The 118,316-nt window shown below is 38.0% G+C and overlaps 3 protein-coding genes and 1 pseudogene across 9 annotated transcripts; all 4 read left to right on the forward strand.

Moving 5' to 3' along the window:
* Positions 1-20,985: 20,985 nt before the first annotated feature.
* LOC149848340 (uncharacterized) lies at positions 20,986-23,234 on the forward strand. The gene is made up of 3 exons (XM_090004065.1): positions 20,986-21,135; positions 21,326-21,512; positions 22,259-23,234. The coding sequence occupies exons 1-3, from the start codon at positions 20,986-20,988 to the stop codon at positions 22,717-22,719; spliced, it is 798 nt and encodes a 265-aa protein (XP_089860191.1). The 3' UTR covers positions 22,720-23,234.
* A 29,068-nt stretch (positions 23,235-52,302) lies between these two features.
* Positions 52,303-55,153, forward strand: LOC149848341 (putative pectinesterase/pectinesterase inhibitor 51). Its single transcript, XM_090004078.1, has 2 exons — positions 52,303-53,296; positions 54,303-55,153. The coding sequence occupies exons 1-2, from the start codon at positions 52,303-52,305 to the stop codon at positions 54,983-54,985; spliced, it is 1,677 nt and encodes a 558-aa protein (XP_089860204.1). The 3' UTR covers positions 54,986-55,153.
* Positions 55,154-63,421: 8,268 nt separating this feature from the next.
* On the forward strand, positions 63,422-68,867 carry LOC149848342 (putative pectinesterase/pectinesterase inhibitor 51 pseudogene; annotated as a pseudogene). The gene is made up of 2 exons (XR_016431478.1): positions 63,422-64,358; positions 68,057-68,867. The product of XR_016431478.1 is annotated as a putative pectinesterase/pectinesterase inhibitor 51 pseudogene (transcript).
* Positions 68,868-74,112: 5,245 nt separating this feature from the next.
* LOC149848343 (zinc finger CCCH domain-containing protein 55-like) lies at positions 74,113-111,728 on the forward strand. 6 transcript variants are annotated; one of them, XM_089991610.1, is made up of 5 exons: positions 74,113-74,381; positions 97,443-97,642; positions 108,340-108,727; positions 108,922-111,058; positions 111,435-111,728. In XM_089991610.1, the coding sequence occupies exons 2-5, from the start codon at positions 97,579-97,581 to the stop codon at positions 111,462-111,464; spliced, it is 2,619 nt and encodes an 872-aa protein (XP_089847736.1). In that variant the 5' UTR covers positions 74,113-74,381; positions 97,443-97,578; the 3' UTR covers positions 111,465-111,728. The 6 variants fall into 6 exon arrangements, with proteins under 6 accessions (XP_089847736.1, XP_089847883.1, XP_089847960.1 ...); XM_089991757.1 differs by having other exon boundaries at positions 97,469-97,642; XM_089991834.1 differs by having other exon boundaries at positions 97,475-97,642.
* Positions 111,729-118,316: the final 6,588 nt, after the last annotated feature.

The raw sequence follows: 118,316 nt of genomic DNA on the forward strand, positions 1-118,316 counted from the left end.
TAGCAACAGAATTTTTTTGTCGCTAATCCGTCGCTAATTAGCGACGGATTAGCGACAGAAAAATTCCCTCGCTAATTCCATCGCTACTTTTTTATTTAAACCGTCCCACCTAAGGCACGAAATTTTCCCTCTCTCTCCCGTTTAAAATTTAAACTGATGTGAGATTTAAACCGTTCCCAAACGAGCGTTCTTGTGAACAATTTCCCTGCCTCCGTCCTGATCTTCCTCTTCGGCCCCATCAGAGCCCAGGTGTCGAGGAGGTCAAACGACCACTGGCAATTCCGCAAGAGGAAGCTATCGATGTTCAATTTGATCCAGTTCTTCTGATCGTAGATCATCTCGTTCCACCCGTGCATCACCGAATTGGAGTCCTTGTAGCGATCCCAGGGGAGCTCGAAGACCATGTCAGTAAACATGGTGTCGTTGTCCATCCACCAGAGGAATTCGACCTCCAGGTGCGAGAGGAGGAGCTTCCGAATCAGCAGGAGCTTCACCCAGAAGCCGACCATCTCGGCGTCGAGGAGGGCCATGTTGTAGAAGATCTTGATGTCGTGGAGGCGACAATAATCGATTTTGTTCTTGATTGATTTCAAAAGGTAAAGGTCGCCCATCGGGTTTTCGCATGCCTTCGGCGACGAGCCGGTGACGAAGAGGACCAGAGGCTTGGCGGGGGAGATGAAATTGGGGAAATGTGGGTGGCGGGCGATCCATTTCGACCTCTACAAGTCCCAATCAGAGAACTTGGGGCCGAGGGAGTACGACTTGCTGAGATCCAGCGGTGGGTCGTCTTCCTCCTCCGTCGTCGTTGACGAATCGGTCCAAGTCCGGCCTAATACTACCGGAATACCGCCCGGCAGGGAGCAAATTTTTTTTTTTTTTTTTTTTAAATTTAGCGATGGATTAGAGACAGATATTATCTGTCGCTAATTTAAAATAGTAAAGGACTCATGACGGATATTATCCATCGCTATTTTAAAATAGTGACAGACTCGCGACGGATCATTTTCGTCGCTAATCCATCGCAAATTAGCGACGAAAGTAGCGACGGATAAGTTTTGTCGCAACTTAGCGACGAAAAATTTGCAATAAAAGCTATCATTCGCTAAACTATTTAGCGACGGATTTAGGTCGTCGCTAATCCATAAGTTTCTTGTAGTGTCTCTTCTCTTCCCCCTCCTCGTTCCTATCCATTTTTCTCTTATTTTCTCTCCCATTTTCGTCTTGCTTCTAACCTTTTCTTGACACTGATTCTTCTTACCTCCTCTCGACGGAGGCACGTGCAACTCAAAGGTAAGACCACGTTCGTCTTCTCAACCCCTCCATCAGAAACGATCGTGAGGTATGTTTCTTCTCCCCCGTCTCTCCGTAGTTTTGTAGTTACATAAGTTTTATTTCCTTCATAGAATACATACATCATATCAGTATATATAGTTTAGTTTATTCATTGCATATAGTTTAGTTGAGTTTTATTTTTATCATCTAAAAATATAAAAAAATGGCTTAATTTAGTTTAGTCAATTTTCTTGATTTTTGTGTAGAATAATATTATTTTATTCAAATCGGTAGATATAGCATAGAGTATTTCTGATATTTTAGTGATTTTTAATTCAGTTCATATTAGATTTAGGTTAAGTTAGTTCAAATCATATTCTTGTGATTTTGGTATTTTTTCTTTTTATTATTAATAAATTTTTGTCATTAGCTGGCTAGATTTCTATAATCATTTTAAGTCTTTTTAATTTCCAGTTGCTAGATCTTATTATTCCCTGATTATTTTTTGTTTTCGATTAGTTTGTTCTTAATTAAATCTTGTCCTTTGTGCTATTTCATCATATTAGTTAACATTTTAATTAGTTTTCTTCTTAAATTTGGTAGATTAATTGCTTAGATTTTTAATTAGCTGAAAAGATTAGAATTAAAGTTTTATTTTTTTTCTTTATTAGTTAGAATTCAATTAATTTTAATTCTAGAACTTTGATTTTAATTTTTAGTTTAGAAAAATATGGTTATTCATTTGATTATCATTTTTCTTAATTAGAAATAAATTTAGCTGATTTTTATTCTTTCTCAATTATCATATTTTTTTAGTATATTGTAGAATATTTTGTTAATCACATTTTGTTGTAGCTCAGAGTAGTTCTTAATTCATTTAGTTAGTTTAGATCACATTCAATTCATGTTATTTACTTTAGAGTTAATTTTTTATTTATTTGTCATGCATATTTAGTTAAATGAATAGATAGCCGATTTTGCTTTTATTACATCTGTAACGCCCCGGATTTCCAAAACAAAGCTAAGTTAAAATTTTCATGAATTTCTTTTTTTTTTTCTTTGCAGCGGAATTTAGAAAAGCTTTTAGCAGCGGAATCAGACGATAATGAGTCGTCAGTTTTAGAAAACTCCGAGCACGTTGCAGGTATGTGGCCAAGCAACTCATTGACCATCAAAGTGTTCCATTTTATCGAAAGCCACATGTTTATTACAACACTACTGCTTAGAAAAGCAGTGTAGGTTCAATAAAAAGGAAACAGTACAACTCTGTCTAGAGAAACCCTGGAACTCGATGCTGCCTTGCTCCGCATATCGCCACGCAGGTTCAACACCTGAAATCCCCATTAAACGGGGTCAGAACCACTGATGGTCTGGTAAGTAGGCAAACACCTATCTATTCAACTCAAGTAAATGCATAGACCACTCAGGGTCGCAGTTCGTAATACGACGCTCAAGCCTCCATGACTTAGCATATATCGCAAAAGCCTCATCAGGGCTATGAGTTGAACATCCACGCAAGTCTTCATGACTTCGCATAAGCCTCTTCAGAGCTGTGAGTTAGAATAACCGCTTAAGTCTCTACGACTTAGCCTTGACTTCCTCAGAGTCACGAATGGATGTCTAGCTCAAGCCTTTATGCTTGGCACATCCGTATCCTACGAATCTAAGGACAGCTCTCCGAGCTTCACTTAGTCGTACGGATATCAATGGGGTTCTTTCCCAATCGGTTCAGTAGTATACCGACCATGACACCTTCACAAAGGTTATGCAGGACTGACTCAACAACGTCATCCACTCATACATTCAAAGTAGCGTTGTACCTAAGCTAATGCTTTGTTTCGATAATTGCACCTCCCTCTGGGCTTAGGGGACTCATATCTGGGCGACAACGCGATGATCTTGGGGTTGATTATTCTATGTATTTTAGATACCCCAGAGGCCTGTTGACCCCATCCCCCTAGTAAGACGGTACAGCATACCGGAAGAGATCCTTACTAGGTATCCAAATGCATTCTGCTACTTCTGTAGTTGGGTTCAATCCTTAGATATTTAAGGATAACCACGACCTCCATACCTCTGAGTGACGAAGGCTATCAATGAACTCTATCAGGTTCGGGTGAAATATATGTCACTCAAGGCTGCGCCATCACCGTCTTCCTCGGTGAGAAATTCTGAAAGGGGCCTGCCGGTCTTACAATTACTTGACGAACATTGCATATGCCTATAGGGCAGCCTTTGAGAAGTATGTACCCGACCCCAATCAACCACACGGTTTTCACCGTGGAACAAAGGTTTTATTCATATGCATGCTTAACTCTGCTCTCGGCACTTCGGCCTTGACGAACACTTCACCTCTTTCGGTGGAAACAACACACTCCGGCTCAGTGGCCCTTACGAGTCTGGTTGTCTGATAATTCTTAATGAACATGCACATGACTCGATCTCTACGGATTGGCTACTCGGCGTATTTTTACGCAACGATCTCAGGACCTCGTCAAGGTGCTACCACTACTTTGGCGCAACGGCTCTTATAAGTATGGTGCCCTTGCAGGTGCCAAGGAGACGAGTCATTCTGACATCGTTCCAATAAAAGACATCATTGTGCCACTTAACTGGTTCTGGCAGCTCTTCTGCCAACCATTCTGTCAACACCTTCTCTGCTCTACCGGCAGTGGTGCGACGAACCTTTCTACATCGTAGAAGGCGTTCCATAACTGGGTAGCACTTCTGCTACGTTCTTTCTAAGCCATTCTTAGCTCCTTCAGGAATTTCAGCAGCACTTCCTCTCTTTAACGGAGAAAGCGTGTGTTTTCTTTTATCCATTTCAGCGGCATCTCCCCTCTTTGGTGGGAAATCGCTACGCTTAACTCGGGAAATAGATGCGCACCGTTGTGCGTACTTTGCATCCATCAAGGTTGCAGGAACCTTGGGCCATAGCCAGGCCATACGTAATTGATTTAGTCTTTACGTAAAGAGCATTTTGCCAAAAGGCGAAGCCTTTCCAATAGGGGCTTCATTCGTCAAGCAGAATCTTGTACGAGGAGCGGTAAGGGAATCGCATGGGCGATTTTGGAGTTGATCTCCATTTGAACGCTCACTTACGCGCCATATATGTAATATAAGCAGAAGCATGTGCTTTATACAGCGGCGGCGTAAAGGAAATGCATATACTATTGTTCAGGGTGTGTAACTGAACGAAATATTCTACATATATAACAAAATAGGAGCCTTGGCATCGTTCGACGCGACGGCGTAAGTAAATACATTGCAGAAAGCAGAAGCCTTGGCATCGTTCGACGCGACGGCGTAAGTAAATGCATAATCGGAAGTGCTTTAATCGGAAGTACAGAAAGCAGGGAGCCTTGGCATCATACGACGCGACGGCAAAGGTAAATTACATAGCCTGTGCGATATAAGACGCGTCGGCAGAATCAGCAGATATACACCTAGATCTGTATCCAACGATAGTTACGAGGCGAGCGAGTGAACACCGAAGTGTCCTAGAGGGCTCAACCAAGAACTAGGGTGAGATACTATTTTGAAGAACGCATATACTGCGTATTCGAACATATATATCCGACGATAGTTACGAGGCGATCGCGTGAACACCGAAGCGTCCTAGAGGGCTCAACCAAGAACTAAAGCAAGATACTACTTCAGAAAGTATATGCTATATACAAACAATCAAATACTTAAGAGAGATGGTTTAATGAAGCAAACTTACTTCAAATCGTGGAAGAAACGACTCCGGGTTGCTTCTTTGGCTTCGAGCCTTCCTTCGAGAGGTCAGACTAAGTCAGATGAAGCTGACTTAGTTGAGAAAGAGGTAGAGTAGGTCAAGCTACTCAACCTAAGTGGTTTGAACCAAACTGGGTTCGGTCCAAGTCAACTGAGTTCAGCAGGTTTGAACTCAACCCAAGTAGGCTAAGTCTCGGTGCAGAAATCCAAACCAAAAGTTGGACTAAAAAGGACTTTGACTTTGACTTCCAACCCAACTAGGTTCAAGTCAAGTCAACTGGGTTTGAGCTAGGTCAGGTGGGTTCAGACCTAGGTCAGGTGCGTTAGGACCAGGTCAGGCAGGCTCAGACCAGGTCAGGTGGGCTAGGCTAGGTAGGGGAGGTTTGGAAAAGGAGTAGAGAGAGAGGGATAGACGGTTTTTCAAAGGAGGGGGGCTCCTCTATTTATAGATTCTGAAACTTGAGCCCCAAGTTTCAGAATTTCCATTTTAGTCCATAGCTTTTTCAGAAATTCTCTTTGATCTTATCCATCTGACTGTTTGATCTTATCCATCTGAGATATTTCCATGAGATATTTTCGTGGGTCCCACCGGATATTTTCTGAAGAATATTTCTGTGGGTCCCACCAACATTTTCGTGGGTCCCACAAAAAAGTTGAGTTTTCGGTATTTTTTTTCGAAAAATTCTGAGTAGGCCATTATCTTCGTATTGATGCAACTAAGAAAGTTGGCTCGCAGGAATCTCTTGATTTCGATCAGGGAGGAAGTTATGACCTCCAGAGCGTTTGAGCATATATTCGTGAAGATACGAATATCCTAAGTATATCTGGGTCGCAGGAATCAGTTCGATTCGCTTTACGGTAAAAAACACTATTTTTCACTGGAAAAATGCCTCAGGAATTTATTCAGAGTTATCTGAAAAATTGTGGGTCTTACAACATCATTTGATTATTGAATAGCTTAGGTTAATTTTTATTTTCCACTTTTAATGATTAATTCTGAAAATCCGTACAACATATACTTCTAGTTAGATTCATTTAGTTGTATTAGTTTTTGTCTTTTAGTTAATTTGTTATTTGTTTGTTACATTAGTTAGTCTCTTTATTGTTAGCTTAGTTAGTTTGTTTGTTATTTTGTCTTTTAGTGTTTTAGTTTATTACATGTTAGTTCATAGTTGTTACATGTAGTCAGTTTGTTATAGGTAGTCAGATTCTTATTTTTGTGATTTTTTATTAAACTAACATTAAATTTTTGTCTAGTTCTTCGTTATTTTGTTTTTTTTTTATACGTGCAGTGAGCTTTCAAACGAGCCTCTGAAGAGCCCTCTGAGGTTCCCAAAAGGCCCTTCGAGCCCCTCAGAAGGCCCCTTAATGTAACCTTTATCACCTAAGGGAAGAGTACAAAAGCTTAAAGATCACATAATAATAACACTGAGGTTCACAAAGGAAAGCAGTAGCAAATCAAGGGACTACAAACTCAAGCACTAAAGACCTTGTTTCTCTTTTCTTTTAGGTTAAGTTTATTTATTTCATTCATTTAAGTTTGTAAAATGTTTGTAACTAATTATTATTTGTTTAAGCCCTCCGCAGAGGGCCGTACACTCACTTGAGTAGTTAATTAATTATTTTTATTTCCAAGGCAATAAAGAGTAGATTTTTGCAGAATACAAAGTTTTCTCCCGTTCCATGAGTTCGACGCGGACTCCACCTTAGTGTGAGCCCATTTTTATTATTTGGTGTCTAACTTTTATAAAATTATTTTTATCAAAAATATCTTTTAAAAATCTATTTCATAAAACTTACACCATCTACCAAGAAAATTATAATCATTCGACTTTCATACTGGCTGAAGATAGTGCTATCATCTTTATTTCTATTGTTAAATCAATTATCGCCATTTACTTCTTGGACCCTAGGTAGTTGCTCCAGATTCAACAATAAACATACATCCTCTTATGGATAATGATTAATTGAAATTGAAATTTCAGTTTTCATCATTGTGTCTATCATCCACAATGGGTTTTTTTTATACTCGAGTTCATTTCAAGTTTTTCAAGACTTGATATGTAGCATCTTAATGCTTTAGTGATGGGTTTTCAACTTATTGGCTCACCTTATACAATAAGTTATTTTTGCTCATAAGTATGCAAGGGTTTAATCCTCACAACCAATATCATTCATAGCATACATGTAATAACCAATAATATCATATGAGATATGCTTTTTTCAGTGTTAATTGTTAGTTTAACACTAGAGTAAAACAAAGTTACAAAATGATTTCAATCATAATGATTTTTATCTTCTCAATGCAATGAGATTCTGTAAATGCATGGCCACACTCATATATAAATAATTTAATACTAGGTAAAATATTAATTAAGCACATTTCTTTCAAGAAATAAAAATATTTAGTATTAGTTATGTATTTTACACTATTGATCATGATTAACATGGCATTCATAAACAAAAGATTATAACATCATTATGCTTCTACTTGAAATATATTTTCTTTGATGAAATAATGTCACAATCGTACATAATTGCAACAAGGTTGGAGAAAAAATAATATTTTCTCAAATTTGTCTCATTGTATTAAGACTTTACAAAACGTATCTTCTCTTAAGATTTTAATTTAAATCTTAAGTCAACTCTTTCAATTTTTATAAAACTTTGAGAATAACTTTGAAAATTTTGCCAAAGTCATAAAATCCTCACCAAGTCAAACATTCTTTCAAAACCTCGCTCATAAAAGAAACCAACATAAATTTTCATCACTATGTAAGAATAGTTGATTTCTAAGTAGATTATTTTTCTTCAAAGTTAAACTTTATTGATTTCACAACTTGCTAATTCATTACTACTATGATAGGATTCTCCTTTTACTAAAAAGATGCAACTTGATAAATTTCAAAAATTCATGGTTACCTCTGTGAGTTTTTGCATTTTCAGAATACTATTACATTATGAAATATTTTTTTCGAATAAATTTTGATTACACTTAATAAAAAATAAATTATAATCTTAATAAATTATTTTAACAATATATTTCAACTTTAATTAGGCTCTAATAATTAGATAATCATTATTTGGTCTAAAACAAAATTTGACCAAATAGCTACGAATTTATCCATTATAGGGTGTCTCATCTTATGCATTTCATGAATGAAATTTTAACTTGAATCATATCTCAATTTATTCTATAATCAAGATAAAATGCTGAGAAGTCACATTTGCTAATAATCTAAAAAAACTCATGCCTTCAAAATTATCATATTATATTAGCAATGTCAAAAAATCAAAATATATTTCCAAATACCATTAGATTTTTTAGATAGATCCAAATTGATTAAACATTACTAAGTAAATACTTGCCTTAAAACACAAAGTTCTTCAATGATATAAAACTGTCAGATTAAAAAATATATATATAATTAATGAACAAGCTAACAAATTGTGTCTCAATGGTTAGATGATGCACATCTTAGAGAGTGACACATAACTTGGAGGTGAAACTAAGTTCAACACTTCCCTTTTACCATAATTTGACTTCAAGATAGTCTGTTATATAGACTACTTGGCTACCCCCACAATTTCGTATGTTTTACACATACTTAACTGAATAATTGATCCAATATATATGTATCACCCTTTATCTGAACTATTCAAATAAAATGGGCTTACTCTAATGAGGTGACCCGGTTTGTCAAACAATAAATTTATATTTTCTTTTTATAAACATTTACTTATTATTTATAAACATTTACTTTTTATAAACATTTTATTATTTATCTAAATAAAATGGGCCAGACTCATGAAAGCTTGGTAGGTATAATGATTTTATACAATAGAACATGACTAATATCAGTATTTATCATGCTTCAAAATATTGGATTACATTCAATTGAATTAACCATAAATTTGTATAAGTGGGGTATCATTTCTATTTTGAATAAGATGTATGTACATCATATCTTTGTTTTAACAATTATCTACTTATGGGTACTTATAGAATGAAATCATGGAAACAACTGAGACCATTAAGGGATTTATTATTCTATGTAAATTGGTAACCCGAACACTACAAGAAAAATGCTAATTAGCGACGGAAATTTGCGATGGATTTTTTTCGTCGCAAATTTGCGACGGATCAGCGAGCGAAAACTATTTGTCGCTAACATTTGAAATATTTGTAAAATTAGCGACGAAAATATTTCCATCGCTAATTAGCGATAGATTAGCGACAAAAATTTTTCATCGCCAAAACACTACAAAAAAATGTTAATTAGCAACGGAATTAGCGAGGGAATTTTTCTGTCCCTAATCTGTCACTAATTAACGATGAATTAGGGACCGAAAATTCTCTCGCTAATTTTCAATTTAAACTGTCCCGCCTGAGGCGCGAAAAATTTTTCCTCCCCCCGCCCCCCAAAATTTTTTCTTTCTCTGTTTTTCGCTCTCCCTGTTCGATTTAAACCATCCCCACCTTCCTCTAACGATGCACTGCGACCTCTCGCACCACGGAGGTCGACCTTCTCAGACACCTCTCGCACCACGCGCAACCTCTGCAGCCGCTCTGCAGCGATCCCTCCATCCTCGTCTCATCGTCCAGCCCGACGGCACCTCCATCCTCCATTCTCAGGCACCTCTCGGTGGAGACTGTTTGGGCACCAACGACACCTCCATCCTCTGTGTCGTCGTCCAGCCTGACTCCTCCTGCAAGTTCTCCTCCGTCAACTTTGGCTACGCCGCCTGCCTTGACCGCTCTTCCCGGTGGTGCCCCTCGGCAGTCTCCACCGCCCGTCCCGCGTCTCCCTCGTCGGATCATGTCTCAACTACGACCCCTTCTCCCGCCGTGACTGGCTCGCTGCGGAAGAGCGTCTCGATGCTGGAATGCGTCGGTTCTGTGCAAAAACAATTGCTCCCTGCCGGAGAACGCGGCGACAGCGAGCAATTTTTTTTAATTTTTTTTTTAAATTTAACGATGGATTAGCGACGGATATTATCCATCGCTAATTTAAAATAGGGAAGGACTCGTGATGGATCATATCCATCTCTAATATGTCGCAAATTAGCAACGGAATTAGCGGCGGATAAGTTTTGGCACTACTTAGCGTCGAAAAGTTATCTGTCGCTAATCCGACGCTAATCCGTCGCTAAACAGTTTAGCGACGGATTTAGGTCGTCGCTAATCCACAGGTTTCTTGTAGTGGAATGACTAGCTGAGTCTGATCCAAAGGGAACGGTTTAGAGACTAAGAAAGAATTTTTCAAAGGTAGGAATAAACAGAGGATGCATCCTAACTTCTATAGAAGATGTGTGATCTACCACCTAGTATAATAATTGGTAGCCTTGTCCCCTAACTCCAATGATCGAGGACAATAAGTCATTGTCACTTGAAGAGCATGGTTGTTAACATGCCCATCAAAATTTGTACCTTCTATCATCTCTCTTGATAGAACTCAAGGATGAATGGGTGTGACAAGTCGTATATTATCAAACAACATATTCACCATGCTCTGGTCTTTTAAACCGAATTAAGCATCTTGTCTGTGAAGGCGATTCAAGTATTTGTATTTGATTTTCCAATAATACTGTGTTGCACAAATGGGTTTGTCATAAACTTCAATTCATTCAAAGGCATATGTGTATGTCTTGCATATCTGATAGTACCACTGCAATGAGAATAAATCGGATTTTTTAGAGAGAAGACCAATCAGAAGACATGAAAATTCATAATTTCCCAAACCTCAGGTCGGGGGCATATTTGGGTCCTTCTCGGATGCAAAATAGAAGGACTTGACATAAGTATGATCGAAGTCTCTCATTTGTTGGTTCAAAGAGAAGACTCAGTTATGAATATATGAATCATGACAGTCTCATCCTTTTAAAGTTTGAATCGGGTATGAACAATGTTTCGAAGAACACTCTAACATTTGGAGGATGTCCAATCCATACAAACGTAGAATCTTTGATGCATGAGATCACTGGACCCTTAATTTATTTGCGGGATAGGCAATGCATGTGGACACCGAATATCGTGCACATGTGGACGTAAAATACTTGGTTTTATTTTACGAAATGTCGGAGGCATGTGAACTAAAAATCTCACATGTGAGCCTTTTGAAATTGAACTAAAGTTGAAGTGCACAAAACTACAAATTTTAAATAAATGCTTGCATAATTTAAAGTAAGCGTGAGTACACAAAACTATGCACTCTAAATAAATCATGCATAATTTAAATACGACACGTGTATCGCAGAACTACATACTTTAAGTAAATCATACTTATATATGTATATATACATACACATATAACAAAGTAGCATACGTCAATAGGTCATCGTAAATAAAGCAGAAGTATGCAAAACTGCGTACTTAAAATAAATGCATGCATAATTTAAATTTTTAAATAAAGTAGGAGTACACAAAACTGCATACTCTAAATAATTATATATGTATAACAAAACATTGTATGCCAAAAGGCATCATAAATAAAATACAAGTATACAAAATTGCGTACATGAAATAAATGTATAATTTAGGTAAAGCCAAAGTACACAAAACTGCGTACTTAAAGTAAATGCATACATATAATAATAGTATATATATATTTGATATAAATATAAATACACATATTAGAAGTGTTCAACCACCATCGTCACATGTAATTTTCTTACGTTGGAGATAGTCTGAATGTTTGGCGATTCAGAGCATAGGTGCCAGTTGGATCATGCCTTGGTATTCATGTTGGGTATACCAAGTCTCGTACGTTGCATCGATTTGAAGTGCTCAAAAAGTTTTTATCGAACTGAGCAGCGGACTGCGGTAGAGGAGGCACAGGGCTGCTCTGACAGTGGCTCACCAAGGAGGTTGAAGCAGAAGTAAAAGGGATAGAGAGAGAACAGTGAAGGAGAGAAAAGAAAAAGAGAGTCGGTGAGTGAGAGCGTAAAAGAGGGGGATGGGGTTAAATACGGAAAATTGAGAGATAGGGGCAGTGGGTGTTTGGATCAGTTTATGAGGTTGGGTTGGGTCCATTTGGACCCAACTTAATATATATATATATATATATATATATATATATATATATATATATATATATATATATATATATATATATATATATATATATATATATATATATATATATATATATATATATATATATATAAGGTGTATGTGGTTTAGATTTGGATTCTTAAGATCCAAATACATTTCAAAACCTTATTTCTAGGTTTTATGGATGGGATTGAGATTTGATTGAATCCAATTTAGATCCAATCTCAATTCAATGCAATAATGTTGTATTTTGGATTTGGTTGGGTCCGCTTGGACCCGATCCTCAAAGTTATGCTATGTGAGACCTTTTTTGGGTCTCATTTGGATCTTGGATCCAACAAGACTATATATATACTATAAACGATTATGTTTTTGCCATTTTTTGAGAATTGATCCATAATTCTGGATCAAATTCTAGACTCATAATGTTTATCAATATAGATCTCAATTGGATCCATCTTGTTTTGAGATTGGATCTATCTAACGGATCAAACCTTTAAGTGATCTGGATCTCTTTAAAGATCCAACTCTGACTTATTCTGAACTCGAACTAGATCCACTAAATGGATCTGAGTCCTTGTTATCAAGCTCTACAAGTTTGGATTCATACTGGATCCAAACATATTTAATCAAGAGATTCAGTGAATCCCACCCACGTATGTTAAATGCACGGTTGGGTCAGGGTTTCATGAGGGGTCGATCCATATGGATTCTCTATCAAAATTCAGATCCATAAGGTATTGCATAAGCTAAATCGCCTTTAAAACATTCAAAAGTTCATCGATTACCCACGGTCGATGGATTTCTCTTAAAAATGCCGAGAATAATCTCTTATCATTTTCAAAAATTTTAAAAAAATCATGAACTTTACAAAGTCATAAAAATATCTCAATCTAATTGAGATCTAAAAATCCTAGGATCGGCAAAAAGATAGAAATGTGGTCCTTGCCTTGCCACCACATCGCGTCATCGTACCATCGTTCATTCATCACTTGTATCCTCATAAAATAGGGTCAGACTCTTTCGAGCAGGTAAGTTTATACGAATAGCAAGAATATTTCACATGCTAGAACATTCATCACAGTCATGATATCACAATTCAACAATTCAACATCTCATGATATATCTAAAATAAAGAGTAAACATGTATCTCAGGATCCACATAAGCACATCAAGTTGCAAATTTACTATCTGGATCCACATGAGTACATCATGTCGTGATTCAAGCTCCACATGAGTACATCATATCACAAATTATACTTAGTAGTTGTGCCCTTTTTTAGGCATATTATTAGCTTTGCTACCTTGGTGCGGGAGAGGTTACCACCTTGCTCTATCTGGGTCATCACCCAATTTGCCTATCCTGGCAAGAGCATCATACCACTCATTTGGCGATTTCACAGTTCGTCAAACATTCATGTGGTTAGCCTATTAGACAGTATGTCTATGGTTTTTTCTAACAAAAAAATCAATCATGAACACACAATATTTTTCATGACTTTGTGCATCATTGTATCACATGACATACTTTCATTGCCAACATTGCACATCAATTTGATACAAGTATAATCATCAAAATCAAATTTGTGTGAATGTCAAATCCATCACACACTTGTTCATACATACATTAGACTCATATTGTTTGAAAATGAATGGGTTGCACAATAGTCAAACAAAACAAGAGCAATTTCATCAGTGACCAACACAATGCCTTGTACAAATTTGCCTCTATCAAGACTATTCACTATTGTTGCAGTTGTTGCTGCTGGGGCTGGACTCCTCGGGTTGTCCGCTGCTTGTCATCGACTTGCTTCTTGGGACACTCGGATATAATGGCCCATTTTTTTGCAGTAGATACAGACACCCGTGTCACGAGGGCACATATGTCCACTATGGAAATAATGGCACTTTCAACACCTTTGATTCATCCCTGAGTACTATTTGGTTTTTTTGTGTTGCTACTGCTTTTTTAGCAGGTAGTATGAACCTCTCTTCACCAAGATTCTTCCTATTAGCATTTTTTGGTTACCAGTTCGATGCACGAATCAATTATGTTGGGCCTTCTGACCCTTTGCTTAGTCATCGTCAATCAAAGTGGCCACCTCAATGGTCTCATCAACCGCCTTTGATCCACGAGTGTAGACCTTAGTTCAGAATGCTGGTTTCAATCCTCATGCAAATTTCATTACATGTTCTTTCTCAATAATATAGACATTGAGGCAATAATGCTCTAAGCCTCAAAATTTCATGTTATAATTGGCCAAAGTTGTTCTGCCTTGTTATATGTTAAGAAACTCATGCATCTTTCGACTTCTCTCAGGCTTGAGAAAGTAGGCAACATAGAAGGCTTCCACGCACTGCTCCCATTCTACTAGTCTACACATAAACTTGACCTCAAAGGTCGTAGCCCACCATCACTTGGTATTCTCCTTCAGTCGGTACGTACCAAAGTCAACTTTGCAATCCTTAGAGACTTGCAACACTCAAAAGATTCTTTCAATCTCCTATACCAAGTTCTCTGTTGCCTCGAGGTCTGACTTTCCAGTAAATAAAGGAGTGTTCATATCTATGGACCTCTTATAAGAGATTTTGCCATGTACTGGTGCTCGATCGTGGACAACCAGCTAAAGGTTGATGCTCATCATCCTCATGGTTTCATCCCGCTGCCCTACAACCACTACAAGGTTGTTAAGGGTATCCATAATGGTGTTGTACTACCCTTTCCAAGCTATCCATACAATCATAGAAGAATCTATATAAGGGTTATGAAACTCAGTTCTTGAAGTACCCCAAGCATTTCATTGCATCTATGTTCCCACGACATCTATTCTTAAGCAATTTTTTTAAGTTCAAGATTTGCATACTATCATATAACACATGATATTAAGTAAGAGACTTTAAAATTAGTAATACTTACAATGTGATATAGATGTTGGATGATCCATGAACTATTTTCTAACAATGCTTTGATACCAAAGTTGTAACGCCCCTAGAATTTTCAATTTGAAACAAGTAAAAATTTACAACCATTTTTTTTTAAAATATAATCTAACTCAAATGAGAGGAACGATATACAACGAAAATAGTTTTTGGTTTTCAAATCAGACAACCCTAGGCGGGTTACAGAAATCAATAACTCTGATTGGACTGGATCCAACTCAAATTTGGACTTGAATCCAAATCCGCACATTAAGAGATTTTATCAGAAATCTGATACCACAAGAATGAAAATAAAATGCAATAACTTTCCAATATTGATTAAAATGTATAAAAAATCATTGGACCATGTCCATACATATGAGTCACAAAAATATCTTAATTTAATTCAGATCCAAAAATCCTAGGTTCAGCAAAAAGAAGAAATATGGTCTCTGACCTCGCCACCACATCACGTCATCATACCATCGTTCATTCATCACATGTATCTCCATGAAACGGGGTTAGACTCTTTCGAGCAAGTAAGTTTAGGCATAACATTGCACATGCTAGAACATTCATCACAATCATGATATCACAATTCAATAATTTAATATATTATGATATATCCAAAATAAAGAGTAAACATGTATCTTAGCATTAACGTAAATAGCAATATGTATCGCAACATCAATGCAAATAACAAATATATATCTCAATACTAAAGCATAAATAAAAATTTCTGAGTAATACATTTTATGTTTCTCTTAATTAACATCTTCGAAACTTGGGTATAATCATCGTATCTGATGAGGTCATGATGGGTGTTTATTATGCTACATGAATTCTTTTTTCTGAAGTGTCTAACAGACCAGATATTCAAAGCGAGCAACCTGTGGTTGAGAGACTTTACGCAAAGGCTAGACGTTCAATAAGGATTGCAATCTAGGACTATCTGCAGTAGTAGGGGCATACTACTTAGGACACATAGACAACTATGGCCTCCCTAACTTCGAGTGACTGAAGAACAAAGATATGCCATTACTTTTATAAATATTCAGTAAGATATATAAGTGAATCTACATGTACTAATGTCACTCGAGGTTGTAGCATCTACCTTCTCCAACGTAGACCATCAGTGTGAATGAGTTACATGGTTTTTCTTAATTATTGTATTTAACAATTTCATGTACCTCGATTCATGAGGTAAACATGGCTTAGTAACTCAGATACCCTTTAGGGTAATGCTAAAACAAGATATTGTTTTGTACCCAACTCCTTCATGTTGCTCTGACGCCTTTAGCCCATATGAGCAATTCGCCGATGAAAGCGAGTGCAACAAGTCAAAGTGTGGATATATGCATGTTGTATAGTACACCCTTACATGTCTCGTGAGTTCTTAACAGACTCAAGCTCATACACAAGCTATCAAATAAATGACTTGGCTCACATGTATAATAGTGTTTAATGCAATAATATAAGAATCTACACAAATGTGTCCATTAACCCTGTGAAGGTTCTTTGAACTATGCACTCAATATAGTCAACAACAGTGTAAGCATAGATTAAACATACATAAAACCTCATACATATCATGCTTCACATGTATCATTTCATTCCCCAATTAATTTATGCACATTGCATACTTAGTCATATATTTACATCATTTAACATTTCATTGCATACTTAGTTATGCATTTATCACATACATCATTGCATTGCATACTTAGTTATGCATTTACATCATACATCATTTTTTTGCATACTTAATCATGCGGAATCATTAACATCTTAATAAAATAGAATGACTATAGTTTTAGAATTATTAACAACTTAATAAAACAAAATGACTATAATTTAAAAAAAATTAATAACTTAATAAAATAAAATGATTATACTTTCAAAATCATTAATAACTTAATAAAATAGAATGACTATAGTTTTAGAATCATTAACAACTTAATAAAACAGAATGACTATAGTTTTAGAATTATTAACAGTTTAGTAAAATAAAATGATTATAGTTTTATAATCATTAACAGTTTAATAAAACAGAATGTTTATAGTTTCAGAATCATTAATAGTTTAATAAAACAAAATGACTATAGTTTTAGAATCATTAACAGTTTAATAAAACATAATGGTTGTAGTTTTAAAATCATTAACAATTTAATAAATAGAATGACTATAGTTTTAGAATCATTATCAATTTAATAAAATATAATGACTATAGTGTTAGAATCATTAATGACTTAATAAAATAAAATATCTATAGTTTCAAAATCATTAATGGTTTAATAAAACATAATGTATATAGTTTAAGAATTATTAATAGTTTAATAAAACATAATGACTGGAGCTTCAAAATTATTAACATTTTAATAAAACAGAATGACTACTTTTATAATCATTAACATCCTAATAAAATAGAATGACTATAGTTTCAAAATCATTAACAATTTTATAAAACAGAATGTCTATAGTTTCAAAATCATTATCAATTTAATAAAACATAATGACTATAATTTAAAATCATTAATAGTTTAATAAAATAGAATGACTATTGTTTCAAAATCATTAATAACTTAATAAAACATAATGACTATAGTTTAAAAATTATTAAAATAAAATAGTGACTAATTATAACATGTCCTTATAAGAAAAATTAACCCTAGATCATGCTTAAAAAATAAAAAACTACCATTAAAAATTTCATCTACATGAATCTTAACTCAAACACGTATTAAAAATGAAGCTTAACCATTTAATTATATATGTTTAAACTAACCATAAGACTTACATTAAAAATAAGACCATCAATTAAAAATGCATATACATGTAAACTAACCGTGAGACTTGCATTAAAAATAAAAATCATCTATTAAAAATGCATCTATATGTAAACTAACCATGAGACTTGCATAAAAAATGAAGGTCATCAATTAAAAATGCATCTACACGTAAATTAACCATCAGATATGTATTAAAAATGAAGATCATCCATTAAAAATGCATTTACATGTAAACTAACCATGAGACTTGCATTAAAAATGAAGATCCTATTAAAAATGCATGTACATGTAAACTAACCATAGACTTACATTAAAAATGAAGATCAACTATTAAAAATGTATCTAGTTTACAAAAAGACTAATGAAAGCGTTTAGAAATGAATACATGAATCTTTTTTTTACATATCCATACTCATACTGACATATATTACCAAATAAATACATGTATGGTGGATGAAAGCAATAACATCTACAACAAAATGGTTATGAATTTACTTACTTTTTGGAGATCCAACACTATGAAAACACAAGAACAAATGAGAAACCTTTTTTTCAAAATCATGTAGTCTGTTTCAATGGGTACCTCATACTACACACTAGAGGTAAAAGATGGACAACCCAATCAAGCTTCAACAAATCTCCAAAATAAAAATCATTAAAGGGGAGAGAGAGATTGGATTTAAAAAATGAGGGAGATTATGAACCCTATTCACATTTTTGAGGATTATTTATAGAACAAACTAGGGTTAGAGTGAGATGAGTGATTGAGGGAGATAGAGGGTTGAGATGAGGTCAAACCCTCCTCTCAAAAATTATTTTTTACAAAGATGCCTTCCTTTCTTCAAAACCAAAAATCACCATTTTCAAATTTCATCAAAATAAAAACATTGCAAAAAGTCTTAGAAATAGTTTTCATTTTGTGTTTAACCTTAGGAAAGGAGAGAGATCCTTCTAGAATCACCTTGGGATTCTAATGAAAGAAGGACCCTTGGGAGCTAATATGAGACCTCAAGTGAGTACACCACTTTTAAAAATAGCTCTTATGGCATAACAAATTAACTCCAATTTATAGAAGATCATTTATAGGTATGGATCTAGATCTTAAGTAAGATCCAAACAATAAAATTTGGATCCAAGAACACATATTTAGTTGTTTTCTACCTTTTAAATATAATAAACACTAAGTTTTTTTTATATATATTATAGTGATTTCAAAATATTAACACAATTTTGATGATTCTAATAATTAGTAGACTAGGCATACAGTCACCCAAAACACTAAGGCATATGTTTAAGCATATATTTAAACAAATTGACTCCCTCACAATATTCGCTTTTACCCAGTGATACAGTCGCCATGTTGCAAATATATCACTTTAAAATTATTGAGAAATTAACTCAGTGAATATGACAACTGAGCTTGAACCATTTATGCTCGAAGGCACGCATTGGACGTGCATCCCCACTTTGTTTTTTTGAATGAGATGTGCATCCTCACTTAGGACCACTCCATTGTTGCAATGGGTATTCATGCAATCTTGCTCTCAGGATACAATTGAGCTTTCTCCTACTCGCGAAGGTCGGTTCATGAGCTACATTGGGTGAGACCGCGCAACTCAACATGAATCATCTTGAATAGCCTCTTGACCAAGTTAGGTAGACTCTAGGCTCAACATAGGCTTCGACTCTAGGCTAAGCTTCGACAAAGCCTTAACCAAGTCAATGTTTGAACTCATTAGGAAAAGGGATAGAAAAAACATTATATATATATAGGCCCAGCCCCAACTGCTAGCTATTGACCAATAAGTAGAAATCAATGCTCCTAGGTGGCCAGAATGGCTAGGAGGGGCCATGCGTGAATTGGGGGAAAAAGATTGGTCAATGAGTCTAAAAAGTCTCTATCGAGGTTAAAAACATTCAAAATATGACAATCATTAAGATCAACCCAACCCAACCCAAATCGAGTCAGGCCGAATTGAACCAAAATTTCAATCAAAGTCCAAGTCCAAAGGCAAAACCAAATCCAAATCCAAAATCTAACCATGACCATGTCTAAGACCTACCCAACCCAAACTTTGTCGGTCTGAACTAAACCAAAATCTAAATCCAAGTCTAAATTCAAATCTAAGATCCAACCATGACTTTGACTAATACCAACCCAACCCAACTATTGAAAGTCAAGTGAAGTTGTCAGTGTGGGACTAAACTTTTGACATAACCACACAAACTTAAGTAAACGTAGGAAAAGAATAGGCAAAACTATTGTTTACCCAATAATTTTGAGACAAAACCCCGACAGCCTAAACATAAACTTAACATGATGGGACAATCCTAAGCTCCAAGAACACAACCCCAATCTCTTACGTTAACATATTAGAATAGGGGCATACCACCAAAAACTTTTTGCACTTCGAACTTCTTCAATAGTCTTTCAAGAGGGTACATTTCGCTAAGCAGTTAGAATACAACAAAATTTGTTTACAGGAATTCAAATGTGAAGGTGGTAATAAGCAGAAACTAGCATATTCTCAGGAATATTCGAATATGACAGACTTTTATTTTCCTGCTCTAAACTTGTTGTAAGAATAGGATAAAGAAGAATGCAAAAGATATGAAGTGGGCAAATCCTCAACGCGCTTGATGTGAAGTGAAGGGGTGCACAGTCACAGTCATGATAGAAAAGAATGGATGGTGCGTGTGGCTTTTCTTAGGCAACAAACCGAAACCTAATATTTTCTCCTCATGCACTTATTTGTGTTTTTTTAAGTAAGCTGGGGTTAGGCGACCCTTATCAGAACAACAGTCGGCTCAGAGGGATTCGATCTGGGCCTTGAGCTTGACACAGGACCCCGCTTATCGCATGGCACTTTCCTGAGTAGCGTCTAGCCATCTCTTTCTCTCTGATATATATATATATATATATGCCACCCATGACGTACGTGTGAAACGATAAACATGCAAAGCAGTCAATTGAGAGAGAGAGAGTAACCACATAGGCGAAGACACGCCACCGTAAAGATACACCTGTTTGTTAGTTATGTGGGCGTGTGGGCGTGTGGGCGTGAGGCCGTCTGGGGCTTGTGTGTGTGAACAAGCAAGCGAGGGAGTGAGGGACCCGTGTCTATGGACCATGAACCCACCAGTATGAAAGGATAAAAACCCATCAACGTGTTATTTGCAAATAATCAACAGAGAGAGAGAGAGAGAATGGTGATGAGAGGAGTGGAAGAGGAAGAAGAAGAGGAAGAAGAAGAGAGGCTTTCTCGGATGGTTCATGACTTCCTTGAATCGGAAACAATACACGCCTCCTCCCCAACTTTACAAGCTCACCACCTACAGGATGATGAGTATCTCACCTCAGAGGTCTATATCTTCATCAGCTCTTGTTCACTCCTTCCTTCTTGTGGCCAACACTTCTGTTTTTTTTTTCTTACTGTTTTGCCTCTTTTTGGTTTTACTGGGCATATTTCTGCAAAGGACTATCTTTTTTTCTTTAGATGAAATTTGTCTTCTATACCTTGTCTTTGCTGATTTGCCTCGACTTGGGTTGCAGAGGATCATTGGTTCTAACACAGAGGCAGAGAGGGAGGCCTATGAGAGTGTGATGAGGTATTTGAGGCAGAGTGGCAATCAAGGATGGTATAGTTTGAAGAAAGGATTAATGCTAAGGATGAGGATGGAGGGATATGATGCTTCTCTCTGCAGATCATCTTGGGTTTCTTCTATAGATTGTCCAGGAGGTGATACTCTTACTGCTTACCATTTTGCCGTTTCTTCTTTTTTGAGATTTTGTTGGAGGTGAATAAACAGAGTTAGTGAACCCCACTAGTTTTATTTATCATTAAAGCTCCAACTTTTTGGTCTTCTTGATCTTCTTCATCAAGAACTTATGTTGCTCTGCTCTTAGTTTTTCTTTTAACTTTTTTTTGTTATGTTTTTTATTAGTGAGAAGGTTGTAGAAAGTTGGTCATTTCGTTTTCTTTCCTACCATGAATTCACCAATGTTCTTGTCCTCCCTCATTTTTTTTTTGTTAAGGAAGAGCTCTGCTCATGACTACCGGATGTTTGGTAGCAGTTGCTAGTTTCATCCTTGTTCTGCTAGTAGTTTCACTTGTTGAGTTTATACTAAAAAGAATGATCATATACTTCCATCATTATTTTTGAAAGAGTGATGAAGTTGGTAATCTTCTAATGTCAATGTAGAATCCGAGCTTCAGTACTCTGTTACAGTAATAATGTCCTCCCATCACATCCTTTATCTTTTTTGTAGAAATATACCTTTGATACCTTTTCCTGCGCAAAACGACAGTTTACCTTTTTCCTTTTTCTTTTCTCTTAAATAGATCCTGCAACTAAGATTTTCATTTATGAATCAATATTAAATACTAATGCATAATCTCGGTTGCAGGATCTCTGATATAACACTCTCTCGCGCGCGCGCGCTCGCTCGCTCTCTAAAATCATGTGATTCTGTTTTGTTCTGCAGGTGTTTATGAATACATCGACATCATGGTAGTGGATGAAGAGCAGCGCTCAGAGAGGTGGATAGTTGACATAGATTTTAGATCCCAATTTGAAATTGCGAGGCCCACTGCGGCCTACGCCCGATTAACTAACACTCTCCCTTCAGTCTTTGTTGGTGGTGAGAAAAAGCTGAACAAGGTCATTTCTCTAACCTGCTCTGCTGCAAAGAAGTCGTTAACAGAGAGTGGTCTCCACATACCCCCATGGAGGAAGGCCAGTTACATGCAGTCCAAGTGGTTGTCTCCTTGTCAGAGAGTCACCACAATATCCTTCCCTGTCTTCTGCAGAGATGTTGAGAAGCCTGCAGCTAAAATCAACAACTGTGCACCTCCAAAGTTGGTGCCTAAAAGAAGGCAGTTGGGTTTCCAAGAGGCTGGTTTCTCCAAGCAATTTTCTAGTTTGAGATGCCCACCGGTTGCTTGATTTATTATAGATGGGGAGCTTCTATTTTTGCTTGACTTAGAAGGCTAAAACTCTAGCTAAAGAGGCTTTCAGCACAAGTTTTGCCTACACTTCATGACTACTGGTTTCTTGGTCTTTTGTATTAATCATGTTATCATTGTATACTTTTGTTTTTGGAGGGTTATGTGGAAAGTTTTGTAAATAATAACAACTTGGTTTTTCAGTTTTTTTTTAATAGTAATGAAACATTATTTGAGCCACCACTATTTTTCTGAATTATTATATTGGCCTTAAGATTACACTTTCCTTGATTTGACATGATATCTTTACGATAATCATGTTAATCTTATCTGTGTACTGATCACAGTCTCTCATCAATCTTACGAATCATCATTGTTAGTATTTAAAATTGTGAAGGCCCTAGTTACTGCTGACGTCTAAATTTTCCAGTGAGCCAAGTTTGTTGACATGGGGTGTGTATATTGATGGTCCATTTCCAGAGATCATGCCTGTTAAAGATGGGATCTCTTTTTTTGTTTTTTTAAATCAATTGTGATAATTTTTTTTTATTTGTCAACAACAAATTTCCCTGACTCAAGTTTGTTATGTGGTTTTAGTAGTTCCCTCTTTGAAAAGGAGCAGAAAAAAAAAATGGGGAAAGAGATAAAGGGCGAAAACGGTTCCTTTTGAAGAGTAGGGAAAAGGCCAAAACCAGGTAGGTACAAGGAAAACTTGTGGCTTAAAACTAGGGGCAGAAAACAGGAACAAATCTGCAATATGGGTAGAGCAAGGCTGATATCAGACCTCATATTCTTATTGGTAGATAGTTAAATTTCCAAGTATTGTAACATGAAAAAGCTTGGGGATAAGAAACATTTGTTAATGGAGGGGTTGCATCCAACAGTAGAGTGTTTCTACAAGAGAGGCTGAGAAAGAAAATGCTATTATTTGATGGAGACTTTCTATAATTGAATTACATATTTGTAAAGACTGACATGTGCAGTTCAAACTTCAAATCAATGTTAATCAAAATCGGCCTGAATCGAATCTAATAGTTTTGAATTAGTTTATTTCAAATTTTTTATTTAAAAAAAAACAAAACCATTTCAGAGAAAACTGTATATAAAAAGGAAAATATAGAAATAAAGTAAATGCTAACTTGGATCAATCAAATTCTAAAATATGCATTAGTGCTTCAAAAGTATTCTGATAAACAAATAATTATCACAAAAGATTAAAAAAGATAAAGAAACCAGATTGAGGCTGATTTTCAATAAATCAGTAAGACACTAATTCAATCGAATCGGCTGATTGAAGCTGTTTTTTTTTTTTTGCAATAACCAGAAAAATAAAAAAAATTAATTCGACCTCAAAGATTTACCAAACAATATGACCATCCATCTCCTTCTCTAGCGCACCAAGTCATTGTAACAAATATCGCCAATATTTTGAAAATATCATGATTTTAAGGCAATATTTTAATCTCAAAAATAGTGCTTTAAAAATAGGTTATCATATTAATGCTGATATTTTCTCAAAATAATCTGATTATTGGAAATATCACTAAACTTTCCCTCGTCAAGATCATTCGAAGAACCAGATTTGTAGCTATGCGACTAGTTTTTTTGTTTTTCATTTTTTGAGGGAGACACCTAGTTAAATTTGAAATATTATTACTTAAGTCATTCTACCAATCAAATAATATTCACAAGCCTTAGTCCGTTCCCAATTGGGAAGGCACTAAAACTATTGTACGAAGGCATCATGATTGTCGGTTGCACAGACTTGGCTGATCCGCCAATTGATGGTGGTGGCCCATATCTTGTCACCAATCACCATCAGGTGATGTGCACCACAGCCACGGCGAGGCCCCCACTTCCTTATCTATTCCATCCTCGTCATTATCATGATTAAATCTTTTCTCCAAAATTAGGTAGGGTTGTAGGGTACGCTTTGCCTACACACAAAAGAAAATCATTTTTAGCAGAATGATTTGCAAACATGGGCACATGGTTTCCTTTGTACGTTTGAAAGCAAGAAAATAGTAAGAAAAGTAAAAGTAGGAAAAAAGAAATTTTATAACTTTTTCATCCAGCCCAAACGTGAGAAACATTTGGGAAGAAAGTTTTTTTAAAAAACTTATTTTCATAAGAAAAATTCCTCTACCTAAGTGAGTTCTGTCTGTGGTCCTTGATGAGTTTTTCTGTTCTGTGTTTGGCTGTTGTGTCTGTGCTTGTGGGACTCTAAGCTTTATTGAGTTTCACTTTTAAGTAACGTTGATCGCTTTTCGTCTCTCTCTCTCTCTCCAGGGGTTCTCATCAACTCCCTCCACTCTTATCTTCCTCCGAGAAGGAGCTTCTAACATGTTCAGCGAGTGGCTTCTCACATTTTTCTAACTTGTTTTCAGCATGCCACATAAACAACCAAAACTTTTTTTATGTAAACCCAAACTTATTTATGTGGAGATCTACCACTAAAATCAATCAAACTACTTGTAATAAAAGGAATCCAAACTTGCACAACTAAAGAAAATATCAAAGAAATAAACATGAGGGAAAAGTTCATAATAGGTTCCAATGAAAAACTACCTCTCCCTCTCTCTAATTTCACTTATTTATAGATGAAACCTTAATCCTAACCAATCTGAATATGGCATGCATCTCCATGCAAATCTGCTGCTTCAATGCTATTGGATTGTAGTCTTAAACCCCAAGAAATGTAGGCTAGGTCGATGGGCTGTTGGTGCCCCTCCATCATCCTCTCGTACTTTGCACAGACCTTCGAAGAATGCTCTCATCTCGGTAAGATCCTGGATCTACAACTTGCTTCACTTGAAAATTGGATCCACCTTCCTCCAACAAATTCAAATCAAGCATACCTAGATCGGGATTCTGAACCCGCCCTATCCCTGCATCATTCTCTCCTGGTTGGAGAGAATTCAGCTCCCATGAATTTGGTTGTTTATAAATCAGCAACATTGAATGTTGATAAAATTAGCCAATCTTCTCGTAGCTGATGTGTGTCACATTCACGTCTTTAGAGCAAACCATTCAGAATGCATTGGATCATGAAACAAAGTTCAAACAAGAAGAAAAGAAACCCCTACATGTCCCGAAACTACCCAGACACAAACTAGGAGAGACTCATGTAAAGCCCTATTCAACGGAGCCTATTCTAAAACCTGATTCAATTAAAATCAGTCTTCTACCCAAAACCGATTAGTGGATCCAAATCCAACTTATTGAATCTACCCAAACCCACCTTAAAATCTATTAATGAATCCGCAAATAAACCTAATTCATGCCTAAACCCAAGTCAATCATATCCAAACCAAAATAAAACTTCCCATGTCTTACCCATTACCAACAGCCAATTAGATACACCCTCTAATAAATCCTCTCAAACCAAACATTGTGTTCCGATCCAAAAGCCTCTCATACCTATTTTTCCCAACCTAAACCTGGTCCAAGCGGTGAATTTGATTAGGGACCTTAAACAACATGTTGAGCAATGTGAGATGGATATTTCAAAGCAACACATCAAATCCATATCCATGACAACTTTAGATTGGAGGTAGTATATCTGTTCGACCCACTTAATCCAAATCTACATAGGGGTCTAATAGAAAATTATGGATGTTTAACATGACCGCTTCTTTTTCTAAAGCAACATAGCTGGTCCCATGTTGTGGGCCCATAACCCACTGGGTAGAATAAAATTGAAAAAAGTGCAAGCTAGATCCATACTTGAGGGCGAATCTTCTCTAACCTCGGGATATCAATGTAAGCGCGGATCACAAACCGAGTCATTGAATTATTTTAGATTCACATATTTTATTTTGATTTTTTTTTTCTAGATTATTTGTGACAGTGCTCTTGGGAGTACCTACTCCCACATACTAGAAATTATGGTTGTATGTTGTATCTTCTCAATTAAACCTTAAGGATGTACTCAACTAGTTTATTTGATAGTTTTTTGGACATAAAAATATGACTTTTTAAGTCATAAAAATTTGATACATTGTGAACCATTGATTTTTAAAGGTGAACATACTTGCATACTATAATCACATGATCTAAAACTTGTTTTCTACCAAAGAATGCTTACAGATCATATCTATAGGGACTGATCAACAAAAAAAAATTTACAATTTTTAAAAACTAAAGCTTCTATAAGGTGGGAGTAGGGACTCCTGGAGCACCTTATGATTGGTAGTTTAATTAGATTAAGATGTTTCTTAGTTTATCTTTATCAAAATAAGAAACTCAATCTTATAAGATTGCAATCTCTTCATCTATAAATAGATGAGAGATCCCTAGAGACTAGAGTTAGACAGTTCATGGAGATATTGAAATTATTTATTTTTTATTTTTCAGTTTATTTCAATTTTCTTTCTACTTTCCTGCATTTTCCTTCAATTTTCATGCTTTCCTAGATAATCTTGTAGTCGGGTAAATTTTCTTGTAAGTCAGTCAACTGATTTACATCAGTTCACATTTTCATTTGAAAAAGCTTTCATATCAAAACTTCTCATAGTCAATTTTGTAATTATGAAATTTTTTCTTGCTTTCAAACTTGCCCAAGGAAATGCATCAAAAATGAAAATGATTTTCCATTCCGGAGAAAAAAAGGAGTCAGGGAGTGGAAGAAGTGATTCCAGATAGAGATTCAAAAGTTGGTTTCTAAGTCCTATGAGGGTTTTGGCAAAGTGAATATGTGTGTGTGTGGGGGGGGGGGGAATAATTTGGATGGCCTTTTCAGCAAAGGCTTTTGTTAGACCCTAGAGAGAGAAGCCAGCAATGTGATTAATATGGAAACCTAGATGAGAGGCTACAATGGCTGTTTCCTTGAGAGAGGACAGTTAGTGAACTTAATTTGAGACCACATTAATATGCAATGTGATTTATTTTTTAACACCAAAGTATAAGCTATTTTCTCCATAAAGAAAAAGTAATTTTTACAGTCATGCAGATATTTGACATTCATTTGGAAAAAAGAGGCAGCTAAAGTAGATGGCTATAGAGTTAGCCTGCTTTTCAAAGAAATACTTAAAGAAACATAGCTGCATGTGTTCTATGATTAATCTAAGGCTACACTCAAGAGTATGGTAGACGTGAGCTTTACTTGATCCATTTATTAGAAAATGCACTTTAGATAGCATAATTTTGATGTAAAAATATGATATACTTAATAGTGAAATTTTGACGCATTATTGACCGTTGAATTTTGTAGCCTTTAGAAAATCAGCTTATACAACACTCAGGCGATCTAAAACAAATTTTTGGCTAAACAAACTTTCATAGGACTTGATCCACAAAAAAATCAAGAAAATGTGAAGGAATGGGTGGTTTCTACTAGGTGTGGCAAACTCAAGGCCAGCCAATGTTTTCCCTAAAACTAACCGTACAGATGTGTTTAACATGATTTATTTAGTATAAAAGAACGTTTTTATCATGTCTAATACATCATAAGGTTCCATTTTTTGGGACAGTGAAAATAAACGGCATAATCTATCACATGTGAGTTAACTTTAACATATGGAAATATTAAATACAATATGCTAAACATGATCCAAAGGTTTTGCTTTTGAAGCTTAGATCCATGTAAACCAAGTGTTATCACCTAAGCTATGGTGGTACAGTACCACCATAGACGTGTCACACACACACATATATATATATATATATATATATATATATATATATATATATATATATATATATATATATATATATATATATATTGTCATACACCAAAAAATCCAATGCTAAATTGGATTGTTTTGCACTGCAGATCACGTGTGCGATCAATGTCGCAAAAAAATTGCGCAAAACACTACTTTTAGCAGCGGTCTTGACCACCGCTAAAGGCCTGTTAGGTTCAAAACCGCCTTTAAAAGTCTGAAAAATGAAAAAAGGATGTGCGACATTGCACCACAGGTTCGACTTCCATCCGATGATAACCTCTCTCTCTCTCTCTCTCTCTCTATATATATATATATATATATATATATATATATATATATATATATATATATATATATATATATATATATATATTTGGTGCTGTTGAAGGCATGGCACTGTTGACTATGAATAACCTTCTTTTCATATTTTTATTTTTTTTTATAGATCAAACCTTATGGATGCAATCTATAAGCTTTGTTAGTGGAAAATCAGTTTTGAATCATCTGAATGTTACATGTGAACAGGTTCTTTAAGGGCTTCAAAAATCAATGGCCACCATGCATTAAATTTCATGACTCAAAAAATTATATTTTTAGATCAAAATAATTACAGTCCAAGGTTTGATCCTTAGCAATTGTTACAAGTAAGCTCAGCAGAAGAAGAAAACTTTTGCGAGGTCATTTAGAATGTCCATCAGAAACTCGTAAGCATTGCCTTAAGATTGTAATATTGTTCCTTGATTAGATGTAGGGGTGGCAAAATCTGACACGACCTGCCAACCCACTTCTTAGCCGGGTTCAGGTTTGGCTTAAACGGGTTTGTGTCGTAAACAGGTCGACCCGCCTAACCCGTTTATTAAACGGGTCGGGTTCGTGTTAGGGGTATGCCAACCCGGCTGGCCCGTTTAATAAACGGGTTAGGCGGACGGGTCAACCTGTTTACCCAAAGCCGACCCGCCAACCCGCCCTTCAACTCGTTTAGCCGATCCCGACCCGCCCGCCAACCCGTGTACCCATTTACTCAAACCCGACCCGCCAACCCGTTTACTCGAACCTGACCTGCCAACCCGCCCGCTAACCCGCCAACTTGTTTACCCGACCCGACCTGTTTATTAAACGGGTTAACCGTGTCATGTCGGGTTATCCGTTTAATAAATGGGTCGGGTTCGTGTTTGCCACAGCCGACCCATTTAATAAACGGGTCGGGTTCGTGTTGAGGTATGCTGACCCGCCAACCCGACCCCATTGCCACCCTTAATTAGATGTATTTTAAAACCAGTCTTAACCTTTATGTTTTGTTCTTTAGGTATATGATACAATGAGTTCAGATGGTAATAAGAGGATTCTCAATGCATCTGGAAGATCGACGAGACAACCCCGACATTTTTCTTTGTTTTCCATTCTTACTTTTGTCTAGCGAATTCAGTGTATGCAGTTTGCTGCATTTTTTTGCTCTGTAAACTTTTATCTAGTACCTTTTATTTTTTTTCGTTTTCCATTCTTACTTTTGTCTAGCGAATTCAGTGTATGCAGTTTGCTGCATTTTTAAACTTTTATCTAGTACCTTTTACACCAAGAAAAAAAATCATGACACAAAATGAATAATCGCTGTGAAATACTTAGATTGATTGATTGATTGTGCACGTTTCCACATCGATGGTGCTGTTCTTTGGTTTTAGCTGTGAAATACAATATCTTTCTTTCATCATTAACACATTAATAGTTACAGAAAATAACAAGGTCATGAGGACTTGCTATCGTTAAGGCTATGTTTTGATTCGATCCTTCTGATTTTAGCCAAGCTTAATTCCAACTTTAAGTGCATGTACTTGTAATATGCTGAAGGCAACATGGAGTTCAAATTGATTTTAGCCAAGCTTGTAAGCATCATCTAGTTTTCTTTCCATTCGATTGGGGTCCTCTGATCTGCATCAGGCAGACATTTGCTATGATCGAAGCAAGGTTGGTTATTGCTAAGATTCTGCAACATTTCTCCTTCGATTCATGCTCCACACATATGTGTCACTGTGCATCCTCAATATGGAGTTCAAATAATCTTGAGACGCATCTGAGACTGCCATGGTTGACTCCCTCTGTTTTGCCAGGTTCTAGTGCCAGAACATGGCTGCCACACACGCCTACAAGAACTAGTCTGTTTGTGAGATTCCGGAAAGCAATATAGAGCTTCTTTTCTATGAATAGTATTGTGACAGTTGAATAAATAGAGGTGTTGTAAATTGGTGTTTGGTTATGGCTGACTATTGTAATAGTTTGTTTCATGAAGTTTAAACAAAAGTTTGTTGTTTGCTTACGGCTACCCAATAAATTTTGGGTGGTATCTCTTACTATTTTTATAGTTGGGAGGGGTGTTGGGTAATTTTAATCACAACCTCCCAACTTGTAAATAACAAGTATACATTGGGATTTCTACTTTCTGTTGGATCTATTTTCGGATCACACAGTTTCACAATCATAATCATGATACAAAACATGATATAAATCATAATATGCAGCAGAATACAAATCATGATTTTCAGCAAATCGAAACATAAACAAGGAGCAGGCATGTCGGGTTCCACCATATACCAAAATCCAGAAAGCAGCATATGAACAAGCAGACAAGGTTGTTAAATGCGATGAGGCGAAGCGAGGCGTTGAGCCTGTGCTTCGCTTCTGAGGCATACGCCTCAGGTACTAAGGCGTACGCCTCTCACAACATGAGATGATTTCAATATTTTTAATATATATTTATTTTTTACACTTCTTCATTTTTTTTTCCTCGTAGGGTATGGGCAGATAAAATATTGAAGCGCACGCCTACTTGATTTCAATATTTTTAATATATGTTTATTTTTTACACAGTACCTGATTTCAATATTTACCTTAGGCGCATCACTGCAACGCCTTGGTACCTTCAGCGTGCGCTTCGCCTCTGAAGCGTACGCTTCAGGTACTGACGCATACGCCTCTCACAACACTGCAAGCAGATGCACAGAACACAATAAACACAAGAAAAACATGTTAATACTGTGTAAAAGGCTAAGACGTACGAAAGTACTCCCCTTAGAGAAGATTCACCCCCACATACAGTGCAAAACAGGATCCGACGTCCTTCCCCAAGGATACAATAGCCTTGACGATCAGAACGGTGCACTTTGACGAATCGTCCTTCGAAAACAACCTCTACGAACCGATGTTGCAGACAAACCCCTTTCGGGATAACTCAAGAAAGAGAGAGAGAGCAATATGGACAGAGAAAACCGCAAAATCTTCTTCAGAAATTAAAGCGTCTCTGATCTATCGTAACCCCAGCCCTAACCACGCATTTATAACCCACAAAAGGTTACAAAGCGTGGAAGAAACCCGTTACGGAATCCGAGGAGACGTGACCCGTTAACGAAAATCGAAGAGTCGATATCCGTTAAAGGAATTCGAAGAGTCATAACGAGGAGTCGTGACTCGTTATCATTTCTCATAACAGAAACTTTGAGCAAAAAGATACTTTGGTCTTGATTGGATATGGCCCTAAAGAGCCAATTACCTGGCCCGAACTGGCGCGATGTGGCACAACGGGCACGCACGCATGTATGGTAGTCATCCTAACCTCTTGTTCTCAGGAACAAATATAAAAGTTTACATGTTGCTTATAAAGCTCACAACAAACTCAAACACAATCAATATGGGACTATTCCACGTCATCAAAACCACTTTTTCGAAAACAGCCCAGTTTCATATTTGAATTCTCTCTCCCCTCACTTCTTACACCTAACACTTTCTACTTTCACATTGCATCATTTATGACACAAAGATGAACCCCCACGCAGATTTATTTTCTTCACTCAAGCAAGAGGTTTCGTTTCCTTTCACTTGACCCATTTCAAAGGCCTTCAGATATGATTGAGCATGCTCCTCTGGGAGCTAATCTGAGACCCATTTTTTGGTTTCAGGTGGAAAGAAGATTGACATCAGAAAACACCAACAAAACCACCTCTGAATCCAAAATGCATCTCTTAGAATCTAAAAATGTCACCAACAAGACCATCCAAGAGAGCAAAACCCATCTCTCGGAGTCTATTGATGGCACCAACAAGACCATCAAAGAGAGCAAAACCCATCTCTTAGAATCTATTGATGTCACCAACAAGACCATCCAAGAAAGCAAAATCCATCATTCAGAATCCAATAACCAACAACCATTCTCTGCCTCTAGTTCACCCATCTACCTCTACAGTGAAAACCCCAAAGCTTCCTTCACTTCAAGTGATCCACCTGTGATGGAGGGAAGAGAAGGTTGGAGGGATGTATTGATTATTTTGCGAAGACCCATTGCAACACGACCAAGAGAAGAGAGCTGCTCAGGCTGGCCCATTTGCTGTTAGCAAAAGCTGATTCAGATGAGATTGGTGGTGGATGTTGCATTGAGTTTCCAGAAACAGTTGTAACATCCATCAAGCCACTACTGCAAAAGAAATATCTGGTCGAGAACATGTTTGTGCGTACTGCAAGCTGCCAACAACTGATGCTTATGGATAAACACTCATCTGTGCTTTGTCAACATTGTTTTGTGAACAATTCTTTAGGCACAACTTATCACCTTTTGATATTGGTGTAGAACTAGGAGAACAATTCTCCATCCCATATCGCTTTAATACATTTTCTATATAGGATCTCTGAGAGAGGCCTAAAAAACCTTTTGCTCTGTCTCGACGAATCTCAATGCCAAGAACATAAGCAGCCTCACTCATATCTTTCATATCAAAATGTGATGCAAGAAATTGTTTTGTCTCTGAAAGCAATTTTATATCGTTGGTTGCAAGTAAAATGTCATCCACATACAACATCAATATAATGAACTTACTCCCACTTTCCTTAAGGTATATACATTGATCAATAATGTTTTCTGTAAACTCGAAAGTCACAATGACTTGGGAAAATTTAATATACCACTGTCGGGAGGCCCGTTTAAGTCCATATATTGATTTGTTGAGCTTGTAAACCAGACGATCATTTTTAGAGAAACCAAAAGGTTGTTCCATATATACCTCTTCATTCAGATCCCTGTTGAGGAACGTTGTTTTCACATCCATCTTATGTAGATCTAAGTCATAATGAGCTACGAGGGCCAAAATTATCCTCATTGACTCTTTAGTTGAGACAGAAGAAAATGTCTCATTGTAGTCAATGCCCTCCATCTGGGTGAATCCTTTAGCAACCAATCTTGCTTTATGTTTCTCTATGTTACCTTTGGAGTCCTTATTGGTCTTAAAGACCCATTTACACCCTACGAGCTTTACTCATTTAGGTAACGTGATAAGATCCCACACTTGATTTTTAGCCATAGAGTCTAATTCTTCTTTCATGGCTTCTATCCAGTGCGAAGATTGTTTGCATTCAACAGCTTCCATAAAAGTCAACGGGTCATCATTCATATCTATGAAATCACTAGGCTCCTTAAGGTACACCATATAATCAGGATATATGGCAGATCTCCTAATCTTTGTGAATCTCCAAACAGGTCATTTTTTAGGCTCAGATTGAACCTGATCATCATGTTCGTGCTCTTCCACATTGTCCACAATAGGTTCACTTTGGATTTGTGCATTAACAATCGAATGATCAACCATACCATCATTAGAAATAACAATGTGGTATCTTTCGATGTTTTTCTTAACAGGTGACAAAACTGGATCTTGTACTTCCTCAAAACCAAAGCTTTGAAGTGCACTTAATCCTACTGAACCATCTTCTAGGAATCTTGCCTTATCCGTTTCAACAATTTGTGGTGAGTAAGATGGGCAATAAAACATGTACATTTTTTATCTTTCTGGATAACCAATGAAATATCCACTGATTGTTCTTGGATTAAAGGCTTTAATGTGGGGGTTATACAAATTAGACTCTGCAAGACATCCTCATATGTGCATATAAGACAGTGATGGTTTCCTACTTGTCCACAGCTTGTAAGGAGTTTTAGGTACAGATTTCGTAGGAACCTTATTCAAAATATGCACAATAGTTCTTAAGGCTTTACCCCACAACTTTATGGAAAGTGTTGAATAATTCAACATAGCTTTGACCATTTCCTTAAGCGTACAATTTCTCCTTTCAGCTACATCATTCTGATAGGCACTACCAGGCATGGTATATTGAGGCACAATGTCTTTCTCTTTGAGAAATCATGCTAATGGTCTTTCTCTTTGCCCCATCTCAGTAAATCTACCATAATATTCACCACCTCTATCAGACCTGACTATCTTAATAACCTTATCGGTTTGTTTCTCTACTTCTTTCTTAAATTTCTTAAACATATAAAAAACATCAGATTTTTCAAAGATCAAGTAGAGATATATATACCGAGAATAGTCATCAATAAATGTGACAAAATATTTTTTACCTGTATAACAAGGGGGAAATGGTCCACATATATCTGTATGAACTATCTCCAATATCTCACTGCTGCGTTTGACACCCTCTTTATATGTGTTTGTATGCTTAGCCTTTATGCAATCAACACATGGGTCATTGTCAGTAAAATCTAGAGATTTCAAGATCCCTTCATTTACAAGTCTCTTTATTCTTTTTTCAGAGATATGACACAACCTTTGATGTCAAAACATGTAAGATCTATCATTTATCAAGCTACGTTTATTTTCAACCAATGCGTATTTAGAAGTCAGAGACTCTTGAGTTTGGATCTTCACATTCAATCTTTATAAACTATCATAAACTGATGCATAACCAATTTCAATTGAATTTCTATAAATGAACAATTTGGAATTTTCAAACTTAAAACAATATTCAAATTTATCCAACTTCGAAATTGAAATTAAGTTTCTACTATATGATGGAATATAAAAGACATCATGAAGATCTAAAACTACGCTTGTATCCAGAGTAATCATGTAGGTTCCAACACTCTTCACATGTGAACACATTTTGTTTCCCGAATAGATGCTCTTCTCATGCATTGTTGGTTCCCTTCTGCTCAGGAACAACTGTAGACAGTTGAAAATATGAACAGTAGCACCAGAATCAATCCACCAGCTATTTTTAAAAATTTGTAATAAATTACATTCATGAGAAACAAATGACAAATTACCTATCTTTTTCAACTACTTCTTGTGTTTTATGTAATCTGCATTCCGATGTCCTTTCTTCTTGCAAAAGAAGCACCTTATGGGAGTAGAGTTAGATTGCTTGTCTTGGGATGACTTATTCTCAGTTGGCTTCTTCCTAGCATTTTTCTTAAATGCATTCTTCTTTGGTCCTACCTTGGATGTATGAGAAGCCATATATGCACTCTGCACCTTCTCCTTTTTCAACCTCTCTTCTACTTCAACACACTTGGACATAAGTTCATTGAACGTCCATTCAACATTATGTGTGTTGTTAGAGATTTTGAAAGGTTCATATTCCAAAGGTAAGGATGTTAGAACTAAATACACTATGAAAGAATCAGAGATTGTGAGCTTCATATCATTCAACAATATTTTTTAGTTTTTAGATCCAATCCGAGATCCATATTCATGACTAAAATCTATAATGTGTTTGTTAAAACACTCATGTGGTTGGACGAATCAAGTAGTAGATCTAAAATGAAGTTATCCGCCCCATTATTCGTGTGTGTTTATGTTGTCTGCACATAACCTACAAGGAGCACAACTTTTTATACAATTAAAACAAATATTAGCCTTATGTTCATTCTATCCATTCTTGGATGAGCCATCAAACAAGCCTTTGGAGAACAAAAGGAAAATGTTTTTTTTTGCACATTATATTTGGCCCTTGTTGGCCATCCGATTTCACTTAAAATGAGATGGCCAAACCTACCCGACTATATATATATATATATATATATATATATATATATATAGGGTGTATCATCAAACACTTAAAGTGTCTGACACATGCTCTGTGTGATCAGTGGTGTAAAAAAAAATTGTGCACCAAAAAGTTTTTAGTGGCAATTCAAAATCACGCTAAAGACCTAGGTGAAAAAATGAGTTTAAGCTGTGGTTTAAAACCGCCAATAAAACTCTCTTTTTTTTTTTGAAAAAAAGATGCACGATGCAAGGCCACACATCTAACTTGAGAAAAAGGGGGTTTGATGATACCCTTTTGATATATATGTGTGTAAATTTTATCGTGGTTTTGCACCATGATAGCATACAATGGTACACACTCTTAGAATCCGGGTCAAACCCAGAGGCTCTGATTAATATATGGGGCCAGGTATGGTTTGTGAAATTTCATACCAGACCTGGGCCTGACCCGAGTTCAGATTAAGATCCATAATTTTTAATGTAAAAATGATAAAAAAAAATATTTTACTAGGTATGGTCCGGGTCTTGTTCATGTAATCCTTGGATCCAGGTATGATTTCTCTTATGGTGGATTCAATTAGACCCGAGTTCGGACCAGGTACCATGATCTCAAATGAGGTTCGGGTCTGATACCACCTGGGTCCGAACCAAACCGGACGGGTTGACACCCCTAGTTTGTATGAATGTAGACATCAAACGGTAGATCTAACCACAGAGCCGTGTTTAACATAGTTTATTTATCAAGTTATAGGATTTTATCATGCCCAATACATTATAAGGTTCCAAGTTTTGATAGTAAAAAATCAACAGCTCACAATTTATAAAAAAAAAACTTGGTTTGGAAATTGTATAAATCAGCATATTTAAGTCAACTTCAACAGATGACAATAATAAATAGAAGTGCCAGTGTTACGCTAAGCTTGCTAAACAGGATTCAAAAGTTAGATTTTGCTGTTGGAGCTTAGATATATGTTAGTCAAGTATACCATATATATATATATATATATATATATATATATATATATAGAGAGAGAGAGAGAGAGAGAGAGAGAGAGAGAGAGAGAGAGAGAGACACACACACACAGACACACGAGTAATGCGTTCCTTAAGCTCCTTTTCGTTAGGTCTGGTTAGGCTCCTTCAAAAATCATAGTTTTAAGCATTTTTTCCTTACATCTAACACCATAGATGTGATTTATAAGTTTTGTTTAGTGGAAACCGACTTTTGAATCATCAAAATCTGACCTGTATAAAAGTTTTTGGGGGTGATCCAAAGTCAATGGCTCTGAAAGTGCCAGTTATTTTCAACTCAGAAAAACATATTTTTTTGTCGAAGAAACATGATCCAAGAGTCAATTCCCACTAAATCGAGTATGCTAAACACATCCAACTGTTCAGATCTATCATAAAACACTTAAACCCTACGAGACAGAACGAAAAATGGGGCTTAATATGTTGAGTTGCCTCTCTCTCTCTCTCTCTGTATATAATCCAAGTACTACACCTTGCAGTAGAAATCACTTATTCTTCTGCATGGTTTGCTTTAGTGGACAATGGGTTTTAGATCATACAGGGTGTCACCCCATAAAATTCAGACTAAGGTAACACATCTACATTTGAATTTGGACCTACTCCAATTGGAAACCAGACACGATTGCTTATGACACACATGTTTTGTCATTGTATGCTAATGCATTGGCATTCTTTATGCCAAAAAAGACAAGTCTATATGTCATGCCCATGTATGTGGTCTTCAATGTATTGGCACATGATGATTACGTACATGCTCGCTCAAATGAAACAAACCTAGGTTGGTATTACGCACAAAATGCTACATTAAAAACTCATGATGACATGTGCACGTCAGTGTTTTTTTACACCCAGAAGCAGCATCCAGGTGCAGAGACCTAGCCGTGCTGGCTCAGTCTGCCGTACTTACAGTCTCTATCTATGTTGGTGGAAAATTCCGAGGGCTCAAGCTAGCTTGATTTGGCTTACGCAGAGGAGGTGATGCTCATGAGATTTGAACCTAGACTGCCCTGCAAACCGTCTAGGCCTTATCCCACTACTTCAACCCGGGGGTTCTTGCATCATGTGCAAAGTGGTTTGTAACATTTTTGTATCGATGGTGCATGATGATGACGAGGGTGATTGTGGCATGTGCATGATGGTATATGATGATGGTCATGAAGATGGCTGCCGCACTTAATTAATGATAATAATAAGATGATTCTTTGTTTTTTGTTTTTTTCTTGGTAAGATTATCAAATAATGTGCACAAAAAATGTTTAGGCTGGTAGACTAAAGATTGCCGTTTTTTGATTTGTGGAATTGATCCAGAAATCGGAGCAACCCACAGCAAAAATATTTCCAAATCCAATTTACATTTTAGATTTTATTTGGACATTGCATCTAAATTTGATCCATAAAATTAGGGTTTAATTGGTTCTTTATTTTGCCTTCTTATTAATCTTATATTAGAATTACTGTAGATGATCAACTAGTTTTATGATTCCTCTTCGATTAGCATCGTGATTAATCCAAACTCAACCCTATGAGATGATGACTTTTACTACGAAACGGATACCAGCACGCACGTACCCATGCATGCATGTGGACACCCAATCCCATTAGTCTTGAGGCGGGTGTGTGTGTATGAAGGCTTTGCATAACTTTGATTAGTATATATGTTTCAAGTTAAGGGTTCTCACACAATCAAATTATTTTAAGAACAGGATCTGGCGGGCATCGATCTCACAAGTTAGGTAGCAGGTCATTTGATCTGGTTGGCATTGATCCCACAAGTTATGTATAGAGCAGATCATTAAAGCTGTATTCTGAAATTATTTCATTTTTAATTTTATATATTTGTTTAAACTTTAAGATGTTATATATGTGAATATTTTTTTTCGAAATTTACCCACAAACCAATTTTCAAATAATTTATCCTGAGAGTTTTCCTAAATGAGAATAATCTTGATGCTGACATTTGTGACATTGATCTCAATCCGCCAACCCTTGCGGGCCTATAGGATCTGAATAATAAATAAATGGACCTGGGTTTGGTTTGGAAGTTTGTAAACTAGATTCAACATTGAACCAAGATCCAAGACTTTAACATAATTATAAAGCGCTGCTTTTTCTTTTCTTGAAGGGGATTGAAAGCGCTAATTAATGTGAACAAGTTAATGAACTTCGACAATTCGATCTAGCATAAAGCCCCAAGGTCAAGTGGACATGAAACATTCATCATTATGATAAAACATATAAACTTCGACAATTCTTTAAATATGTTGACCAAGTTTATGAACTCTGACGTTCTTTAAAATGGTAGGTTCCAGCATCACAATGTGATTGGGTCTTGCATTTGACTAAGACTTTGATTATCACTAAGAGTAGTTGATAACTTGTTTTTTTTTTTAATAATTCAATGAAAAACTCCATCACCGATAGGGATGGCGGTGGACTCAGGCCGGGGCGTGGGACAAGGTTTTCACGTCCCTCGCCCAATCTCATAATCTTACCCTTCATCCTCGCCTCCATCTTTGCACGGGTTTTGCTTTTAACCTCCATCTTTGTTTCATGTCTTACTTCGTCTCCTGTTCAAACTGAAGGAGGCGAGGCATGACCCGTTTTTCTTCGGTCTACTGCTATCTTTAAAGAAGGATCGGGCCGGGATAGATTCAGGCAGCCCAAGGCGGAGCTCATTTTTCCTGGTTTTACTGCCGTCTTTAAAGAAGGATTGAAGATAGAACGTGGTGGCGCAAGACGAGAATTTAGGATGGGGGTGAGACGGAGAAAAGTGCAGGTTCATCCCCGCACGGGTTTTAATATTAACCTCTCCATCCCGTTTCATGTCTTTCACTCCCCGACCAAAAAGCCCGTTAATTTGCCTTCTCTCCACTGTCATCCCTAATCACCGACCGCACCGCTGGCCTCCGGTTGGTAAACCTCATTAAGATCCCTGCCCACCGGGGAGTAAACACCTAGCTTCGACCTTCTACCCATTTAATTTTCTTGAACTTGGACACCTTTCAATCAGACAGTATCTTCTTAAATTCCACAGACGAGTATAGCCTTCAGCCTCCGGCGTCGTTCTTTGCCGCCCTTCCCTCCCGGCAGCCAGACCCCTTTTTCGTTCCTCTACGCTATGCACCAGGCACCACCAACCTCACCTGTGTCGATCGGTCGGCCACCCGACTGTCAGACAATCGCCGGTCGACTGTCAGGCAGCTAACCACCGGCCGCGCGCCCATCGATGACAAGGGAATTGGGTGGGTGACCACCCTCAAACACACCAAAAAACAGAACACCAGCAGGCTACCACCGGCCAACCATCAGTAGTCGCTCGCTAGAAGTGGGAGCAACCGGAGTGTGGGAGAGGGGTGACCGGGTGGAGTGAGAATGAGAGAGTGTGGGGGAAGGAAGCAGATCAGGTCATGCTGAACATGAGCGTTTTTGCTCATGCTGACATCGTGGCCGTTTGTTTGCATTTTGGATGAATGCCACGTGGTTTTGTTGACTTTTGAGCTTTTTAAAATGCAAATCGGATGGCCACGATGTCAGCATGAGCAAAACCGCTCATGTTCAGCATGACCTGATCTGCTTCCGGTGGGGAAGGGGCGTTGCGGTGTGGAGAGAGAGAGAGAGGACCATCCCGCTAGAGACAGGGGACCCGTCCATCAACAGCGGGATGGACGGTCCAAATGCTGGATATTTTGAAACGTATAGGTGTCGCGGTGTGGAGAGAGAGACAGAGAGAGAGAGAGAGATTGTTAGTAATTTATAGTTTTATAGATATAACTTAGCAACAGCAACTAGGGTTGTCGATTGACAGGTCACACTTGCACCAGACTTCATGCATGGATCCGGTTCTGGATCCGATGATGACATGTCTAGGTCTGCATTTAACCAGACCTAGCATATATAGATAGAGCCAAACTTGGGTTTGGGACATGGATACATAAACCCCACCTAGTGATCGAAATAGCAATTTTTTAAAATTTATTTTATGTAAAAAATGTGTGGATCTTAATTGGAACTCATGTCAAACCCAGGTCTAGTATGAAATTTAGTAAACCATAACCAGGTCCATACAGTACTCAGACCCTGCACCAGAATAGCTAATCAGACATATTTCACTATGAGCGCAACTACATATGATTTGGGTTAGAATTGGGACATACCCAACCCATTGACAGACCTACCCATAGTTAGCAGAAGCGCCTCCCTTAAGAGGGGCAGTGTGTTTTCGAAGTGGGCAGTACCACTCTTCTCCATTTCGGAGGAAGCGTCTGGGAGACTCGCTTCTCTCTCACATTTTCTTTGTTTCTCACTCGTTTCTCCCCTGCTTCTCACTTAATTTACTGGGGTTCCCCTTTGTTTTTTGTGCTTTTCAAATTACTAATATTTTTTTTTCTTGCCCCTGGTTTTCCTTCATGTTTTCTTTCTTGCTTCTCACGTGCTTACACAATAGGTTCCAAAACGAATCATGCTTCACGCTTCATACTAGTTTTTAATGTTCGCTTCTTCGCTTCTACTTTCACTATAAGAAAAATGCTAATTAGCGATGAAAATTTACGATGGATTTTTTTCGTCGTAAATTTGTGATGGATTAGCGAGAGAACATTATATGTCGCTAACACCGAAATATTTGCAAAAATTAGCAACGGAATTATCTCTCTCGCTAAATCCGTCGCTAATTAGAGATGGATTAGCGAGAACATTTTTTCGTCATCAAAATCCTAAAAAAATGTTGATTAGCGAGAAATTTTTTCCGTCGCTAATTAGCGACGGATTAGCGATGAAAAATTTTCATCGCTAATTCTGACGCTAAATTTCGATTTAAATCGTCGTACCTGGGGCGCGAAACTTTCCCTCCCCACCGTTCGAAATTTAAATCGACTGAGATTTAAACCGTCCCACCTGGAGTCCGATAAGTGGTTTTTTTTTTCGAGCATGATTTTCCATTTTTGGCCTAACGATTTTGTGGGGGTTATGGTTTCAGGTCGACGGACAAGCATTGCGAGCGTCACAGAGGATGCGGAGGTGGGAGAGGTCGCCTAACTGGGAGGGAATGGGACCGGAGAGGCGGTTGGAGTTGAGGAGGAGGATCTGGAGGGAGGCCAAGCGGCCGAGTTGAGAAGGGATGGGGCCGAGGAGGGCGTTGGATCTGAGGTCGAGGAGGTGGAGGGAGGGGAGGTCACCGAGTTCGGGGGGGGGGGGGGGGGTTGGTGGCGGAGAGGTTGAGGAGCTGGAGGGAGGTGAGGGAGGAGAGCAGTGGGGGGAGGGTGGAGTTGAGGAAGGTGGAGGGGATGCTGAGGGAGGTGACGGGGCCGTCGGGGGAGCAGGTGACGCCCTGCTAGGAGCAAGGGGTTGGCTGGGAAGGGTTCCAGGAGGTGAGGATGGGGTTGGAGAGTTGGGCCGTTGGGAGGAGGGCGTGGTGGTCAGAAGAGAGGGAGGTGGTGGTGGTGGGCCGACAATTCTGTGCAAAAAAAATTGCTTTCCGTCGGAGAACGCGTCGACAGAGAGTAATTTTTTTTTTTAAATTTAGCGACGGATTAGCGACAGATAGTATCCATCGCTAATTTAAAATAGCGAAGGACTCACGACGGATAATGTCTGTCGCTAATCCATTGCAAATTAGCGACGAAAGTAACGACGAATAAGTTCTGTCACTAGTTAGCGTCGACAAATTCGCGATGAAAGCTATCCGTCGTTAATCCGACGTGAATCCATTGCTAAACTGTTTAGCGATGGATTAGCATCGGATTAGAGATGAATTTAATTAGGTCGTCGCTAATCCACAGGTTTCTTGTAGTGTTTATGCATTGCTTCTCGTATCCATTTTGCTTCCTGGTAACTATGGACCTACCTAATGACAATGTTGCATATGACCATGGTTAAGGGAGTTAAGCTATGCTTATAAGACAAGTTGAGAAGAAATCAGTTGATCAACCGTAAACAATTTCTCACCAAATTTGGAATAGAAGATTCATCATCCTCATCCACTCTTTTGGCTAGACAAGTAGCATAAGTTTGAACACATGATCCCTTGATAGCAATCCCAAAACTCCAACCTCCAACCATCATATTGGACCCCCAACATAGTGATCCAAAGTGTTTTTATGAGTTTAGTTTTCGCGAAAAGCACCGAAAAAATCGGAATCTTTGGTTACCGTTTTAAATGAAAATATTTCATCCCACCTAAAACCTTTTTTTTTTTAAAGGCAAGCTGGGGTTAAGCAGACCCCTACTAGTTATACAACTATACACCTTTGGGTTTTGAACCTGCAACGTCCCAACACAAGGTGACGTGCACTAGCTGTCCCTACCAGCATATGTAAATCCACCACAGATGCAGTAATTCCATACGCAAGCCATGTGTTGCAGGAACACCATTTTGGCTGAGTGTCCCTAGTTATATGAATAGGACCCGCTTTGACACACTGGCACAATTTGAATCTGCACATGTATGGTTATTGTATTTTTCATAAAATTTTCAATAAGTTTAATTACATTTCAATAAAAAAAATAATTTTTAATATTCAAATATTTAAAAATTGTTATGATTAAAATTTTAAAACCCATGTCCACGTGTCATATTTTTCAAAAAAAATTAGGAATTGGTCTCTCTAGACCCATGTTAGGATGTCATGCATCGGTTTGTTCGCCACCATTTTGGTGTCTATCTGCTCTGGTTTATTTGGTCAAAATGAACAGGTATAAGTTTTGCTTACATAGGCAATTCCACCAAGATCTCTTTGTTAGTTGGGAGAAGAATCAACATAAATTGGAATTTTTTGAAGAACGTATTGAGAGAGAATTTGATTTGGTTCGACATTATTATTTATGAACAAGGATTGGTTTTTAGCAAGGTCTACTATATATCATCAAATATTCAATATGATTCCACAAGGGTGCAAGTAACAAATTTTAACCAATTGAATGGATATTATAATCAATCTAGCTAGATATCATTTTGATTCCATCAATGATATAAGGTTATAAAGTATATATAACATATTATATAAATTAAGATTCAACAACTAAAAGAAAGAATGATTCTTTAGGATTTGTTTCTGTAAAAGCTCGATGATTGCAACACACATGAATATAAGTTCATAGTAAAACTTCTCTCTCTCTCTAGGCTTCACGCTTCTGAGAAGAGACTCCTGCCTTGTTTATATAAGTTTTTGAGAGTTATAATATGTAGAGAATTATCCCAATACAAGTAGTCTCATTTACATACAAAGCCCTTTTGATTACAAACAAGCTTAGATGTGAGAGTCTTCTTTGCATTTTTCTTGAAGTGAAGGAGTCCTTGTTTAAAACGGCTACCAAGGTAGGAGTTTTGAATGAACATTAATTTCATTGTGTGGACCTAGTTGAGAGGAATCCAATTCAACATTGCCTGGACCTAGACCCGAATCTTGATCTGTCTTCACACCTTCCTCTCCTCAAATGGAACAAATATAGAAAGAATCAAATTGATACCTAAAATGCACTCGTAGATCTTCCTCAGTGTCCCGACTATTTACAAAATATGAAGGCAGATGAACAATCTTTTTAAAACAAAAAAAAAAACATCTCAATTCCATCCTTCTCATTACATGTGGGATGTATTGAAGCTTGGCAATGACTTGTCTCCTTATTCTAGTAGAGTTTGAAGATGGTTCATAAGCCAAAAATAATGTCATCAATGAGCTTTGCGTAGATATGAACTCATAATTTGGATATATGTCTCTCTTAATTAGGCAAATGTAAGCCTTTATAATTAGTAGTAGGATTAGTACATATATCTTAATTAATGAAGAAAGTACAACCTAATGAAGAAACAAGGTATTCAATAGTATAAGTAGAAGTTCTATTATGTATTTGAGGAAGAGATTTCTTCTCTCCTAATCATAGTTCTTGTACACGCATGACTTATATATATCTAATCTTCATAAGCATTAACTAGCCTTTGAACCATGTTTAGCTAGCACGTTCTATTACTATTTTCACGAGCCAAAGTTGACTCCAAAGTGATATTTTGATGATTTTTAAGCCATTATCTTCATGAATTGTGAGCAGACAACTTTTCACTATGTCAAAATTCAAATATTTTCGCATTTTAGGCAAGATAAAACTCTTAATACACTAAACAAAGCATGTCTTATTTTTTGAGAATTTCGACTTCTAATTTCTCAGACAATACATTTATATTGTTATTCTATTTTTGTAAATGTTGGAATTATTTTTGTATTTATTTTTTATTTTTTATTTTTTATTTTTTATTTTTTATTTTTTATTTTTTATTTTTAGGTATCGGATTCTATGGATCCGAATAGTTATGGTATTCGTTAAGATTTTATTTTGAGCACTAGAGGGTGTATAAAGATATTTTGCTAGAATTTTATATTTTTTACAATTTTTATTTTTGGATCTAAAGTCACTTAATTTTTTAAGATTCAGTTTGCAAGTATTGGATCTTGCAAAAGATCCAATACCTCAAAGTTAAATCCATATTGACGTCCTTGGGGTTGGACCAATATGGACTCACTTTAAATCACCTTTGATCATGTAACGGCCCGACAGATTTCAACCAAAAAATAGCAAATTTTTCTTCCTAAAATATAATAATGCAAGGGTCTCCTCAACGGACTCGTTCCAACCATGGTTAGATTTAACATTTCGTGATTAGATCTGCGCAAATAAGAGTGTGTACCATTGTAAGGTATCATGGTTTAGGATCATCGTACATTCTCTCTCTCTAGGGAAATCTAGTAATGGGTAGCTCCTAAACAGTCTCATCTTCTAAACCATCTTAAACAGTTTTAAGGACAAAGTTTTGGTTGTTTTCTCAATCCAAACTCATAGACGTATTCTTTATAGCTTATTAGATTAGGTGGCTTTTGGTGTTTAAATGTGTATTTAGAGTGATAATAAATCCTTGGATCATATTGCATCAGAAACTTGATGAAATGGAAATCAAAGGTTTTCGATGGAATGGATTTTATCCAAATCATGGTTTAGTGAATAAGCAATAATAAATGCATTTCCAGGTTAGGATTAAGTGATAAACACACGCAACTATAAATAATAAAAAAAAGTGATAAACACAAGCAACTATAATTTTTTTTTTTTATAGTTGTCTAAATTTTCTGCTGCATGTTTAAATATAGGTGGGGATTGAGAGTCCTGAAATATTGAAGACACCAGATCAAACCCTGCTGGCGCACCCATGTGTTCATAACTTTTGGAGGTGGGTCACATAAGGCAGGGTGGTAAGGGGGACCCACCAGGGGTTTTCTTAGCTTGGGCGAGGGTTGCTCGTCATAAAAAATAGTTAGAAAAGTCATGTTCTTATTTATGGTGGAACCATTTTTTCAAAGTTGGCCTAGAAAATCATTAACGCCAAAAAAGTGGTGAAAATGAAATAGGCAGTTATCATCAAATGTAAACTCTTATGGGTGACAAATTTATTCCTTCAGAGTGATATGTGACAAAATCGTTTAAAACAGCAAATATCATCCACCAACTTCTCGTGATAAATTGAAATTTTTCATATTTCTCACATTTTGAATGACAAAATATCAGCATATATCTTACTTCAAAAGTAAAAAACTAAATTTTGCAAATGATTTTTTAAATTTAAAAAATAAATAAATTGAAATTCTCGTGATATTATCAATTTTCTACCTTTTTAGCATCTTTTTGTAAAAAAAGTAGGCCTATATTTGCCACAGAGGTATTATTTAGCCTGAGATCATTACTATGCTGGGCAAAGATTAGTGGATCCAGGTCTATTGATCAGGTCTAGCTAGTTCTAAGACTAAGCCAGTCAAATTCTGGTTCATAGGTAGAACCACCCAAATGAAGTAGGTCAGGAGGGCCCAGAAAACCAAAGCAATCCATGGCCACCAATTTTCAAAGATCCACACTAATTTGTGTTCCCACAAGTATGTGATTTCCAGGTCCATGCCATCATTTACTGCTGGATTGGATCCAAATCAATTAAGTAGGACCTACCCACCCCAAATCTCACAACTTTTTTCAGCCCATCATTGAGTGGAAGTCGTCTATGGGTTTTTTATAAATCCCACTATGCAAGATAATACAATAATAGACGTCTAAACTCTGGGTAGTTTAGGGTTCCCAGTACATTCTAGGGCACCTTTTTCTTAACTATAGGACAAAAGCTTTCCCTTCCACAGGCATTCTCTCACAACACCCATATATACTATACTTAAAAAAAAATAAACTATAAAAAAAAAAAGATCCCCTTTACAAATAGGGCAGCCAGCTTTTGTGACCCAGCACCAGCAAGGAAACTAATTTGCAATGTTAGGTAAGGACGCATGGGGGTTGTAGTGGAGAGGCCATTATAGAGAGAGCAGCCCACCAGCCATCCACTTCCCACATTCTCATTGTGGTGGACCACCAGTGTGTGCTGTGGTGGAAGAAGCATGGCCATGGGCTTGAGCCAACTTGCTTTGCTTAAAGAGAAAGCGAGCCGCAACCGAGCATGCCCGGCACGGCGCATGCTGTCAAACAAGCATGGTCCCATAGCGATCAGTTGGCAGCAAAGTTCTTTCCCCCGAAAGCGACTCTGTGTTGCCCATGGCAGTGGAATATCTCTTTGCCCATTCTTAATGCGCTTAGCTGCTAAGACTAGTCTTATTGGATTCAAAACAGGGCCTTGTGTGCTTACCAACCGCATGTGGACCAGTTAAACAATGGCCACATCCATTGAAGGTATGAGACTTTCGGAGTTCAATTTCATGTTGTACATAAAAGTTGTAATGCAAAATGCCAATTTGAGTTTCGTTATATATATATAGTTTTTTTCATATTTTTTATATTTTTAAAATGAAAGTATGAAACCATTGAGTAAAAAATATTTTCTTTTTATACTTTATTTATTTTTTTAATAAGACCTTCCGTGTGTGATTATTTTTAGTAAGATATGGGTTTTGAATCATGTGATTGTGACATGTAAGCAAGTCTTTTTAAAAGCTTCAATAGCCCGTAACCCATAATGCCCGAAAATCTCATTACTCAAAACATTTTATACTTACATGAAGAAAACAGGGCCTAATGTTCCATACGTAACAAACAAACAATGTTAAAACTATGTGTGGGCAGTCAACATGACTTGCAACATTATATATATATATATATATATATATATATATATATATATATATATATATATATAGAGTGTTGAACTGAAAATATGTTCGCGAGAGTGTGAACTAGATATTTTCTGATGCTCTAGGTTAGAGAAGTGGTTAGCAGCCACCACCTACTCTCTCTATCTATTTATATATATAGGAAAATGAAAACCTACAAAATAGGCATGATGAGAAATGAAAATTGGATTTCCATTTCTTTTTCAAAAAATCTGACCGTACGAATGTGATGTTTTTATATAGGAATCACTTTTTGGAGCATTTGATTCCGATGCATGAATAGGTTTTTATAAGGTTTTAAAATTCAATGGCCTATAATTTTCATAAAATTTTTAAGCTCCAAATACTATTTTTTCATCTAAAATGCATGATCCAAGTGTTGATTTGAAGTAAATCAATCATGAACACATCTATGGGGTCAGAATTTCAGAAAAAAAAAACATGGGAAAATCCATTAGCATAAGTCATTTAACACGGTGTCCATTTTGTAGGTTTTCATTTCCCTATATATATTCTCCTTTGGATGCCGTGTAGAGTGAGACTGCAATTTTTTCCAAGAAATCCCTTCAGTCTCTGCGTTCACATGTTTGGGTCATTTTCACAGTGGAAAATCCTGCCATTCTCCCAAGTTGAAAGTGGCCTTTCGGTACTTTGCACCAATCACGCGCACTGCTCCCCTGAGCCCACTGCTAAGAGAATGATGAGCTACTACTGGGGGTGTCAACGGATCGGGTTTGGTTCAGACCCAGGTAAAACCAGACTTGTTCCCGATTTTCAGGTATAGTATCGGGTCGGAACCCAAGTTTAATTGGACCTACTATAAAAGAAACTATACTTGACCCCGATAAGAACTACATGAACCAGACCCAGGCCATACCTGGTAAAATGATATTTTTTATCATTTTTACATTGAAAATTTATGGGTCTTAATCGGAACTCAGTTCGGGCTCGGGTCTAGTATAAAGTTTCACAAACTATACCCGGCTCCATGCATTTATCAGACCTTCGGGTCCGGATCCGAGTCTTAATTGGGTCTTCTTATTTATCACCATACCCAGACCTTATAACGTTTGGTACGGGTCAGGTCCAGGTAAACCTGACCTGTTGACACCCCCTATGAACAACAAAGGAAAGGCCAAATGAATTTGTCAAATTTCAACTTAAAGCAACAAACAGTCTCCCTGCCCCCTCGGTCTCAAAACTTGCTCGGTTGGTTCGACTTTGTTGAGTCCTTAGACATGACGAGTCCCCAGACTTATACATTGTCATGCGAATCCGTATCTATATTACTATGTGTTGGTGATATTGAATCTTGGCCGTTGATCAAAAACTATTGGAGCGGGACCCTAATACCTGCATTGAAGTGAAGATAAATAGGGATGTCAAAGGTTCGGACCTTATCCAGTGCCTGACAAAGTTCGGCTTCATTTAGTAAGACAAAACCATATCCGATTATAGTCTGAATGCAAACATGGTTTTGTTTTTTCACCATCAAATCCAACGGGCACCTAAATCAGGTTACATGTAAAAATCCAGATATTGTATGAACTTTTGGCCATCCCAATCTGAATTCGTTTAGCCAACATCCGATTAGTCGGATCTGGTTTTGGCCTCACATCCAACCCAAATCCAAACCATTTACTACCCTAGATCATCAATGAATGAGATTCAATATCATCGACCAGCAGTGCTATTGAATATGACTGGATCTCTTCATGAATCCAATGCAGTGTGGTCCAGATCTTGCTTGTTAATTCTTAGGTCACATCCGGCCAAGCCAATTCAATCAGTGCCCAATTTCAAGTCTAATCGTTGGCTGTGGATCGTGTGAATAAGGACCCCAGATGGGTCGGATATAGGTTGACACATGCTTCACCAGACATTGTATTAGACTTTTGAAGAGCAGGTTTGGTTTTGAATTTGAATCAGATCTAGATCTCATAGTAGAGTCCTAGATCCAGTTATTTTCAGAGTGTACAGTGTTGAGGTCACTGGAAATTGGGTGAAATCTGATTTTCTGGTAGAAAAAGGTAAAACGTGTAGTGGGCGCGATGAGCTTGAGCCAAGCCCCAGTGGCTGATTTGAATTATATATAAAGGTGCATCCTTTGCTGCTACTCCATAATATTTTGGATCCTTTTGTATTCATCAATCATTATAATGCAAAAGCAATATGCATTGCATTTGTTAACGTGAAATCTTTACACCATTCATTTCCTAGCAAATTAGTAACTCAGCAAATGCAAAAACATGGCAGATATCAGTACAGTCGTTCGATATATATATATATATATATATATATATATATATATATATATATATATATATATATATATATATATATAGAGAGAGAGAGAGAGAGAGAGAGAGAGAAGCAAAATGAGTTGAAATAGGTTTTTTGGCACTTCTTTAACAATTCTGATATGTTGGGCATAGTCGATTCGCTAAGAAAGATCCAGTTCGGGACTATAAAGGTGCAACCCAAAATCGGATCGACACCTGCACGCCACAGCTGATGCTAGGGATGGTAGTGGACCGGTGGAAAGCGGGGCCCGCCCCGTTTGGACCGGGGATGAAGGGTATGAAACGGGGATGGAGGCGGGGATGAAGGTTAAAATCCATTTCCGTTCGGGGATGGAGGCAGGGATGGATCGACACTTTCCCCCGCCCCGCCCCGCCCGTTAATGATATTATTAAAATACCCTAAATCAAAAAATAAAATTACAAAATACCCACCTTTATAAATACTCTTCTCTTACTAACCCTAACCCTATGTTTTATTCGTCAAAGTCGTCGTCGTCTAGAGGAGAGGGATATAAGGTAAATGGGTTTTTTTGCTCTGTTTGAATGAGAAAAATAGATTATAAGTTTATTCAGGTCAGTGATCCAGCTTGCAATGTTTATAAGGGTTATTCACTACAAAAGAAATCAGAGGACTTACTTTTTGCTCGTGGAATGAAAAATGCATTGTATTCAATCAGTTCAATGGATCTTATGGCGGAGTTTTTCGGTGCTCTTGCACCTTGTCGAGATCTGGTATGTTTCTGAACTTATTTCTATAGATGTGGAAATGCCTAATTTTTTGTGTGATCTAAATGTTATATTTTTGTAACCTATTATTTGCAAGTTTGCCTTATGTTCCATTATGTGATCTGTAAATAATTTTTCTTAGTAAAAATATCTTTGCTTATTTATTTATTGCATCATGGCTAGGTTGGTGTTGTGAGAGATTCCCATTACCATAAAGAGGTTTGTCTTTTCTCTTGTTGGTGTTACTGCACATATATTTCATAAAAGATACTCAAGCAGACAACCTGAGTTGACTTTGGTCTTGCTCAGGTATTATTTTGATTTATTTTATTTATTAGTGTGTCATAAGTCCTTTAGATGTTTTAGCGTATGATGAGTCCTTTAGATGTTCAATAAATTTAGCAGAGACAAGATTCAGGATGTCAATGAAAGACATCCATATTGGTGAAGGGAGAGCAAACTGAAGATGGGAGAAGAGGGCGGGGGCCGGGATATGGATTCATATTTTGAGACGGGGTGGGAGTGGAGGTCCAAAGTCTCCCCGGCCACGGGGATGAAGGTTATATTTTTGAGACGGGGCGGGGGTGGAGACCTTGTCCCCCGCCCCGCCCCGCCCCGCCCCGCCCCGGTCCACTGCCATCCCTAGTTGATGCCATGCACCATAACGAAGTCAAATGAAATTTTTACAAGGGCAAAAATAGACATTCTGTTATTATAACAAGGAAAACGCCAAACAAACACCCACGGGGTGCTCCCGCTCTGTCAGCATCCTCCGCCCGTGAGCCCCGCAAATCCACAAAATAACACCCACACAAACGCCCCTTAAAAAGCCTAATCTCACCCCTCCCTCCTCGCACCCTCCCTCTGCTTCTCTTCCCCCCCCCCCCACCATGGCTCCCTTCCCGCTCTTCCTCCTCCTCCTCACCTTCTCTTCCCTCTCCGCCTCCTCGTCACCTCACAACCACCGGACCGGCCATCACCGCCACCTCCCTACCCCCAGCGCCAGCCCCACCCCATCCCCGTCCTCCACCACCCCCGCCGATCCTTCCACCGCCGTCCGCCAGGCCTGCTCCGCCACTCGCTTCCCCGACGTCTGCTTACAAACCTTCTCGCAGTCCCCACCGGGCCCCAACCCCACCGCCACCGACCTCATCAAGTCCGCCATCGACGCCTCCGCCTCCAAGCTGGAAACCGCAAGGAAGATCGCCGATTCGATCCTCTCCTCCGCAGGCTCGAACCGGAACCGGACCAACGCCGCCCGCAACTGCATCGAGCTTCTCGGCTACTCCTCCTACCGTCTCGGCGCCTCCTCCGACCCCGAGACGATCCGATCGCGGGTCAAGGACTCCCGCGCCTGGCTCAGCGCGGGCCTGGCGTACCAGTACGACTGCTGGTCCTCCCTCAAGTACGTCAACACCACCAAGCAGGTCGACTCGGCCATGGCTTTCCTCGCCGATCTGATCACAGTGAGCAGCAACGCCCTCAGCATGGTCTTCGCCCTCGACCGGTTCGGCAACGACACCGGCTCGTGGCGGCCGCCGCAGACGGAGCGAGACGGCCTCAGCATCAGCGGGGGACCAGGCTCGTCCCTCCCGGCGAGGTTCGATCCCGGGTTCGAGCGGCTGGAGCCCGACGTGGTGGTCTGCAAGGACGGGTCCGAGCGGTGTCTCGGGTCGATACAGAAGGCAGTCGATTCGGCGCCAGATAACGGTTCGGGCTTGTTCGTCATTAAGATAAAGGAAGGGGTGTACGAGGAGATCGTGCGGGTTCCCTTCAGCAAGCGGAACGTGGTCTTTTTAGGAGATGGGATGGGTAAAACCGTAATTACCGGCTCGCTCAACGCCCAGATGGTCGGCGTGTCGACCTACAATACTGCGACAGTTGGTAAGGTTCTTCACTCCCTTGTTCGCTTCTTTGGGCCCATTTTTACCAAACTAATTAGTGCAACTAATTAGTGCAACTAATTAGGTAAATAATAAAAAATTAACAAGTTTTTATATACCCAAATAATTATCTTTCTAATTTTTTATAAAATTAATACAATTAATTAGGTAAATAATAATAGTTATCAAGTTAATTATTATGCAATTAATTAATTTTTATATTATAAAAAGTTAATAAATAGCTCAGGCCCGGCCCCTCTGGCGGTAGCCTATAGGCAGACCCGGCCCCGGCTCACGTATGTAACAGGCTGAGTTTCGGCCCGGTAGCTAAGGGGAGCCGGGCCTGAAACCTTGACCCAAACCTGAAACATGGCAGGCAGGGTCGGCTTGTCCCGGCCAGTTGCCCACCCCTAGTTCCATGGGCGAGAAAATCTTAATACAAGATTTATAAGAATGACGAAAATAACCTTTCCACTTTAAACAGTTCGGATTTGAGATGGCACTGGACCAAGGCTGGGCGGGGCACAAGGTGCCCTGTCTCAAAATTATGCCATCCATCCCGCACAAGTTTTGATTTTAACCTTCATCCCCGGTTCAAACTGGGCGAGGTGGGGGCAGGGCCCTAGGTCAATTGCCATCCCTAAGGAAAGATTGAGAATGGGGTGGGGTGGGGCAGGTTAGGAGAAAGCCTAAGTTGATAATGAACCATGTAGATATGAGGTCGGATTTGATCTGAGCAACTTTGCATTACTGAGATCCCAAAATGGGGTGTAAAGCCCACCTGGTAGGGGACTACTTGTAAATGTCACCAAGTTGACTGAATGTCACAGGTTCTAAACCTACATGTAGCATCCCTTGCCGCAAGGTTGAAGCTGGGTGTACTCCCCTCTGGGCGGGGGACACCTGACCTGAGGGATTAGAGCCAAAGATCCTCCGTTTCATAATCCTTGAATTTGAGAACTAACGCATTCAAAAGCAGCATAATTGAACTGCTGTTTGATTGGCAGGAGTGAATGGTGATGGCTTCATGGCTAGTGGAATTACATTCCAGAACACGGCAGGGCCAGATATGCACCAAGCCGTGGCCTTCCGGTCCGACAGCGACTTCTCTCTGATTGAGAATTGTGAATTTTTGGGTCACCAAGACACGTTGTACGCACACACGCTCCGCCAGCTCTACAGATCATGCCGGATTCAGGGCACAGTTGATTTCATCTTTGGAAATTCGGCCTCTGTCTTCCATGACTGCACCATCCTGGTCACTCCCCGGCAGGTCTCACCCGAGAAAGGCGCGACTAATACTGTCACTGCCCATGGCCGGATTGATCCAGCGCAAGCCACCGGGTTCGTATTCGATAATTGTGTGATCAATGGCACGGATGAGTACTTGGGCTACTACTATTCGAAGCCGGCAGCTCATCGGAATTACCTCGGCCGGCCGTGGAAGGAGTACTCGAGGACGGTGTTCCTGCATTCTTACTTAGATGTGATAATTACACCAGAAGGATGGGCTCCTTGGAATGGTGATTTTGCATTGAGTACACTGTACTATGGGGAGTTCGAAAATTATGGACCTGGAGCAAATATCTCTGGAAGGGTGCCATGGAGCAGCCAGATTTCTGCCCAAAATGTGTATATGTATTCTGTTGAGAGCTTCATACAAGGCAACGAGTGGACAGCAGCTCCTTAGCTCTAGCTCTTTGAGTGTATGTGGAGAGAGAGAGAGAGAGAGAGAGAGAGAGTACTCACACTGTAGTCTTGTGTGTGCAAGAATAGTTTAGAATTTTTGTTTTAGGCACACTATTCACTGTTACTGCTAAAGATTCAATAGCCAACTGGCGAATTTTTATCTGGAAAACACTCTTGCCTATGCTTCTAACTTTTGTTGTTTTTTTGGCTTTGGATGGAAGGAAATTCTTTCACACGTTTGTGACAGTTGAGCTTAGGGATGTCAACAGACTGGATTTTTTCTGACTGAATCCAGCTCCATTTTTAGTCGGATTTGGTAAGCCAAAACCATATCCAATTCTAATGGGATGCAAATATGGCTTTGATTTTTAACAAATATGGTGGATATCTAGATTTGACAGATATTCAAATCCAATTACAAGTAAAACATTGGATTTGGTATGAGCTTCACCATCTAAAACTGAATCCAAATTCATTTAACGACATCCAACCCAAATCCAAACTGTTTACATCTCGAGCTGAGCCAATCAACAATATTTATGTGTAGAACGGAAATTTCTTCATCATCCAGAATTATTTCTATCAATTACTGGTACAACAAAATGATAAAGGTGAAACTAAAAATTTAGAATTCCAATGCCTGGACTTGAATTTGGCTGTGAATATGAATGGTGCAAATAGACTAGATTTTGAAACTAGATCCAAATCTAATGTTGAATGTAGTTGGTTAGGTCCAACTGCTCTGAAACTAGATCCCAATCCTATGTTGATTATAGTTGGTGCATATCCAACTAAAATACTCCTCAAGCTGGTGCGTAAGGGCCCATTAACATCCAGCTTGCTAAGAAGAAAATGGAATCAGCAAATTGATATCTTATAGGGAGATGAGAGCGTGCAAGTAAATTTGGATTGAATCTTTTGTCAAATCAGGTGGTTGTCAATCTCTATCTGCTTCGTTAGTTCATGAAAAATAATATTAACAGCAACATGAAGAATGTCTTTATCACCGCAATAGAGCTTCATTGGTTGAGAACCAGGGATATCAAAATCCGACCCATCCAGATATAGCATAAATGGATTTGGATCTCCATTTTTTTTCTTTTCATTTTCAAGTAGATAGATCCCTATTTGAAAACCCCATCTTCTGAACCCGACCACTTATCTGTTTCAAAGTTGAGGATGCTAATGGTTCCAGGTTGAACATGGACGGAAAACCTGCACCATTAACATCTCCAGATTCTATAGTGAGACTTGTGATATAAATGGAATGAGTTTGGATAAGATATTTGCTGACCCAAATCCATAGTCGGTATTGGTAAAATTAATTTGAATCCGATTTTGGATGGTTTAATCAGATCCTGAACCCAATCTGGTTGGATTCTTGAAAATCTTCAAAGAGTATGCATTTAAAAAAAAAACATTTTTTAAGAAAATATCAATATATAAAAATATATAAGAAAGGTACAAGAATATCACAAAATATTGTAAATATAAACATCATGTCAAAGCTATGGGATAAAAACGTGATAGTTTCAAAATGGGCAATATTTGAAAATCTCTTTTTTTTTGTAATTGTATCTGTTTTTTGAAAATCTTGAGATAAAATCACAAGATTTTAGAAAGCGACTACCATTTCAACAAGGATGGAAACACATTACTACCAATTTAACATGGGTTATTATTATCCCAAGTTGAGTTCATAGAACAAATTATGTTATTGTTTACCCTCAAAACAAAATTTTCTTTTAAAAAAATAAAAACTTGCCTAAATTTTGGGCAATAATAAAATAACATACTTCAGTTTTGGCGGTTGCACTGTACATTTAGCTGCAACTTTGGTGGACTAAACCCCAGGGTTTCTAATTAACCATAATAAAAGTTTTAGGTCTGCCTTTAACAACATGGAAAACTTAGTTGTATTTTCTATTATCGCTCAAAGTGTAGGTCTAATTTTCAAAATTTCCTAAAAAAAGAAGCTTGAGATGTCGCATAAAGTGATGGAGGCTAAACAGAAAATTAAGGCTAGGCCAAAAATGCATTGAGGAGTATCTTGGTGAGAATGACAAGTTTGTTGTCATTGTTTTGAGATAATAGGCATGACAACGTAACAAAAGATATCATTGTGAGAGGATGTCAACTGTCAAACCCACCCACCAGTATATATTAGGGATGGCAGTGGATATGGGGACAATGGGGCCCCGCCTCGCCCCATTTGGATCGGGGATGAAGGGTATGAAACGGGGATGGAGGCAGGGATGAAGGTTAAAATCTATCCCCGTGCGAGGATGGACTTATGCTTTCCCTCGCCCCCGTCACATTCCCTGCCTTGCCCCATCCCGCCCCGTCTCCAATCCTTCAAGCGATGACTATAGACCGAGGGGAAACGGGGCCCCGCCCCGCCTCGCCCCCCATTTGGACCTGAAATGGAGGACTTGAAACGGGGATGGAGGTGGGGGTGGAGGTTAAAATCCATCCCCGTGCGGGGATGGAGGTTCGGATTTTGAGACGAGGTGGAGGTGGAGACCTTGTCCCCCGCCCCGGTCCACTGCCATCCCTAACCAGTGTCATACAAAACAAGATATATATAGAGAGAGAGAGTAATAAATAGGTGCAAAATGATACGTGCTAAATGAGTTTTTCAGGGTTTTTTTGTTTTATTTTCAAATTTTGACAGTACAAATGTGATCTATTTTCTTGATTTTATAGGGATCAGTTCTTGAAGTATTCAATTCCGACACACGGGTAGAATTTTATAAGGTTCAAAAAATCAACAGTCCAAAATCTTTGTAAAATTTTGAGGCTCAAGTATAAATTTTTTGCATAAAAAACACATGATACAGGTGTGAATTCCTCATGAATCAACCATGCCCAACACATTTATGAGGTCAGAACTGCGAAAAAAACATCAAAAGGGCAAAAAAACTCATTTTTAGCGCATATCAATTTTGCACATACCCATCTCTCTCTCTCTCTCTCTCTATATATATATATATATATATATATATATAGAGAGAGAGAGAGAGAGAGAGAGAGAGAGTAATAATCAGGTGTGCTCGGATTACCTACTACCACGTACTAGAAATCATGGTTGTAGGTAGTATTTTCTCAATTAAACCTTATGGATGTATTCAACATAGTTTATCTGATAGGAATTATGCTTTGAATCGTGTTTTTGGGGCATAAAAATAAGATTTTTTAAGTGATAACATTTTGATACATTGCGAGCTATCGATTTTTAAAGTTCTCAAAAAACATACATCAATGTTATAATCACATATTTCAAAACTTGTTTTCTACTAAAATAATGCTTATAGATCATATCAACAAAAAAAGTTTACATTTTTTGAAAATCTAAAGCTTCTATTTGGTGGGTGTAAGTACTCCAAAAGCATCGTATCATTACCAATATATATAGAGAAACTGAAATATGTTTGCCAACCAAATATAGTTGCTAGTATAAATTGAGATTTTCATAGGTTTTTTTGCAAATCTAACCCTGCAGATTTGGGCCTGATTCATTTGCTAGGAATCGAATGTTGAATCATCATAACTAGATGAAGAAATATGATTTTTTATGCTTAAATATTTAAGAAAATGATAAGCATTGATTTTCAACCCTTAAAAGATTATTCTTGTACATCGTAATTGGATGATCCAAGGGTCTGTTTTTGTAAAATCAAACATTTAGATCACATCCATACCATGAAATTTTCAAAAAAAAGTAAAACACCTAAAAAATCTTGGATCGTGCCAATAAACATAATAATATTTGGTTGGTAAACATATTTCAATTACCATATATATACATATATATATGTATATATTTGTTACTATCGAAGGTAAGGAACTAATGAGCTACAAATCATAGGTGTGAAATTGTATCTACCCAATCTAACCACATAAATGTGTTGAGCATGGTTTGTTTTCTAAGGATCATGTTTTATGTTTTTATGAGGTAAGAATGTGATCTTTTGAGTTATAAAAATTTGGGACATTGTGGGCCATTGATTTTTGGACCCCTTTAAAAACCTAATTACTTATCATAATCATGATTCAAAACAAGTTTTCTACTAACTACAAAAAAAATTAAAATCTTTTTATGAAAAAGTGATTTCTACTCATTAGTTTATTAGCTTGATTAGGAGTCAATATCTAACATTATATATATATATATATATATATATATATATATATATATATATATATATATATATAGAGAGAGAGAGAGAGAGAGAGAGAGAGAGCCGAAAGAATATCAACATTAATACTCATGAAGATCAACAAAATGTTGAACCCATGAACCAGACACAGAAGAAACAAAGCTAAAATATAGAAAAAACAAAGCTAAAGAAAAGAAACTACAGACAGCTAGCAACAAAACAACAAAGCCTACTCAACCAGGATCCGCAGGATTAGAAGAAACCACCGCTGAGTGAACGTCGTTCAGATGAGAGGAGAGGTCTCTAAGATGCATACGTAATATTGCATATACATCAACCAGGATTTTATGGACAAGATGATTAAAGATGACCGGAATTTGACGGAAAGTAGCATCATTGCGTGCCATCCAAACAAACCACCAAGTAGTAAGTAACCATGTCTTCCAGATCAGTCTCCACCGCTTGCATCGTCTAATTTCAATAGGGCCCAGGAGAAGATAAAGCGCAAAAGACTCTTCTTTGACAATTACGTTCGGAGATCTCCACGTCCTATTAAATAGGGCCACAAAGATTGGGCAGGACCAAAATAAATGAAAAGTAGTTTCTTCAGCAGCTTGACACAACACACACCAACTTGGAAACTGAAAGCCCAACTTCTTTAAATAACTGTGAGTCTGAACCCTATCATGCAAAATTAACCAAGCCAAGAACCGAGATCTTGGAGAAGGGCTCTTACCCCATAACGCACGCTCAGGGAACCAATCTGCCCCTTGGGGGAGCAACGATCTATACACTTTGTGGGTGTGGAACGCTCCATTTGTCGTAATCGCCCATTGCAACCACTGATCATAATTTCCAGCATCCCCAGTTTGATCTCTGAAGGACGATAAGGCTCTCAGCCACATGCTTCGCAAGTGCGAGATCGCCAGACCCCGGGTTTCATGGCGAAAAAGAGATAAATCAGGAGCACCATATTTAGCATGGAGCAGGCGAGCACATGGAGAGCCTGGTTGATGAGCCATCCAACATTGCTTGGCTACGAGAGCAATACTCCTCTGTCTTGGAGCAAAAACACCTAAGCCAGCCATACGCCTCGGTAACACCACCGTTCGCCAACCAACCAAATGGCGCTTACTCTTAAGGTGACACCCAGACCAAAGAAAATCCGACATTAAACGACAAATTTGCTTCTCCACGCCCACAGGCATCATGAAAATTGACATGAAGAATTCAGGGATAGAAGAAAGAACATGTCTGATTAAGGTCAGACGGCCAGCAATGGAGAGATAAGAAGCCTGCCACGAAAGAAGCTTGCTTTTCACTTTTTGAATAGTTGGAGCCCAAGCAGCGGAAGAGAGGCGTTTCACTTGTAACGGCAGACCCAAATATGTCATCGGCAACTCAGAGATTGCACAATTAAAAATCTGTTTACCCATTGCAAGCATAGGAGACTGAACATTGAACATAGTAAGAGAGCATTTGCTATCATTTAGGGAAAGCCTAGAAAGAGAAAGAAAGAACTGGAGAATAAGCTTGAATCTAAGCATCTGCTGCACGTTTGCTCGCCCAAAAATAAGCATATCATCAACATAAATAAGAATGTGGTCCGAAAAATCTGGAACATCTAGAGGATCTATCAAGCGTTTCTCCGCAGCACGCTTGAGCAACACCACGAGACCCTCAGCAATGGCATTGAACAACAAAGGCGATAGAGGGCAACCTTGCCTTAAACCACGCCCCAACTTGATCTGGCCACCTCTAGTGCCGTTAATCTTAATCATGGCATGAGCATTAGAGACCAATTCCCTCACCCATCCAGAAAAACGACGACCAATGCCAAAATTGGATAACATTTGAAATAAGAAGGGCCAATGCACAGAATCAAAGGCTTTATGAAAATCCAATTTAAGAGAAAAGTAGGGTTGTCCACTAAGATGTAATGAGTGAATGACTTCAGAGGCCAAGATGAATGAATGGTGAATCCTCTTATTGTGGATAAAGGCGAACTGAGAATTCGAAAAAATTTGGTGAGCCACGACCTTCAACCTATTAGCCAATACCTTAGCAATCATCCGATAAAGGGCACTCATAACAGAAATCGGGCGAAACCTAGAAATATCAGTGGCAGCATCCTCTTTCAGAATTAAAGAAATAATTGCCAAGTGGGTTTGAATAGGCAATCTGGAGTTGCGATAGAACTCATCAAACATGTTAATAATATCAGGCTTCACACAAGACCAAAAAATTCTGAAGAAATCCACATGAAACTCATCAGAACCTGGAGCTTTCCACCCCGACAAACCTTTGATGGCCCTAAAAATCTCATCTTCAGAGAACCTCATTTGCATAATTCTGGCTTGATCTTGCCGAATCGAACCGACAGAAACAGGGCCAATGACACCCTTCGCAGTAAGTGAAACAGAATATAAATCTTTAAAATACTGAGTGACAGCTGAAATAACGTGTTGATTAAGGTACGAAACGCCCCCAATGGTGATTGATGGGACGACATTCCTCCTATGACGATGAGAAGCATAAGAGTGAAAAAATTTAGTATTATCGTCTCCGGCCGCAAGCCATTTCACCCTTGCCCGTTGCTTCCATCTAATTTCCTCTTTGACCCTCCAGTTTTTCAAAAGCGTTGATAAGTCAGTAGATCTGTCCTGCAAACTCTGCATGTGAGAATCAGATAGAGACTCCGGGGAAGACATAGTTTGATATAATGTTGAAATCTCTTGCTCCCAAGTAGCCATTTGATGAAATTTAGCCACATCTCGATTATGGAGCCAAGCTTTGATATCCTTAGCTAGACGAGACAACTTCTCATGACACCGGATAGCTGCCCACTGCTCATTGGAAGGCTTGTTCCAAGAGTTTGAAATAATAGTGTGAAAGTCTGGCTCTTGGAGCCACCATTGTTCAAACACAAAACTCCTGGCTTGTCAATGCTTTTGAGAGAGAGAGAGAGAGAGAGAACGTTTTTCTGTTTTCTCCAATGAAAAGTTGGAAACCGACCTCGACTGGTAATGAAAAAGGGTGCAAATGGATTAGACATAGTCAGATATATCATCTGAATCACACATGTTATTTCTCGACGGGAATTCCTGAAGTAAGATCCAAATAATGTGCTTTCAGATCATATTCAAATCTGTTAAATCAGATTGTTTTCAGATTCAATTTAGATTTTTTGCATGTAAACATGCTTGCTTCTTTTATTTTTTTCAACCGGATCCAGTATTACAACATATAGTTTGGATTAGGGTCTAATTACCTCATCGGATCTGTTTTATATTCAGACATATTGTTCACATTTTCAATTCAAAATTGACCTAACATGATCCTATTTGAATCCGATCCATTTACAAGACCCCCCCCCCCCCCAGCTCCACGTGGCATGATATTACTAGCGGTCAGCAAAAGTCCGACCCCTAGGGACCCGGCATAGCATTTCTCTTTCAACTGACACCTTATGACGTAAATGTGGGGCCAGACCACAAAAGGGACTCATGTGAACCACATGACCAACGACAACATTCTCGTTTAATGCACCCTGCAATAGTGCCATACCCGTGACCACCAGGTAAGAGTAGGGCAGTTAGGGATGAAAACGGGTCGGACCCTCTGTGCAATATATGTGTATGCCGAATGAGTCTCAATTGTACCCATCATGACTTCAGATTTGGAGTCTAGTTTGGTGACCCCAACATCATCAACTGAACCTCCACTGGACCTATCTAAAAGGTAACCTGTTTGATTATACAATTTAGGGCTGTTAGGTATCAGACCCAAAGAGGTCAATACAATTAGAGATGTAAACAGTTCAGTTTCGGATCGGATGTGGCCGATACCATATTGGCTAAACAGATTCAAATTCAAAATTTGGATAAGCTTATACCAGATCCGCTATTCTACATGCAAACGGTTTCGAACATCCTTAAAAAATTCTGATATTTGTTCGATTCCGGTAGCTAAAAATAAAAACCATATATGCATCCAACTATAATCGGATGTGGTTTTGGCTTACCAAATGCAACTAAATGCAATTGAATTCGGTCGGATATCGGATAAAATCCGAGTCATGGACATCCCTAAATACAATTGAATGTTATCTGGATCCCTAGTGGTCCGTGGGCAGTATCCTAGGGCATATATCTGGATCGAAATTTGGCCTTACTGTGCGAACCGAATCCCATCCGTTGTTTTATCTCTCTCTCTCTCTCTCTCTCTCTCTCTCTCATGGTCCACAAATCTCTTTCTCTCGCTCTCTCTCATAGACTATGCCCACTCTCCTTCTCCTCCTGCTCCTCCTCCTCCACCTCCTCCTATCCACCACCCCTTTAGCTCCACCACCACCACCGAAAGACCCTCCGGCAACCACCATCCACCAGGCATGCAATGCCACACGCTTCCCCAGCACGTGCGAGCAAACGCTAGCCGGATCCGACCTCCCCACCACCAACCCGACCCCGACCGACATCGTCAAGGCCGCCGTCTACGCAACCGCCGTCCCGCTCCGCTCGGCCATCTCCGTCTCGCAATCTATCGCCGATTCTGCCTGAGACGACCGGAACCTGTCCGTGGTCGCCTCGAGATGCGTCCTGGGACTCGGCTACTCAGCCTACAGGGTCGACCTGTCGTCCGATCCCGAGACGGTCCGCTCTCGGATCCGAGACGTTCGGGCGTGGCTGAGCGCTGCCCTCGGGTACCAGTCTGGATGCAGGTCCGCGTACAAAGGGGTCAACAGAACGAAGGAAGTGAGCTCGGCCCTGGAGCTCCTGGGCTCGCTGACCGCGTTAACCAGCAACGCCTTGAGCTTGGCTTTCGCGCTGGATCGGTTCGGCAACGACACCGGTTCGTGGATGCCGCCGCAGACCGAGCGGGACGGGCCCCTCGGTAGCCCTGGTCCGGCAGCCGGTTCGGGCTTGGCGGCACGGTTTCAGCGTGGTTTTGAGGGGTTGGAGCCCAACGTCGTGGTTTGCAAGGACGGGAGCGGCGGGTGTCTCGGGACGGTACAGGAGGCGATCGACTCGGTACCTGAAAACGGTTCGGGCGTGTTCGTCATTAAGATAAAGGAAGGGGTATACGAGGAAATCGTGAGGGTGCCCTTGAGCAAACGGAATGTGGTCTTTTTAGGAGATGAAATGGGCAAAACGGTAATTACAGGGTCAACGAGAATGGGACTCGGCGTTTCCACATACGATACCGCCACTGTTGGTACGTTTCTGGATTGCACTCTCTCTTTTTTTCGTTTACAAAAAATATCCCTGGAATGTTAGTCAAGGACAAGAAAGGGTACCGTTTGTCGGCAGGCATCTTATTGGGATGCTGGCTTACTGAATGACGGAAGCAACCTCTTCTGGGGGCATTTCCGTCATTTAGAAGATTCAATGGTGGTGTGGGGCTTGCACTTGGGATGTAGATCCGTTACCCAAATCCATTAGCCCCCTTGCCATCCGAGATGTCTAAAGGATTTTGGATATTTTTTCTTAGATTTTAATAAAATCTAGACATTCAAACCGGTTGTGCTGCCTGATTCAATTAATAGTCACAGATATGCCTGTCATGGGCTTACTTTTTTCAATAAGCCAGTGCGGCGTGATACCGATTTACGAAGCATTTTAAGCTTGTGACAAAGCGATACAATCACGGTACTGGCTTATTCAAAAAAAATAAGCCCATCTTATTATAATTTGATCACGATATATTCAACAAACAAAAATAATATAATGATAACTAGTAATGAGCACTTCCTAAACGGTCTTAGCTCCTAAACTCCTCTAAACAGTTTCAAAGGGACAAAGTTTTTGGTTTTTGCTTAATCAGAAGTTCAAACTCTTAGGCATAGGTTGGGTTGGATCGGAAACCCAGTACAAACCCAACCAGTTGGCAGACCTAAATGGAATCCAAGAAGGTTCAAATATATGTTCAAGGTTTGGGTAGTTTTGGAAACTCTTCAGATGATTTTCAGTTTCAGAAAACCAACGGTCTAGTCTATAGGGATGGCAGTGGACGGGGTTGGGGGTGGGGACAAGGTCTCCACCCCAAATCCTGACCTCCATCCCTGCACGGGTTTGGATTTTAACCTCCATTTCTGCCTCCATCCCCATTTCATGTCCTCCATCCCGGTCCAAACGGGACGAGGTGGGGCGGGCCTCATTTTCCCCCGATTCACTGCCATCTCTAAGTCTAGACATTGAGATGTAAATTGATGGATACATTGAAGAATCCAAGGGTTTTTGCCCAAGTGTATCCAAGTGCCAATTCAAGTGGAGGCTGGATCACATGCAATCACATTGCACAAAGGAAATGTAGTGTTCCTCCTTTGGCTGCTCAACACGTGACCCATACAGACTAATGGCCCCCAAAACGGCATGTTTTGTGGGCCCAGCAACACACGTCAGCCAAAGAGACGGGGGCATCACATTCACTTTGTGCAATTACATTGCGCCTGATTCCTCTTCACCCAAATGGGTTCATCAATCAAGCTTGTTTGAGGGTAGTCCTCATTCCACCTGCACGTGGATTTTTAAGGATGACGGATCAAGTGCAATCACATTGCACACTTTAGTGTGTTGCTGCACTTGATCTACCTTTCATCTTCTTTAGGGACCCCACAACCCTAGATATGGAGGGCAGTCCAGTGGCACGACACTTGGTGTACAATTACATTTGATTCTAAGTGAGTAATCCGTCTAGCATAGTTGCTATACTCATTTTTCTTTTTGGAGGGGTTTTGTAATAGCTTAGGGAGATGTAGACACCTCAATTTTGACCTAGCTAGTAGTCTTGTGTTTAAGAGTAACATTTCAAGAGCCTGCTTTCATTTTTATTACACTTTCTACTTACAAAAACATTGTAAAAGTTTTTGTCCAAAAAGAAGTTTAAACTTGGGTCTTAGCTTTCAAAAGTAAAAAAAATAAAATCATTTTGAAACCAGAACACAAAGTTACGATCAAAATGAGTCTATTTGTTTACTTGTAAAACTTGTTTTAAAGTAGTGTCTACTTTAAGTTTGATTTTAGCCATTAAATCAGCCAACTTTAATTTTTCACTCAAAAGATGATTCAAAGTACAGGATATTAAATTCCAAAACATTAAACCACACCTTAAAAGTATGCAGGGTTAAAGGAGATATGACTAAAACAAATTAACCTATACGAGTAGTCTAGGCCTATTTGTCTAACAAGTCATTAGACCACTTGCCATGGCCTAGACACCCTGACTTGTTGTTCGACCATTGTTGTCTGATGAGGTTTCTTGATTTAGCCCAAGAATGCACGAATTTGAGGATAAGCCTTGCCAAAACCTTTCAAAATGCCTAGATTTTTATGGATGACCTTTTTTAAGCAAAAACCTATCGATACCCTTAACCTACTGAAAAGCATATTTCTTATTTATTAAAAAATCTAGTAGCCAATTAAAGTCCGCCACCTCAAATCATTAACCAATCTTGGATCCAAATTTTATCAATTAGAGTCCAAGATTCAATAAAAAAAGTATAAATAGAAATCATTTTCCCTTTTTTTTAGCATCTAGCACCAAGAGCCAATGAGAGTGTTGTTACTATGAAAAAGCATCATAACCATGTGAGCCTATTAGATATATCCCTAGGTCTAGATCCATTGCCCCTCTCAAGTCCATCTTGCTCAACCTAGTCCCCTTGAAGTCTTAATCTTGTGGAAGCTCTGTCAAATTCGTTGAGCTTGTCAAAGTCGTTAGGTGGGTATACTTAAGCTTGTGGTAAGCTTCTTTTTTCATTTATTTTTATTTATTGGTATGTGTTTATCTCAAAAATTAGTACTCTTTATTGTTTCTCGTGTTTTTCAAGTGTTGATGCGCTGCACCATCGATCAACCTCACTTTTCTTTTAGAAGATCATATCAAAGAAAGCTGCATCACACGCCAAAAATTGTAAAATGAAAAGTTGCACCTTTTAATAGGCTGTTCCCTGCTCATCGAAAGAGAAAAAACTCACATTCTTGAAGAACAAAATCCTTATAATTTCATCATCTAATATCCAAATCCATTTTTAAAACATCTATTTTAAAACTTGTTTCCAAAATCTTTCCAAGAATAAGTATCCATAGTAATCTTGTGAGCAACCTCCATTGGATTCAAACTTGATCCTTTGGGTTATGATAGTGCGACCTAACAGCCCAACTATCTCATTTGACCTCAACTAAACCAGTATTTTTGCAAAGAGGAACACATTTTTTCACATGCTATTAAGACTCCAAATAATGTAAATTATTAAAAAAAAAAGACTCAACTGTAGTTTGTTGAAAAACACGAGTTATTAACATAGAGACTGTGGGGGTCTGATATAATATATCAATGGACTCGGGTTCAAAATGTCGTATGAGGAAGCCATCACCCAGTTGGCTCCCAAAAGAGAGACTTATTATGGTAGCCTAATGTAGATTTTTCTCATGCTTTATGAATAAGTATATGTTTGATCTTTTTACTTTTTTTGGTTGCTATTAACACGTTAAAACCTTCCTGCTGACCACTGTGACAAATATCGCGAGAGATTTATAAAAAATCTAACGATCGAGAAATTGTCTGAAAGTTTAAAACAGCAATTTCTCACGAGATTTTCAAAATATTGTGAGATTTATGAAAAAACATAAATAGGTCGATTTAAACCGTGCTGTTATTTTTAAATAATTTTTATTAGTATTTTCTTAGAAAATTTATTTTTTACATTTTTTAATTAATTTTTTTATGGCCGTGATTTTGACGAAAAAATACGAGATTTATGAGAAATTTCAAATTCTCGTGAGTTTTTGAAAAACGATATTTTGAGGTTTTTAACTTTTGTCACTATGCTGGTGAGGGGGGTCTTCAGTGGGGGACTCCTTTTAGTAATGTAGTTCATAGTGAGCGTTGTGTTGAACTCACTTGTTTGGCAGGAGTGGTTGGTGATGGCTTCATGGCTAGAGACATCACTTTCCAGAATACGGCTGGTCCTGAGAGCTACCCGGCGGTCGCGTTCCGGTCTGAAAGCGACCTCTCCCTGATTGAAAACTGTGAATTCCTGGGCCACCAAGACACACTCTATGCGCACTCACTCCGCCAATTGTATAGATCATGCCGAATTCGGGGCACTGTGGACTTCATCTTTGGGAACTCGGCCTCAGTCTTCCATGACTGCGTAATCCTAGTGGCACCCCGCCAACTATCACCCGAGCAAGGCGAGGTGAGTGTCATCGCTGCTCATGGCCGAAATGATCCGGCGCAATCCACTGGGTTTGTCTTTGAGAATTGCATAATAAATGGGACAGATGAGTATATGAATTACTACTACTCAAAACCAGCTGTGCACATGAACTATCTGGGCCGACCATGGCGGGAGTACGCGCGGACCGTGTTCCTGCATTGCTACTTGGAAAGGATCATAAGCCCCCAAGGATGGTTGCCTTGGGCTGGGGATTTTGCTCTCTCAACTCTGTACTATGGGGAGTTTGAGAATTTAGGACCGGGTGCAAATACTTCGGGTAGGATGCCTTGGAGTAGCCAAATTCCCAGCCAAAATGTTGACATGTACTCAGTTGACAGCTTCATACAAGGAAATGAGTGGATCAAGGCTCCTTAATTAGCACTATTGTGTAGTGCCTATATGTGTGTGTGCAAGCACAAGCATGCATGAGAGAGAGAGAGAGAGAGATGTATTGGCCTTTGGTGGGGTGCATTATTTTAAATATGCATGTTAGCATTGGATGTACCGGTGAATGATTATTTCAAATATTTGGGATCCATCATTCAAAAGTATGGAGAAATTGATGGAGATGTAAATCATAGGATAAAGGTTGGGTGGATGAAATGGAAAAGTGCTACTGGAGTGCTGTGCGATCGTAGAATGCCATTGCGGTTGAAGGGAAAGTTTTATAGGACGACTATTAGACCCGCTTTACTATATGGTACGGAATGTTGGGCTGCCAAGAGACATCATATTCAAAAAATGAGTGTAGCTGAGATGCGGATGCTTTGATGGATGTGTGGAAATACAATAAAAGATAAGATTCAGAACGAAGAGATACGTAAGAAGGTAGGTGTTGCACCCATTGAAAATAAGATGCGAGAGAATCGTTTACGGTGGTTTGGATATATTCGGCGAAGGCCTAATGATGCTCCAGTTAGAAGGTTGGAGAAATGGGAAAATATATTAGTTAAAAGAGGTCGGGGTAGGCCTAGGAAGACTTGGATGGAGATGATAGGAAAGGATATGAATGCTTTGAACCTCACTGAGGACATGGCGTTGGATAGAAATGATTGGAGGAAAAGGATTCATGTGGAAGACCCAAAATGAATTTCTTTTTTGGTTCATATCGCTGACCCCAATTGTTTTGGGATGAAGGCGTAGTTGTTGTTGTTGTTGTTGTATGTTAGCATTGGATGTGTAGGTATGATGAATTGGGTCTGTATATGTTAATGGGGTCATCCATTACATTTATAACAATTTAACATCGTTTATGAGAATAATGCTGATAATGTTATAGTGAATACTTTTCAATTAATTGACTTTTTTCTTATGACAAAGGAAAACCCTCACCGAGAACCGGGTCACTTAATGGGCCCGCATTCCTGCAAGGTAAAACTCTGAGTTCAATATAAGACCACTCAGCCAACCATGCATATGATAAAGCAACTGCAGCCTCCATGCAATCCTGGGCCTTCAGCTTGACACAAGACCTGGCTGACCACATGGTTAACCACAGCAGTGGTCATAATGGACTTCTTTCACTCATACAAAGCAATACAACTTTACTTTGTATTAATCCATCAAGACCTTTATTCTAACAGACTGTATCCTATGATTGGAAGGAGGATTGAGTAAAAATGGAAATTGAGGATATCATGCATGGTTAGTAGCGTCAAAAGTTAAAATGGAAGTAGGACTATAGCAATATGGCGTAGAAGAAGATTATGAAATCAGGTGAAAATGATAAACTTGGTAGTGTTTTGTTGCATTTGAGATAAACTTATCGTTTTTCATTTTTATTTTAAACATGAAGACATTGTTTTAAATGAACTTTTTTGTATTCATTAAGAATCATAAATATGAAATAAATGAAACATTCTAATTTTTATGAATAGTGGGGGAATGCTTTTTACTTATATTTATGTTTTTTTTTTAATTGTGCTACCAACAAAAAGTGGACTCAATTTGTTTAATAGAAAATACTAGAAAAAATATAATATGAATTGCTATAAAACCATTTAGCTTCAATATTAACGAACCACTATGACCCATGGTTTGAGCCAATGTTTTTGTTTAGTGTTCACAAATGTTTTATTTATTATTTATAAATAATAAACATAAATACATAAAAATATAGCTTAAAATTTTCAATTGATGTGTGTTAAGGTGCACAAGACCACAAGGGCTTTGCCTTACTGGCTAGGGGCAAACATGGTTTGCCACCTGACATGGGACAACAACATGCGAAACCCATGGGATGCATTCCTTTTTTTTTTTTTAATAGGCAAGCTGGGGTTACTCCGACCCTCCACCAGTTGCACAACATACCATTGGGTTTTGAACTTGCAACCACCTAACACATGTGGTAACGTGCACTAGCGGAGCCCCCGTTGGTAGGACGCATCCCTTGCTGCGAGGCTGAAGTTGTGTATATTCTTTTGTGTCTAGGGGTCCTCAAGGGTTTTACCAACTGGAGGTCTGTCAATGTGTGATCGGTGATGGAAGGAATTTTCCCTGGGCCGAGCCCAAGAGAAAAAAAGTTTGTTAAATGTATTAAAAAATCATAGGGTTTGCAACTCTAGATCTATGACATTTTTTTTCGACAACGAAAGCTGGGGTTAGTCAGACCCCTATCGGTTATACAACCATACCATTTGGGATTCGAACTTGCAACGTCCCAACACAAGGACTGCTCCTGCCAGACAAGCGGAGCGACCGTTGGTAGATCTATTTCTTTCCGTGAACTTTGATTATACTCTTATGTACGCTATGCTAGGGATCTAATTAGAGAAAATTAATAGGAAAATAATTCATAATTTCATTAAATCATCTCTCTACAAAATGTGTATTTATAGAGAAACCCAGAAACCTTATTTTCTACTATAGATTTGAGATGGGTCCTACTCATATTAAAACCCAAATATATAATTCAAATACCAATATTAAAAAAAAAAACAAATTAAAAGTAGATCCGCAAATAGATTTTGGACCCAGACTGCTCCACTCTCCTCTTGCATCAGTTCCCGTGTCAAAGGATATCAATTACTTTTTTTCCTTTTTTTTTTTTTTATGATGAACCCTCACTGAGAAGTAATTAATGGGCCCATCCCTGCAAGGTAAACCTGGAGTGGGTTCATCGACACCCAAGCCCTTATGGAGCCTGTCAGTCAAAGGTACCCGTGCATCCGATGGGAGTTGAACCTGGGAAGAAGGAGTCAGCACCTTTTCCAAGGCCCGCTTGGGTGACCCGAGTGGGTCAGTTCCTTTTTTCTTCTATTATGAAGTATTTCTGAGATAGTGAGAGCCATGAGGTGTGTCTTCAAGATTTTCCATCCCACAATTTGTGAGATCCATAGATTTACTTCAAAGTTCCAGAAGAAAAAAGATAAAAAAATAAAATGAAAAACAATGTTCAAGGTAATCAAATGCCACATAAGGATTTTGCATCAACAATTTTAGAGTAAAGCTATATATGGAACACATAGATTTTTTAAAAAAGGAGCTCCAATTATATGTCAACCAAGACCTAGCTCAACTATGTCATATTAGCACGTCTAACAAGCCAACCAGCTTTCAGAAAAACTCCCTCATTATTTCTTAGAGACTTCTTTACACTCAAAAGTATTTTAAAGCACTTAACTTTTGGCATTAATAAAAACACCAACACATAAAATGTTTATATAAGCTAAGTTAAATTAATAAAAAAATTGGTTTTGTTTAGCAAAGCATAAATTAACTTATGTGCTTTTAACAATATCCAAAACTGTATTTTTTATTGTCACCAAAACTTTAGGTGCATTTATAAAAATCATTTTAAGGGAAAAAATATTCAGTGTAACTTATTTTTGCTGACCGTTATATGAGAGAGAGAGAGAGAGAGAGAGAGAGAGAGAGAGAGAGAGAGATGTCACAGCAACGCCATTTATGATGTATGTCATAAATAACATCAAATTGGCATGTTACACTGATATGACCTTGATATGTATATACATTATTTTGGCATTTTTAGTAAATTTGAATACTTTGCAATAATATTTTAATACAATTATATTTTTATATGCTGAAATATAAAAAAAAATGAATGGCGTTGGTTTTAGGACAGTGCCCATTAGATATTGAGCCGAAATCTGACCCGTTATATATGTGGGCCAGGCCTGGGCCGACTCACAAACTACTGGGTCATGGGCTGCTCTTCAAACTTGATCCCGTTAAGAAACAGGACAAAACCCAGCCTGTTAGTAAACGGGCCAGATCATCTCCCGGCCGAGCCACACTTAAAGCCCGGCGAGCCTGGGGTGGGCACCCGGGCTGGGCCTACCTTATGCCCACCCCTACACTCAAAGGAAAAAGTCTAAATCTGCACTTTTCTTCTTTTCGGATCAACTGAACATAATATGGAAACACTCTTATTACAGTTGATGGAGCCACAAGAAAGCACAAGTCTTGACCGAGCCAATGACCCAATTATGGAATCTGGGTTCAGCAACATAACCAAGTCTGCTCCGAGGCCCGAGGAAACTTTTACTGTAGGCTAGAGAGGCAGGCGCACGACCCAGCCGTTGACTTGACTGAGCCTTCCAACTAAGCAAAAAAATATAAATAAAAAGAATAAATTACAAAAGGATGGCCAACTTATCAGCTATTCACAGGAACATGGTCAACCTTTTGTTAATCACATCTAACCACCTCTCTATTTTTTTCCCCCTTTAAGTCTGTTTGATAGACGTGGTTGGTCGTAACGTGAGTGAGTTGACCACTGCTTAGTTAAATTAAATATGATCAACTTTAACTTCAATTTTTTCTTAAATAATGCATTTTATTTTTTCATCAAAGGACAAAAGGTAATTCTATACTCATGTAGCATTAGGTCATTGCTATTTTGAAAACAGCACTGTCTTGTTGCAAGATTTTCATACATCAATATAATGCTAAAAATGCAGTGGTATATTCAAGATATTAGCTGTTGGCAAAATATTGCGAGATTGGAGATAAAAGATATTTCAGAATTTTTAAAATTTTTAAAATTTTAATAATTTTAATTTACATTATTTATTTATTTGGATTTATAACCTGAAGAAATCACACCTGGCACAAAGACCTAGCCGCACTGGCTCAACCTGCCATACTATAGTAGCCTATGCTATGCATTGTCTTGCGGAGAGGGGGCGACACCCATGAAAATCAAACCTCGACTGATGGTCTAGCAGCCAAGGCTCAACCCCACTACACGAACCCCCCTTGGGGCTATTTGTATATTTTTGATTTATAATTCTTGATATTTGTTGAGATTTATCCACAAATAAAAAAGTTTTATTGATTATATGAGAGGTTTTTAACGAGGTGTGTATCCTATGTCCCAAGTCATGCTTCATCTAGAAGCCTCCAATCATTGCGCTTTCCTTCACGAGGCTTTACATGTCGACGATGAACCAACGGTCTTGTTACTCTATGGGTTTTATTTGTAATATTTTTAATAATATTTTAAATATTAATTTGTCAAAAATATATTGTTTTTATTAAAATTAAAAAGTTTCGTGTCCTTGAATCTCTTAAAAAAAAAATCAAGTTTGTGAGTCTAACCTCCATGATCCATCCCTGTCCATTCGTCTTTGTGACATTATTTTATAACTAAAGTGGGTATATGAAAAAAATTAATTAAAAAGGAGAGATTTATTGAATGTGATAATGAAAGAGTTGAATTGGTCGCGTCATAGTAAATATCTGATAAGGTGTCCGGCGTTTTGCGATTTACGCCAAAAAGGAAAGGGGAAAAGGGCGGCGTCCGGAAGTATTTTTCCTAATGAGTGTAGGAAAAGGGCTCAGAGGGTGAAAATCCCACAAAGGGCTGGAATTTGAGAGCCTTCTTCTTGCTTCCCCGCCCCAATTCTTCCACATCCCGCTTCGAGGATTTCTTTTTCTCGCCATCTTTGTATCTTCAATCCCTCCACCAGTTTCCGACGTTCCTCGCCTTAAAGGATGACATCCATCTTCTCGTTCCCTTCCCAACGGCCTCTTCAGCGCTTGCTTCTCATGAGGTAATGTGGTTTTCTCATCACCGCCCTTTGTTTTCCCACTATTCTTTACAATGGTTGTTTTCCTTTCAGTTCCTTTTGGTTTATTGTGCTTTGAAGAAGATGGGTGTTGCTTGTTATGACTATTTCTTGTTGTTCTTATATCTTGTATTTGATTGTTTTGGACTTGTTTTGATGTTTTCCTCAAGCTTGGAATCCAATTGCAAGTTGGTTTTTGTTCAGTTTCGTGTTTTTGAAGGAACTGTAGAGTTTTCTGTTTTTCTCTTGTGGGCTCTGTTTTGGGGTTTTACTTATGTTGGTGGTGTTCAATTTGGGAGGGCTTGTTAGGTAAAGGATTCATCTTGGTAGGGTATCATTTACTTACTTTGGTCTTGAAACAACAATATATGAAACTTTAGTTGTTTGTCTTGAAAGTTGTGACTATAGAATTTGATTTGAGAGGGACAGCTAATTGCTGTTGTCAAGATTGGCAGTAAATCAATTAGGAGGTATTTGATTTTGGGTCTTTTAACTTCAATATGTTACATGTGGAAAATTGTTATACAACGACAGGATTCACATGCACCAACAGCCACTTTTTTTTAGCTTTCCCTTCAGTTGTTGAAGTTTCTTGCAATCCATATTGTATTATGTGGTTTGTATTTTTTGTGTTTGTTTAGTCATAGAGTCATCAGTGTACTCTGAAAACTGTCCTTTTTATTTCCTAGTGCACCACTGATTTATGCTAGTCAGAGAAACAAGTTGGATCACATTCAAATTGATCCATAACATTTTCTTCAACATTCATACAACAACAACAACTACGCCTTCATCCCAAAACAATTGGGGTCCGCGATATGAACCAAAAAAGAAAATCATTCTTCAACATTCATAATTTAACATATTTTCCTCTTTCTGAAACTCAGTTAATCTTAAGCTCCATGTAACATGGACACAGCTTGCAAGATCACAATCACGAAAGTGAAATTTAATAGCGGAAAATACAAAAACAATGCCACTAAGGGCTTGCAAGATCACAATCACAAAAGTGCATAAGCACAAGTCCACTATGCGACAACACAATAGCGAACAAGGGACAGCAACACAAGCACTAAGTGCATATAAAACATTAAAAAACTAAATAGAAAAACACAAAACATAAAAAATATTCATTTTTATTGAGCATAAACTATGTCACATGGATTCGGCAGGTGCGGGTGTGGCACCCAGTGCGGTCAACCCGACCTTGGGTGCGGTCAATGCACCCAGGGTCATTTTGGTCCATTTTTGGATTTTTTTTTTAAAATTTTGCCCTATGAAATGGGCTGCAAAATTAAAAAAAATTCTTGAGGGGGGGGGGGGGGGGCTGCCCCCCTATAACCCCCCGCTAGGGGCGGCCCCCCTGACCCCCGCCCGCTGACCGCGCAATAGGACCCGCGCCGGGGGAACCCCCGGACCCCCTTCTCTCTCTCTCTCTCTCTCTCTATATATATATATATATATATATATATATATATATATATATATATATATTTGCCGCACCCCCGCACCCAAGGTTTTTGAAAGTGCCACACCCCCGCACCCGCACCCATGTGACATAGAGCATAAATGCTTAAGAGAAGCATTACATGAAATTGGGACAAGGAGTCCCTTATGTATAAAAAGAAGAGCCAAAAGGGAGCTCCCATAGAGTTGTTGCCATTGGGATGCTTCCAATGACTCTAAGGGTGAATGACCTCAATGCCTTTGGTCTTTGGGATAAAGACAATACAAAATAAAAAATAAAGAAAAAGAAAAATCTGTTCCTAGAGGACAAAACTTATTACAGGAGGAAAAGCTGTAAATACCCCTAGCGGTATCTACCTATTATAGAAATAAATAACTATATATATACATTATATATATATATTACAATGATAAAGGAATATATATATATATATATATATATATATATATATATATATATATATATATATATATATATATATATATATATATATATAATCTTAACACAAAGTTCCATCCAGAACCATGCCCTCTTTCTCGGGTAGAGTTAAAGCTTAGGTCTGTAATCATAACCTCATGATTAACTTTATCTTTTCGAGTGCTAGATGAGATGCCAAACATGGCTTCATGTTCCAATAGCATAGTTCCCAGCCTATCAAAAGGCGGTCTAGGTACATTACTGGTATACACGGTGGCAAACATATTGTATTTTGGTCCAAGCTCTTGAATCATCTTTGTGCACACATCTTCATCTGACAATGGAGACCCTATAGCTACAAGTTGATCCACAAGTACTTTATTCTTGTTGAGATATTCTATAACATTAGAATCTTCTCTTTTCAGGTTGGCAAACTGCACTTTCAGTTGATATACTTTGGGAGTGGAGATTTTTTCATACGATTGGCGAAGAATGTCCCATAATTCTTTTGCTAGGATTTCCGATGGAATATGAAGGAGAACTTCACGAGAGAGAGTGATTGTAATGAAGTCTACAACTGACTGGTCATTTTTGTACCACACAGCCAACTCTAGATTCTTAATCACAGTCTTAGTCTCTGAGGCCTTCTCTGCACTAAAATTGTTTGGGAAACATATTCCAAAGACACAAGAATCGACCCATCAAGGTGTCCCATTAAATCATGACTGCAAAGAACAGGAATGATTTGTTTCTTCTAAGATGAAATTGAAGAAGCAAGTTTTTCGGTGACCAAGTGGCTAAGAAAAGAAGCATTATTGGCGGCTATAGAGAATGACTGAAGGGAATAAACAAGAAATATGACTTAAAACAAGATTGAATTCAGTTCAACCAACAAGAAAAATTTGATCCAAATAACTAATCAGAGAATCTAATTTAATCCGAACAGCCAGCCTTTTTTTAGGCTGAATAAGGAATCAAACTAAGGATCAAGAACCACATATCAAGGCAAAAATCGTACTCGATCTATTGGTTTTAGCCTCTTCCCTTTTTTTTTATATTCAAGTGGATTTAACAGGGACACCACCCAAGAGCATATTTAATATTCTATCAGACTTGTCGTCAAATCTGATCTGACAAGAGAATAAGTCTGGTATGAAAGAACGATATGATCTAAATGTAAAATCAGATCTGAGAAGAGATTTTAAGAAAAGAAGAATAAACGGGGCTAATTAATATGCAGATCTGAAGAAGACAAGAAGCATAATAGATCTGAAAATATTTTCAGATCTAAAGCAAAAGAAAAGAAAGGGGAAAAATTTTGTTTAGTGGAAAGACAAAATGAGAGTAGTTGAAGAAAAAGGGGTTGACACAAATAAGAGAGGGATATATGGAGAGAGACATGAGAGGAGGAGATTGCAGCCAAAGTTTAATGGAACTTATCTCTTCATAGTTCTGATACCATGTGAAATATTCCTTTGGAAAACTTGTCCTACACAACAGGTAAGAAAGAAGAGAAGAAGCCTGGAACTTGAATGACGTCTCAACCCAAAATCCCTAGGGTGACATCTCATCATATATAAATATAGCTCAACCATGACAATGTACAATTTTGCCCTCTGGTACATGAATAAAATACAACTTAACAATACATGGTGAACTCGGGTCTTGGATCTGGATCCAAACCCGATTCACGTACTATATTCCTAACACATACATCAGATATGGCGTTCTCATGAGGTGTTATATGAAAGGAGGTTGTTGAATCAAGAATCAAAAAACACATACTTGGAGGAGAAGAAGAAGCTATAGCAGCACCCAAAGTCGATGAAGTCTTTAAAAATTGTTGAAGTGCCATTGTTAGTTGACCAATGGAGTCCTTGAGATTTCCTTCATCTTTGCTTGCTTCTAGGGGTGGCAATCGGGTCGGGTTGGCGGGTTGGCGTGTCAGCATACCTCAACCCGAACCCGACTCGTTTATTAAACGGGTCGGCTGTGGCAAACACGAACCCGACCCGTTTAATAAACGGGTAACCCGACACGACCCGCCAACCCATTTAATAAATGGGTTGGGTCGGGTAAACGGGTTTTCAGGTTCGCGGGTTGACGAATCGGGTTGGCAGGTAGGCAGGTTGGCGGGTCGGGTTGACGGGTCGGGTTGGCGGGTTGACGGGTCGGGCAGACGGGTTGACCCACCCGCCTAACCCGTTTATTAAACGGGTCAGACGGGTTGGCGGGTTGGCATACCCCCAACCCGAACCCGACCTGTTTAATAAACGGGTTACACGGGTCGACCCGTTTATTAAACGGGTTGGCTTAAGCCCAACCCGAACCCGCCTAAGAGGCGGGTTGGCGGGTCGTGTCAGAAATTGCCACCCCTACTTGCTTCTTCTCCTTTTTTCGACATGAATTAATCTATGGAAGCCGCCTTGTTTTTTAGTTTGGAACATGTTGGTTTGATGTGACCTGACAAATTATAATAATAACAAATGATTTTTCTTGAGCCTTCGTATTGACTTCCAAATTGAGGAGGCTTGTACGTCTTTACATACTTGCTAGGTCGAATTGTGACCAATACTTCATCTTCTAATTTAGACATGCCAAGTCGAGTTTCTTGGCAAATTTGAGCAATAACCTCTTCTATTGGCAAAGGAGTAGTCCTATGGAGAAGAGATGATCTCACTTGCTCATACTCAAGGCACAATCCATGCAAAAATTGGAAACAATGCTCGTTTTTCATTTGCTTAAGCCTAAGTTTCACATCTTTGTAAGCCACCCATTTGGGTTCTAAGGATGCTAGCTCATCCCATAGAGGGGATAAGACACTAAAAACAATCCCTAACATTCATATCTTTTCGCTTTATAGTTCTAATATTGCCTTGCAAGTAATAACTATAATACTGACTTGCAAGATCCTTTTGGGTATACATGCCTTTCATAAATCGCCATGCCTCATTTGCCTTTCTAAATTTGACCATATCGACATAAATTTTAATATATACGTTGTTCATGGTTCAACCATGCAAGAATCTTGGCATATTGCTCTCGCAATCTTCAACTTTCATTTGATAGTCATAAATAGCCTTCTTTCTTTCTTCTCCTTCAAGTGGCTTTTAGATGCCTCCCTTAAGCTTGGTGAGCATAAGTTAGGGTTCAAGAGTGGTGTCCATCACGTATCTCCATAATTTCTTTCCCGATCCATAGATAAAGATAGAGAGCTATGTCACATAGGTGCAGGTGCGGCGATACAACACTTTAAAAAAACTTGGGTGTCGGGGTGAAGGGAGTGTGTATATAGTTTTTAACAGTTTTTAGTTAACCCATGCATGGTTCGACCCTTGTGCCAATGAGAGGGGGAGGAAGGAGGAGAAAGAAGAAGAGAGAGAGAGAGAGAGAGAGAGAGAGAGAGAGAGAGAGAGAGAGAGAGAGAGAGAGAGACCTTTGTCGTCGCTGTCGGAAGAGGAGGAGGACGCCTCCGCCGTTGGAAGAGGAGGAGAGGAGTCAGAGTCGGGGGGAGGGGATGAGTCGTCCCCTAAACCCATCCCACCCCCAATTATTTTTTTAAATGGACTCGGTGTTAGTTTACCGAGTCCATTTTGGACAAAGATAACCCTGGGTGCGGGTCGACCGCACTCAGGGCTTATTGACCGCACTGGGTGCCACACCCGTATCCGCACCTGCATCAGCACCCACGTCACGTCAACCCGAGTGTGGCAGCCTGTTTGGCGAGTCCATGTGACATAGATAGAGAGAGATAGAGAGAAAGAGAAGAGTAGGTGGAAGATCACAAACACGTCCCACAAACCCTTGGTCCCTTGATCAATCACGAACAACACGTTCCAAGGTTCCTTCTCTCTAATACCATGTAATGAAGTAAGCGGAAGCAAGGACATACAAATACAAGGCCCACAAGAGCAAGCCCACTAAGGGACAACACAATGAGCCTACAAGGGCTTATCCCAAGAGAGCAAAATTAAAAAAATATAGATCTTTATTCGTAAAATGCTTAAGAGGTTCATTAAGTGAAATAGGGACAAGATGTCCCTATTTATATACAAGAGGGCACAAGAAACAAGCCAGTGGGAGCTCCCAACGACTCTCTAGTCACCATAAAGCCCCTAGACAATAAATAAATTCCTAAAAAAATATAAAAAGAAAATAAATATAATACTATCCTTAATGGACAGCCCTAATTACATGAGTAAAAAGACAAAAATGCCCTGAATGGACATTACCTATTACAAGACTGATATATATATATATATATATATATATATATATATATATATATATATATATATATATATATACAACCTATTTTAACAGCAATGGCAGTGGAAGAATGGAAAAACAGTGACTGATGGGTGGTGTGTAAGGGGGTTGAGAGGATGAAATGGCATGGGCAGTGATGTTAGTAGTAGTAGTAGTGGTGATGGTGGTGGCTGGTGTAGAAGAAAGGCAAAGTGATGATGGGCTGGTGGTGCTACACAGTAGTGATAGAAAGAGGAAGTAGATGTATGGTGGTATTTGATAGTCACTATGGCCTTAGGTAGGTGCATAAGGTCGAGTGTATAGTGTGGCACCCTAAAATTGTAAATGGGTAATTGGAGTGTGGGTCCTTAAAGTCTGATCCAAAGAACCGTTTAGGAAAGCATTAGGGTTTAAGCCCTATTTGAGGATTGTAAAGAGGCTATTATTTGATCTTTTGGGGAAATCTGTCTCTTTCTCTCTCTCACCCTTAATATATTCAAAATCTCTCCGTTTCCCTCTCCACATACATAACCAAGAGCTCAACTCGTTGTAATGTGCAAAGTTTGCCATCTTATGAAGTTTGTTTTCTCCATTCACTTGCCATTGGAGACTAGATTTATGCTTATTTGAAACAATGAATAGAAAAGAGAAAAGAGCAAAGGTGGGAGGTTGTAGAAGGTAAAAAAGATGGATGATGATGGTGGTGGTAATGGCAGTGGAAGAATGGAAAAACACTGACTGATGGGTGGTTTGTAAGAGGGTTGAGAGGATGAAATGGCATGGGCAGTGATACAAGTAGTAGTGGTGGTGATGGTGGTTGCTAGTGTAGAAGAAAGGGAAGGTGATGATGGGCTGGTGGTGCTACATGGTAGTGATAGAAAGAGGAAAAAGTAGATGGATGGTGGTATTTGATATGCGCTAAGGCCTTAGGTAGGTGCATGAGGTTGAATGTATAGTGCGACACCGTAAAATTGTAAATGGGTAATTGGGGTGTGGGTCCTTAAAGTCTGATTCGAAGAACTGTTTAGGAGGGTATTAGGGTTTAAGCCCTATTTGAGGATTGTAATAAGCTCTCAAGAGGCTATTGAAAGTATTTTGATCTTTTGGGGAAATCTCTCTCTCTCTCTCTCTCTCTACCCTCAGCTGACTTGGGTGGGCACGGCCATCGGCACACCCATCTGGTGCCCTTTCCTCGCATGCCACCATACACCACTGGATGCCCACGGCCCTCGTGTTCCCCTCCGCGTGTGCACGCTCTGAGCTCACTGGCACTCACTCTGCAATGTGCAGTAGAGTTTGGCCGACCATTGCCCTCAGTGCCTGAAGATAGGGCACTCTATCTCAGCCCAGCGGTATGCCCTGCACTTCGCCTAGGTGCCTCTCCAATCTGGGGCGTATCAGGTAGTTGAGAAAGAAGGGAAGGGAGAAGAGTTGCAAGGGGGAGGGGAGAGGGGAGAGGATTTCAGTTGTAAGGGTAAACCCATCAATACAGGATAGATTGTGGCTTGGATAGTTTAAGACTTTGGAGTTTTTTAATTAACCAAGGAAATTTTTAGGTTTACTTGTTAAAATTTGGAAAAATTTGATGTTTTTTATTATCACCCTAAAATTGGGAGCTATTTTGAAAATTTCCCTTTTTTTAACTTAACCTGTGCTTTCACACATTCTTTCAAAAAAAAAAACTGTGCTTTCACACACACACACACACCGTAGGTTGTTGTGGATAATGAAATGGATAATTGTGTTCATTTGCTGAGTAATCTGTTTATAAACCTCGGGATAGGAATTTTCAGATTCTCATTAGTACTAGTAACATTTTTTTTCCTTTGATTATCTGTTATATTTCATTGTTAGTTTTTCCTTTTCATTTACAAGAGGCAATAAACTGATCATGCAGGATTGCTGTAACAATTCCTGATGCTTTAGCTTCAAGTCATTGTGCTTATGTTATGAGATAATCTTGAATTCTTTTTGCTCATGCAGTTGTTTAGCTACAGATATGCCGTCCCTACATTTCTGATAGATGATCTGTCACCGTAATATACACAAAAAGCAAAAAGTGAAGCTCCTGATGCTTATCTAACCTGTAAAACTTGTGTTTATTCCTATGTCAGAGGGATTCGGTTAACCAGGTGCCGCACCCGCGTCGTCGACGACGTCGACGCGAGTGCGCGTGCGGGTGCGGCACCTGGTGCGGTCAACCCGACCCTAGGTGTGGTCAACGCACCCAGGGTCATTTATGTAAAAAAAAATGACGTCGAGGGAGGCTCGCTTGAAGAAGAAGAAGAAGAGAGGCGAGAGGGAGCTCACCTGAAAGGGGGCCGGAGGGCGCATCGCTGGCACAGGAAGGACCGACGTCGGGTGGCTCGCCGGACGTGGGGCTTGCCGGCTTCAGGTGTCCGGAAAACGAATGGGAGAGAGGGAGCCTACGACGCGGGGAGAAGGTGAGCGAGGAGAGAGAGTGAGCAGCGTGGGGAGGGGGAAGCAGATCGGGTCATGCTGAATATGAGCATTTTTTCTCTTGGCCATCCGATTTGCATTTTAAAAAGCTAAAAAGTCAACAAACCACGTGGCATTCATCCAAAATGCAAACAGACGGCCACGATGTGTGCATGAGCAAAAACGCTCATGTTCAGCATGACCTGATCTGCTTCCACGTGGGGGAGGGTTTCTCCCTGTGTGCTTTAAATAAGCACGGGTTTGGATCCGGGTCGGATCCGAATCCGACCCGGGTCCAAGTTTTTTTGCTGCATCCCCGCACCATGTTTTTTAAAGTGCCGCATCCCCACACCCGCACCCATGTGACAGGTTTATTTTGTCTTTCACTTTTTAGTGAGAGGACATGATTTAGGAAGTGACCTTTTCCGATTACTTGTTTTTAAATGAGTTTCAAAATATATTTTTCTAGACAAGTTTCTGTTAAATTATGTACATAATCATATAATGTAATATATATATTTTATTTATATATATATATATATATATATATATGGTAATACATATACATATATTAATATATATGTATATGTATCTACTCAAATATATATATAAAATATATATTTCTATTTGTTTAGTCATAAGGGTAGTTTAGTCTTTTCCCTATTTTTGCGCACATTCACTTTTTGGATGTGATTGTAATTATTTTTATTTTTCTTTTTGTTTTTTTCATTTCTTTTTGTATGTGTACCAAAAAGGTACCTTGGGGGGCCACCAACATAGTCGTTGGGCCCTCTCCAACGGTCACATTTGTGACCGTTGGAGGGGCTCCAACGACTATGGGTGGAGCCCCTCCAAGGCCCCTCTTGTGGTGTTATAAATAGGGGTTCTCCCCTTTGTATTTTCTCATGGCTTTGGGTCAAAGCCCAAGTTCTCAATAAATTGATTCCATTATTTTATGCCTTTGTGCATTTGTGAGTTATTTGTGGGTTGTGCTTTTTGTGCACAAGTGTTCTAAAGTGTTCTTATTGTGCTTTCGTGGTGGGTTCAATATCAAGAATATTAAGGTCTTGATATTAGTATCTTGTTGGAGATACTTTCACATGGTATCAGAGCCTCGTTGGAAGAAAGAAGATCGTGTATCTCGCCTCTTGTGAAGCACCTCGAAAATCGTGCCCTCAAGCTAGTGAAGTTTTTGAGTAAAGCATTTGCTCCGGGCAATATTTTAGAAGCAACTTTTGTCAAGAAAAGGTTGAAAATCCGTTAAGGTACGCTTTATTTTTCATCTTCTCCTCTCCATAATGGGTGAAAAAGACTCCCACTTCTCCCTTGGTTTTAAACTTAGTGGTTCAAACTGCCATGTTTGGGCCGGCAACATGGAAGCCCATATCAAAGGGAAAGGTCTTTGGGGTTATGTTCAAGGATCCATATCGGAACCCAAACCCAAGCTTTCTATTATAGAGAAAGGGGAAATCAAAATTCTTGAAGGAGAAGATAAACAAAAGGCCTTAGAAGAATATTCCAAAAGGCATGATGAGTGGGAAATGAAGAACTTCAAAATATTGTCTTGGATTTTTTCGTCCGTTGAAACCAAGATCAATGCCAACATCATCAAATTTAAAAGGGCCTCCGAAGCTTGGTTATACCTTGAAAAAATGTATACGTCAAGAGACTTGTCTCACAAATACTACCTCCAAAAGAAAGCCTTGACTCTTCAACAAAATGATTTATCTATTCGGGAATATTTTGCCGAATTATCATCTATTTGGGACGAGCTTGCCATGCTCGAACCAAAATGGAGTGGAGAAGCTATTGAGTTAAGGCACAAACAACTTGAGGAAGATCGTTTCTTCAACTTCTTAAATGGTCTTAGACCCGAATTTGAGCAAATTCGGTCCTCTCTTCTATCGGCTTTTACCTCCCCATCTATTGAAGATGTCATCACCAAGCTAAGTGGTGAGGAAACACGTATGGGGATTAGTAAAAATAACCCAAGCATTCTTGCTACTCCTTCTCAAAATGACTATGAAGTAGTCAATGCCGTGTCAAGACCCGGTAATAATTTGAAGACCTACAAACCGCCCCATTTCAAAAATCAAGGGCAAAATGATCGATATGGCAAGAGAGATGATAGCAAATTAACTTGTTATTTTTGTAAAGAACCGGGACATATCAAACCCAATTGTCGTAAATGGAAGAAATTCCTCGCCGCGGCTTTAGCATCCCAATCGGAGGAACGGCCTTCAACATCAAATGAACCTCTTTCGCTTCATCAAATTATGGATGCTCTTCAACCTCTTTTCAAAGGAGGCACTTCTGGAGCCGCCATGTCATCTTCTTCCTCTCTTGGTAAGACATCTTGGCTACTTGATTCTGGTGCTTCGTTTCATATGACTCCAAGTCATTGTTTTCTTTCTAATTATTCTGAAAATCGCCTTCCATCTTTTGTCTCAACCGCGGATGGAACCCCTCTTGAAATTAAAGGAATGGGCAATTTTGAAAAACAAGATTTTTTTATCCCAAAAATTCGTCTTATTCCAAAACTAAACTTAAATTTACTTTCCGTTTCTCAACTCTCGGACTATGGTTGCGATATAAAGTTCTCTTCTAATAAATGTTGGATACAGGATCGCCAGTCCGGGAAATTGATTGGGGAAGGCTCTAGGAGAGGAGACCTCTACTATGTTGATTTTCTTAAAATTCCCAAGAATCAATTTTGTAATGTTGCTCAAAACAAAGATATTCATGTATGGCATAAGAGATTGGGTCATCCCAACATTGTTAAAATCTCTTATTTGCCTTTTATTAAGCATCTTTGTAATGAAAATTTTGTTTGTAATGAGTGTATTCTTGGAAAAATGAGAAGTCTTCCTTTTCCTCAAAGATCCATGTTTACAACAAAACCTTTTGAAATCGTTCACTCCGATGTATGGGGTCCAGCTCCGGTGATATCCAAGGGAGGCTTTTCTTACTATGTTATCTTTGTGGATGATTTCACTAGGTTTAGTTGGATATATTTTCTTAAACATAAATATGAAGTTTTTTCAACTTTTAAAACATTTCATATGATGGTTTTAAATCAATTCAATGAAAATTTGAAAATTTTTAGAACCGATTCAGGTGGCGAATACCTTTCCAATGAATTTAAAAGCTATCTTGAAAACTATGGAATTCTTCATCAAAAGTCTTGTCCCAAAACCCCCCAACAAAATGGGTTGGCTGAACGGAAACATAGGCATATTATTGAAACCACACGAACTTTGCTCATTTCTCAAAATATACCGAAAAAACTCTGGGCGGAGGCCGCTCTTACTTCTGTCTATCTCATAAATAGACTTCCATCTAAAAACTTGAACAAGATTTTCCCGTTTGAAAAATTATACGAAAAAGAACCTGATTATAGCAGGTTAAGGGTTTTTGGATGTAAATGTTTTGTCCTTACTGATAAAAATGACAAACTCTCCCCTAAGGCCATTCCTTGTGCCTTTCTTGGTTACTCTGAAACTCATAAAGGTTTTCGCTGTTATGATGTTAAGAGTGATAAACTTTATGTTTCCAGAAATGTAAGCTTCTTGGAAAATGTTAGTGGTTTCGAAAAACTTGAAACTAATGATGAGAATATAGATTATTCTTTTCTGTTTGATTTATTAACTGAAGATGATGATACTAGCGATGATGAAACAAACCAAAATGATGAAACTCATACTGATCAACCCATTAATGAAGAGCCACATAGAGATCCTATAACCTACTCTCATAGAGATAGGAGTACTTTTAGAAGTGCCCTCGAAAGATATGATAGTGAGTCTACCTCTTCAAGTGAAGGAAATCTTCGTAGGACCGAAAGATCAAGAAAACCCCCTTCTAGGTTCATCTCATATGAGTCTTTTTCACCAAAATATAGAGCTTGTCTAAGCGCCATTCACTCGTACATAGAACCTAGGGATTTTGAGGAAGCACGAAAATACCCAGAATGGATAGTTGCTATGAACAATGAACTTGAAGCCCTAAAGAAAGCAAAAACTTGGGAGTTTCAAGACCTTCCTAAAGATAAGAAAGCAATAGGGTGTAGATGGGTGTTTAAAGTCAAAACTAAGAGTGATGGGTCTCTTGAGAGATATAAGGCCCGCTTAGTTGCAAAAGGGTATGGTAAAAAATATGGGATTGATTATGAGGAGACTTTTGCCCCCGTTGCTCGGATGGTCACCGTCCGATGTCTTATAACTGTTGCTTCAATAAATAAATGGAACATCTATCAGATGGATGTTAAGAATGCGTTTTTAAACGGAGATCTAAACGAAGAAGTATATATGGATGCTCCTCCTGGAATGGAGTATCCTAAAGGGAAAGTGCTTCGTCTTCGGAAAGCACTGTATGGTTTAAAACAAGCTCCCAAAGCTTGGTATGATAGGTTTAACTCTGTGATGTTAGATAATGGTTTTTCATCATGCTTTACTGATACTGCTTTGTTTGTTAGAAAGTCTAATGCAGGGATTGTTATTCTGTTGCTATATGTGGATGACATGCTTATTACTGGGAGTGATTCTAAAGGGATTAAAAGCATAAAGTCCATATTAAAGGATAAGTTTGAAATGTCTGATTTGAGTTTCTTAACTTATTTTTTGGGTATTGAGGTTGCATACTCTCATAGAGGGTATTTTTTGTCTCAAACTAAGCTTGCATCTGAGATTATTGACAGGTCAGGTATTACAGATGATAAAGTTTGTGAAACTCCTGCTATAGTAGGAGCAAAAATGAAGATTGATGATGGTGTTCCTCTCTCCGATCCTACTCCCTACAGGCAACTAGTAGGCTCGTTGATGTATCTAAGTATCACCAGACCAGATATCTCACATGCGGTGCATACGACAAGTCAATTTCAGCATGCACCAACTTCTGTTCACATGGGTGCTATCTTGCGTGTCGTGAGATACCTAAAGCACACTATTAATAAGGGAGTTTTTCTGTCTTCCTTTTCTGAGTTAAAATTAATTGCTTATACTGACTCTGATTGGGGAGGTGACCCAAATAACCGTCACTTCACCACTGGTTTTTGTGTATTCTTAGGAGACTCATTGATCTCATGGAGATGCAAGAAGCAGCAAAAGGTATCTCTATCATCAACTGAAGCTGAATATCGTGCCATGACGACTACTACCATGGAAATTGTTTGGATTCATCAGTTGCTGGAAGATATGAGAATCAAAATTGAAGAGCCTACCAAGCTTTGCTGTGACAACAAAAGTGCGATTTATATTGCTAAAAATCACACTTTTCATGAGCGGACCAAACATATAGAGATGGACTGTCACTATGTTCGGGAGGCGTATCTCCAAGGAATCATTGACCTTCCATATGTCACGTCCGAGTATCAGTTGGCGGACTTCTTCACTAAAGCCTTGTGTGCTCCGCGCTTCAACTTCCTTCTTAGCAAACTCTCGGTCATCCTGCCCTAAGTTTGAGGGGGGGTGTTAAATTATGTACATAATCATATAATGTAATATATATATATATTATATATATATTATATATATATATATATATATATATGGTAATACATATACATATATTAATATATATGTATATGTATCTACTCAAATATATATATAAAATATATTTCTATTTGTTTAGTCATAAGGGTAGTTTAGTCTTTTCCCTATTTTTGCGCACATTCACTTTTTGGATGTGATTGTAATTATTTTTATTTTTCTTTTTGTTTTTTTCATTTCTTTTTGTATGTGTACCAAAAAGGTACCTTGGGGGGCCCACCAACATAGTCGTTGGGCCCTCTCCAACGGTCACATTTGTGACCGTTGGAGGGGCTCCAACGACTATGGGTGGAGCCCCTCCAAGGCCCCTCTTGTGGTGTTATAAATAGGGGTTCTCCCCTTTGTATTTTCTCATGGCTTTGGGTCAAAGCCCAAGTTCTCAATAAATTGATTCCATTATTTTATGCCTTTGTGCATTTGTGAGTTATTTGTGGGTTGTGCTTTTTGTGCACAAGTGTTCTAAAGTGTTCTTATTGTGCTTTCGTGGTGGGTTCAATATCAAGAATATTAAGGTCTTGATATTAGTATCTTGTTGGAGATACTTTCACAGTTTCCTCAGCAAGAATAAATTTTTTTCTGGCTAACTGCATGTACACTAATAATCATGGTTAATGTCAAGTATATCTCTTTGTGGTATTTTGCATGGACAATCACTTCAAGCAAGCATGCTCAGCGATTGATTCAAAAAGTAGCCAAGTGTATTAATAAGATCAAGAACTCTTGTGATGGGATCTCACAAATTATGAGTGGTAGTGTCAAGGCTCTTACAAGGTTGGCTGCTTTACATATGAATGATGTGAGAGCCTGTTCATCCGTATAGGCATCTTTTAATTGATACAAATTGTTATGTTTGTTGCAGATATGGTTGTAAAATTTGTTTAAGACGTACTATTATGTCTGAATGCTTCAAACCTTATGTGTATAGTTGGTGTCTTTCACTGCCTAGGTTGCAACGTGGTTATTTCTTTATATATGCAAAATATGTGTGTTTATTAGGGCCTTCATGGTATGGAGCTTCCCGTGAAACTTCTGCATAAATTTGTTTGCTGAAGTTTGAAGAGCACACAGAGTAGTTTTTATCTATGGTTCCATCAGATTTTAAGATCGAAGTATAGTGGGATGCGAATTGTGATATTAACAAGTCTCTCATTTAGGTAGGTGTAGAATGTTAAGATTTCATAGAGATAGATGCCCAATTATTTTGGGAATTCTTTGACTTCAATAAGATAACCAGTGCAAATGTTGCAAATGTTGCAAATGATGTAACCACGTATAAGTATTTGCAGCTTCATTGGAGAATTTCTGCATTGTTAGATTGATTAATGTATGCCAAGTTGCTAGTTGGAGTATGGGCATGAAACAACCTGTTACTCTTTCATGGAGCCAAATGATGCATTATTTCCATAATTTATTGGAGCTTTGAGATTTAAGTTACAAAACAATTGAAATAAAAAAATTAGAAATGTTGAGCAACCCCTGTTAAAATGTAAATTGTAGTACATATATATATAATAATAATATTATTATATATATTTTTTCTATATATTTTCTTTTATTATTTTTTAGCTTTTATTTTATTTTCTTTTTAGCATCTAGTTCAATAGGAACTAGATACTTCATCCAGTCAAGTGCAATAGCCGTGTACGAGCCGTTGGACTAGAGTCCAACGACTCTTTTGGAGAGCTCACAATGAGCTCTCCTCCCTTCTCCACCATTTTGTATATATAGGGGTGAACCCCTCCAATGTAAAATAACAAATGCTTCTTAAGCATTTTGTGCATGAATAAAATATTATTTATTTTTTGAGTGTTTTTTCAAGCAAGACCCTTTCAATGGTCTTGCTCTATGTCACATGGGTGCGGGTGCGTCACAATTTCAAAATTTTTGGACACGGGGACACGACTATATTTATATATGTATATATATATATAATATATCCAGTGTGTGCATATATGTGGATATTGTCCTCTAAAGTTTGGCACCAGCATGAGTGTTTTTAGTTTTTACAAACTTTGCAAATTGTACTTTTGCCCTTGCAGAAAGGGGGGGGGGGTCCGGGGACTCCCCCCGATGTGAGTCTCGTTGACATTTTTTTTGTTTTTTGCCCTAAAAATGAATATTTTTGGACTCAGTCAACGTTGATCGAGTCCAAAACAAGGACGGACTCGGCCTCGACTCGTTGATCGAGTCCGACTCGGCGTTGACCGAAGCCGCACCCGTGTCGAGGCGTGTCGACTCGGGTGCGGTGCCTCCCTAGCCGAGTCCGTGTGACTTCGGTCTTGCTTGTAGTGTCTCCAATAGACACTTGTTTGTAAGTTGTGCATGCATTTGTTGGAGACCACCATTTCATTACATAATATCAAAGCTACGAAAACTTTAGATCTTGAAGTGATTTTGCCTCATTTTCCGTGCCACATTTGCAAAAGGTATTTCATCACCTTGTTCCTGACTCAAGAAGATTTGTATGAAGAACGGAGGACTTGTGCTACAAAAGTTGGTTTTGTATTCTCTCTCTTATTCCCTTGTCTACTTTTTTTCTTTTCTTTCTCTCCTCTTATCCATTACTCTCTTACCCTTGTAAAAGATGGATGATAATGATAAGATCACCATCATACCTATGAAGTTAAATGATACTAAATATGTGAAGTGGACTTTCATTATGAAGAACCACATATGGGGAAAAGGTTTATGGAGTATAGTGGATGGTTCCGATTCAGAACTTAAACTATCTCCTACCAAGAAAGAGGGTGATAAAGGGGTTCCTTTAACAAGAAGAGAAAAGTAAGGTGTTAGCCACTTATGAAAAGAAATGAAAAGAGTGAAGGATAGGGCATGCAAAAATTATGTCATGGTTAATCAATAGCATAGACATTAAAAAAATGCTCTAGTCTAGTTAAGTTTGAGCATGCCGATAAGGCTTGGGAATACCTTCAAAACATGTATTCCCTTAAAGATATTGCACATGTGTGCAATTTACAAGACAAAGTTTGGACAATGACTAAAAAAAACAATTATTCAAGAATATTACAATGAGTTGTCCGAACTTTGAGAAGAGTTGGCTCTTCTTAAGCCCAAATGACATTGTGCGGAAGTTATCGAGCTTCGCCAAAAGCAACTCGATATGAAACATTTTTATCAATTTGTGAATGGTTAAGGCCAGAGTTTGAATCCACCAAATCGGCCCTTTTACATCGTGGAAAAATTCTTTCTATTGTTGATACTATAAAAGAGCTCACTATGGAGGAATAAACTTAGAAAAAGTACTCCAAAAGTTGATGATGACTCAATTCTAGCTATGTCTAGACTGGAGAATCTTACTCGCACTTACAAGCCGCCTCATTTTGGAAGGCAAAACGATGACTTTGATAAAGGAAGAGTCATATGTTATCATTGTCATGAACCAAGGCTCTATAGGCCTCAATGTCCGAAGTTAAAAAGAAGAGAAGAAAAAAGAATTGCATCAGTTGAATCCGAGTCAAAAGATCAAGATGCATCTGTATCTATGGCTCAACTGATGAAAATCCTTCAACCTCTTCTCAAAGGGGTATCCTCCTCACAACTGGAGCAGCTGTTGCATCTTTCTCCGGTCCAAGTAACTTTTCTTGGCTCTTAGATTCTGGTGGTTCTTTTCACATGACCCCAAATGTTAATAGTCTATCTGAATGTATTAAAAATAACTCAAGTGTGTCAAAGGTTTTTACAGTCTATGACACATCTCTTGAAATAAAAGGAATATGATGTTTTGAAAATTTTCAAAAATCCTTTTTTTTTATCCCAGAAGTTAGATATATCTCTAAACTTAATTTGAATCTTCTATCTGTCTTGCAAATATCTGACTATGGATGTAATATCTCCTTCTCTTCTCATGGTTGTTGGGTATAAGATCGTCAGTCAGAGAAGCTGATTGGGGAAGGCTATAGAGAATGAAGACTCTATTACATGGACTTTTTGAAATTACCCAAGAATGTATTTTGTTAAATGTTCAGAAATTATAATTGGATTTATGGCACAAAAGACTTGACCATCCTCATATATCTAAAATTCAAAAATTTTCAAGTTTGTGAAAATTTTGTAATTCTGAAAATTTTTCCTGTAATGACTGCACTCTTGGCAAAATGAAAAGATTACCATTTCTTAGTAGAATTTTTGTTTCTTCACGACTACTTGAGTTAATACATTCAGATGTTTGGGGCCCACACCAGTTATTTCCAAAGGTGGATATCCATATTAGGTCATTTTTGTTGATGACTTTTCTAGACATAGTTGAATTTATTTTCTTAAACATAAATCTGAAGCCTTTGCTAACTTTCAAATATTTCATAAAATGGTTAAAAATAAGTTTAAAAATGATATTTCCATTTTTCGCACTGATTCTAGGGGAAAATTTATGTCCAAAGAATTCAAAAACTATCTCATTTTTCATGGTATTACGCATCAAAGATCATGTCCACACACTCCACAACAGAATGGCCTAGCCGAACGCAAACATCAGCATATTATGCAAACTACAAACTACTAGGACCTTGCTAATTGCAAATCAGGTTCCAAAAATTTTTTGGGCTTAGGCGGTCCTAACTGCCACCTACCTTATCAATAGGATGCCATTTTCCTTATTAAAGAATATAACTCTAATAGAAAAACTTGTTAATTTAACTCCAGATTATTCTAGATTAAGAGTCTTTGGATGCAAATGTTTTGTTTTCACTAAGAAAAATGACAAACTCTCTCATCGTGCTATTCCATGTGCCTTTTTAGGATGTGCTGATAATAAAAAAGGCTACAAGTGTTTTGATTTTCAAAATGACAAATTATATGTATCAAGAAATGTATCTTTCTTGGAAAAAGAAAGTTTCTTTGAATTTGAAAAATCCAAGGATGTCACTTAATACTCGTTTTTAATTGATCTAACTTCAAAATCCAATGAATTGTGATTTTGAATGTGACCTTGATAATGATCAAAGTCCTATTGATATTGAAAATGATGATAATATAGAGCAAATTCATAGGGATGCTAGTCGACAATATTCAAGACATAGAGAGCAAAATCTTTCATGTGCATTAGAAAAATACTCTGAAGTTTCACCTAGAAGGACGTCTAAAATTTTTAGACCTCCTAAAAAATTTGTGTCTTATGAATCTTTTTTATCCATATATAGGGCAGCTATTGCATTAATACAATCATATGTTGAACCATTATCCTATTCTTAAGCCAAAAATCATATAGAATGGATAAAAGTCATGAAAATAGAATTGGATGCATTATAAAAGGCTAACACCTGGACTATTCAAGATATTCTTCCAGGTAAGAAACCTATAGGCTGTAGGTAGGTATACAAAGTCAAAACCAAAAGTGATAGAACCTTGGAAAGGTATAAGGGCCGTTTAGTGGCAAAAGGATATGCCAAGAATATGACATCGATCATGAAGAAACATTTGCTCCTGTGACCCGTATAACCACTGTCAGAACTTTAATAGCCTTGGCCTCCATTAGAAAATTGCCTATCTTTCAATTGGATGTCAAAACTGCTTTCCTAAATGAGAATCTCGTTGAAGAAGTATACATGGAAGCCCCGCTGGTATTAGTATCTCTAAGAGTAAAACTCTTCGTCTAGAAAAAACTCTTTATGGTCTTAAACAGACTCTAAAAGCCTGGTATGACCGATATAGCCTTGTTATGCTTGATATTGGTTTTCAACCTTGTTTAACTAACATTGCTTTGTTTGTTAAGAAATCTGATGCAGACATCATTATCCTGCTTCTCTATGTGGATGATATGATCATCACGGGAAGTGATAAATAAGGAATTGCAAATATCAAAACTCTTCTTAAAAACTACTTTGAAATGACTCACTTTTATTAAGATATTTTTTAGGCATTGAAGTAACATATTCTCTTCGGGGTACTTGATATCTCAATCTAAATTTGCTCTTGATATTGTTTCCAGGTCTGGAATTACAGATGATAAGAAAGTGGATACTCCAGAAGTTGTCAACGTTAAAATGAAAATTGATGATGGAGAACTTATTGATGATCTTACTCTTTACAGACAGCTTATTGGAGCTCTTTCTATTCTTTCCATTACAAGGTCAGATATTGCTCATGTTATTCATACAACCAGTCAGTTTCAGTATACTCTCACCTCTGTGCATATGGAAGCAATTTTGCGTATTATTAGATACTTAAAATCTTCTCTTTCACGAGGACTCAACTTGCCTGCTTTATCTTCATTAAATTTAATTGCATACACTGATGCTGACCGGGGAGGTGATCCCAATAATAGGCACTCAATTACTAGTTTTTGTGTGTTCTTAGGTGAAGCCTTAATTTCGTGGAGGTGCAAGAAGCATTTGAAAGTCTCTCTTTCCTCCATCGAAGCTGAATACAGAGCCATGACAACCATCGTTGTGGAGGTTGTTTGGCTTAGACGATTGCTAATAGATATAGGAGCTAAAGTAATGCAAGCTTCAAAGATGTGTTGTGACAACAAAAGTGCGATCTATACTGCAAGCAACCGGACATTCCATGAACGCACCAAACATATTGAGATGGACTGTCACTATGTTAGAGAGGAATACTTACCTGGAATCATTGATCTGCCATATGTTACATAAGAATATCAATTAGCAGACTTCTTCACCAAGTCTCTTGTTGCTCCCAGATTTCACTTCCTCTTAATCAAACTTTCGCTCATTGTACCATAAGTTTGAGGGGGAGTGTTAAAATGTAAACTGTACTACATATATATACTATGTCACATGGGTGCGGGTGCGGGCGCGGGTGCGGGTGCGGGGATTCGGCACTTCCAAAAAACTCGAGTGCGGGGGTGCGGCAGGGGCAAGAATGTAATATATATATATATATATATATATATATATATATATATATATATATATATATATATATATATATATATATATATATATATATATATACGGGGTTCCCCCAACGCGGGTTTTTTCAAATTTCATTTTATATACAGCTGCATAGCGCACCCATCTCGTAAGGAGAACAGTGAATACTAACCCGACGTAGATTTTTTCAAATTTCATTTTATATACAGCTGCATAACGCACCCATCTCGTCATGAGAACAATGAATACTAATAGCCAGCAAGGCTACCACCATCATTATCATTTATTATGGAGAGAGAAAATCCTTTACGAAAAAAAAGGATCAGCAAGGCTACCACCATCATTATCATTTATTATGGAGAGAGAAAATCCTTTACGAAAAAGAATGATCAGGATTGAAAAGGCAGGAGCAGCAGCAGATTTTTTTTAAAAAAAAATTCCGCAGCCTATTTCATAGGGCATTTTTTTTTTTTAAAAATCCAAAAAAAAAATGGACCTAAATGATCCTGGGTGCGGTCAACGCACCCAGGATCGGGTTGACCGCACCCGGTGCCGCCCTGCTAGCCGAATCCCTGTGACATAGTATATATATATAATAATATTATTTAATATTATTATATATATTATATTTTTTTAATTATTTTTTTTATCTTTATTTTATTTTCTTTTTAGCATCTAGTTCAATAGGAACTAGATACTTCATCCAATCAAGTTCCTGTTGGAACTTGACTGTGCAATAGCCGTTGGACTCTAGTCCAACGGCTAGAATAAGACTCATTGGACTAGAGTCCAACGACTCTTTTGGAGAGCTCACAATGAGCTCTCTTCCCTCCTCCACCATTTTGTATATATAGGGGTGAACCCCTCCAATGTAAAATAACAAATGCTTCTTAATCATTTTGTGCATGAATAAAATATTATTTATTTTTCAAGTGTTCTTTCTTTTATACCCTTTGAAGGGTCCTGCTTGTAATGTCTCCAATAGACACTTGTTTGTGAGTTGTTCATGCATTCGTGGAAGACCACCATTTCGTTACATTCCCATCAAATGATTTCAGTAGTTGGAAAACCGAAATAACTGGTTCATGCTAGCAAAGCAATGAACAATCAAAACAAGAAATTTTTCATGGTGGTGTAAATCAGGGAATGTTGTTCATAAATGTCAGTTCATCAGTAATTACAGTTAGGAAATTCAATACTATGCACAATAGAGGAACAAAAAATACAAGGCTATTGTTTAGATATGAAAAACCATAACTAATATGCTAGAAAAGGTTGATGTGGTTATCTATGTGAATATGACAGATGCTAGGCTATCTACTTGCACTTCTATGTTGGCTCACATCCCTTAATTCTCTTACTACACGGCATCCTTTGACTGAACTATCTTGTGATGTGATTGGCAGCATTTTGCATTTGGAGAGCTAGGCATAATTCAGAAACAACATCCGGAGCCTGAGTAAACGTCTAGTTAGGCTGTTATGACTTCATCATGGAAAATTAATCTTTTAGGTTGATGGATTAGGGTTTTGATTGGATTACATGGACATAGATATTTTTTTTATCATATATGGTCACATTGCATCCTTGTGCAATATATTTGAAATGATTCCAATGGGATGTATGCATCCATTGACAGTCGATGAACGTTTTTCTTTTCTAGGTTTTCATTTGGTGTAATTTTTGCATAGTATTTTGGTTTCATCATATCATTGAACATTTGAACGTATAGTTTCTTACCCTATATGTATATCTTTTTCTTTTAGTATTAACTGTTAAGACACCCTGTATACCTGTTTGACTAGATGGGTGCAAGTTTTAGTAGTTGTTTCATGCATTAGTGAGTTCAAAAAGTTTGCCCGTTTGTGCTTTCATATTCAAATATGCTTTTATGTGTGTTAATGTGCCCTTTTTATGTCATGTCTATTCTTAGTGGTTATAGTCTTTCACTTCAACCAGACCATCTTAGTCATGTGCTTTTTATTACTTCAGTTAATGGGTGACTTTAAAATGCTATTTGATAGTTGCCATAGACTGAACTTTGCTATCCATTTTGTTGTTTTCCTTGTTATCCCAGAAGTGTTTTTTTCTACTAATTACCAGTGAAAGATGCACTAGATTTCAACTTTCTGCTGGACGGAATTTTTGACAAGTCACTTCAAAGATCAGGAAAAGGTGGGCGTAGTTTTCCAGATGCATTCCTTGCTGTGGAAATGGAGGAAGATTTATCATTTCTAGGTGGAAAAGAATCGCTTCTCAAGTCACCTGGAGAAACTGGTTGGTGTTTTTTCATCTCTTCTGTGAAATAGGACTGCTTCCCCTGAGGAGTTGCTGTGATATTTCATTCTTTAAAATAATTTCATCATGCATGGTAATGCTGGAAAAAAGGCTCCACATTGATAAAATTGTGGCAGATTGAAGAGTCTTGCTCTTCTTTGTTAATCCTTGAACACTCCCCGGCCATACCAGCTCCACTAGGTTGTCTTGATTAGTAGGATTCATCTTTAACCTTATCATTGTTTATTTTATTTGTGCAGAATGATTAATCAATAGTAGATCTTGTTTATTGGAAAATATTAACGGATTGTGTATGTCTGCTAAATACATATGAGAATGAGTCAATAGTTGTGCCTTGTTATAACACCATTTTAAAGTTATTGTAGTACAATAATTTTAGGTTTCTATGTCTAATATAATATTCTGCAACCATAGTTTACATGTGGACCCACCCCCAACAGCATTGAGCTAATATAAAATAATCTTAAGTCTGTTTCTATGCACTCATGATCTGTTGAGGATTTGATATTTGATCCGATGCACCCAATGGTTTGTATGTAGTTTAGTATTGTGTTGTAAATTGAGGGCAATCTGGGCTGTATGTATATTCTGTTTAGTACAATGGCATTTGTGTCATTGAAAGAGAGAGAGAGTGCGAGAGTTTGTGTGCGTGTGTATGTGTGTATACATATGTAAGTCACTGATATTTTGAAATTATCACGATATTACCACTATATTTTTGCCATTCTCTTAAATAATTCTTGTTTTATATATTTTAAGCCCAATTTTTCTATTTTTTATGTTTCTTTTGTATATTAAAAACTTTTAAAACCTGTTTTTTATATTTTTGAAAGAAAAATAATACAAAACCCATCATTTTCTTATCTTTCTTATTATGATTTATATTTATTCAATTTTTAAAACTTCTAACATTTTCCTGAGAAAAACCACTCTTTGAAAATATCTTTGGAAAAAAATCTCAGCGAGAAATTACCTTGAAGAATATAGTTGACTCTGATATATATATAGAAAGTGGTAGCTGCGCAACCCTTAGGTGCGCAGCTACCTATGGGATCATGCTGGCCGTCCATCGCAGGGTGTGATGGACGGTTAGTGCAAAAAATGCGTAAAAAAACTCTGAAAAGCGAGTTTTTCCACGTTGAAAAGGAATTAGCGGCGCTCGAAACCACCGCTAATGCCTATAAAGGATGCGCCTGTCCTTTTTTAAAAAGAACTTTAGTGGTGGTTTTGAGCGCTGCTAAATCCATTTTTCGGTGTTTTTGGTGCTGTTTCAGCATTTTTTCGCAGAAAAAACGCTGAGCGTCCATCACGCCCATGATGGACGCTCAGCAGCGTCCCGTAGGTAGCTGCACACCTAAGGGTTGCACAGCTACCACTCACTATATATATATGATGTCTGGTCCTAGTCCATTATTGGGACATTTTGCAGCTAAGTCCTCTTTTTTCTTTCATTTTCTCATGTATGTGCAGGACATGAACCTCAAGGCGAACGTTACCCATTCCCCTTTAATAAAAAAGGGAGAAGACTGCAACATCTGCTTTTCAAGCAGATGTCTAACCTCTAGAGCCAACCAAAAAGAGAATGGTGGCATCCATATCTTTTGTTTTGCACTTATTGTGCTTCTCTTTGACTTGGTGTGTTATATTGTGTTTGCCATGGCTTCTTCCTTTTTGAGTTCAGCTTTAGGCCTCAATTTCTCCTTTCTTACTCAGTTGTTTCCTGACAAACTAGACTTGACCAACTTCCTACTTGGAAAAGAAAAACGATTCATCAAATCATGATCCGATGGGACATCTTAAAGAATTTGTTTCAATGCCTCGGGAATATATGTCCCAAGAGAAATTAAAGGAAACAGGTTATAGGGAAGCTTCCCTCATTAAAAATCTAAAGTATATCATCTGGAAGAATGACTAATATGTCACCACGTATATCATTGCCACACTTTTGCAGGAGGTGCTCCTTCAGGTTCCATCAAGTGTTTCACCATGCAAGCTAGGAGACATTCTTTATCTATGGTTCAAACCAATCTCTACCCTGAAGCTTTATTACTTTAATGCAGAGTATAGGAACATGAGGAGGGGAGCATATTGGAAGGTTCTTGCTTTCGTCAATCAAGTTAATTGTTGATCAATTAGCTGCCATAGATCATCCTCTTATTGATGATGATATTTGTATGCAAACAGTTGATAGACTTGCACTACTTTAAATGATCTGTGTGCTATGTTATCTGAGTATGACGTTATGCTTAATATTTCAATCGACAAACAAAGTTGAAAATCAACCTCAACATGATGTGTTAGTGGCTTCTACTTCACCAAGTATCGATGCAAGGCTTGCAAGGCTTAAGAGCATGGAAGGAACCATGGTGGCTTTGATGATGATATTTGCATGCAGACTGCTGGGAAACTTACCCTGATTTAAATGATCTGTGCATTATGTTATAAGAGTACGAGGCTATGCATAATGTCTCAATCAACAAATAAGGTTGAAAATCATACTCAACATGATATGTTAGTGGCTTCTAGTTCACCAAGTATTGATGTAGGGCTATGTCACATAGGTGCGGGTGCAGATACGAGTGTGGATGCAGCGATGCGTAGGGTGTCAACGGGTCGGGTTTGGTTCAGACTCGGTGGAACCAAGCTTGGACCAGATTTTCGGGTATGGTATCGGGTCTAATTATGTCCACTATAAGAAAAACCATACTCGGACCCGATAAGAACTACATGAACCATACTCGATAAAACCATATTTTTTATCATTTTTACATTGAAAAATTGTGGGTCTTAATCGAAACTTGGGTTAGGTCCAGGTCTGCTATAAAATTTCACAAACTATACCTGGGTTCATGTATTAATCGGACCTTTGGGTCTGGACCCGGGTCTTAATTGGGTCTTCTTATTTATCACCATACTCGGACCCTATAGGGTTTGGTTCGGGTCGGGTCCGAGTAAACCAGGCGTGTTGACACCCCTAGCGATGCGGCACTTTAAAAAAAACTTGGGTGCGAGGGTGCGGGAAGGGTATATATATATATATATAATTTTGAACAATTTTAAGTTAACACTAATGAAATAAAAACAATTATCATATCATCAATTCATTATGCATAAATTCATGTAATAAATCAAATTAACAATCTACAATATCTATTCTTCATTAATAAAAAATAACATCATAATTAAATTGAACCTAAATATATTATGGCTACGCTAAGTAAATTAAGAAAACATGAAACAATCAAACAAGTCAAGCAAAAAATAAGTAAATTATACTAATAAAAGAAGCAAACAATGCATAATTGCATACCAAAAGTATATCATACACAATGTATATGACAATGAGGTAATGATCCTAATAATGTTTTGCTTCATCGTGAAGTTCATCATAAGAATGAAGAGTAGTCTCAGTTAAGTCCATGTTTATTGTGTTGAATCATGCTTCCCCTCCAAGTTACACTTTGAGTTTAATGCGAAGAATCTTTGCAAACAATCAAGTTTTCAAGTAACTTGATACTTCAAATACTCAAGGCACACAATAGCATTCAAATGCTTTACACCAAAAATAAAAGAAGTGCAATAAATGCACGATGTTTATAAGCTTAAGGAGACAAAACTCCTTACTGTAATAATCAAATACAATGGGCTCACGTAGCCCTTATTTATAAGGCTTTCCAAGTCTTAAAGAGACGTTGGGTTGATTCCCAACAACTCTAATAAGAGCCATTGGGAATAGCCCAACGTCTCTTATTTCAAACTGTACAACAGTCATGTGTACATATCATGTGTACATAAATATTACATAAAAAGAACAAAAAATAAAAATGAAAAATTACAAAAATAAGAAAAATTAAAAAAGGAAGAATTACAATCATATTAAAAAACATGAATATGCATAAGATGTAGAAATGGCTTAAATACCCCTATAGCTAATACAAGAAATACATATATATTTTATATATATAAGTAGATGGATACATGTACATATATATGAAATATATATGTATATGTATATGTATCTTGTTTTATATATATATATATATATAAACTATATATAAAAAATACATTGTCTTATGAATTACATTTTAACATTACAATTTAACACCCCCCTCAAACTTAGGGCATAATGACCGAAAGTTTGCCAAGAAGAAAGTTGAATCGCAGAGAGCATAATGATTTGGTGAAGAAATCTGTTAGTTGATATTCTCAAGTTGCATATGGAAGATTTATGACTCCTTTCATATATGCTTCTTGGACATAGTGGCAGTCCATCTCGATGTGTTTGGTCCGCTCATGAAATGTGTAGTTTTTGGCAATATAAATTGCACTCTTGTTATCACACAATAGCTTGGTGGACCCTTCTACATTAATCCCCATATCTTCTAGTAGCTGATGAATCCATACAATCTTCATGGTAGTAGTTGCCATGGTTCGATATTCAGCTTCGGTAGAGGATAACGATACCTTTTGTTGTTTCTTACATCTCCATGAGATTAGTGAGTCTCCTAAAAACGTACAAAAGCCAGAGGTGGAGTGATGGTTATTTGGATTACCTCCTCAATCAGAGTCAGTATAAGCTATTAAATTTAATGCAGAGGAAGATGATAAAAATACTCCCTTATTCAACGATCCCTTTATGTATCTGATGATCCGCATAATTGCACTTATATGAACGGATGTTGATACATGTTGAAATTGGTTGGCAATATGAACTGCATGTGAAATATCTGGTCTAGTAATACTCAGATACATCAAGGAGCCTACAAGTATGTAGGGAATGTGATCTTTGAGAAGAATTTCATCATCAATTTTCATTTTGATTCCTACTATATCAAGAGTTTCACAAATTTTATAATACCTGACCTGTCAAGAATCTCAGAAGCAAGTTTAGTTTGAGATAAAAAATAACCTCTATGTGAGTATGCAACTTCAATTCCCAGAAAGTAGGTCAGAAATCTTAAGTCAGACATTTCAAATTTATCTTTTAAAATAAATTTTATGCTCTTAATTCCTTTAGAATCGCTTCTAGTTATTAGCGTATCATCGACATATAACAACAATATTATTATTCCTGCGTTGGATTTTTTGACAAATAAAGCGGTGTCAATAAAACATGAGGAGAAACCATTTTTCAACATTACAGAGTTAAATTTGTCATACCAAGCCTTGGGGGCTTGTTTTAGTTTATAAAGTGCTTTCTGGAGACGAAGTATTTTTTCTTTAGGAGTCTCCATTCCTAGAGGAGCATCCATATTCACTTCTTCGTTAAGATCGCCATTTAAAAAAGCGTTTTTAACATCCATTTGATAGATGTTCTATTTTTTAATATTAACAATGGTAATAAGGCATCTGAGAGTAGCCATTCGTGCAATAGGGGTAAATGTTTCTTCATAGTTAATCCCGTATTCTTGACTATATCCTTTGGCTATTAGACGAGCTTTATATCTTTCAAGAGATCCATCGCTCTTGGTTTTGGCCTTAAACACCCATCTACATCCTATGGTTTTCTTACCCTTAGGAAGATCCTGAAATTCTCAGGTTTTCGCTTTTCTGAGAGCTCTAAGTTCATTATCTATAACTTCTATCCATTCAATACTTTTTTTGGCTTCTTCAAAGTTTTTGGGTTCTACATATGAGTGAATGACACTAAGGCAAGCTCTATGTTTAGGTGTGAATGAATCATAAGAAATGAACCTAGAAGGGACTTTTCTATTTCTCTCAGTTCTTCGTGGATTTTCCTTATCTGAAGAGGTAGTTCCACTAGATTCGTTATATTTTTCTATTGCACTTCTAAAACTATTTTTATCTCTATGGAAATATGTGATAGGATCTTTAGATGTTCCTTCATCAATGTGTTGATAGGTTGGTGGGTGTAATAAAGAGTTATTTTTCTCAACTTCATTATCACTAGAGTCATTATGTGGGAACTCATCATCAGTAGCATCAGCATTTCTAGACAATAACTCAAATAAAAATGAATAATCCACATTTTCTTCATGAGGTTCACATCTTTCAAAACCACTAACATTTTTCAGAAAACTCACATTTCTGGACACATATAATTTGTTGTTTTTAATATCGTAACAACGAAACCCCTTTTGAGTTTCGGAGTAACCAAGAAAAGCACATGTGATAGCTTTTGGTGAAAGCTTGTCATTATTGTCTGTAAGAACAAAACATTTGCATCCAAAAATTCTTAACCTATTATAATCAGGTTCTTTTGTGTATAACATTTCAAAAGGCGAAATTTTGTTTAAATTTTTGGATGGAAGCCGATTTATGAGATGGACAGATGTGAGAGTTGTCTCGGCGCAAAAATTTTTTGGTATGTTTTGCGAAATGAGAAGGATTCAAGTAGTTTCAACAATATGTCTATGTTTTCTTTTGGCTAATCCATTTTGTTGAGGTATTTCAGAACAAGATTTTTGATGGAGAATACCATAACTCTCAAGATATCTTTTGAATTCATTTGATAGGTATTCTCCTCCAGAGTCAGTTCTAAGAATTTTCAAGTCACCATTAAATTGGTTTTTTATCATCGTATCATATGTTTTGAATGTCGTAAATACCTCATGTTTGTGCTTAAGAAAAAATATCTAACAATATCTAGTGTAATCGTCAATAAAAATCACATAATACGAAAAAAACCCTTTTGATAAAACAGGTGCCGGTCCCCATACGTCTGAATGGACAATTTCAAATGGTCTTGTCGTAAACATAGATCTTTAATCAAAAGATAAACTTCTCATCTTTCCAAGAGTACAATCATTACAAGTGAAATCACTTTTACAAAGATGTTTAACAAAAGTTAAATAAGAAATTTTAACAATATTGGGATGTCCATGCCTTTTATGCCATACATTAATATCTTTATGTTGGACAATATTATAAAAAGGGTTTTTTGGAATTTGAAGGAAGTCGACATAGTATAGATCTCTCTTCCTAGAGCCTTCCCAATCAACCTCTCGGGCTGACGATCCTATATCCAACATGTATCATATGAGAATTTTATATCACATCCATGGTCCGAGAATTGAGAGACCGAAAGCAAATTTAAGTTCAATTTTGGTATAAATCTAATTTTTTGGATAAAAAAACCTTGTTTTTCAAAATTTTCAATTCCTTTGATTTCAAGAGAAGTTCCATCCGCGGTTGAAACAAAGGTTGGAGAGGAATTTTTTAAATATTCGGAAAAAGAACAAATACTTGGAGACATATGAAAGGAGGCACCCGAATCTAAGAGCCAAGAAATCTTACCGGGAGTAGAGAAAGTTGACATGGCGGCTCCAGAAATTGCCTCCTTGAGAAGAGGTTGAAGCGCTTCTGCAATTTGATGTAAAGAGAAAACTCCATTGGAAGAAGAACTTTTTTCCTTTTGGGGTTGGGATGTGGTAGTCATGGCTAGCAACTTCTTCCATTTTAGACAAACCGGTTTGATGTGCCCTGTTTCCTTACAAAAGTGATGCACAATTTTGTTATAATCTCTTTTTCCACCTTGCCCACTATTTTCCCTTGCTCCTTGATTTTGATTTTTAAAGTGGGGAGGTTTGTAGGTTCTCAAATTGTTTCTCCGTCTTGAAACAACATTAACACCGTCACCTTCTTCTTGGTTGGAAGGTGTAGCAAGAAAACTTGGGTTATTTTTGCTTATACTCATACGAGTCTCTTCCTCACTTAATTTAGTAATTACATCTTCAAGAGAAGGGGAAGTAAAGGCGGATAGAAGAGAAGATCGTATTTGTTCAAATTCGGGTCTAAGTCCATTTAGAAAGTTGAAAAAGCGATCATCTTCTAATTGTTTATGCCTAAGCTCAATGGCTTTACCACTCCATTTGGGCTCAAGCATGGCATGCTCATCCCAAATAGAGGACAACTCCGCGAAATACTCTCTAATAGTCATTTTGCCTTGTTGGAGGGTCAAGGCCTTTTTTTGACAATAGTACTTGTGGGACAAGTCTCTTGAAGTGTACATTTTTTCAAGATATTTCCATGCTTGAGAGACTTTTTTGAATTTGATAATAGGGCATTGATTCTTGTTTCAACGGATAAGAAGATCCAAGATAGTATTTTAAAATTTCTCATCTCCCATTCCTCATGTTTCTTACTATTAGTCTTCAAACACTTTGATTCTCTCTTCACCTTCAAGAATCTCTATTTCTCCTCTTTTTACCAAAGTAATCATTGGTTCCGGTTCCGGTATTGAGCCTTAGACATATCACCAAAGCCCTTTACCCTTGATATGTGCTTTCATATTACCAGCCCAAATATGATAATTTGAGCCATTGAGTTTGAACCCAAGAGAGAAGTGAGAATCTTTTTCCCCCATTTTGAGAAGAAAGGAATATAGAGTGAAGAAGATCTTACCACAAGCGAGTCTTTAGAGCTTACTTGATGTGGTATGATTCTTTCGATATATATTGCAAGTGGTCTCCACGCCGATGATCAAGAGAAAGGTAGGTGCATGCTTTTCGAGGCGCACGATCTTCTTGAATAATCACCTTCGTTCTTCAATAATTCCCAACGGCTTGGATACCATGTGAAGAATCCTGGCAAACAATCAAGTTTTCAAGTAACTTGATACTTCAAATACTCAAGGCACACAATAGCATTCAAATGCTTTACACCAAAAAGAAAAGAAGTGCAATAAATGCACAGTGTTTATAGGCTTAAGGAGACAAAACTCCTTACTGTAATAATCAAATACAATGGGCTCACATAGACCTTATTTATAAGGCTTTCCAAGTCTTAAAGAGACGTTGGGCTGATTCCCAACAGCTCTAATAAGAGCCGTTGGGAATAACCCAACGTCTCTTATTTCAAACTGTACAACGTGGCTGACTGTTGTACACTGTACACCGTCAGCTACCGACTGTGTACAAAAATATTACATAAAAAAGAACAAAAAATAAAAATGAAAAATTACAAAAATAAGAAAAATTAAAAAAGTAAGAATTACAATCATATGATAAAACATGAATATGCGTAAAACATGAATATGCTTAAGATGTAGAAATGATTAAAATACTCCTACAGCTAATACAACAACAACAACAACTACGCCTTCATCCCAAAACAATTGGGGTCAGCGATATGAACCAAAAAAGAAATTCATTTTGGGTCTTCCACATGAATCCTTTTCCTCCAATCATTTCTATCCAACGCCATGTCCTCGGTGAGGTTCAAAGCATTCATATCCTTTCCTATCATCTCCATCCAAGTCTTCCTAGGCCTACCCCGACCTCTTTTAACTAATATATTTTCCCATTTCTCCAACCTTCTAACTGGAGCATCATTAGGCCTTCGCCGAATATGTCCAAACCACCGTAAACGATTCTCTCGCATCTTATTTTCAATGGGTGCAACACCTACCTTCTTACGTATCTCTTCGTTCCGAATCTTATCTTTTATTGTATTTCCACACATCCATCTAAGCATCCGCATCTCAGCTACACTCATTTTTTGAATATGATGTCTCTTGGCAGCCCAACATTCCGTACCATATAGTAAAGCGGGTCTAATAGTCGTCCTATAAAACTTTCCCTTCAACCGCAATGGCATTCTACGATCGCACAGCACTCCAGTAGCACTTTTCCATTTCATCCACCCAACCTTTATCCTATGATTTACATCTCCATCAATTTCTCCATACTTTTGAATGATGGATCCCAAATAAATCTCTGTAACAGAACTAAATAAATCTCTGCCGAATTCATGTATAAAACTGATTTGAAAAAACTACCAAGGTTCAGACCAAATTTCATTCAAAGGGAGACCGTCTAAAAAACCATGCGTTAAATGACTTCCAGCATGCAACTAATCCATCCCTATCTTATTCATTATCTTTATCAAGAAGGAAACTGTAGAAGTGAAATAAAGGGGCAGAGATACTGGTCTTTAAGATTTTATATATATCATAGGTTTTTTTCCTGTTTCTGGATCTGATTTATAATAACCTAGCTCTTTTAAGAGCCCATTCTGATCTATGATTACAAAATGAATTTTTCACTTTAGAGAGAGAGAGAGAGATGCAAGCCAAACTTCCTTTTGTAAAATTAGATTAGAGAAACTTGAAATTTGATTTTTTTTCCAACAACAAACAGTTTATCTACAGTAAAAGATTAAAAAAAAAATGAGACAGTGCATAAGTGAGAGAGAGAGAGTCGAGATGATTCAACTAATATAGGAAGGAGTCTACCCTTTTAAAATTTGGATAAGAATATATGGAACTCTCTCTCTCTCTCTCTCTCCCATGTCTGTGTTGTTGATAGGGTGCAAGTACATCTAAAAAAGTAAACACTGGAAATGTTGCTGATCAAGAAATAAATGTATATGGTATCTTCGTGCTGCATGTACCTGGGTACAATTTCTCCAGATATGGTCAAGAAAGACTTCCTGACATGCACATCTATTGATTTACTTTTTTGTTCAACAAGGGGCATTATTTAATCAATTGCTGCTTATTATTGAACATGATCAAATGATTGTAATTTTGTAAGACTATGAATGTATGTTTTCTGAGACTTCCTGTTTTATGTATAATTTTTCTTTGAGTATCCACACAAGTGGAGAAGCAGTGTTCAACTCTTTCCAGCTTTACTTCTTGCCTCTTTATGTGATATAAATGCTGTTTTTTTTCCTATGCCACTTGGTCTATTAAGCAGGCATTGATATGCCAGTTGGTGCTTCTTTCACAGGTGCCATTAGGACAGAAAAAGTCAGAAAACGCGTCTCAAAATGGGATTTGGCTTCTGAATCGCCTGTTCAAGCTGAAATCGAGAAGGTTAAACCTGATGCAGGGATAATGGGTGGAGCTCGTTGTGATAAAGAATCTAAGTCAGGGTGGGATGCTCCAACAACTGTTAGCACTCCTGCTGTGGGCTGGGGAAATGTTGAAGATGCAACCAGTGTCCAGGAGTGGAAAAAGGATGATTGGAACATGGATGGAGGTGATGCTTCGTGGGGTGGGAATCAGAGTTATGCTACAAGAATATCTCCAGGTCTGGATAAGTGGAAGCATGGAAGAGGCAATCGCTCTTCAAGAAGTGGTTGGGCTTCATCACGCCGGTTGTAGCTCTAACTTCCAACTTCTATTAATCTTGGCTAGTTATCCCTTCACTCTCATTTTTTCTTTCGAGCAAAAAAAGTTATCCCTTCACTCTCAGTTTTTCTTACCGACTACCCATTCGAAACATTCTTGTTCCTTATTCTTTTTTTCCTTCCAAGGTTTACAATTTTCTTTTCTGCAAATCTGCATGCAGGAGTAGGAGCAGGAGCCCTTCTCATAGTTTTAGGCATGACATTGACGAAAAGGAGAGAGGGAGAAGAGAAGCTCAAGTTTCAGTTCCCCTGTGCTTTAATTTCTTGAGGGGCAATTGCAGGAGAGGGAGCGAGTGCAGATTTCTCCATGAGAATCATGACCCTGATAGTGCTAAGTACTCTGACAAAAACCGTGTTCCCACAGAAAGCAATGGTAATAGGCCAGAGAGAGGAAGATTGATAGGGCGTTTTGATGATGAAATGCACACTGATCCACTTGAAAGACCAGTGAGAAGCAAATTCCCTCAGGATGATAAGAAACGGGATGTAGAAAGAGAAAAGCGGTCTACTTCTTTCTGCCGTGATTTTAGGGCTGGCAAGTGCTTCAGAGAATCAGGATGTAAATTCATCCATGATGGTGTTAGGTCCAATGGAAGCGATGGTTTGCCCATTAAGGAACCAGCACTAGAAATAAAACATTCTGGGAGCAAGGAAGATCAAGAGATACAAGGACGTTGGCAGGAGCCAAAACATGAGCGAGAGCAGAGAGAAGATAGGGAACCACCTCCTTGTCTTTTTTTTGCGAGGGGATCTTGCCAAAAAGGATCATCATGCAGGTATTCTCATCAACTTTCTGCTCATGAAGCTTCTGCTAAATTGTCCAGGGATGATCGGTTGATAAGGCTTGATGATCATCATAGATCATGGGGAGAGTCTTACTCTGAGTGGGGTGCCAAATCAGAGAGTGATACTCACATCTTGCATTGGGGTCAAAGTAGTGGTGCTGAAGAAGTTGGTATTGATGACTCAAAGGGCGATGCTAAGTTATTAGATGGTTCAGATTCAGGTAAGGGAGCCAAAAGAGAAGAGTATCATCACCACAAGGGTAAAGAACATAAACACCACCGTGAAGATGACAGCAATTGGGGTCCCAACGAAGATATCAAATATCAGATTTTACCCAAGGAAGCTTTGGAAGCTCCTCTAGTTACAAGCCATCTGCATCTGAATGAGGTTCCCTATGCACAGCAGGATGCTGCACCTAATGAGGCTGGTGTTCTCCAACCAAATGTGTCTGTCACTTCTTTCACACAACAACATGCTAACACTGCCTTGTTACCTACATGTGGTTCTGATACTCATACCAGTGGTACCAATCTATGGAGTCAGGTGCCCGTTTTTGCAGGTAATGCTCCCGCAGTATGTTGGCCTGGGGAAGACATCAATCTGATCCAGCCACCGCCTTCTCAAGCTGCCATGGGGGCAAGTATTCAGGTTCCATTGCCTCAGGAGGATTCAGCTCAGAAATTTGACACACCAAGAACAGATAATGTTAATGGTACCCTCACAATCAATAATGTAATGCCTGCACCATTCCAAACAAACGCTAAGGTGGTAAACTTGCAGAATCCAGTATTGAACCTCTCAGCATCATTGGCTCAGATATTTGAAACCGTCCAACAAATTCCACAGCTGTACAATTCACTAAATTCTGCTGCTTTGGCACCTTCCCAACAGTTTGCATATCCTAATAGCACAGTGCCTCCTGCAGCAACCCCATCAGTTCAGCCTAATCAGGATCCACGATCTCAAAGTAAGCCATATGATCCTGTGACAGACAGCATGGAGCCTCTTAGTCAATCAGAAACCGATAAACAGAAAGCTGTGGGATGTATTGTACTGGATTTGGAAAAGCCCCAGGTTGACAACAAGCTCAATGAACACTCTGGCATGGGTGAGAAAGGCCGAATAAATGTGGTGCAACAGAGCTCAGCTCTTGAGAAAAGCCATGGTGTTGAGGGGAAGGAAGCATGCAAAGAAACTCAAGAACATGGTGGGAAAGAAAAACTGGCTGATAATTCAACAGACGCTCATGGTGATGCTGCCAATGAGGAAAGAAAAAACAAGGAGGAAAAAGGGGTGAGAATGTTCAAGTTTGCACTAGTGGAGGTGGTGAAGGAGATGCTGAAGCCAACATGGAAGGAAGGTCGCATGAGCAAGGAAGCTCACAAGACTATAGTGAAGAAAGTAGTTGATAAGGTGACAAGTACATTGCAGGGGCCTCAGATACCTACTACCCAAGAACGTATTGATCAATACCTCACATTTTCAAAACCAAAACTTACTAAACTTGTACAGGTAATTCACTATGATTTTGTTATTTTATTCTAATTTAGATTGCTATTTGCAACCTGGAATCATTTTACTGAATTCCAGATCCCCAGCAAGCTATGCCACAGGGCAGGCCACTTTAGCTGCGTGTTCCTGGTGGCAGGAGCAGACACACAGATTCAGACATGGATTCCTACAGCCACTATTTTATATATATTTTTCTTTTTTATAATATCTCAATTAAAATATAATTTTAAACATTAAAAAATGGTTTTTTATTGATTAAAAAAATTAGAAAATTCTGCATCCTCATGTTCCATTGTGATTGTCTGTGAACCTTGGAGCTATTGGCTGCCCAAGTTGCTTAGAATTTGATCGGCATTCTGCTGCTTTTCATATGCAGGCATATGTTGAGAAGTACTTGAAGGTTTGAAAGGTGCACAACAGCATGGACGACGGAAGATATCTCCGAATGGCAATTCATTAGATTATACATTCTATGTACTGTCATGGAAATTTGTAAGTTTGAGTTTATACACTCTTCAATGAGTCTGTTCATTGTAATACATTTTATATTTCTTTCGCAGTTTAGGCTGTTGAAGCCTGCATTAGTTATTTGTAGATAGATTGATACTTATGGTTCCAGATTCTGCATTTTGCAATTGACAAGCATGCATGAGGTAACATTTCATGTGCAGCATGGTTTAGTCTGCTTGATGTCTCTGTCATGGTGAAAAATCCCCATTGTGAACAGAATTATCCTTTCCGCTAGTCATTATGGCACTAATTATTGAAGAGAAAATTCTTAGTGTTTTCTTATTTGGATGGTTCTTGATGTTTTCTCGTTCTTTGTAAACTTCTTTTCATCTCATTTTTTCCAATAAAATTTTCTGTCATAAAATATATAATTCCTTTTCTTTTTAAGCCGTTTGATCAGATATCCTAATTAGTGAAAAATAATGGTAGTTTCAGGACCAAAAGTTCTTTGGATGTGGGTTGGATCCAAACCTATTATGCACATTTCAAGGGTATGGATCTTCATAATACTAGTACAGGAACAGGTCAGATATGTGTCTGGCACATGGTACTGACCCGGAACCGTGTACAAGTCTGTGTCACAAATAATATTCATAACAAAATCCAACTCAAGTTTCTTTTTTCGTTTTTAAGTCAGGCTGGGGTTCGGCAGAACCCTACCAGTTATACAACAATACCGTTGGGATTTGAACTTGCAACGTCCCAACACAAGCTGACGTGCACTAGCTGCTCCTACCAGACAAGCGGAGCCCCAGTTGGTGAACCCAACTCAAGCTTGCACTTGCATATAATACACATTTTTAAAATAATATTTTAATGCTATGTTTGGGAGCCTTGCAATGGGATGAAAACATGGTTTCAGTCTGTTGCCAAAATATCGTTTTGCCAATGTGTGGTGTTGAGAGGAGTTGCTAAAAAAACTTCTCGTGAAAGGTGTTGAAATGTGGCGTTGGGCCTACCAACACCAGGTCCGAACCCATTGTTTCAGCAACACCACTGCTCCCAAACAGCAAGAGAGTATGAGAGCATGGAGGATTCAGGAAACCACAACACAATGGCTGACTCAAGGCTCCCAAACATATATAGCCTAAATGTAAATGAGTTGAATATGGATCAGATGTAGTTGAATGTGGATCTGGTCTTGGTATTGCCTGCGGAAGACATAACAATGTGAGCACTGCTCCCTCTCTGATGGATATGACTGTAGATTGATGCTTACCTAATCCATATCTGGCTTAATCTTTCTCACCATATAAACGGCTAAGGCTAACTATGCTATTGCTACACATAGAAAGAGGCTCCGCGTGGGCCCCTGATGTTTCAATTTGCCACTGTGGGGCCCAGAGAAACTGTGCAGATTTGGCATAAATGGTGTCATTTCCACGTTACACATCCAGGCCCTAGCCCAATATCTAGAATATTCTAGATCATAGTCTCAAATCTCGTCCTCGGGAAATTATCAAGGAAAAAACTTGTGATATTTTGAAAAAAAACTAGTTTTTCTTGAAAAAAATCTTGGGTGATTGTCTTATAAAAATATAAAAAACTATGAAAGAAGGCATTTTTATTGTGATTTTAGCATGATAAAAAGTGATAATTTAAGAATATAAGTAATACTTTGAAATACCATTTTTTTCATCAATATTGGCCTTTTGAAGATATAGCAATGAAAATTTGTTATTTACGGAATAGTTGGGTCTCTCCATTTGCTTTTTTCCCTTCACTGAATCAGCTATGACTTGGGAGATCCAAGTCAATAACTGACATGACTAAGAATTACGCACGATCTTGGTTAAGTTTCATGGTTCTTGACAGTGGGGCTGGTAAACGAACCAGATTGTACCTTAGATCTAGGCCTAGGTTTCAAACAAAACAATGGGTGTTCAAGCTTGGCTCATTCTTTTGGTGAGTTGAGCTCATGGCAAGCTCAAGTTAAACAAGCCAAGTTCCAGCTAACTCGTTTAGAAAACAAACATTTTCAAAATTATAAACAACTGAATTTGGACTCTAAACTTATTGAGCTGAGCTCAAGCTAGCTTATTTTACAAAAAAACAAGAACATGCATTGTTTCAAGGCTGCAAGGAGTATTTGAATTCTAAACTTATTGTTTGTGAGCTAAACACATCAACAGTCTTACACTTTATGATATAAAATATAGTTAAAATATGTTTATTACTAGTTAACGAGCCTATACAAGTTGAACCAAGCCCAACATTCGTCGTTTGTATTCGGCTGTCCGAGCCTATTTCATGAGTTACAAGTCGAACATATATGGTACAGTGGACTGGATCCACATTCCTTGCTGCAAGGCCATGGCAAGACTTTCAAACTACCCTCCATAAGCAGGGAGAGTACTCGGAGAGTTTTTACATTGCACCCCAAGGGGGGTTGGCGTAATGGGGTGGGGCCTTGGCTGCTAGATGGGTAGTCAAGGTTCGATTCTCATGGGTGTGGTCCTTCTGCGGAAGCCAACGCCTAGCATATGCCCTGAGAGCAGGGGTCCTAGCCTCAGAGTTTTACCCTGCTGTCACAATGACCGTAGGTATGGCAGGCTGAGTCAGCATAACCAGGTCTTTATTCCAGGTGTGGTTTCTTCACGTTATAAATTTAAAAACAAAAAATAAAGGTAGTGGCAATTTCTTTTGCATGGTTGCAAAAATAACGACTTGCTGAAGATTTCCAACAAACAAAACGAGGCTCGCATCATTCAATTGAAGTGCATAATGAGAAATCAATGGATAGAAGCACCACCAACAAAAGCCTCCCATTTAAAAGGCTTACACAACAACTTCATGATTAAAGTATATCTGGTAATTGTTGGCACTGTGATGAAAAATGACAAAAGGCCATAGATGTAAAGAAAAATAATTACTTTTGACGGAGCCCATGAAGCTGGAGATAAAAGTAATAGAAGGGTAGAGATAATTCAAGGTCAATCTTAAAAACATGGTTAGGAATAAGTGGTAGGAAATGATAGGCTTATTGAAAATCATATTAATGTAATAGGCAAATTAGAAAATGTTGATTTGAATGGTTAAGGATAGGAAACGTTGATTCTAATGGTTAAAGATAGGAAACATGAAGATAGATTAAGAGGTTAAAAGTTAGGGATTGGTTACAGCAAGTTTCTATCAATTTAAATATGACACCGTTTTTCAAAGAGAAAGGAAAGAATTATTAATAGAAATATGAGGTGATAACAAGGGTGATGATGAATCACCCCGAACACAGAGCTGGGTAGAAAAATGAAAGCCGATGCACTCCGTCCCAAACAAAGACAAATATGATACCATTAAGTTGGTAATATTTCATTTGAGATAATAGAACTCTCTATTATAAGAAGAATGACACTCTTATTAAGTGAGAATAATATTGGTAAGTATTGGATAATTATCTCTCTCTCTCTCGCTCTCTCCACATGTTAGAGTCCAGGCCCTATATATATATATATATATATATATATATATATATATATATATAAATTTTGGAGGTGCATAGGCCCCTACCTGCCCACCCTTGGTTCTACCCATATATATATATATATATTAGAGAGATTAGTCTTAAGAATTTTTTTTAAACATATTATTATTTTTTGGCTAGGCTTAGGGAAAACCCTCATCACTGACCTGTTAGGTGCTTAATCAATAAATTAAAAAGCATTAAGGTGATTAAAAGGTGTGTAAAGTCCTTAAACCACGATAATCCTAACAAACCACCATGCTTGGCAGGTGACATTCTTGATGACCTATTGTAGGATGACTCTCACTTTGGTCTTTACTCCAAGTAGCCCTTTTCATCTTTGACAGGGCCTACTTTGGTGCAGGTAGCTTTTTTTTTGGTTGCCTCTTTGAGCAACTGAACTCAAAATGTTAGGTGCCCAACCAATACACTGAAAATCAAAGGTTGATTAAGGTGCATATATAAAGTTGAGCTCTACCATGATCCTAAGACAACTGCACATCAGCAAAGCTTCAGGTTGGTAAAACGCTTGAGGTTCCCTTCTCCACTAGGGAGGACACCTACCTTTGATCTAATGGCAATGGACACCTTACGGATTTCGAACCATGGTCATTCCATATCAGGTGATAAAACCACGATTGATCCTAGCCAAAGAAAAGCAGTCCTTGTGAGTAATTTTTTATATATGTTATTGCTCATAGCTAAAATTCACCACGATTTGAAGCTCACCGTCATTTAATTTCAACAACCTCCAACAAAAAAAATAAAAGCGAAAAGTTCCATTCATGAACAAGGTCTGACAATGCATTCCATACATGTCTTTTTCTTTATAATTCTAAAGCTGTTGATGCTTTCTTTGATTACATAAAAAATGAAACCGTAAAGATTTGATAGCATCATAGGGCTTCCCTGATATAGGAATGATAGATAAAGTAGGCTTAAATGATATTTTTTTTTAATACAAATTCACCCTTTCTCTTTTGTGGTTCTTTCCCCATAACTTTCCTTTCTTTACTACATGAATGATTCTCTTCCATCTGCTGCAATAATCGATCTGGTTTATGTCATTCCCAAGAAGAATTTCGTTTACTTTTTTTCTCTTCCCTATTTTTTTTTATTATAACCGAATCACTTAATAGGCACACCTCTTGCGAGAAAAACCCCATGTGGTGTTACCGACACCCAAGCCCTTATGGAATCCTCCAGCTAAAGGCACCCATACACCTAGTGAGAATCGAACCTGTGACAAAGAGGTCAGCACCTTCCAACCAAACTCGATTTAAATGCAGCTAAAGACATAGCACATGTATTTGTCATTCTTGTGGTTCAGATGGTTGTTTATGATTTGAAGCTAAAGGTGTTCATTCTCTCTTTCTATATATATATATATATATATCAGTTTTGGATGGTCCAAATTATCATGACATGATGAATTTGGATTTGGGCAGCCAGATTTGCTTCGGATTGACAAACTTAATTTTCCAAATTAGCATGACGTACCTAGATAGGGATGGTCCAAATCAGCACACTGGTTTGGGCGTTCAACTAGTTATCAGAAGAATGCATTTAATATGATTAAAGCATGGCATGCCTAATTAAAAATCCATCAAAAGGAATAATCATATATAAACGTTTTTAACATCTTTAGACCCTTTAGCGACTATCCTGAACTGCTGCTAAAGGGTAAAAAAAACACAAAAAAAATGTGCCCGATGACCGCGCATCTGATTGTGTCCAACGAAAGGGAGGCTCAATGATACCCCTTTTGTGTGTATATATTTATATTTTGCTGGTTTACATATCCCAGTTATATATATATATATATATGAGAAAAGGGTAGGTGCCTATGCTTTTTGTGCCTATCACGTGCCTACCAATCTTGGATAGGGGTTTTCATGTTGTTTTTAAAAAATCTGACCCTAAAGATGTGTTTTGCATGATCAATTTACTAGGAAATCACACTTGGATCATGTTTTTTTTGAAAAAAAATGAATTTGTAAGCATTGAATATTTTTTAAAATTGTAAACCATTGATATTTGAAGCTTATAAAAACCTAATTAACTTGGTTTTAGAATCAGTCGATCAAAAAATAGATTCTCACAAAATCAAGCATGTAAATCACATCTGTAGATTCTAAAATAAAGTAAAAACAATCTTTTCGAAGCTTGATAAGCATGCAGTAGGCACAAAAAAACATTAGGCACCTACCCCTTACTATATATATATATGTGTGTGTGTGTGTGTGTGTGTGTGACGTAGACACATGCTAGTTTGTTTCATGGATCTTGATTACTGTTGCTCTTCGTAACTACTTAGATAGAAAAGTATGTCAATTTGAAACGCAGCATAGATAGAAAAGAGCGCTAGGGCAAGGGCTCACGCGAAAAGTATTGAAAATCTAATTGCATATCAAAAGGTGGGCCACCTAAGGCAGGCAGGGTGGTCGTGGGGCTCCACCCAAGGTTTTTTCTGGCTTCCGTGAGGATCAAGAAAAGAAAAAGATATTTAACAAAAGGTCAAATGATGCTTGCTATGTAAATGGCTACACGGTATTAAACTGAGGACATATTAAATAAGCAAAACCCTTGAAGAGACACCCAAGCCCTTATGGAACCCACCAGTTAAAGGCACCCACACACCCTGAAAGTCGAACCTGATGTGGTGTCAGCACCTTCTCCCCAAGCTCTCTGCCACTCAGGCGACTGGGTGGGTGTTACTCTCATGCATTGTTGAAAGACCAGGATCAATATAGAACTAAATTTCTTTGGAAACTACCTTTATTTTAAAGAAAAATATTTAAATTAAAGGCAAAAGAACCCATAAGGCTAGCTTAGTCTCAGTCATCAGAAGCTATTGAGAGGGGAAATACAAGTCTATAAGTTCCAGAAGGTTACTAGAAAAGGTAACCTTCTGGAAGACCATATACATATAAAAGAGATTACCTAGAGTTTCCGTTAAGCATCTCGGTCTCAGTCCTCCAAGGCTTGCATGCTTTTCTAGAACTAGATATCTAGCACTAATTTGATAAGAGTAAGAGTTGTGGACCCATCAATGCTAACGACGATGGGTTCTCCTGAACACACACACCCACCAGCAATTCTGGTTGACTGTGGGGGCACGGTGACGATCAACAGGACCAGGAGCCACGTTAGCATGCTGATCGTTTAGAAGAGAAGAAAAACAAGGAGGAGCAATGTGATCCTCAACTTTTAGGGTCCCCCCAAGAACGATGAATGAAATTGAGATGACGAGGATCAGAAAATAAACCATTGCAGGGAGCGGAAGAA

The sequence above is a fragment of the Nuphar pumila genome, chromosome 1 (assembly GCF_984573655.1).
Source record: "Nuphar pumila chromosome 1, dmNupPumi1.hap1.1, whole genome shotgun sequence".
NCBI classification, from domain to species: domain Eukaryota; kingdom Viridiplantae; phylum Streptophyta; class Magnoliopsida; order Nymphaeales; family Nymphaeaceae; genus Nuphar; species Nuphar pumila.

What these genes read in the sequence shown, in the direction of transcription:
- LOC149848340 (XM_090004065.1), top strand. Translation starts at nt 20,986, where the DNA reads ATGAGAGGAGTGGAAGAGGAAGAAGAAGAGGAAGAAGAAGAGAGGCTT. An exon ending in ATGAGTATCTCACCTCAGAG is followed by an intron (nt 21,136 to 21,325) that starts GTCTATATCTTC and finishes CTTGGGTTGCAG; the next exon opens with AGGATCATTGGTTCTAACAC. An exon ending in TTCTATAGATTGTCCAGGAG is followed by an intron (nt 21,513 to 22,258) that starts GTGATACTCTTA and finishes TTTGTTCTGCAG; the next exon opens with GTGTTTATGAATACATCGAC.
- LOC149848341 (XM_090004078.1), top strand. Translation starts at nt 52,303, where the DNA reads ATGGCTCCCTTCCCGCTCTTCCTCCTCCTCCTCACCTTCTCTTCCCTC. An exon ending in CTACAATACTGCGACAGTTG is followed by an intron (nt 53,297 to 54,302) that starts GTAAGGTTCTTC and finishes TTTGATTGGCAG; the next exon opens with GAGTGAATGGTGATGGCTTC.
- LOC149848343 (XM_089991540.1), top strand. Translation starts at nt 99,053, where the DNA reads ATGATGTCTGGTCCTAGTCCATTATTGGGACATTTTGCAGCTAAGTCC. An exon ending in AGCCAACCAAAAAGAGAATG is followed by an intron (nt 99,249 to 108,357) that starts GTGGCATCCATA and finishes CTTCTTTCACAG; the next exon opens with GTGCCATTAGGACAGAAAAA. An exon ending in GGTTGGGCTTCATCACGCCG is followed by an intron (nt 108,728 to 108,921) that starts GTTGTAGCTCTA and finishes ATCTGCATGCAG; the next exon opens with GAGTAGGAGCAGGAGCCCTT.